The 115164-nt window shown below is 29.1% G+C and overlaps 3 protein-coding genes across 3 annotated transcripts; 2 read left to right on the forward strand and 1 right to left on the reverse strand.

Moving 5' to 3' along the window:
* Positions 1-9371: 9371 nt before the first annotated feature.
* On the forward strand, positions 9372-99375 carry LOC123303128 (centaurin-gamma-1A). The gene is made up of 12 exons (XM_044886258.1): positions 9372-10149; positions 47223-47455; positions 86240-86381; positions 89452-89586; positions 93948-94258; positions 94551-95099; positions 95925-96081; positions 96198-96380; positions 96492-96734; positions 96811-96928; positions 97483-97843; positions 97931-99375. The coding sequence occupies exons 1-12, from the start codon at positions 10059-10061 to the stop codon at positions 98213-98215; spliced, it is 2808 nt and encodes a 935-aa protein (XP_044742193.1). The 5' UTR covers positions 9372-10058; the 3' UTR covers positions 98216-99375.
* On the forward strand, positions 20049-21607 carry LOC123303191. The gene is made up of 2 exons (XM_044886262.1): positions 20049-20159; positions 20891-21607. Exon 2 carries the CDS (start codon positions 21015-21017, stop codon positions 21438-21440), a length of 426 nt encoding a protein of 141 aa, XP_044742197.1. The 5' UTR covers positions 20049-20159; positions 20891-21014; the 3' UTR covers positions 21441-21607.
* A 4393-nt stretch (positions 99376-103768) lies between the features above and the next one.
* On the reverse strand, positions 103769-108016 carry LOC123295287 (carbonic anhydrase 2-like). Its single transcript, XM_044876576.1, has 6 exons — positions 107983-108016; positions 106797-107261; positions 106226-106399; positions 104972-105225; positions 104504-104737; positions 103769-103957 (listed from the first exon to the last, which is right to left on the reverse strand). The coding sequence occupies exons 1-6, from the start codon at positions 108014-108016 to the stop codon at positions 103832-103834; spliced, it is 1287 nt and encodes a 428-aa protein (XP_044732511.1). The 3' UTR covers positions 103769-103831.
* Positions 108017-115164: the final 7148 nt, after the last annotated feature.

The following is a 115164-nucleotide window of genomic DNA, read 5'->3' on the forward strand; positions in this document are numbered from 1 at the left end:
GATTCTAAAATTTTCACCAATAAAACAATTTTCATCTCATTAGACAGAAAGGTATAGAAACATAATTTAATGAAATTTATTAAAAAGAAATCTTTTTCTTGACTTATTCATATAAGCATTGTAATCATAATATATCATCGACATTTCTAGTCAAAATATGAAAAATATAATTGTTATTCAACTGAATGATACGTTATCACATATATACTCTACAAAACTTTATCTACGCATCTAGAATGTGAAACTCATCCATTGAGGCAGAGATAATAGAAAGTGGAGATATATCGACCATATAGTTAGACAACCAGACGGTAACATATAAAAAGCCGCGATTAACAGAGACATTCTCAAAGGGTTAGGAAGAGAAGATGACTCAAAAAGCTGGGAGAGTGGAAAAAGTACTGAAAAAAGCAGGAAAATAAGCGAAACATTAAGCTTAAAATAGAATCGGGTAGAGGACATTCCTCTAGACATCGCGTAGCGGACATTAAATCCAAGAAGCGCAGGACAGAAACTGATGATGCCGATGTTTCGCTTCCTTAAATTTACTTTAAAAATACCTTTAAAAAAGTTGTCAACATTCACTAAATACATCTAAAGAATATAAATAGTTAATGTTGCGACTTTAGGCCCATATTTGACTGAATCTGTGCCTGTAAATATGTGTACACATATAAATATCATTATAAAGAAGAAAAAAAATCAACTTTAGCGTAAACTATCGTCTCTTAACTCTTAAAAACTGTACACATACATATCTACTCTGTTTTTATTTTTCTATCTTTTTATTTTTATATTGCACAAATATACATACACTTATGCACATTGATATACGTACATGAGCTGCTATTAAACATGTAAAATCTATATTGAAACATCGTAAAATTATTTAAGTTTGTTCTTATTATATAGTCTAGAGCCAGGTGTAGTATTTGACATTCATTAGAGACCGGCTGCAAATGGAAGAAGCTATTGGTAAATATCCGCTAATAAAGTCTTAAAATATGAACCATTTCATAGTTGGGAACTTCTCTTTCAAGAAACTTTTTATTTTCGCGGAAAGGTTAAAATTGATAAATAGTCATTGTAGGTGGTATTCAAATAAGAAAATAATCGAATAGAAAAGTACAATAATTCTGTCTGACAGTCGGAAGAATGAAAAGACCCATTCCGAACATAAAGCTAAAACTACAATTTTCAAATCGTCGAAAAGCATATTTTCAAACAGTATGGCAGCCGAGAAACCAATCAAAGAACATGGTCAAAAAATAATTTTGAAATCATAAATTAAAGGTTTAAGGGACATTAACCACATGTATAGATAAAAATCTGAATTTTTGATATGTTATTAATTGTTAACTCATGCTAGTCCAGTGCATTTACACAAATCGAAGAGGGTGATATAAAAGTTTGTGACTTTATATTTTTTTTATTCATTCATTCAATACGAGGTAGTTTGGAGACTTTAAATCTGATTTTGCGTATTCATTAAATTAACCCTTTCGTATTCATCTTGGACTTTTTCTGCATTTTGCCCACATCTTGCGTTTTATTCATTAAAATTTGACGATTAACTTGTCGTCGGACTTGTTGCGTTTAATCTTCAAACCGATTTATGCCAAAGTACTACAATTGATAGAAAAAGTTATTCGTGTTTGAAGTCAAAAAATTTTTCGTGAGAGTGAATCAATCTTAAGTAAATCATAAACTGGACATTTCGTAGTAAATTTTGGCTGACTGCTTTGTAAAATAATGACGCCAAAGATATTTTTGAGAAAAGAAATTCTGGCATAATTATCCTAAAACAAGATAGAAATTTGGCAATACTGCGTATTGGTAATTGTTTATTTTCATTAAAAAATTAATTATTTTTATAAAGGTGTCAATATAGATTTATTTCCATCTTACATAGAACAAACTTGTACTAATAAAGTTTGCTCATAAACTTGAAACAAGTCCTAGGTACCCTGCTATTATTAAGAAGTATAAAAAAATAAAGGCACACGGTATATTGCACAAATTATGCGCAATTTCTTTTATGCATACATGTGCTGTATGCACATACATGTCTACATAAATATACGGTACATATGCATCAGTGCAGTGCCTTTTCTATCCTTTTTAATCGTTTATACATGACTGAAAAAATTGAAGAAGAAAAACACAGACTTAGAATAAAAAACAAATTACAACTTTTTATTCCATTCATAAATAACTATGTGTGACTTGAATATTGATGTTTGAAGTTTAAGTTTTCAAACGGTAATTAAATAAAAAACCAAAATAAATAAAACTTTCAGAACTTTAGACAAAAATTTTGCTAAAAGATGTTGAAATTGTTACAGTCTGTTCAAAAGTGAAATTTATAAATAATGTAACAAGTGAAAAGTGATGAATGTCTGTGCTTGCATTATTTTTAATAAATTAGAAGAGATTAAATAACCAACACAATTATGACGGCCTTTCGTACGGTTTATTCGGTTTTCGAAATGTTTCGGAACCAATACCCATATGACCTAAGTTGCTCATTTACGAATTCAAAGAGCCCGTTACTGAAATTTGAGCCTGATATCCTTTTTTAGTTTTTAAATTAACATGTTCACGGGCAACCAGAATTGGACTAATTAGGTGATTTAATGAACAACTAAATATCTATCTATACCAAAATGTTTCTATATACCAGAATTCTAAGAATTCTCGAAAAAGACTGAAGAAATTTGTTCTTTCAATAGCGAATTATAAATCAGAAAATATATGACTGGTATTTGACTACATTTTTTCTTCCCTAGGTGAGTGCAAGGAGCTAAAGTTCTCCACGCTTTTTCACATTATTAATATTTTTATTGTGCAAATTAGTTATTCGACTTTTTCGGAGGTGTCGAATATTATTGAACTAGAAAAGTAAACTAGCAGATTTATTTTGTGTATTTTTTGAAGGTTTAAAAGCAGTTTTACCATTGGGAAAGTTTTTCAAAATTAATTTGGAGAGTAATATCTCAAAAACAGTTCAATTTGGGCCAAAACATGGAAATTTCGGTTTTGATTTTAGTAACCAAGATTAAATATACAAATTTGTAGACCAGTTATAAGAAAAGGGAACATTGCAACATTCTAAACACTGATTTTGTATGCCTTGGAGCGACTAATTTGAGCAATTTTCAATTCAGCAACATGGGATTTGGTTTCCTGAGAGTCTCAACTATAGGAATCAGTCGACAGATCTCGTTCTTCATAATTTTGAACACTCAAATGCTTCGAAAACACTCGGATGAAACTTTTTAGCTTCCAAGCAACTTTGTGGTCGCTTTTACATGAACAAGTGGCTAAACTCGAAAAAAAACGTGCATACAAAAGTAATTAAATTAGTAAATGTAACTCTATTAATTAGCAATTTAATTTTATTGTTCATTAAAATAGAGCTATGGCTACTAAATATACGCCTGGACTGTTGCAATCTTTATATATATCCTCAAATAGGATTACAGGTGAATGTTTTTTGTGATCATAATAAACGCCTACAGTTAAAATATACAAAGGCCATATGCATCTAGTCTTCTTGTCTTCTGTGTAATACAGTAAAAGTCGTATAAAATGTCCTTGAATGGGATATCCAGCTGGGTGATACAGACAACTGCTATACTTAATTCAAGGGCTCTTGTAATCTCAATTCAATCGATATTTTCATCACCTGGTCATCATTTATATTATTTTAAGGCCATTCGATTGAGATATTAATAAATCAAAATAAACGTCAACTAAGACCATCCAAATTCTTGTTAGATATTGAAAGAACTTTAATTTTAGTATATTAGTAAATTTGATTTGAATTTTATCATTTACATTTCGTAACTCTTAGTCCGCGAAAAACTTTTGCCGAAAATGTTGGATCATACATTAAAAAAGGAAACGTTGGCCAAATTCAAATATTAATTTGATTCTAATTACTTCAAATTTTAGTTTTTTCTTTTGCAAATCATGTTTCATTTATCTTTGTGAGTGAATAACCTTTCGACTTCTACTGTATTTAGCAAAAAATAATAAAATATTTTAAATGCAACAAAGGCTGAATAGTGCAAAACTAATGACTGTTTTTTTAGACCACTATTAGATGAATAATTTTCTTGAATATACCATGTTCGGAATATTCTGTCCTATTTACTACAGTTGAAAAACTAGAAGGATATAGTATTAAGAGAGTTCTTTATGCAATTTTAGGAGAAAATCATTATTCTTTCAGATGTGTCTATAAAATAACATATCTGAAAATTTCTATCTCCTCCAAAGTCAGAGACCAATGGAACAAATAATGTATCTCCCCTTGTTTCATTCTCTACAGTAATACGGTAGTTGCCTGATGTCGAATTTTCCATATTACGCATAAAAATGTAAAAATAGACTTGATACCATGACAAGATTTGAAAGTAAATTAAAATTGATTAAAAAAAGAAGATATTATAAGCATTCCAAGATTGTTGCCCATCTTCTTTTACCTAAACGAAGTTTTAAATGTATTTTATATACATCTCTATGGTTATATCGGGCAATGACGTTACTAACTTATATCTTACCTACTTCACTTTTCTGCCCGTGTAGTGAGAGTTCTTCTCCAGAAGTCATAAAAAAAGTTTTGTCAACAAACCTACTATCGTATAGGAGATTTTCCATTTTTGAAGGCTCATTCCGTTAGCGAAATTGTCATTATTCCTGTGCTTATGCAGACTACAAATGTTTTTATAATATGCCATTATTTTTTGGTTCGAACTTTCGATACAATTATCTCGATTCTATATAGTTCCCATGCTAGTGTGGATGTTCGGCTGATTTTTCAAAGGTTTTCATTTAGTTAACTATAATACAAAGCTAAATTCAATTAAAAAGTGCATTTTTATTTATTCAAAACGAGCAAAAAAAAACTTTCAAAAGAAATCAGACATACACAAGAGAGTCATATTAACATTTAGCATACATACATACATACAAAAACTGTGTAATTTGTTGTATGAGCACATAGCGTGTAAAATCTCGCAACAATATATTGAACAAAACTTTTTTTTCATTGTAATCACCACACAATGTTTTACAACAATAGAAATTTTCTTCTGTTGATTGTTGTATATGTGAGATGAAAAGAATAACATACATATTTCAAATGAAACTGGCCTAGCTCAACTCGAAATATTATTGTGTTCGTGGTAGTCTAAGATCGGGCGAGTTTAACAGAAAAATGAAACGACAGAATATATTCTACCTTTTTGAATACTACCTATAAAATAGAGACAGTAGAACTTGACTTAGGTTTTTAAGCTCAATGAAAAGCTCAATCTACTCTATAACTGGTAATCGATAGATAAACACTTAAATTATAAAGTTTTATAACCCCCGAACTAAAAAAAAAATTGTGTTATAAGTTTGACCGCTATGTGTGTGTGTCTTTCTGTCAGTCTGCCTGCCAGTCTGTGGCATCGTAGCACCTAAACAGATGAACCGATTTTGACTTTTTTGGTTTTTGTTTGAAAAGAAATTTAATGGAGAGTGATCTTAGCTATGTTTTAGATGTGAATTTAGGGTTACGTTCCCGAAAAAACTAAAAATGGGCGATGATCTTCCAAATCAGCTTAGTTTGGAAAAGGCTTTAAGGGAAGAAGCAATTTAGTGGAAAGTGTTCTTAGATATGTTTGAAAAGCAAGTTTAAGGTTCCGTACTCGAAAAATTTATCGGGGGTTTTTTAAATTTCACTTTTAATGATTAAAAATGTAACATTTTTTGTTCGAAACATTTTTTCGAAAACCGTACAGTTTAAGCAAAAACAGACTGAAAAGTTTTAACAAAAAATGTTTTTTCGTATCAACATTTTTATTTCGTATAATCGTTTCTGCGAAATCTAGGCACGCTTCGAAAAATTTTCCAATAAATTCAATAAAAGTGTTTTTTTATTTAAGACCCTTTTTTTTCAATTTGACTGAATTACGTCTCCAGCTTTTACTAATAGTCATGTATGAATGACTTAAGAAATAATTATTTTCTATTTTTTATTACAATAAAAGCTTGTACTTTATATGTAAGTCTTTTTTATTTGTGTTAAAATTGCCTGATCTATAAAAGGATGAGACGCTCAAAATATGTACATTATTATTCAAACATGATTTTCATTATACTGTTGTGTTCTGTGTCATTGTCATGTCACACAGTGGAAAATACTTTTGTTAATTGTAAATAATATGATGTGATGATGTAATAATAATAGGAAAAACATTGTTGTGTGTCTGTTCAATGTGACGCTTGTTCGTTCGTCTCCATTTTGTAGGATGTATGTTTGTTAGGTTTTTACTTTGTCAGTGTTATTCAAGTAATGATGCCGCGAGAAAAATTAAAATACTTCAACGATTGACCAAGTATTTTCTTGATCCTCTAGAGGATCCTAGCACCGATATTTCGTACAAAGGTGAATATTAGCTAAAAGATCAAAAATGGAAAACTTGACCCAAAATTAGTGGGTTTCAAAAAAAATTTCATTCAAATCGGATAAAATTTGGGTTTATTAAGAAAAGAAATGATTTTTTGAACTTTATGACGTCATCAAAATCAAAAAAATTGAATTTTGCCGTATCATATCCAAATTATATCCAATTTCAATAAACTTAGTAGGGAATCATATTAATTTTAGGTCATATTTTTCAAATTTGTGGTCCAATTTAACCTACCTCTAAAAGCTTTAACGATAGTAGGGTCCTGGTACCGATATTTCAAGCAAAGGTGAATATTAGCTAAAATATGCCATCAAAAATGAAAAACTTGAACCAAAATTAGTGGATTTCAAAAAAAATTTCATTCAAATCGGATAAAATTTGGGTGTATTATAAAAAAAATTGATTTTTTGAACTTTATGACGCCATCAAAATCCAAAAAAATTAATTTTGCTCTATCATATCCAAATTATATCCAATTTTAATAAACGAAGTATGGAATTGTGCTAAATTTGAGTCATACTTTTCAAATTTGTGGTCATATATAACCTACCTTTAAAAGTTTTGAAGATAGTAGAGCCCTAGTACCAATATTTCAAATAAAAGTTAATGTAAACTTAAAGATAACATCAAAAGTGAAAATTTTGACCCAAAATTAGTGGGTTTCAAAAAAAATTGCATTCAAATCGGATGAAATTTGGGTGTATTATGAGTTTTTTCATTTCATATAGTCTTCCGCGCTAAGGCTAATTTTCTTGATCAATAACTCAAAATACAGGAGCGAGCTTAGATCTATGTGTTAGTTATATCTTGTTCTTACAAAATTGTGTATATCCTATTCTCCCACTAGAGTTAAAATTGCTTAATATTTTATTTTATCGCAATCGCCTTTTGAGATATTTTTTACATTAATATCGAATTAAAGACTTTTGCGTATATTGTATGCAAATAATCCAAGTTGGAGTATGTAAAACAGCCATTATTTGTACTAAAACCCCATAGGAAGATGCTTCAATGCGTATACATTCTCTACACACCTACATATTTTAGAATAATATCTAGGTTACTTACACTACAAAATCTAGATCATCGTGATAAATTCAAGTAAAACAACATAAAAACATTTATTTTGGCAACATAATCATTTAAAAATCATAATCATAATAAAAAGTAAAAAAAAAAAAACATAATAATAATAATAATAAGAATTACATTACACACGATATGTAATGTGTATTCTGATAAAATTAACCCCACCACCAGCTCTTAAAACACATGCTATAATAACACATTTTCATAACAAAAACTCGATATGTGTTAGAAATGATTGTACAGAGTATCCTAAAATCGAAACTAAAACTATAGAAAAATCATTATAACATTATTTAAGAGTAGAAACAAAAGTTTTTTTAATTAAAAGTTGTAAATTTTTTATTAATTCATAAAGTTTTCAGTCTGAGCTATGTTTAGAATAGCGAATCTGGTAAAGGTCCAAGATTTTGATGGCATCTAGAAGAAGTTTTATTTGTCGAAATTTCTCTTGACCATTTTGCATAAATGTAGCTGTGGTACATATCGGTACATATCGGAATAGTGGTACATATCGGAATTTTCTCTCTCAAGCCGTGAGTGGTCGCAGACTTCAGGAACCTTACACTTCAAATAACCCCATAGAAAAAAATTAAATAATGGTAAACCCCATGATTTGGGCGATCTACCATGGTCTAATTTCGCTAAACTCTCAAAATGAAGCCGTAGTTACGAAAATCGTGAGCTGTAGCTGCTTAACCATTTTTATTTTTTAAACCTTGCCCAACAGAAAAAAGCGTTTTTTTTCATCGAGTCCTCCATTTTAAGAAACTATAAACTGCCAGTTGTAACACTGTCTTTGTTTTTTGTCACATTGCATCTCCTGGAATTGGGCAAACTCGGATTACACGCATTTAGGGCCAAACGATTTCCAACTTGCTAGAAAATAATTCGAAAAATTTTAATTAATTTTTTTATTTTGTTATATATTTTGAAATATTTGAAAGTATCTTCTAGAATTTTTTTCTCGGTTTTCGAGAATGAATCACAAGACCATTAGTTGAAGCTACTTGCAAATTTACGCAAATTTTATTTATTTAAGTCCTTATTTTTTATAGTTTTGAAGAAAATGGATCAGTCCAGAAGTTTTGTCCCAGGACAGATGTTTTATTATAATTTGGGTTTAAATTGGTAAACTGTGATAATTAAGGGAAAATGTTTCAAGCAAAAGTTGTTGATTTTTATTTAAGGAATAACTTTTATATGTAAACTTTTGTTCTATCTCTAACGGTTTACAAGATAGATCATTTTCATTCGATTTAATGAGCAAAAAAAGCACAGTTTAAAAATTGGCATATCTCGGTCAATTTTTTGTAATTTGTAAAAAAATCGCAAACCTTCTTCAAATTTTGCATTTATTTTGCTCCCAAAAGTTATGCACACCTCCTGGGAGGAAGCAAACTCGGATTACACGTATTTAAGACCAAATGAAGCAATTCTATTTGATTAGCAAGAAATCGTGCAAGCAATCAAATTTTAAGAAGAAATTTCGACACACCAATCTCTGTAGGTTCGGAAAAACGTAAAAAATACGTGCATAAAATCGAAAACTTCCTTGACTTCCCATCGCTTCCACCATTTAATGAGCCAGGGTAGTGAATAATTATAAAGAGACTACGATGCGTTCAACACTTCATTTTTTTCACAAGTTTGATTTCTAGTGAGTGCCACTCTGTAATATCGGTTGAATGACGAGCCCCCATCATTTTTATATTAAAAAAATACATACATACTTCAACTTAGTGTATGTTAAGCAAGGCAGTACATCGTCGTGTTCAGTTCCTCAATAACTCTACTAGTCTCAGTCGTTCAGTCATCATTCTGTTTGGAGACCAAAACAATGAATAAAACTTTTTAAATGTGCATGTATATCGTATCGTATACCTCTTCCTTTTTCCATCACAAAACCCCACCACTAACACCACATCATAAACTATTGTATTTGTGTGTACAATTGCAATGCAATGTCATATTAAACTGTGATTCTAGCTGACTCTCCTTCTCTTTACCACTTAGAAACACATAACACAGACATGTGCTTCTTAAACTATCAGTGAGTGTTGAAGAACGGACGTGGAACATGTTGGTGACACCAGTGACTATCATCATCATCCACAACGAAATATGAGACGATTTTTCTGTTGATATTCGCGAAATCAAATATAATAATTCGATCCAAAAACATGTGTGTGCAAAATCGTGAGAAATAAGTGCAACAGTGGTCTCCAAGACAAGTGCAAAAAGAGTGTGATTTCGTGTCAAAAAATTTATGATGATTCATCGTCAAGGCGCCTACTTGAGTTAAATTATTCAAAAAATTAATAATAATAAGAAAGTACCTTTTATGGATTTTACTAAAACTGTGTGTAGGGAAAAATAATTTTCTTGTTTTAAAAAGTTTTTTAAGTGAGTGGTTTAAAAAACGGCTTCAGGCTGTTTGCTGTACGAAGTTGGTTTTTACCGGAGCGTAAAGCTCCGGAACCACCGACACCACGTAATATACGTATGCCCGAATCGTTTTTACGTTCTATTAAACGGCGGTCGTTACGTGTGAAACGAGCTAAATCACTTGTACTTCCGGAGAAACGGAAATCCGGTAAGATGTGTTTTTTTAAAATGTCAATATTTGCTCAATTTTTATTTACTTGTGATTTCCAAGCATTTTAACAATCTCCCGAGGGAGTTGATTTTATTCCTTATACAGAAATAGGATGCGTACACAGGATATACGTTCGTTATGTGGGTTGTCAAAGCTTAACGAATGGAAAATGTCCGCATTTAATTTTAAATGAAAATTTAACACACCCATGAAAATTTCTAGGTAAAATATGAAAAATTTCTTAGAAAAAGTATATTGTAGCGTGCAAAGAGGGTATATTTTTTCTGGAAACAAAACTTTGTAGTGTAATTATAATTGTAACTTTAATTTTAAAATAATTAAAGCGATAAAATTTAAAAAAAAATTTATTGAGCATTGGTTGGTATTCTGAATATTTCTAGAAATAACAATTCTAATTCTATGCTCACGTTATGCTAAAAAAGCTTTCTTTTTAATTAAAGAAATTGAAAAATTATGAAAGAACTTTTTCGATATAAGGAAAATTTTTACGTTTGCTGTTCTAGAAATTATTTTTTAATATTCTTTCTATGCTAAGGGAATTTTTCATTTTGTTTCTTTAAACACTTTTACTAGAATTACTATATCATCTAGGAATTTGTACTATATCATTTAGAATCCAATGAAATTGGTATAATTTTTAAAAAATGTTCCGGCGGGAATTAATTGATGTAATCGGGAATCAAAGGTGTTCGTTTTAAAATATTTAAAACTTTTTATTTTTAAGACTTTAAAAGTTATTTGTTATCCATGCTAAGATTGGTTTAATCGAGAATTTGTATTAATTTAGTTGAATATCACAGTTTTTATATAGATCTTTATATTGGTGGAAGCGCAAATAAGTGTGTTGAACATATCTTTTTATAACATAATTTATTGAACTCAACGCTTCCACCAAAATTATTTGATTTTAAAATTATATTTAAAATTTTGTTAGTATTTGCTTAAGAAATTGTAGCACGTTCAGTTTTGAGTATAGATCAATTCTACGTGGGTTTTCTTTGATTAATAGTTAGAATCAGGACCAGAAATTGGCGAATATAACCTATATATAATTCATTACTCTGAAAATTATCAACAACCACAAAGTAAAGAAACTCAAATAATCTTATCAATTTTTATATTAGCTTAGTACAATACACTCAATTAAGGGAGTTAATTCGTCAACTCAATTTTGTCAAGAATTTCATCAAAATTTGCTGACCGATTTTAAATCATGATATGAGTTAAATAAGTGACATGATGATCAAGTAATTTCAGGTAAACAAATTTAAAAAATATATATATTTAATTTTGATAGTGATTTATGTTACAACTTGTCGATATAAGACGAAAAGTAAGAATAAAAATTTTCGATATCTGGCGTACTTTTCAAAATAATGAAAATTGAAAATTTTCTTTAATTATTCAGTTTTCGATATTGCGAAAAGCAAGGCAGATATCGAAAAATATTATTCATAGTCTTCGTCTACATTCATGAAATTATAATTTAATTCATCATCAAAGTTGAAAATAAGATAAAAATAATTTCAATTCTAAGTCTACCCTGCTCGGACATCCCTTATATGGATGGGAAACTTGGTGTTTTTCCTTTTCTATGTCATTTCTGATAAGTTTACTTTCTATTAAAAAGTTTATTTTATTTATTTTCATTCGTTCCAAGTGAAAATTATCAAAAACTTTCAAAATACGTCATTTTTTGAGATTTCTTCATAAGAGCAATCTATTTTAAGTCGATTTTCGAAAATTTATATCTTTAGAATACAAACGGCTACTTACCCTGAAATTTGAACCACATATTCTTGGAGTAAAAATCTACCAATAAGAAAAAATTTCAAACATTGTTGTCTTATTAAGTTGCAGAACAAATGGCTTAAAAAAGAACTATGAAAACAGGCTTAAATTAGGTCTCAACAGACATTGAATAAATAGATGGATATCAAAAAACCATAGTAATTCTACAACAATACTGTTAAAAAAAAGATCAGATGGTCGAACTATTCTAAAGACTACTAAATTTTTTTAGGACTGCTATAATGGCTAGTTTTTATCTTAAATATAAAACAATTCGTTATTTATAAAAATGTTTTGACATTACGATAAAAAAATTATACGGGTTTAAATTATTAACTCGTTTAAGTATCTAGTATTGTTGTACGTATGAGCTACCTTAAAAATTCATACACACATACACAGTTCATCATTAATATTCTCAAATAATCTTATCAATTTTATGAAAAGCTAGGTGATATAAATTCGTTTAAACAATATTTACAAAGTAATCCACTCACGTGTGCCTTAGTTTATTTAGCGTGCGTTTTTTATTATTTCTCTGTTATCGTTAATCTTAATTTTGGGTGACGTGGTGCATATATATATATATGTGACACCCAACCGTGATAATCAAAAAACAGTAACATACATAACATAACAATGTATAATGTGTATAAAATTTTTATTGTAATTTGCCCTCTGAAAGGCAAATAAACTTTGATACTCAAAAGTCAATTAAAAAGTGTGGTTTAAATATGAAATAATAAAAATTTTTTTATTATAATTTGTTGGTTGTTATGTTATTTGATGAAGATTATGGGTATTACTTTTGATAGCAGATTATATTAGGGTCCCGTAGAATGATTTTAAATACTAATCAATTGTTCTCTAAATGTTCGAAAATTAATTAAGCTAGTACGAACACCATATTAGACTTGTGGTTGAAATTATTTGTACCTTATTTTCAACTTTGATGACGAATGTTGTTATAACTTCATGAATGTAGACGAAAAAAGACGAAATAAGAATTAAAATTTTAGATATATACCTTGGTTTTCAAAAATTGAAAGTTAAATAATTAAACAAAATTTTCAATTTTCGATATTTTCAAAATTACTCTTGATATCGAAAAATGTTATTGTTACTTTTCGACTTATACTGTCAAGTTATAACGTAATTCATTATCAAAATTAAAAACATATATTTTTTTTAAATTTGTGTTCCCACTATCGTTTTTTAAATTTGTGTTCATACATCCTTAATTAATCGGGCACAACGGTTTTTTTTTTTTTTTTTTTTTTTCAATAATTTGTTAAGGTTTAAGCTTTAATTTAATAGTTTAATCTAACCACCGACTAGTTTTAGAGAAATCTATGAAAACATTCATCATCTACCGTTTTCCCATAAGACCAATGTTAAATATGCCTACTTTTGAAGTCATTTATTTATTTAAATAATTGGGAAACCTTCCCCGCCCTAACATTTTCAGAATTGATTTAGACTTGATTCATTTTTTTTTTAAATCGAGCCTTTTATCCATAATTGTCCTAGCGCTCGTTCATCCTTAACGAATCAATTAGGAATTTAAGATCAATGCGAAACTTAACATTTCGAACTATTTATGATGTATGTATTCTGAAAGTTTAAGCGCTACCGTCTGCGCCAGCGTTTTATCTTCATGAATATCATTACTTCATGAATACAGCCATCATGCCCCCAGGGTAGATAATAATTGCCTATTTGCAGAGTGTAAAATTCAAACTTCACCGACTTTGTCAATTTCGTATATTCATAAATATTTAACCAGATATATGTTTGATTATGTCCACCAGAGCTCCAAGATAAATAGTTACTGTCTATTTTCGCATTTTAAAATTCAAGCCCTACCGGCTGCGCCAGCTAGGTATTTCAATGTAATACTAGATGTATGTTTAAATCATAAAAAAAATTCTATCTTAAAAGATAAAAATTTTACCAACATAAAGTCAATATGACATTTGAAATTGGCCGGCCAAAGTTATTTCTGCATATGTGTATCCAATTTTCTCAATGAATCAATATGAAACTTAACATTTAGCACCATTTATGATGTATATTATTTTCATGTTTAATCGATTGTAATGTATTCATTTCACTCATGTTAAAATGTAATTTAACGTATAAAATGAAAAAAAATCTAAATTCTGAAGGTCGAATACACACGACAAAAATACAAAATTATAATTAGTACCGTTATCAAATGTTTACATCTACTCTTTGCACGATCACAACACCAAACCACTAATAACCTATCCAGTAAAGTGATATTAGCTTACTATAGCTAGCTAGGTATATTATATTTATTTAGTAAATATGGTTATTAAATAAATGAAGTAGCAAATATAAATATTAATGTTATTATATATCATAATTATAATACACCTTTGCTTTTATTTTATATATTTTAATATACAAATATATGTTTAATTATTAATTTGCTTAATTAAATTACTAACATTTGTGTCTTTATTAACTTAATTATATTTCATTTTGTATAGATATCATTTTAATTATTATTATGAATGTGATTCCTGCAACCTTTGCTCTATTTATTTGACTTTAGGCAAATTTTTTGGCTTAATTATTTTAAATTAATTATACTTCTGAACTTTTTTTTACGAGTATAGCTATAAAATAAGATAATCTCCAAAACGAAATAAATAAATTGTCGTAAAATTTGCCAAAATAAAAATCTTAATATTTATCTCAAAAATCAGATACGGTCTGCTTCAAGATCTATTTATAACTATGATTATTCAATTTGAAGAATAACAACATTTCTGGCATTATAACTAAATATACTTGTTAAGATTTTTTCCTATAAATTTTCAATATTGTGAAAGGTCTTTCAATAAAAATTATAATTCATTAAGTGGAATTTGACAAAATTATGTTTTGATTAATTAAGTCACAAAATATTTGTAAGAAGTCATAATATGATTAAATACGATAATTAATCAATTTAAATTAAATAGTTAAAAATACACAATTTAATTGAAGATCTCAACTTTTGTTTGAAAAATAATTCAAAATTTATGTTTGTTCCACTAATTGCGCTTTAACTATTGATACTCATATCACACCAATAAAATGTTTACAGCAAATTTTTTTCAATTTGTTAAATTTTTGGTTTAATTACTTCTCATTAAACACTTCTGACGATAATTTGGTTGTGAAAAAGGTACGGAGTTATTTCGAAAACATCTCATGAAATGACATAACAATCTCTTACCACTTTTTAAATTTAAAGAAATAAAATAGAAAAATTGAAAATTTGCAAAACCACACTAAAAATTGTATAATATTATTTTTTTTCAAGATAAAAATCTTAATAGATAAATAATTTCATGGAAATACTATTTACGTCTATTTTGGTGTGAATTGTGGTTTTTCGATAACATAAAAAGTACAAATGTTATTGTTTAAATATTTTCCTAGGAAAAATTTACGAATTAACAATTCCTATAGATTATTTTGAATGAAAAATTTCTCTACTTTATTGAATATGTTAAACTTTTTGATTATTGATATGAAAAAAAAGGTTCAAGGTTTCTTTCTTTGCTTTCATTTTATTACCTTGTATTTGATCAGATCATTAATTCTTTACCACTGAATTTAAAACGTTGGTATTCAATTTTACCCAAATTCACGAATGAATATCTTCTTTTATGATAAAAGCATTCGTGCGGTCAAATGTTATCCCACCAACATTGCTACTAACAGTAATAATATCTTCTTCATTCTGTTTAATAAAAATTATTTTATTGCAAAATTATTATACTGAAATGCTTTTAGTTAAATGATCATAAAACTCTTTGACTTTAAAAAAAAAAAACATTTTTTATTATCAAATTTTATAACAAGAATTTAAAATATGTTTAAAAACCCTGTCATCATTATGTATAATTCCGTTTCATTTATATTTAAGTATGTATTTAAATTTTTGAACATGGATGAGTTGAACAAGTGATTTATCATGTATCTCAACTCATTCATCCTTTTACATAAAAATATCATTTGAAGTAGAATGGAATGCATGTAAGTATTTCATAAAATGAGATAATTTAGAAGAATATTATAAAATAAATGCACATATTATTATTATCAATGGTAATTTTTATTTCCTGTTTGGTAATTATACAGGGCGCTTATTTTAAATGGCACCAAATTTTATCTAGGGCAATGATCATATTATAATTATACATTCTATTCAGTATTGCATACAGTCATCAAGTCTCCAGGATAAATTGTAATTGTCTATTTTCAGAGTTTATTTTCATGATTTACTAACTTTGTCAATTTCGTATATTCATGAATATCGAACCAGATATAGAGAAATAGTTACTGTCTTTTTTCGAATTTTAAAATTCCATCCCTACCGACTGCGCCAATTATATATTTGTATGTAGAACTAAATACATGTTTATATTACAAAAATATTCAATCTTGAGAAACAAAACTGTAGTTTTGGTATAAAAATTAAAAATAGGAAAATCAACATAAAGTCAATACTACATTGCCCTGGCGCTTGTACATTCTTCAAAATAGCAATGACATTTTAATTTTACATATAAATTAAATTGAAGTTTCTATGAACCATTTTAATTAAGACACTCCGTATATTTTATGATTTGTGTAGATAATATTGTACTTCCAAACATTATTATCTATTTTTATCAAATAATACCATAGTTTTTTTTATCCAGGAAATACAAATCATCTTGCTCAAAAATTATTATATTTAATATTGTTTTATTAAATAATTTATCATTTTTATGCTCAATTAAGTGTGATTTGCTTGCAGTACCGCACGATTATTGAATGATATATGTATGCACTTTTATTTAATAATTTAATAAAATTTGATTCGAAAAATGAGATAATCATAGTTTTTATTTATTAAGATTAGTTTATTACAAGATATAACCCGTTGAAAAATCATTACTATTATTTTTATCTTCTTAAATTATTTACCTCACCAGTAAAAAGCTATCCATTATAAGTAGGATTTGAAATGTTACAAGTGAAATGTACAAAATTTAAAATACCTCCCACAAATTTTTCGGGTCCAGAACACTAAACTCGCACTTGTTAAAGCATATCTAATAACAATCTCCAGTAAAATACCTTTCAAACGAAACAAAAGAAGTCAAAATCGGTTTATCCGTTTAGGTGCTACAATGCCACAGACAGACAGACGCACACACATAGCGGAAGTTAAATATGTATTAAATTTATTCCCAAGTTTGTAACGCTTAGAAATATTGATGACACGAAACAAATTTGGGTATAGGTGTTATGTCTGTCTGTCTGGAAACACGGTAGCTCAAAAACGAAAAGACATATCGAGTTTTTATAGAAATTTGTATAGCCTGATCAGAAAGTTAAAAGTCAGTTTGAGTACGTAAATGAGCAACATCGGCCAATCGGGTGTTGGGTCTGTTGGACCAATTTTAAATATAAAAAATATTCCTTATAAAAATATAAGTAACTATTGTTTCAAAATTTTTTTTGGTAAAATCAGTGTTTATCCATCAAGGCACAAGTTAAGACAAAATTTTGGTGTCCATTTTCTCGAAAACTATAAAAAATATTCAGTTGAAAACTCTTGTGAAATATTCTCAAAAAATTATAGAAATTACTTTCGAAAATTTCAAAAATTTTCGAAAGCCAAAACTTGTTGGTTTTTTACTAACGTTCAAAACTTTGTTTACAGGGTATTTCGACAATTAACTAAGTAAATTGTTTGTTTTCACATGGTTTATATTAAATACAAACCTTAACACAACAAATTTAAAAATAATACTTTTAAATAATAATTGTGATTTTCAAAGGCTTCTTTCCTGGCTTAACAATTACGTCGTCATATTACACTCATCAACTGGTCAATGTCAATTATTATATGTAACAAAATATATTCCATTACGTGGCCGCTGTTTGTGATGACATTAAGAATTATTACATAAACGAATTAAATTCTTTTTTTTTCCGTTACCAACACAGAAAAAAATCGTATCTTTTGTGTAACTCCAAATAATAAACAATATTGGTAAAAATTTGTATATACCAGATAATTTGTATGTCAGGTATAAAGAAATTGAAAAGACTTTCTGTTCTCGTTTAACTGAAATATAAAAGAAATCATCTGATAGGCGAACAATAGATAGCAAAAAAAAAAGTAATCTTCTCTGCAGCTAGAGCACACAGCCGGCGGTCCAGGTGTATGTTTTGTTAAGGTGTGTACTGTTATCCATATGATATGTTATGAGTATATAAATACACCCTCAACTTCTTCGTGTCGTGTGTTTATAAGCATGCTTCAACATGTTACGGTTAAACTCATCATCTTGGCTTGTGAGATGTTTTTCAAAAAAAAAAATTATAACGAGATGATGGGTATGGGTTCTTTATGCGAGCACGTGATGCGGTCTTTTTTTTTATTACCTTTTACGTGTTAGGAGATGTAGCCGATGGCTGAAAATAAATTACGTATTTTTTATGCAAAAGTAGTAAAAATATTAATTCAAAAGAATATTATTCGTTTCAATTGCAAAGTCAGTTGATAAGAGAGATCGCAAGCCTAAAACACTATAACACTAAGTAATTAGCACCGTTGTGTTAATTTTGTACTCGTGTCGAAGTTTATTGAATGTCGGAATTTACATATCCCAATTTGAAGCTTGTGGGCGCAATCAAAAACTTTCCTAGGGCCATGAAGAAGAATGCCCCGCTAATCGCTGCTGAGAATTCTTATATAAGAACATGACATATGCAAAGTCTACGGTGTTGTAATCAGTAAATTTTTAAGGCCTATTAGCTTAAAGTATTCAACCTCGTGGAAATCATCGAAGTTTTTTGAAATTTTCCTTCATTAACAAACGTACTTAACTTTCCTCAAAGTTCGACGTGTTCTACTAACCAAATCCTAGCCTTCACCTAATTCCTTCTCACAACTTTTTAAGGTTCCGTTTCTAAAGGGTAACTAACTCGCACTTGACCGGTTCTGTATTTTTAATATTTGTTTATTTTATGCATTTATTTAATAATAAATTGGTTTGACCGTATGATTTTTGACTATTTTATCAAATTTATCTTCTGTTTTAGAACTTTTTTTTCAAGTAAAAACTGTTGCATATTTTTATACGCTGTGTATATAAAATATATAGCAAGGTATATTAAGTTTAGTCCCAAGTTTGTAGTAGTAGTTTATTTCCGGTTGTCCGTCTGTCAACATAATAACACAAAAACAAAAAAATATATTAAGTTTAAATTTTTAGAGCATGCTCAGGAAGTACAAAATAACTTTGGCTTCGTAAATGAGCAACATAGGTAAATTGAGTCTTGAGTCTGTGTGATTCATCTTGTAAATCATTAGAGATAAAGCAAAAGGTTTAAATATATAAAATTTGACGGCGTTTGACATGAATCCAAAAAGTCCGGGTTCGAGTCCTGGTTCGAGTGTATTTTTTTCAATTCTCTTTAATTAAGATTACTAGACAAGATATTTGTCAATATTTAGTTTATGCCTGTATGTATCATATTACGTCAAATATAATCGAATAGACCATGATGTAAATATCGTATGCATAATTAAAAGTAAACAACAACAATAAGTAATGAAAATAGAGTAATTTTCATTTATCGTTTATTGGTCCAAAAGTATGCTTATCAAAGATAAATCAATGGAAACGAGCCTAGAATAAAAAAAAATGTTCTATATATTTGGAGGAAACACAAATGCATATTAAAAAGTGAATTAAAAAGGGATTATTCGATCCTGATGATATATGAATATAATAATAATATCTATACTAAATATTAAACCTGTAGTTAAGGACAAGCAAAATAACAGAAAAAAAATATATATAAATTTCAAGATAATCTTTTTAACCCTCTAGCATGTAAGACCGCCCTCGGGCGGTCATCACTAAAACTTAAATACTGGCCAAACTATCAAATTTTTATATAAAAAATATTCTCTGTTGCATCGGGCAAGTCTTCTCGCACATGTCGAGCTATCTTTGAAGTCTGTATGAAATCTTATTTGGCTTGTACAGCCATTTGAGTGCGAACATCCGACAAAACAACACATAAAATATTTTTCCTGGAAATTTTTTTTTCAAAGTGTGATAACTTTTTTATTTGTGATTCGATTTTTGTGAAATAATTTTTTTTGAGTAAGTTGAACCTTTAAGATTAAAATAAATCATTAGTATATGTACATATATTTTTTGTTATTGAGAAATTTGAGAAGAAGTGATGCCCGCCTTGGGGCGGACATGCACGTTTGAGTGTTATTAAATTTGAAATTTATAATGGAGCTGGCGACAATGTTCTATTGCCAAACACACCCGACTTAGGTGCAACAGCCAATGTTGGTGTGCGCCTGTCTCAGAATGTGCCGGACTTCAAGAATCATATAATATACTTTGATAATTTTTATACGTCCATCCCATTGCTGGTATACCTACGCTCGAGAGGCATATATTCTTTGGGCACTGTTCGCTCCAACAGAATTACGGATTGCAAATTAACAACAGAAAGTGAGGTGATGAATAAGCCAAGAGGATATTCCATCGAATATATGGCGAATGTAAAAGGTATTGGTGTCAATGCGGTCTTATGGAAAGGCAACAAGTGTGTGCGCTTGCTCTCAACTTATGTTGGCATTGAGCCGTTCGCACGAACATTCAATACTGATCAGCAACGTGCCAAAGCTTCACGTTACGATAGATCAAACAAATCTTTCATTGATATCGATTCCCCACAGGCTAGCTAACAAATTCATCACATTTATTTTCATGTAAATGAAAAGCATGGAAAATTGTTTTCATAGCCAATGAAAGCAACTGATCACAAGCACTTTTATTTTCATAAAAATAATGGACAATTTCATTCATTGCTTCAGATAATAAGAGAGTACCACGCTCACATGGGCGGTGTTGATTTAATGGATGGCTTCATGGGCCGATACCATACACGCGCTAAAACCAAAAATGTGATAACACGTATTTCACTATCACCTGATTGTAATGGCGGTCACAAATGCATATATATTATACCACCGAATTGCTGCTGAGCGCAAATGTGAAGTGAGTGGCTATACTAAGAAGGCTGAAGAAGAAAAACCCATTGAGCTGCCAATTTTCCGATCGCAAATAGCAGAAGCGTTGACGGAGAATCGGTGTAATAGTGGAAGACCAATAAGTCTACCATCAAGTCGACTTTCATGTCATTCTGAATCACCCGCACCTCAATCGCCTTCACCTGCTCCAACATCGCTTTTTTTATTTAGTGGCCAAAAAACACACCATCCAGTCGAAGATATTTGTTTCGATGGCTACGGGCATATGTCTGGATGCCGAAAATTGGAGGAAAAAAGCAGTGCAAACACTGCAAAAAATCCGAAACTCAGCACATTTGCACGAAATGCAACTTGCACCTATGTAATTCGGTAGCCAAAAATTGTTTCGCGGGCTACCATGTACGCAAATAATGTATTTCATTAATTTATTTTCATGTATTTTCTCAATAAAAACACAATAAAGCAATCGTACCTTTGCATTTTTCTTATGCTTTAACATAAATGTCCGCCTCAGGGCGGCCTTTCGAAATTCTCACATAGCGGTCGACAGGTAAATTTTTTTGGAATTTCATGGGCAAATTTGGGTTCCTCGTACCAAAATTAGTCTAGAAAAAATTCAGCGTCAAAAAATATTCAGCGGTTAAATTTTGCATGCTAGAGGGTTAATGACATGAGAATGAGTGTGTCTACTGGATATGGATATATATTTAGCGAACACAGTATGGGGTGACGTGTAGTATGGTGGGGGGAATAAAACAGATTTATGAAAAATATTATCATATTTATTGTGTCTGATATTCAGATATTGATAAACATTATATTTCTATTTATAGATGGGTATATTTATTATTATGACGATCAAGATTTAAACAGGTTGTATTCTCGTCCTTGAGTGACCATATAGTGACCGTAAATTGGCCATAAATTATAAAAGTAAAATGAACTAAATTTTCGTAACTTTTGGGTCCGCATACTTATAGAAATTTCAAAATTAAACACACAACAAATTCTTCCTGTTTTAAAAACTTGAAGCTAGTATATTCACAAAATCAATTAGAAGTTGAGTAAAAATTGTTAGTAAGGATAAAATTTCAAACACAAAGAAACTTTATAAGATGGCAACATACCTATAGTTGCCAAATAAGATACTAATACAAAAAAAACTGTATATTTTTCTAAATACATATATCTTTCACCCACAACTGTTTTTAAAACGTGTATCCAGTTAGAAAAAATACAACCCGTAAATGATATATTATTATGACGTTAAAGCTTGATATTATTCGATAAAAATAATATTTCTGTGTTTTGAAACTTTTTTTTATTTTTTTATATACATGCAAAATAAAAATATTATGTGCTGACAAGTTTAATTCTTTTTTTATTTAAAAATTATAAAGTGACTACTGAATTTTGTTTTTTAAGTGGGCGATTATCTTTTTGACCAAGTCTACCAGAGTGTTTTATCAAAAACTAAACGTTATTTGTACATATACAATAAAACAAAAAGTAAAAGAACACAGTTCATGATTTAAACACCGCATAAATTCTGAATTGTAAGAAAGTGTTCAGGAAATTTTCAGAGGATATTTGTAGAGAAAATTTTCAGAAACATTTTGAATTTATAAAAAATGTTTTACTGAAAAGTCTATTTTTTATATAGTTCTAACTTTTTTTTTTATTTTGTACGGTTTAAAGTACAAAATTTATTAACTGTATTTTTCTTTTGAAGGTATTATTTTGCGTTAACCCATTAAACTCATTTAGTTTTAGTACGCTATCTGTTTTTATGTTTCTATATGGTAGTTCCCTGATGTCGAATTTGCCATATTATCTACCCATAAAATAACAAAATTGATTAAAATTGATTTTGAAATTAAAATTGATTAAAAAACGAAGAAGTAATAAGCATTCAAAGATTGTTGCCCATCTCTTTTTAGTAGAACAAAGTTTTATGTAATCCCTATAGAGGCATAGAGCAATGGGATCACCAACCTATATCTTCCTCTTTGTTTAATTAGGAATTTTAAACGTTCATATTTTGCGTATTGCTTAAGATTTTCAAAACCCAACTTCACTTTTCTGCCCGTGTAGTGAGAATTCTTAGCCAGAAGTGAATTCTTCATCTATTACCGTTTTATGATTAATTATCTCTGACTCTTTAAAATTTTGAATTAAATTAACAATTTTTTTTTGTTTCAGGTAAGAGCCAAAATATTTTAGAAGGTGTGGTAAGAACTATAGCTTAATTTTTCCGACAGTGAAATTTGTAATAGGAATAGAAAAGAAATAAATACATTTCTATCATATAGAAACTCACGGATTATGTTCACGAAATAAGCGAAATTTTTAATTAAATATAGCTAATAATTCGATAGACGATACTAAAAATACTAACTTTAAATTCTGTCTTTGAAAATAAAATTTCATTGAGCTTATTAAAACAGTATTTGCCAACAAGTATTAACGGTCAAAGCTTCGGGTACAAAACAATCAAGTTTTGCGAAATACATTTTATTAAACCCTTTTCGTTTTAAAAACAATACAACATGTAAAAACTGGATTTCAATTAATGGCATTCAAATAGCTAAATTTAAAACCGTAGGAGTTTTTTAAAATTAAAATGAAATAATTGGTCCTTATTGTGTTAATAAAAAAAAAATTTGTAAAGATGCAAACAAAACCACTACTGGACGTATTAAAATTGAATAATATTTCACAGTAAGCAATAAACATTTTCAGTAAGCGAATAATTTTTTATTTTAATATTGTAATACACTCGCGATCAAAGAAATGAAGTTATATTGTCAAAAATTTACAGCAAGACCGCATTTGATTTCAAATTTACATACAGGATGGACCATTTAAATTTATTATGGCATTTAGCTCGTTTTGTAGTTATCCAATCAAAAAATAACTTTCTGGAACAAAAGTTCCAAAGTTTGATGGGTAACATCATATGTTCGGGCATTAGATTGGAACTACTTCTCTGGGATGCTTTAATAGTCAATTTATATCCTATAATGTTAGAGATAGAATAACACTATAAATTAGAAGGTTTATCCTCATAAGAAAACTAACTTTTTTTTATTTAAAGCATCTTTTCGAAAATCGTTAGCTTTTAGAGGAAATGCGACCTAAAAATATGTCAGCAACCTGAAGAACTTGGTCCAGTCTGATATTAGAACACGATGTCCCCTATTATACTCTGCTAAAAGAGACAGCGTTAAAAGACGATTATTTTAGTAATTAAATCCCTATATATTATAAATGTGAAAGTAAGGATGTTTGTTTGTTTGTTTGGTATGCTTTTACGGAAAAACTACCGGATGGATTTGAATGAAACTGTACAACAATATAGCTCATACATCAGAATGTTGAATGAGCTATAATTTGCAAAGATATATTTATTTTTATTTTTTAATTCAATTAAATCTAACATTTTTCTGCTCCATCTATGATCATCATTTTGAACCATAAATTAAAGATTTCTGTAAAAATTAAAAATAGTAAACATAAAACGGTTCACGTCCATCTTTTTTGATATACTCAATGAATTATGACTATTTTACACTCATTTACACAAAAACTGTTACAGAAGTAGGATAAGTGAGATCAAGAGAGGTGGAGGCTATAAATCGTGGTTTTTACTTTTAAGACCAATGAAGTGGGCGGTTATCAAGCTAGTATGCTATAAATCAGGAATATATTGAAAATGGTGTAAAGTTTAACGCCCCTACAATTGGTAGGCGTTTAACGCCTACAAAATTTTGGTATAGGTGTTTATAAAATCACCTAATTAGTCCATTTTCGGTTGTCTGTCAACACCATAACTCAAAAATGAAAAAAGATATCAAGCTTAAATTTTTACACCGTACTCAGGACGTAAAAAGTGAATTCAAGTTCGTAAATGAGCAACATAGGTCAATTGAGTCTTGGGTCCGTAAGACCCATCTTGTAAACCGTTAGAGATAGAAAAAAAGTTTAAATGTAAAAAATATTCCTTATAAAAAAATAACCAACTTTTGTTTGAAACTTTTTTTCGTAAATACCAGTGTTTACCCGTGAGAGCACGAATATGTATCAGAGCAACTTTTATAGTATCTATTTTATGGGTATATCAGTAATTATGTATGTGTGACATGAATGTATGTGTAATGTGATAGAGTAATGAACACTGTATTTGCATGGTATTTCAACAATTAACTTAGTCAATTGTTTGTTTTCACTTGTTAATTTAAAATTTGGAAGAGTAATTTGTGAAGATTATCAATGTCCATTCAAGTGTTTTTCAATTTTGTGATACGATTTTTATGTCCATAAGTGTATTTTTGTAAGTCTGATCAAATTACATTTAATAATAAAAAAAGTGAATAAAAATTCTCTCATTGAAAGAAAGAGGTTTGGTTTTAGTTGAAATAAAATTCAATGGAACATGTTAACGTTTTTATTTTTATAAAATGGTTGGATTAATTTTTTTATTTTGCAAAGAGTGGTAGTTTTTTTTGCAAAAAGTTTTTATGTTGTATGTATTTGTACAATAAACAACGACATATATACAAACAAATTTGTTGGAAAAAAATTGTATATAAAGCAAAATTTTATGCAAATTAAAAACATATTATCAATTTGTTTATAACGACATTTTTTTTTTATATTTGTGTGCATAATTTGCATTCTTCAAGAAGATACTTTTTTGATTTGGTTATTTTTATGTACAGTGTTGGTTGGTTAATAAAAAAAAAGGGCTGGTAAGAAAAAAAACCATCAAATAATTGACAAAAATTATTTACTTCATATTCCTCGAAATTGAAAGTTGAGATAGAATATTCATGAGAAATGAAAGCTAGTTTGGAAATATCAGAGAAAATCAATAACCTAACCTAAATACTTGATAAGAATAACTCATGATAACACTAGTTTGGAATGGATTTGTTGTCGGGAAAATTTTTACTCTTGTTGTCTAGAAATGGAATGGTCTATATAATATAATAAAAGTCTATATAATTAGAATCTTTCGATCAGCTCCAGTTTTCGAGTTTCAGATATCTACGTTATCATCGTTAGTTGATTTTTGGCTGCGGATTCATAATCAGCGTCTCCGAAAACTTCTTTAAGACAATTTCCGAGGTGCTTTGGAAGCAGAAACCCTAATTTTCTCATTTTTCATAGTAATGCAGAGGCTAGTGAGTTTGAATATTCAAAATTTGATTAAACCCAGTTTTTAAGATAATTTTGAACCCAAAAATACAAAAATCGGATTAATTTTACGGTTAGCGTGTAGTTTTCGAGATATAGCCCAAAATTCCAGGTCTTTAAGCCATATCTCAGAAGGGGTACCCTTAAAAAAATCATAAAAAATTTTTTTTGTTTAAAAATTTTGTAACTAAATTCAAATTGATAACACGAAGGGTTCCATATCCATCGTACAAGATATTACACTATTTACTTTTTATTAAATTATTTTGTAAAAGACGCAAAAATACGGAACCCTACACACTGGATCGAAATTTTTGTTATAGCGGCAATTGGTGTTATAGCGGCAACAGTAATATACACTCTGGCAAAATTTCGGCTGCCATACTATTGCCGTTTTTGAGATTCAGTCGGTTGACAGACAGACGGAGCTTTAGTTATTGGAAAAAACGGTTAAATGATTGTAGTAAATTTTATTTTCTATATATTTTTCCTGCATAAAAATTTCTATTTGACTAATCGAAAACTTGTCAAAAGTACAAACGATAATCATTCTACTTCTTTTACTGCGATATTTTGGAGACATCTTGTATATTATGCATCTGGTGTCCTCAACATATTTGTCTGTGAACAAAGCTGTGCTTCAAAACTCTTTGAAAATCAAACAATTGTATCATTTTAAATTTTATTCTAATACAATTGCAAAAGAAAGTAATTTAAATTGCTAAATATTTCAATTTATTTCGTATTTTATACTTTAATTAAATCAAGTTTAACATTACACTTTTATTAAAACATTCTTTAAAATATTCAAGTTTAAGGTTTCCTATTCATTTGTATCGTCCGTTCATCCGTTTATGATCACTTTCAAGTATGTTTTTGTGATGTATGTTGAAAATAAATTGAAGTTCTATAAATGATGTATGATAGTATCATGTAACTTAATTTTAACGTTGGGTAATGATCATTAATTATGATATAAATTTGTTGAATGCGTGGGGACTGTGGATATCAAATATTATACAAGTTCCTTCTTAGTTATTTTTATAATTTATATTTGTTCTTTATGAGTGTTATCAGTATTAAGTTATGTGCGTAAAACATGCAAAAGGTTTGTTTTTACTTAAAAGTTTCATTTTTTGTTTAAAACAAATCCAGAATACTCAATCGTTTGCAAGAATAACCAAACTATCCTTTACAACAGCATTGGTGAGTTTTAAACCACTTGGGAAGTAGTTTAAACATTATTTATTTTGAACCAAAGTTTCCTAGAACATTTTGTCATGTTTTCAAAATGACTTTTTATAAACACTTTCACTACTTGTGAATCTATTCTTAAATATTTCGAAACATTTGAGGAGTTTCTTCCTTTCAAGCCCGAAATATATTGGAAAAATCACTAATGACGTCAAACAGTCAATATGGCAGTCATAAGCAGGCTTAAATCTTAAAAAAAAAACAGCAGTGTTCATTGGAATGGCTAGACCATTACAAGAGACGTTTATTTTTTATTAGACAGTTATTTAAACATTTGAACAGTATTGCTTTAAATTACTATGGTTTCTTAAGGTGGTATTCTGGTCTAGAAGCCTAAATTTCAGGCATCACATGACGTTTATTGTCTTTTCAAGAATATAGAAAAAAAATTATAAACAAAATAAATCAAAATTTCTTTGAATTACAGATCGGTGAAGCGTGGGCTACAAAAAAAATAAGGTGCACCCTGGTTGACATGAAGTAATTTGAAACAAAAAAATTTAAAAAATTCTTAATCAGTAAAGATATCGCTATTGACTTAACCTCTCAGCAAAAAAAAAAAAACACCACAAACAGGCGTCGACATGAAAAAAAAATATTTTTACCCCTTTTTCGACTTTTTCGAATTTTTCGAATTTTTCGAAAAATGCTCAAAATTGCAATTTTTTTTAAATAAAAAGCAGTTTCCCACCATATTTTAAAGGAATCAGTCAGGTAGAACTTTGAGATATCATGTCAATCACTTCGAACAATTACGGCAGAGTAACTCGGATAAGAATATATTAACACTGATTTTGGATTAATCGGCGATCCCAGATTCGTACATTGCTCCTTCTTCTACTGGATTTCCTGGAAAGAACGAGGCCGTTTATGGTGTGATGTGCTTGGCCGGCTTACATGTCGCGTCACAAAATCCATTGTTAATGCCAAAATAATTCGAATTTTGAAAAATTCGTCGAGGACATATTAAGCGTCTAAACATATGAAAATATGAAAGTCGATTTTTTCAAATTTCTAGATCAAAGTATCGCCGTTATATCTATCTAAAACCAGCTGAAACCGAGTTTAAGTATATTTTCGTTCGTTTCATTATATTGTAAGCTACCGGTTGTAGCATGGTAAAATGATTTTCTCAATACTAGATCACAGATTTAGCTGAAGAAAAAACATGGTCACAGATTATACTTCAGTATAGTAGTGAAAACAGACTTTCAACGCAATCAAAAAGTATAAAAAGCTACCTGTTTTAGTTAAATTTCACATAAATAATATAATGTATAAATGATGTTAAAAGATGTTCATATCATGTTTTCTAATGTAGGCGGTGGGGTGTTTTTTAGTACTTCCGTACTACTTGTTCACTACACCCACTGTACTGTACTGTAACCTGTAACATGTGTGTCGTATTTTTAGTCACATTCATGAATTATCAATATTATTGCGATAACGAGTCAATATTTTAAAAACATCCCTGACATGTATACATTTTTTAGCGATTAATTTTTAATGCCAATCAAGAAGTGTGAACTGTGACATTTTAGAAATAAGGTTTAAATTCCAAGAAGCCAGAAAAATTTTTCATTACATATTTAAAGCCTAATATTGGTAAATATTAACATTGAAAACGGTTTTTCAATTTTCACAATTTTTAGCTCGTCAATTAAAATCGATATTCGCATCAAAGTTGGAACCTTTTGCATGAGTAAGATGTTCCAGTTTTTGATGGTGAAATATATCATAACTTGACAATCTAAGACGAAGGGTAAGAATAAAATTTTTCGATATCTGGAGTAATTTTCAAAATATTGAAAATTTTGTTTAATTATTTAGCTTTCGATATTACGAATCCCAAGTTAGATATCCAAAATTATATTTTTATTTTTCGCCTACAATTATGAAGTTAAAACTAAATTCATCATCAACAAGTGAAAACAAACAATTGACTGAGTTAATTGTTTAAATACCATGTATAGTCAGTGTTGATTTCTTTATCACATAACACATACAAACATGTGACACATACATAACTGATAATCAAGTATAGTACATATTATAAAATTTTCGCCTAATTGGCGCCCTCGCGGGTAAACAGTGATGTTTACGAAAAAATGTTTCAAACAAAAGTTGTTTAATTTTTGATAAGGAATATTTTTTACATTTAATTTTTTGTTCTATCTCTAACGGTTTACAAGATGGGTCCTACGGACCCAAGACCCAATCGACCTATGATGCTCATTTACGAACTTGACCTCACTTTTTACGTCGCTGTAAGAAAGAGTACGCTGTAAGAATTTCAGCTCGATATCTTTTTTCGTTTTTGAGTTATCGTGTCTACAGACGGACGGACGGACGGACGGACAACCGGAAATGGACTAATTAGGTGATTTTATGAACAAGTATGACAAAATTTTTTTCCTAGCATCATTATTTTTAAGCGTTACAAACTTTGGACTAAACTTAATATACTATGTATATTTCATATATACATGGTATAAAAATGAAAATAAGATATAAATAATTTCCACACTAAATCTAAAATTGTCTTGGTGCACGTACTACCTTAAATAAGGTAGTATTGACTGTACACCTTGAATAAAGAAAATTTTACCATAAAATAATTTTAAAATAAATGTATACCTAACTCACATGCCGGATCTATTTAACGCCATTTAACAAATTAATATAATTTAGTAATAAATAAATTAAACCCCTTTTTACATAAAACTTTCAAATTCTTTGGTGTTAATATATTTATATATAGAAAATAAACCATATCGTTGTAAATTTATTAAACTAGAAATTCTTAAACACGTAAACATTAAAACATTTGATATTTACGATGGTAATTTCCCAAACATAAAATCGATAACTAATAAATTTCAAAACTAATAATAATAATATACAACGCAATGTTCCAAAAATAAATTAAGGATGAAATTGTAAGGTTTATTTATTGTATCGAACAGAGAATATAACACAGTAAGCACCACGTAGGTAGAAGTAGGTACCTTACCTATTATTTGAACCGAAAATACATAAATTTTCATTAAACAAGAAAATAATAATTTTAGAATTTATTTCCTTATATATTTATGTTTTAAATTAAGAGGGGATTTTATGTATTAATGTTTTTGAAAGAAAGATTTTTTTTTTGTAACTTAAAAAAAAATGGTGCGGACGTTATTACGCAACCTCTATATAAACAGTCGAATTTATCAAAATCTAATGCTTGATTTCTATTAATTGCCCTCCAAGATGCTGCGATCCAACCCTGTTAGATTATTTTCTTTGCGTGTATGTAAAGTCCCTTTCTACGACGATAAACCTGTTAAACACTTGGAATACAACATTCGGCGAGTTATTGGCGAAATACGATCGCATTTGCTCCGAAAAATCTATTGCTTTATCAATACATAGTAAAAAACAAAGGTGCTTCCCGATGTCTGTTCCTGTGTCCCTATTTATGCTTAAATCTTTAAAACTACGCAACGGATTTTAATGAAAAATTTTTTAATAGAAAAAGCGATTTAAGAGGAAGGTTTTTATAGTAGTAGAGAAACGTAAAGTAGACAATTTAAGACGTTAAACTGAAATTGTTAACAAAAGGAGTAGTAGAGTGAAATTACGCCTTGTGTATGGATTAAAAGTTCGAGCAACGAAACTTTGGGGTTTTTCTTTTCACATCAAAATAAGTATTTTTTGAAATTTTTTACTTTCCCGGAGTGGTGCAACATGTTTAAAAAACAAAATGGCGTCAAAAATGAAATTTTTTTCTAAAATTTTATCATTTTTATTTTATATTCGCAAAAGGAGACATCGGTGCATATCCAAATTTGATAGGTTTGTAGTCCATGTTAAGAACTACTCCTCATAATTTTTTGGTGGGGTTTCGTCCCTTCCCCTCTCAGTTATATATATATGTATACATACATATGGTAAAACAGTTCATTTGACTATAACTTGAAAAATATTCGATTGATTTTAATGAAACTAATATCAATAGTAGGTTTAATTACTTACAACTTTCGGTTAAAATTTTAGCGAAATCCGTTAACTAGTTCGGCCAAAATTTCCAATTTAGGAAATTATTTAAAATGGCTGCCATTTTATGCCATTTTGTCCTACGAGGTTAAATTTTTTTTTAAATTGTAGCATTTTTTATTATCTTTCGATTTTATAATAAGTAGCTTACCCGTAAAATGACTCCTTGATCCATATTTTTGCGAAAAACGGAAAATTTAACACTTTCTGGAAATAATTGTTTGGGGGGTGTATGGACTGGCTTTGGGGGGTGTTTTTTGCTTTGGCATGAGAAAACTATTTTTAAAAGAGGTCTATATGGTTTAAAGCAAAATTTTTAAGTTTTAACCCCCGCGCTGTAAGGGGGAAGGGGTGTATGAAATAAATGTATCTTAAAAGATTTTAAAAAGAGGTCAAAATAGTTTAAAATGCTAAAGTAACCCAAAATTTTAGATGCTTTTATTATTATAGCACTTTTTACAACATCCACCCCTTCCCCTCCCGCTTTCATATTTTTTGCAAATTCAAAATTTTTATGACGTATAAAGGGGTTTTGGGGGTCGCTGATCTCGAACTTTTGGCCCAAATAAGTACACCCCCTAAAAATATTACAATTGTTTTTGATAATCTATTGCAAAAGTTCGAGATCAGCGACCCCCAAAACCCCTTTATACGTCATAAAAATTTTGAATTTGCAAAAAATATGAAAGCGGGAGGGGAAGGGGTGGATGTTGTAAAAAGTGCTATAATAATAAAAGCATCTAAAATTTTGGGTTACTTTAGCATTTTAAACTATTTTGACCTCTTTTTAAAATCTTTTAAGATACATTTATTTCATACACCCCTTCCCCCTTACAGCGCGGGGGTTAAAACTTAAAAATTTTGCTTTAAACCATATAGACCTCTTTTAAAAATAGTTTTCTCATGCCAAAGCAAAAAACACCCCCCAAAGCCAGTCCATACACCCCCCAAACAATTATTTCCAGAAAGTGTTAAATTTTCCGTTTTTCGCAAAAATATGGATCAAGGAGTCATTTTACGGGTAAGCTACTTATTATAAAATCGAAAGATAATAAAAAATGCTACAATTTAAAAAAAAATTTAACCTCGTAGGACAAAATGGCATAAAATGGCAGCCATTTTAAATAATTTCCTAAATTGGAAATTTTGGCCGAACTAGTTAACGGATTTCGCTAAAATTTTAACCGAAAGTTGTAAGTAATAAAACCTACTATTGATATTAGTTTCATTAAAATCAATCGAATATTTTTCAAGTTATAGTCAAATGAACTGTTTTACCATATGTATGTATACATATATATATAACTGAGAGGGGAAGGGACGAAACCCCACCAAAAAATTATGAGGAGTAGTTCTTAACATGGACTACAAACCTACCAAATTTGGATATGCACCGATGTCTCCTTTTGCGAATATAAAATAAAAATGATAAAATTTCTGAAAAAAATTTCATTTTTGACGCCATTTTGTTTTTTAAACATGTTGCACCACTCCGGGAAAGTAAAAAATTTCAAAAAATACTTATTTTGATGTGAAAAGAAAAACCCCAAAGTTTCGTTGCTCGAACTTTTAATCCATATAACAGCCTTTTTTTGCTTAGATTTACTCCAGTAGAGCGTAAGTGATGGTATTTAAAATTGAAGTTGCCCAACGAAGCGAGTAGTTCGCAGCTAGTGTTTTATAAATTAGAAAAGTTTAAAAAATCAAGGCAATTACGGCGGACTTCTTTCGTCATTCGTTTATTTGGTTTTCGAAAATTTTCGACACTATTTTCAAGAATCATTTTTGGTTTCACAATAATGTTTCACAAGATCACTACTTGAAGCTACCTGCAAATTTTCAACCACCTTTATTTTATAGTTTTCGAGAAAATGGACACCAAAAATTTGTCCTAATTTACGCCTTCGCGGGTAAACAGTGATTTTTATGAAAAAATATTTCAAACAAAAGTTGTTTATATTTTTATAAGCGAAATTGAAACTTTGAACTATATTGCTCATTTACGAACTCAATTTTAATTTACGTCCTGAGTCGGCTATAAAAATTTCAGCTTGATATCTTTTTCGATTTTCAACTATCGTGTCGACGGACAAACGAACAACCGAAAATAGACTAATTAGGTCCAGATTTATGAACACCTATACCAAAATTTTGTTCGTATTATCAATATTTTTAAGCGTTACAAACTTGAGACTAAAATTAGTATACCTTGATTATATACTTCATATACACAGGGTATAATTACTGATGTGAACGTATTTGAGGAACCGCAGGTCAAGTCCTCTTTAAGATTGAAATTTATTATTTATTAATGGAACTAATTATGTGCTGTCAAAATATTGTTAAATTTATGAAATTTTTAGACCAAAAATTGCTCCTTGGGCTAAAGAATGAGTAGGTACGGCCATGATTGTACATATTTCATGATTGTCTGTACATAGAGGTCAAAGTAGGGATTTTTAAAGGAAGATTTTTGAATGAACTATGTTCCATAAGCTACTTACTCCTCGGTGTCTTTAATATTAAAAAAAAAAATTTTTTTTACACACATTATTATCGTATGTGCATTCGAGCGTATTGAAGCCGAAATGATTCCTTCTTATATATAATATGATAGATTAGAAGGTCGGTCAAAATAATATTTTGTTACCCCATAGACATCTCTGTTGTTATATAAGGTAAATATCTTCCTAGCCCCGTCATAAACCATTCTTCATGTGATACACATACATAAAAAGATATATTGTTGGGTATTGTGTTATATTAAATACAAGCCACCTTTTTTTTCCTGTAATATTGTTTTGACCCTTGACATTACGAGCGAAATGCTTGAAGTCGTTATATTTTTAACCAATAGATTTTTTTCCTTATACAATTCTCGTCGTTCCTTCTTTTATGTGTGTTATTTAAATCAGATTTTTATTTATGTGTTTTGGAAAAATGCTTTTATCTTCGTTGCATCTTGTATATGAGGATATTGATTTCATATTTTTATGGATGCTGCGGCCGGTATTAGATACATTTTAGGATACTGTATCAAATGAGATTGGATATGCTATGTTATAATGTATAATTTATATCTCAATATATCTCAAAATTAAATTAGTGAATATTATTGCGGATAAATAAGAAGCTAACGGTAGAAAAATTTAAAAAAAAAGTACTAGTTGTTGAAATCAAGCTTTTTATTTAAAATTGCCTTGGCGCTCGTACATCCTTAAATTAATTTTATGAAAAAAAAAGTGAAAAAAAAATTGACTGAGTTAATTGTTGAAATACCATGCATAGGCAGTGTTGATTACTCTATCACATTACACATACATACATACTGATACTCCCATATAATACATACTATACAATTTACGTATAATTTGCGCCCTCACGGGTAAACAGTGATATTTACTAAAAAATGTTTCAAACAAAAGTTGGTTATTTTTTTATAAGGGATATTTTTATAAGGATACTTTTGTTCTATCGCTAATGGTTTACAAGATGGGTCCTACGGACTCAAGACCCAATTGACCTATGTTGCTCATTTACGAACTCGGTCTCACTTTTTACGCCCTGAGTACGCTGTAAAAATTTCAGCTTGATATCTTTTTTCGTTTTTGAGTTATCGAGTTGGCAGACGGACTTATTAGATTATGAACACCTATAACTAAAATTTGTGCGTAGCATCAATATTTTTAAGCGTTACAAACTTGGGACTAAACTTATTATACCTTATTATGCATATTACATTATGCATGGTATAATGAGTTCTGCTTGTTATAATTTTCTTTATAGGTAAATATTTGTCATGCTTTTAACTTATGAATATTATTTTTCCAAATTTGTCTTAAGAAAATTAGCCTTGTTACATAAAAGTATAGCTTTAAAAACCCTTCAATATTGGATTTTTATATGTTAAAAACTTTACCAGCTGTTTAACACCGTAAGGGTAATTAGAAAATTTACCAACTTATAAAGGGTATTAATGAAAATGGCATTCACAAGATGACCCTAAGAAAACGTGATTTTTTGGTAACGTCCTTAAAAAACTAATTTTCATCATGAAAGATTTATTTTAATTTAGTTACTGAAATCTCGTTGCCATCTTCCCACATAACAAAATTGCATAACGAAATCAATGAGGAAAACATAAAATTTTCAATTAACAATACCACATTTTATTACAAAAACATATAATTTTTAGTAAAAACATATCCGATTTCTTCTACCCGCGCTCATTTTCAAATAATTAATGATCAATTGTTAACAACAAACACTTGTTTATTACCTATTCTTAACACACAACAATAGAAATTATATGGTTATGTAAAACATATTAATTATATTGTTACGTAACAATCAATAAAATACAACAATAAGTTATCTTGATTACATAAAAATAGATTATTTATTATTTTCGTTTGGCGTTGAGTATTGAGTTTGATAGTGAGTGTAAAATTCTATGAAATTTGTTGAACCGTTAATAAATATAACAATAATTATAAAAAAAATTACATTATTTATAACGTAATCAACAATGTTGATAATCTATTGAAGTGTAAAATCAAATGAAAAAAAAAAAGAAATCATTAATTGGTTTATAGATTAACAAGAGATTTATTGTTAATATTTGATTTGTATTAAACTCATTAATTTATTTACTTTTTTCAAGATTGTGTAATTTATTTGTTACCATTCTTTAGCTCAAGAAACAACGTTACAAAACTTTGTCTACGTTAGTTAGCGGATTCAGCTTTTTGTCATTCTAAACAGAAGAAATGGTTTTTTTTTTACCTATTCCGTCAGCATTCGAGTCAGCTGTTCACTAATCTTTAGTCGCATGATGAGAGATTGCTATGCACATGCGTGAAATATTTCACATGTTAAAATTCTTTAATTTTGTAAATCATAAATATGTTCATTTGAAGACTAAAAGAGTAAGAGTTCTTGTAAAACAAGCGAAATTATCTCTGAAACATTGAGAATCATTTGGGTTTTTGAAAGATATCTTCAAAATTATTCCGAAAATCGTCAATTGAATTCCATTTTTATACTTTTTGAGGTTAAAGTACTCTATAAACCAAGTTTTATCAAATTCCGAAACCAAAAATAATTTGTGATTTTGTCGATTTTTCAAAGAGGTACAACCTTTTTGAAAGTTTTGAAAAACCGGGAAAAATTTTATGTCTCCAACTTCAATAAAGTTTATAAAATAATTTTGCCTCAGAAAGTACAAAAATTGTGTTCATTTACTGATTGGATGAGATATGAAACGCCAAAACTACTGAACGGATTTGATTGAAACTCTACAATAATGTAGCTCATACATCAGACCAACACATAATTTATAAAGATATATTTGAACCATAAATGAAAGATTTATGTAAAATAGAAAGAAAATATAATTCATGGTCATCTTTTCTTATATTCCCAATGAATTATGACTATTTTACATTTAAAAAAAATTGAAAACTGTACATATATTTTACCTGTGTAAAACAATCCTTATCCCCTATTTCGAGTATTATGGAAGAGAAATAAGTGAGAGCAAGGGAGGTGAAGGCTATAAAGCGGTGATCTTCACCAGTCTTTAATAACATAATATAATCTAAAGGACAGCTTTTAGTACCAGTCACGAAATTTTTGTTTATATTAACTTACACAAAAATTTTCTCAGTGTAATTATTATTGTATAAGTATTTTAAAAGTCAGTTAATGAACTTTCGGTTATAATAAATGTCATGTACCTATAATATACACCTAATTAATACCTATGTATAAAGTAATTAATATTTAATTTACTTATTCCTTTGGCTACAAACTGGGTAATATTTCTTACAAGTATCGTGTCGTTAATACTTACCTGTATCGTTATTATTATGAAAATTATACTTGCAATATTTTTTTCGCATTATTTTTTCTTATTTAGAATAATTTTATCGCTTAGTTAATCATGAAACATGCAATGTCCACTTATTTGTGTGATAAGTTTTTTTATTTATGCAATTTCAATCATTATTTTTAAATAAAACTGATGCATATTATTTATGATATTATCATATTTTTATAATATATTTTATAATTGACATTTACTAGCAATTATGAATTCAATATGTAGACATTTTTTTTGCTCAAAGGGCTTATTCATTATTATATTTTAAGTTGTTACTTTAACCCAACAGAAAAGGACGTCGCCAGCCGCTGGCAAAGAAGAGGGAAAATTGCTTTATGGAGAATGGGAAAAGTATGAATTGAAGGTACAAGTAAAAGAATTGGCGTTAAAATGCGAAAATTTATTTTAATTTTAAAATTAGACCTTGTTTACCATTAATTTACCTGAAAACAAACGTGGGTCTAGAGTTAAATTTGGGAGGGGGGGGGGGGCATAACAGACACTGAAATCCGGATTTATACTGGTGTTACCGTGGACTTTTTTTAGTGTTTTCGTGTTCTTACCTAAAAATTCCTTTTTCTACTATTCCTTTTCCCCCTTTAATCAAATGAGCGACCTTTTCCTAAAAACTTGTTGCCTAAAATGTTTTATTTAGTTTTTATATCCTGTATATGAAATATATCAGAGTATAGTAAGTTTAATCCCAAGTTTGTAACGCTTAGAAATATGTATAATTTAAAACGCTTAGAAATGCAACAATCAAAATGTTATATTATCAATGTATTCATAAAATTACCCTAATTAGTCTATTTCCGTTTGTCTACCCGTTAACACAATAACTCAAAAACGAAAAGAGATATCGAGCTGAATTTTTTTTTATCGTGCTCCGGACCCAAAAAGTGAGTTTGAGTTTGTAAATTGGCAACATGGACCCACTGGGTCTTGTAAACCGCAAGATGAATCCTCAAAATCGGTTCAGTTTAGAGAAGGCTCTAAGGAAGTAGGTTATTTAATGAAGAGTGTTCTTAGATACGTTTCACGTGCGAGTTTAGGGTTCTGTACCCAAAAAATTTTTTCGTGGGTTTTTAAATTTTGTAAATTTCATTTTAATGCCACAAAATATATCTGATATAAATCTTTGCTGCACTTTGATTGTCTGCAAGAAGTATACATTCAAACAGAATTTAGCTCTAATTGCATTTAGCGAACAAGTCCATTATATAATCATGTTTATATTGAAAAGTAAAAACGAACAAGTATTTAAAACAAGTTTAATAATAATTTAAAATACAAAATAAAAAAATTGAATCATATACATACAATCTATAATTAGAAACACTCTTAAACTATGAATGGTAATTATTTTTAAAGTCATAAGTAAAACAAGTGTCTATGACAATATTTATATATCTTTAAAAAACTTATTTAGCAAATTATAAAACAGTTTTAGTGTCCTTGTTACTTTCATTAAAAGTTTTATTTACTTTACATGCTTCAATGCAAAAATATGTCACATGATTTAATTAAGTTGATACAAGGACGTATTTTGACCATAAAGTTTAAAATTTTGAAATAGTATATGTAAATAATTACGGAATATATATTAATACGGAATAATAATACGGAATCTCTAAGAGCTGATGATAAGCACATTTTCTCAACACAATGAGTTGCTTATTTTGGTTCTAAAAAGGGCACAGTATGAAGTACATATACAGCGTGTTCTAAATTAGTTCCTAGAAGACTATACTACGAGATAAAGCATATCAAGACGAACGAAAAACCCTCTTACCAAATTTATATCGGATGCGTACTTTCCGAGACGTTGTTAATTGAAAAATCTATCAATCCACCCATTTACAGATGCCCCACCCACTTATTTTTCAGGATGCCTCACATTTGGTAGCACGTTAGGCATCTACTAAGCTGTCCTTTTTGTCTAGTATGGTAATTCGTCAAGTCTCTGCTCAGAATTCCCCATATATATAATACACGAAGAGGTAACATTTACTTTTTTTTCGTTTTTATCAGTTTCAAATTTTCCATGTATTTCAAAAGTACTAAAGGAAATTTATTTCGCAACGCGCCATAGAATTTCTATATAGATACGCCACTAAACGAAATCGATATTGTTTAATTTATTTTAATAATTAAATGTTGTAATATAATTATTGATGATATAAATATTATTATTCAGATAAGTTAATAATTTACAAACATTTAGTGTTTAGTGTATCATGTTCATGTGTAAATTTGATAAATATTTATCATCGATAATGAAATTATTAATAACTTTGTATCATTATTGATTGCTAAATACTTAAAATATAAATTATTTATATGTATACACAGAAAAAGGATTTATAAATAGATATTGATAACACAAATGTAAGTGTTAAATATTATTAAGTATTATTATCTGTTAATGTTAATAACAATAATAATTCAATGTATTTTTAAGTCTAAAGCCAGACAACCTATTTTATTATGAGACATTTGTTTAAATTGCAACAAACAGTCTGTTCCCCATGAACTTTCCATTTTCAGGGCCCCAGAAAATTTTTAATGTTTAAAAAATGGGAAATTTTTCTTACACTCGAAGAAACGAAATGTAAAATATCGTAAATCGAAATCAAAATGTTGAACAACGGACAAAAAAATTATTTTCACTTTGGTAAAAAAACCTAAAAACGTTTTCGTGAATGAATTGTAAGGTATGGAAGAAAATGCGTCTTGTATCGGAGAGCGATTGAATTAATATAATGCCAGATGGTAAAGCAACCGAATTTCTGTCTGGCAAATTAAAATTAAATTTATTTATTATAAAATTAAATCAGACTAAAATTGCGATCACATTAAAATGATTTAAATGCAATATTTTATTTAATTATTAGAATAATATCGGGTGGGTTGTTAGCAACAGCATAACTGTCTGGTAACTATTGACAACTGACATAGAAACATGGCTCAAAAATATGGCTGACTTTAGGTTGCAAATGCATGTATTTTAACAGAACTGATTTTCATAAATTAGGATTAGGATTATTTTTCAGGAAATTAGGAGGAAGAAAAGATCCTTGAGAATTTTCATGGAAACAACCTACAACCTACATGTGACCTTGACAATAACCTCTTCAATTTCTGTTCTAAATAAAATGAACGGGAATGTCCTCTCGTCATAGACCTATTAATATCGATAATGATTTAATATTGTTTTTTGTTAAATAAAATCAAAATATTAAAATTCATTGAATGTAATTTAGTTACTTGTAATTCAAGTAAGCATTTAATTAATCAATATATATATATAATATATTTTATTTATAAAATAAATTGAAAGAATTCTCATTAAAGCCAAACAAACGGTGATTATAATTGAAATATACCGTATAGACTGTTTTTATTATGAAATATAAAGGTATGTTCACGTAATACAATAAATTATTTTATTAAAAATGAATACATGCGGAGCGGTGACTTCAAAAAAAGAATAAGGCAGACTTCAAAGACTGCTTTAATAGACATTGTAATCTGATAAAAATGGGCCATATACCAATAAGGCCAGTTTCATTGCACCAAATCAATCCAAAAATGGTTTACAGGAAGTCCCAAAGAAATTATTAACGATATTTGAACTCTCCTACTTTCAATAACGAAGCATTTAATTTACACTTATGGAGAAATATATATTCCAATAATTTTCATTTGTAATATTAAACGATTTATCACAAAGAAACCTAAGATTGATAAAAACCATTTGATTAGTACTTCAGCTTTCCTGTGTCGCAGCATGATCTACATATACACTCTAACGTTTCTTTTAATAATTCCTGTTTTATATCCGGCTCGAAGGACCAAAATTTACAGAGTTAAGTTTTATAAATACAACTTTTTTTACTCTATGAAGAATAAAATATGATTGCTTGCAAGGCAAGTTTAGACTTGTGATTGAAATTATTTATACCTTATTTTCAACTTTGATACCCAGTGCTTGTACATTCTTAGTAATTATTGTTTTGAATCCGGCTCGAAGGACCAAAATATACATAGACTAGTTTTATAAACATGTCAGTATTCAATTAAAATTCATTGGAAATTTATCAATATTTCGTGCAACTCTTCTTACTTTATGAAGGATAAAGTATGATTGATTCTACTAAATAGATTTTGTTATTTTTATTTAAAGTAGAAAGCTACTGAGAATGTTTCCATAAAACATAAATTGTATGTGAGCTTTTAAAGTGTAAATATGGCATTCAGTAGAAACAAACTCACACAGAATCGAACTCAATAACACATCACTTGAAAAATAAAAACGTTTATTGATTAAATGATTAACTTCTTCATTCTTCATTGATGAACGAACGTACATGGAGCATCATATTATTTATTATTTGTATTATTTAACATCATGAAATATGTAGAGGTAAGACATAGACAAGAAATCCCGGTCAAGTGTGAGTATAACTCATACTCGAAGGATTTCGTATCTTTATATTATAATTAATATCTGGATGACCGAGCTTTGCTCGGTATTCTTAAAAAGACACAAATTTTATCACTAATAGAAGACCGTTTTAAATGTCTCCACACAAATACCAATTTGAATGTCCCGGTAATGTATTTTATTTCATTAACTACGACATACACCAATAGATGCCAGGAAGAGTTATAATTTGCATTGCCGGTTTCAGTTTTTCATGAAAAGACGGATAAAACGACGTTTTTTAAAAATGAAACCTTTCTAGATCGACTTTTTGCCCCAAAAAAACCGTGCATACTCATTTTCATGAAAATCGTTGGAGCCATTTCCAAGATCGTTGATATATATACTTGTATATATATACAAGAATTGCTCGTTTAAATATATAAGATAAGATAACATTTTTAAAACTTGTAAATATTTAAAGTTATAATTATGTAACAGCACGTCTCAAATTTCCCAATAGTCCATCCCGCCATTAAAAATCATTGAGATTTTTCTAAAATTTGCCTAGGAATAAAAAATGCTTTATGGTAATCGTAAACAAAGTCTTGGACTTGCAAGTCCTTGGAATTCCAGTATGTGTGTTTTTCAATTTGATTATTGGAAAAATCACGAAAATTACTTCAGGTAGTCAAAATGACAGTTTCAAGAATATCAAATGTATCAATGCCATGTTGACACACAAACAGTATGGTTATAAATTTCTATGACTTTTAATATCCATCTATTTATTCAACCGCCTACGGATATCCTGTTTAAACCTATTATTGATAACTGGCAGTTGCAACCTCATCAACTAGCGATAATAATTTGTAATAATTAACACAGAAAGTGGGCCCGTTTTCAGTAGTTTCAATTTAGACTACCAGATGGCAACATTTCAAAATATTCAAATTAAAATCAGATTAACTCACGCTAGCTGGCGATAATAATTCATGCTAATTAAAACAGGAAATGGACTCGTTCTTAGTACAGCCAATTAAGACTATCAGGTTACTTACCATTTATGAATTTTTAAGCGATTTATGATTTCATTTTAAGGTACTGAACCTTAAAAACGAATGAAAAAAAAGAATACCACTAATTTTTATGATGATTGTGTAGTGTGTGAACCAAGACGTGACCGGAAAATAATTCCAAACATTCTCCAAGTGTTATAACAACTTCTTTCGTCAATCAATAAATATATAATATCTTCACTCCTTTCTTTTATACCTTTGCGTTATTATTGTTTTTTATCAATATTTATAATCTGTATCGTATGATTTATTTATTGGTCATGAAAAAGCTTTAATTTTTCCATATTTTATGTCATATATTTTTCCAATTAATATGTGTCATACATATATTTTTTTGTGTCTCTGAACTTATTAATTAGGTTAAGTACCTTCCTTCGAAAATAATAATGATGAAATATTTCTTTTGCTGAATTGCCATATTTTTTTGTATTTTATGTGTGTTTAAGATATTTTTCTTGGATCATTAAAACAAAATATGTTTAAAGACATAAGGCCGGAGTATTTTGTGGCTACGTTTGTGTGACATAAGTTTATCGAATAAAGTGACAAAACGCGTTCTGTGTCTTGGGGCGCATCATACAAACCACAGGAAGGTATAACCAAAATAAGTTTCTGATTCCCAGTAACTTAAACAATAATATCTATTACTAGCTCGACCCTCGCGGAATTCTGCCCCGTAGTTACCGTAACCTGTAGCTACCCTGTTCCAGCTAAAAACAACAAACAACAAATCCGTAGAAAAATAGTGAAAAACGAAATGTTCTTAAATTAATAATATATATAACAGAGAAATATCGTACAGAATTATGATTCGGTGATATAATTGGATTACTTTCACTATCTCACACGACTTCCTTGGCCTTTGGAGGGACAACCCTTTCTAAACTTTTAGTATTCGAAATAAAAATTGACTTGATGCGGGCAAAACGGTTTTTTTTTTTGTTTTCAATAATTTATTAAGGGTTTTAATTTTAATTTCAATAGTTTTTCTTTTTTTTAATTTCCACTGATTAGTTTTGGAGGAATCTATGAAAACATATCATCCATCTACCATTTTCCCATAAGACCAATGTTAAATATGACTCCTTTGGAGTCACTTATTTATTTTAATAATCGAGCAACCTCGCCTAAAATTTTCAGAATTGATTTAGGCTTAGTCCAACTTTATATAAAAAAAAAAACAAGCCTTTTATAAAAATTGCTCTCGTGTTTTGTACATTCTTGATGAATTTAATCGTAGGTAATCAAATTCTCAATTCATATCACGAATTCACAAATATTTACCCAATAAAATGTAAATATTTTTACATGAAATAAAAATAAATCTTTTTAAAAGTTATAACACCAAAAATTATACCAAACTTACAGAATACACCCAGAAAAAAAAAGGATTTCGAACATTATTTATGTATATGTTATTCGAATATACAAACAAGATTCGAAGATATAGATACGAGGTCAATTCGATTATTTACGATACATAAATTGTATATTTATTGGCTAAAATTGTGAGATTAATTACTTTACAAAAACTTTTCCGTAGTCAAAATAAACATTTTTTAAAGCACACACGCTTTAAATGAATTTTTTCATTAATCATCATGTATATCCCTAAAAGCTTACTACCTATTTTACTGCATAGAACAGCAGAATACAAACATCATATATCGTTTCCGTATGGTGTGAGGGGTTTCGAAGTCAAGTTTCGATGCATTTAGAAAATTGCAAAATTTGTGTATGTAGATGTACACTGTGTTGAAAAAGTGCACATATTAGTTGAACCATAAGCTGGCCAAAGAAACCAGACTGGTGCTCTTTATGGAGAGGACTGAAAAGTAAATCAGTTTTGACTAGAAAAAGAAAGTTTCCGAGTGATTTTCACTCGAAACACTCGATTGCGTTGTGATTAGGTTTGTTTGCTGAATGAAAACTACATCCAAAGAGTTAATCAAGGAAGATTAAACCCAACACAGTACAGTTTTAGATTTGGCCATGTAAAATTGCTCGATCCTAAGTATATGATTTGCTGTAGCTTTAATATTATCATAGATAACAAGCCTATGGCTGAAAATGGCGGATTGAATAACTCTATCCCAATGTATTTCTCTCGAAGATTTCAGCGATGACCACCATACGGCGCCACCATATCAACTTTTATCGCGAACTGTAGAGCCTAGTTGCAAAACAATTTAAATAACAACCTAATCGTTTAAATAACATGTTAGTTGCCTGGGAAGAATTACCATGAGTTCTATAAAAAATGTTGACATAAGGTCTTGGAAGGGCTAAGTAAGGTTAAATGATAAAACCTTAATGAATTTCCAGAACTGCAGAATTTTTGGCCGTTTTAGATCGCAAGATAATCAGCTGTAAAGTTCGCGATTCTCCATTCTAAGGATATAAGATTGATAATACAGGGTAAGATTTTGTCTGGGGCGGGAACAGAGTCATTTAAATTCATAAAAATTCTTCCTAATGCATTTACGCCGCAGTCACTGACTCTTCAATTATGATAACTGAAAAAGAAATACTTTGGATTAAGGAATGTATTGGAACAAACTGCACTTCTATTTCTTTCCCAAATACTTCCCCAATGCAATGACTAAATATTTTCCGAGCAAAAGCAATCGGTACTATGCTCATTATGTACAAATAAACTATCTAAGTTCAATTTTGACTAAGAAACGTATAATTTTTGAAAGCTTTGTAGAAAAATAGCCCATCCATCAATATACACTTCTACACAAGGCAAAAACTTACAAAAGTTTTTATTCAGTGAAGACATGTATGCAATGCTTGTTCCTTTAGAATTTGTTTTATTTCCGTCTTCTTCATGAATTCAAGTTTTATTCTTATTTGTTTTTTTCCTGCAACTTTGTTGGTTTCTTTTTTTTCTTTTTTTTTTTTTTAACTATCAAAATTTTATAAGAGAACTCCAGGAAGGATGTCTGGACTTTTATTGAAATTAGGTTGTGTTTTAATCAAGTTAAAATTATTTATGGCTTTCTTTTCATTTATTCATTTTTATTATAATTTAAAAGTTTTATTTTTAAGAAAACTTTTAGTATTTTTTTTGTTCTAAAAACAGGTCCGCTATAAGGCGATATTTGTTAATTAGGTAACTCGAAAATAAAAAGAAATAAAACCAGTAGCGTATTGAAAATGGTTTTTGGAAGCTCTCTCGATTTATTAGATGGTATTTGTAGAGCCAATAAAAAGTGTTTAATTTTTAGTTATTTAATGTATTTCTTCAAAAAATAATAAATAAAAAAATTCGATTTAGATAACACATTAAAATGGTACTTGGATAATAAAAGGGCTTGAAAAAAAATATTTTTAACCCCCAAAGCAAGAAATGGGGTATTATAAGTTTAATCGTTATGTGCGTCTGTCTTTCTGTGGCATCGTAGGGCCTAAGCGGATGAACCGACTTGAATTTTTGTTGTTTCGTTTGAAAGGAAATTTAATGGGAAGTGTTTTTATCTATTTTCAAGTACGAATTTAGGGTTCCGTACCCGGAACAACTAAAAAAGAAGTGATGTTCCTCAAAACTGGTTCAGTTTGGAGAAGGCTCGAAGGCAAAACGTAATTTCATGGAAAGTGTTCTAAGATACCGTTTCTAGTGCGAGTTTAGGGTTCCGTACCCGTAAATTTTCTCGGAAGTTTTTCTAAATGTAAATTTTACTTGGTAATAATTGTTGACAGGTTAAAAAATTCTAAAAATTCAAAATTCGATAAAACAAATTTAATGATAGAAAAAGTTTCAACCACATATACCATTTGAAAAATAAAAGTTATTTATATTTTAAATCGATCGTGAGCAAAATGCTTATTACGCGAGTGCTGAAGGGTTAAAAATTCGATATTATTATTGAATTCATTTTTTTATTGGTAATGTCAATTTGTTCGTTTTTTAGACTTCACGTAAATTACCCGACACTTTTCATATCCGGTTATACTTCATTCAGAATGCTTCAATTTGATTTGAACCATAAAAATTCGACACTCGATTCAAATTCAAAATACGTAAATTTCCAGAAAAACGATGATGACATTTTAACCCATATCAAAATGACTTTATAATAGGTTTACAACCTATATGTCACGGTTGAAATGTCTCATTCCCAGCTTATTGGAGCATGCAATAAACATATAAAAAAACACACAAAAATTCGGTTAAAACAACCCTCCTTATAGTTTCACAACCCTCCGCTTAAAGACGATTTTTGTATACAATAAATCTAATAAAAACATCTTTATGCTTTGTTACAGATTCATTCGTAAATAGTCAAGAATGGACATTATCACGGAGTGTTCCGGATCTTCGGTTGGGTATTGTCGGTTCATTATCATCCGGCAAATCGGCGCTGGTACACCGTTATTTGACCGGATCATATATGCAAGAAGAATCACCTGAGGGTGGTCGATTTAAAAAGGAAATTGTTGTTGATAATCAAAGTTATTTGTTGTTGATACGAGATGAAGGGGGTCCACCTGAATTACAAGTAAGTATTATTTTATTCTTTTTAAATCTAGGCAACATCAAAGCTGTAGTTTAGTTTGTTAATGGACAAATCTTAAATAAGATATTTCCTGGAGGCTTTCATTTAAAAGGGAAAGATTATTTTTGATATCATCCCAGCTAAATGTTTCTTGAACGAAGCTTTTTTGGGAAAAATTTTTCCGGTAAACATTCAGATGAGAAGCAAATTTCGAAAGCCTTGAATTTGAGGGATTTAAAAATCAAGTCATGTTCACAACTTTTTTGACAAATCGTATTTAAAAATTTTTTTCTGCTAATAGTAAGGGGTCTAAGAAAACTGTTTACAATGTCTAGTCGTGGAAACGAAACACTAAAAAAAGTGAAGGTTCGAAAAATTTGAACCGTAAGACGGATTTGAATACGGTTTTCTTTCGTTAGAACGTCAGGAAATTTTATGCATATTTCGTCAGAATTAGCCTCCGAGATACTTTGTGTCCAGGGTAAACGGTATTCCCGTCGTTTTCTGGAGTTTTGGAAGAAATTCGTTAACTAAACGGTCTAAACTCGTTACTCGGGAGTTTTTGGGGTCGCTGAGCACGAATATCGCGCACCAATCTCGCAGACCAAGAAGGTTAATTTAAAAAGCAATTATAAAATGTATATTATTTTTTCCAATTGCATATTTTTAATTTCTTATAAATCAATTTAGGCCACAAAATTTCCTGACGTTCTAACGAATTGAATGCAGAAAATCGCATTCAAATCTGTCTTACTGTTGTTTGAAAGGTAATGTGTTTTTTGGAATCTTGATCGAGAGTGTTCTTAGCTTTGTTTCAAGTGCGTGCTTAGGGCTCCGTACCCGATAGTAACCAGCAAAGAGGTGGTAATGTTCAACCGCCTGAGTAAATTTTCTCGGAACATAGATAAGAATAGTCTCATTCGAATTACATTTTTAAAAAAAATCTAAATCGATTCATCCGTTCAGTTGCTACGATCCCATAAACGAATCGAACAGACCTGATTTGAGTCGGGAGTTTCTTTAAAATGTTTAATTTATGTGTTATTTGAAAGAAAAGTCAATCGCCTGTCATCACTTTCTCTCAATTAACATATTTGTTGGTTTTCTAACATTTGCCATCACAATCATAGTACGAATTTACAAATGGAAATAATTAAATAAATAGATTAAGATTCATTACAATATAATAATTACATGGTTTTTCAAATTGTTTTATTACATACAAATTACATTTAAATCTTATTCATTTATTTTAATGATTCTTTTGCTGTAAGAAAAATTATTTCAAAAATTTCACTTTTTAAATCAATGTGTGTTATTTAAAACAAAAACAAAAAATACTTCCTATGGAAAAAATTATGAAATTTACTTAAATAATAATGATTTACAGAGAATTCGTAAAACTTGAAAGAAGAAAATCACATTTAATATGCAACATGATTCTAGGACAAATTGCGATTAGATTTCTTGCAAAAACTATAACTAATTCTTTTTCGAGATATTGTGCGAAATATGTGTTCTTTATGTTCTGTTGAATAACGACACTTATATTCGAAAATTCTTGGTAACGGTGTCTTATATTTCAATGAACTCGAAACATTTTTTATTTCGTTGCGAAGCTTCAAATACAGTAGTTGCCTGACTTGAAACCATGACAAAATATGAAAGTGAAATTAAAAAACGAAGAAGTTAAAAGAATTAAAAGATTTTTGTCCCATCTCCTTAAAAAAGTTTCATATCTATCTCTATGGTGAGATCGGACGTCACTAACCTCTTTTTTTTATTAGGTATTTGAAACGTTCATACTTTGCGTACTAAAGATTTTCAAAAACCAAATTCACTTTTTTGTCCGTGCAGTGAGAATTCTTCACCGGAAGTGTTAAAAAAAATGTTGTCAACATGCCTATTAGTGAATATTGTTTTTTTTCCTTTGTTATTCTTACAAATATAACCTCGAATAATAATTGGATAAAAACATTTTTATCCGACATTCAAGTAAATGTGATATCATTTAACGACATCGAAAAATTGAAATTTAATTGTGGTATTCCTGGGTTTTAGACAAAACAACATTCTTAAGGAAACTGTGTTTTAAAAGAATGATTTCAGCCTTCAATATTCAACAAACAATCTGTATTTGAATGGCATTTGAATATTTATAATGAAAAACTTACAAATAATATTCAAATGAATCTTGTGGTTGGTTTGTTATTTGGTTCCATACAATTGTTTTTATAATTATTTCTTTCAATTGAAATTAAAAGTAAATTCACACATTTAAAATTACATAACACCTTACAAAAACAAACAAAAATTAATTGAAATTGAAATATAATATTTTTAATCAAATGATGAAAACACAATTTATTTAAATTTAAAACTTTTTTTAAATTGTTTAATGTTTGACGTAAATGGGAAACTAATCAGTTTTGAGTCTCATGACAATTTGTGAGTGTATTTTTGTCATTCGAGTAGCTGACGGTAAACTAATTGAAAGCATTCATTGTAAGTTCATATATGGAATCATTTTCAAAGATGAATAAATCATAAATAAACTAACAAGTTTCGAAATTCCGTCAAACTAAATTTTCCTATGTCCAAATAGTGTGCAGCTGAACTTCACCAACGTATCCTGTGGCAACCAATTCCATGTAAAATTCATTCCATTCTTGGTTAGATACCACAAAGAAAAATATGCATAGTAGCATAGAACAATCGTATGTTTGATAATTTAGAAAATAGTTCTTTAAAAGTAGAATAATAGTCTCATTGGCCAAAAGGACAAAGTTACGAGATACTTTACCTTGAAGGTGCGAAAAACATGTTTGTATATTCAATTGGAAAAATAACCAGATTTAAACATGAATTATTTAAGACCAAACCTACCAATTTTTGTATACCTCTCTACCGATTATAGTATATTTATAGTAAAAATATAAGTTAATTTGTAGTCTAAGTTTCAACACTCGATCAAAATTTGGCTTTTGATTTAATACCCGAACCAAAAAAAGGGGTGTTAAAAGTTTAACCGCTATGTGTGTCTGTCTGTCTGTGGCATCCTAGCGAATAAACGGGTGAACCGTTTTGGATATTTTGTTCCGTTTGAAAATTAATTTAATGAGGATTGTTCTTTGCTATGCCTCAAGTGCGAGTAGGTTCTAAAACAAAAATTAATTTATTAGAAAGTGTTCTTAGATACATTTCAAGTGCGAGCTTAGGGTTCCGTATCCCAAAAATTTCTCGGGAGTTTTTTAAATTTTGTAAATTTCACTTGTTAGGGTTCTGTACCCGAAATGTTACCAATGGAACTATATTACAAAGATTTCAAAGACTCAAAGACTTCTTTGTCCATTTATCTGTCTCTCAGCGGGATGTATCTCATAAACTGTAATAATTAAATAAAAATAAAAAAATAAAAATTCGGAATATATGATTAGTTTTTATTTATGATAATAGATGGCTTTACAATGATAATATTTGTTTATAATCATAGAGGGCTTTGTAGTGATATTTGCAATGCTCAAGTGCAAGTTTTTGGTTCACGAACACAGAAAGTTTTCGTTCTTCCTTGTACAAAAGCAGGTAATAAAAAGTACATGTACATCTAATCCACGTCATTGACGTTTTGCCTACACTTTTTTGCCTACACAGTAGCTAATTTTAATTCATAAAATGATTTATCAAAAATATCTACTACATTCTACACATATTTACATGTTTCTCTAAAAGGTATAAAATATGTAAAATTTGTTGTGTATACAGGTGTACACAGGTGAACTACTGAACATCTTAAAATTAATATTTGAGTAGGTTGAATGTATATTATATTTCTCTTGTATGCCTTATAATAAGCTTATTTAAATAATAGCTTAACATATATAATATAATATACCGATGTATGATATGTTTATGTTAGTCAGTTAGTTTGTGTATGCGGGTGGAAGGAACTTGAATATTTCCTGGTTTTTTATAAAATTCATTCAAGATTATATAGCTATACTATTATTTATATAAATAATATTTTATTCAATTATTATAACATGAAAAGTGAATTTCATAATTTTTTTGTGTGTGTAAATTGTTATTTGTGATCTCAACCTTGTAATTTAACAGTCCATGACAGTAAAATATAGCTTTCAACTATAGTAGAACTTGATGTTTGTTGTTTATTTGTGAGGGAAAAATCTGTAATTGATTTTTACAGCAACGCGCCTTGAAGCATTATCGAATTTTTATACCATTTATAATATGAATTATATCGAGGTATACTAAGTTTAGTTCCAAGTTTATAACACTTAAACTATTGCTGCTACGAACAAAATTTTGGTAATGGCATTCATAAAATCATCTAATTAGTAATTAGTCTATTTTCGATTGTCTGTCTGTCTGTCCGTCTGTCAATACGATAGCTTAAAAACGAAAACAGATATCAAGCTCACATTTTTACTGTGTGTTTAGGTCGTAAAAAGTTCGTAAACGAGCAACATGGGTTAATTGGGTCTTGATGTCCCAAGAATCTTAATTTTCACAGGGTCCTCCGTAGGGCCCTTTATGTAGAACGTTAAAGATAGAACAAAAGCTTAAGTTTGAAAAATGTTCCTTTTAAAAAAATTAACAACTTTTGGTTGAAAAATTGTGTCGTAAACATCACTGTTTAGCGGTAAGGGTGCAAATTAGGCTCCAATAATATAGTACGTGTTATATGGGAATATCAGTTATATGCGTGTCACATGTATGTATGTGTGGCAATCTAAGAGTGGCTATCTATTTTTTCCTTGACGTAAAAAAACAAACGATTGCGTATTCAACACTGTCTTGACATGGTATTTCAACAATTAACTGAGTCAATTATTTGCTTTCACTTGTTTAGAGATTTTATCTTTTTAAAAAATACTGATGCCAGTTTTCACGCCATCCTTGTTTTTTCATTATCAACACTTTACCACACAAATGGGCAATCATTCAAATCTTTACAAGTTTACCGACCGCTAATTTTACAAGCTATACATAGATAATTATGGAGTTCCACAAAGTAAAGCTGTTGAAGTTAATTATTTTTGAAGTGTAAGTCTGTTAATTTATGAACTTTAAGTCTGTAATTATTCCTTTGTTTTTAATGTAGCCATATAAACTAATATGTTTCAATTGTTTTTTTTTTGAAGTCAGTATTTATATGATTGTAACATTATTATGTCAGACAAATTACCACGTGCATTGCTTAATAAATAATTAACAATTACCAATTTTATTTTCTTCAAACATCCAAGAATTCATCAAGTTACAAAAAAAGCTCTCTACAATTAAGCTATAAATAATTTAAAAAAAGTTTTAAAAACATATAATGCATATATGGTCCTTTTTTTCATCTGATCCGATACACTTTTTAAGTGTGCCAATTAAACACATATGTGGCTTATTGAAATGCATTATTAAATATTAATTTTTAAGTACTTAAATTTGACATTTCACCACTTGTCCACAATGTTATCAGTATGATCATTAATTCAACATTTTATGTTAATTATTTTGGGATCAGAATTTTTAATTTGGGTTTACTGGATATATGCAATATATTCATAAATTATTGTTAACTTAGGTTAAAACATCTGGATAATTTTAATTAGTCCATTTACCTCTTCTAACACTAGAAAACTATAAGTTGAAGGAGCAAAAAAATTGTTATTTTTTAAGTGAAAATATCTTTAGACGCGTTAGGAAATTTTGAGATGAGGAAAAAGTACTGAACTCGCGTAATCATCGCAGAGTCTCACCCAGTATGGTTGCAGCGCTGACATTCTACTTTGAGAAAAATGCTCATAGCACAAGTGCTGACGGGCTAAGAGAAATCGTTTGTAATATAAAATTACTTTCTGGAACAGTAATGCTAAAAAAAGTCCATATTCAAATACTGTTAGAGATACAGGTAAATTTTATTTCACAAAAATGATTTTCATAAAAATACCAACAAGCTTTGCTCGAAGCATTTATTCAAAAACGCAATAAATTCGGAAAAAATCCCAAATATTGGGTGAAATTTGTGATTCCAGTTTCGAAGATTATCGTTTTCGGATTTATGTTTGAATATACTTTTCATAATGTTTTGATATAAAAAATACTTTGACAATTATTTTAATTCAAGCTGTATAGTTTTAAACGGCTTAAAATACAACATTTAAACAAATTATGACATGTAATTATACCAAATTTATAATCGAATTGTCATTGCACCCAGAACCCAGTAAGCTACTAAATATAGTAAAGTCCTGACGTAGTGTCTGTTCGATGTAATTTAACATTGAATTAAGAGTGTATGGAGAGTTAGTTGATATGCAAATTAAATTGTGCATCTGTAACTGACATCTATATCTAACATAAATAATATCATTGACCAAACCTTATTGTACGATAAGTATTTCTGGAAACTGTATATACACTTTTTTTCTTTATCACATTGTAAAGTTTTAGCTTGTCCTTTTTCAAAAATCTTTTCAAAAAAAGTGATTGTGATCCTACAGTATTGTAAAAAAGTTTTGGTTTATTGCACGGTACATACATATAAACCAAATACATGCTTTGCAGTCAAATAATGTGTTATTTTTAGTTTTATAATAAATACCACGCTACTAAAAAAGTATATAATATATTGTGTGAAATTGCTGCTTATAAATTTGATAATATAGATATCTCTCTTTAATCATCAATACTCTAACTATAGTCGTCTCTATTCATCAAGTGGTGGATTTTCAATGAATTCATCATTAAATTGTAATTTTGTATGTATATCATCGACAACCTTCTATTTTTATGGTATTATTATAAACTACAAGATTTTCTAAATATTTTAGATAGTTTTTTATCACACTCTCTAGTTTTTTTGATATGAAAATATCCAATTGAAAAATAACCTATATTATTTATCATTTTTTCGGCGAACTTTGAACGATAAAATAATTATAAAAAGCCCGATGACCTAGGAATTTTTTGTTATTTTTGGAAAATTTGTTAATGAAAATGTATTCAAAAAGTTTTATTAAAATATCTCCTTAAATAACTTTGATTTTGACTGTTTTTACACCCAATATATCTGTTTTGAAAACCTAACATCAGATTTGTGAATCCAGCTTCTAAAAATACAACCTGTAAAAGTGGAAAAATGTTCTCTATGTACTTACTATCTATCACATCACACTAATTGTGTGAATAATATTTCACAGGGAGTATTAAATTTCTGCATACTGGACTGCAGATTTTTTTTTTTTGCAATATTTTTTTATATGATTTAAACGTTGATAAAGTTTCAATTTATGGATGTAAAACAAATTTTAAATGGATTTTTGATAGAAATCGAAAAAAATATCTGACAGTATCAAATTCCTTCATGTATATTACAAGGGGTCGGACAAAATGAAATCTTGGCTAGCGATAAAACTAATTGGTCAACTATTAACGATTAAAAGTGCTTTCACCTTTTTTTCATCTTTTGAAAAAGAAATCTCGCCGTAAAAAATAATTTGTAATTTTTTAGGTACGATTTAAAAGTTTGGACTCGTATTTTTAATTTAATAACGACTAAAATCCCTCAGGAAGATTTTTAGCAGAATTTTAAATCGAAGGAAAATCCTTAGAATAAATTATAACTAATATCGTTAACTCTACAAAACTGCTTTTTTTGTTTTAACTAGTTAAGGCTGTTTTATTACAAAAGTTTTTATACACGGTAAGAAATGCATGGCGTTTACTACAATGCTGATATGGTATAGAGATAGATACTATAATATACCTTATGCTAACATTAGCATAAGGTATATTACAGTATTGAATAGGGCTAGGTCCCAGAAGTATTAGGAGTATCGGCAACCAGTGTACAGCTTCATTGACTCGTCCGCCATAACTATTACTAATGTTATTCTAATAACTATTAATATATTCCCTCAATACAGAACACAGTATGGCGTTCAAAGCGATACTGACATAGTGATATCCACAAAAATGGCCGTGTACTTTATGACGTCATCAAAATCTAAAAAGGTTACATATATTGCTCTACCACACGCAAATTCTGTTCAATTTTTGGTACTTAATGCTGCTTAGCTTCTGCAATGAGAAGGATCACCATTATTGTTAAGTAAAAATAGAATACCCAAATACCATAGAATTTAGCCAGATTACTTTAAAAAGAATAAATAAAAGTTTTCATAAAGCTACCTGCTAAAAGAAAAGCATTTATGGGTGATTACTTTTTTTGTTTTAATTTTGAAAAGAAAAAATCTTTCTTTTTATCTTTTTCGAAATTATCCACTGGCAAATTATGAACCTATTTTGCATTACATTTGAATTTTTATTTTCCTTTATTAGTATTACTTAACATTTACGAACAAATTAACTTGTTAAATGATCCTAATAAACTTAAAGGATAAAGAGATAGAAAAAGAGGCAAAAAGATATTTATCTAATTTCCTACAGAAAATGAAAAAATAAACATCAGATTTTATTAGTTTCAACATCACTAGTCAACCCCATAATAGAATGACATATTATTTAATGAGCCATTTTACATACAACTAACTTAATAAAAAACATTTTCCACCTAAAAAGATCATAAATTTTTTGCTCCTTTTAAATAAAAGTTTTAACATCATTATTTGAATAAAATGCTTTGTGTCAAATTGTCTTAAAACATTTAGAAATTCTAGTAAATGATATGGCGATATGACAAAAAATATACATGCAGCACTAGAAATCGGGGAAATATTTCTTATCCAATTTTCACCCATGTAGAAGAGTGCCGTGTTGTGCCTTCCTTTTCCATTTCAACCCTGTTTCGATTTCTATTCTTAACGAAACAGAAGTTACATTTCTCTTACAGAGAAAAACGATAATTTTGATATACGGTGAGGTAAAAAGCAAGACGTTGTCGTGGGACACCTGGTAGGAACTATGCTTCTTTTGTACCTTCTTACATTGTACATGTAGCGCTTACTTTTTGATTTACAAATATTTTTGTGAAAATTGAAGGTATTAGTTTTAGAAGTCAAATAACTTTTTCATTCTTTTAAGAAGTCACTTTTTTACTATATGAATTAATTGTTATATTAGTTTGAAAAAGACATACTTCTGATTTAGTAGTCAACACATTATATGTAATGCGTACATTACATTTGGTTTGATCAGGATATTTATTATGACATTCCTCGTACTTACTTTAAATTATCTCTGTTATCTTCTTCGACTTGACAAACGATAAAAAATTTTTGTATATTCCTAATTATTTTAATATTTTGTATAATTTTTTTCTAATTAATGGCAAGCTGAATCGATTGAAATAGTTTTAATTTCCCTAGATGAAAATGATCGGTTTTTGGTGTCGTTTTTTATGTTATACTTTTCTTAGGTTTACTTTCCAACCAAATCAGAACGATAACGTGCGACAAGGGGCATAGTTCCAATGAAATATCCGAGAATCAAGTCTGTAACTACAATATTCTCGGCTTTTCGCATTTTTGTTCAACGCAAGGCTTTCATAAAATAAATTTCCCAACAAATATTATAAACATGAAATTAAAGTTAAGTACTATAACATATTTAATTTCTATAATTATTTATATTTTTTAATAAAAAAAGTGTTTCAATAAAATTACTAAACATAAATTATGTAGGTAAGTTTTCATTCAAGTTTTTCCATTTATACAATTTTCTTTCAAATAAAAAACCTGATAATAACAGCTTTCATATTATACCTTTACATGTAAGTTCAATGACAGACACGGGTAGATTGTGAAAAAAGGGTGCTGCGTGTATGTTAGTTAAATAATATTTACTAGCCATTGTTGGCGCCAAACATCATTTTCAGTGGCGTCCATAATGACATCTAGTGTCTACACGCAACGTTTTTAAATGCGTACTTACGTATAATATGTAAAGCAAAAAAAGACCAACAAAACAGTCGGTGATTTGATGAAAATGTTACACATAAATTATGCAAAAATGACAAAGACCCTAGTCAAAAAACTTTTGTGAAAATTATTACATTATAAGTATTGTTTATGAAATTGGTTTTTTAGTGACCTTCGATGGTGAATAGAAGGAAATAATTTGACGAGGGTGTTCGTTTTTAAGACAGGAGAAGAAAATACTAAACAAAGTTTGTTAAAAGATTTAAAAATCTACTAATATTGTAAATATGAAAGTGTGTTTGTTTGATAGTCTTTTTAAACAAATTCTTTACCCGAAAAATGAGTAAGGATGTCATCACTTCCATCAATTGTTAGAATCCTTCCGAAAAACATTTATAACCCACTCCGATTATTTTCGTTCGTGTTTACTTTTGAATGAAACTATTTACAATTTTTGTTCCTTTAATCTGAACGATCTTTATGTCAATATAAAATTAAAGGAACCAGATAAATCGCATATAGATTAGTTATTTAACCGATTTGAAAAAGAGTCAAGAATTTTTTATACGTAAACTTTTGCTAGCCTTTCTCTCCCTAAAAGACATAAAAATTGTGAGGCCATTTATCAGTTTTTGTTCAATTTTGCATGGTTTATCAATAGTAGAAATTGAATCACGATTCAATTTGCGTAATGAAAAAAAAATTGTGCCAGCTCCACCGCACAACTGGGGTTTATTCCTTAAGTGCTCTTTAGTGTGCTGTGTCCGTCAGATTATTGTCAGTTTCAAACAATAGATGCTTTGTCTGTTACGTACTACGTAGTATAATTTATATATGATAACCAGAAAAAAACCTGAAGACGTACGATGTAGGTTGGCTGAGTATCTATGTAGTCATTCTGTATCGGTGGGTAACAACTAAACTGCGTACTGTGTCCATATGGTTATTATCAGTTTCAAACAATACATGCTTTTTCGCCAATACACAAGTATACACGCAGTACTAAAAAGTGAAAGAAACGAAAGAACGGTTATTTGTCCCACCAAAAACGTAACGCGATCATTCGATCTCTAGATTTTACTCATATTTTTTTCCGATATATGAAAATCGATTCATTAAGTAAGCTTTCGTTATTTTTCGCAGTTAAAGCGATTGCGAATTATTGGAGTAGGCTACACATTTATTTTGGAGAGAATGTTAAAATTAATTTTAACGAAGAGCTTTCTACAGAACAAAAAACAACTGAAACAATATTGATTTTAGCCTGAGTGTAGATTTTTGAGCATTGAGCTATGCTTGGAAATCAAAACAGGTGCAGTTTTCTATTTTAATAATATCGTTTCAAGCTTGGCTGTCAGACATTCGCTGATTCCTAGTTTCCGCCTTTCGCCTAACACTGAGTGCAAACAGAAGAAAAAACCAAATTATTGTTTATATGTTATCATAATCTAATCTCAATTCAATTTGACATTTTAATTAAAAATTAAAAAGTTGACTAGGTAACAAAATTCGTTAAGTTTTAAAATTTGCACATTATGCCTATATATCATATGTGGCCCAATTGTTATAAGGCTCTTGGTATAAATCCAAGAGACCTGGGTTCGCGTTCTGGTATAAACGCATTTGTTACAATTCTCTTTTATTAAAATATAATTGTTTAAATACTCTGTATTTACTGTGTTGTATATCAAGGCTTGATTTTTTATTCGAAAAAGAATCAATCGTTTAGAAATTTAGTATTAATTGATTAATTTTTAATTAAATGACTGATATATAAAGCTCTCAACCTAATAGTTACCTAACCGGACTTGGTTAATTTAAAATTAATTTTCTAATTCACTTGCATATAGTTCTTATGTTACACAAGGGTCATCACAATACTATCTAGTTTAGTAATTCAAGACAATTGCACACAAAATATACTAAACGAGTCAGCCAACATGCTATCTGTCTATCTGCAATGGCTTGATGGTTTGTTTGCTGTACGTTATTGTACGACATTTGTGTTGACAATAAAAGAGGGACATATTTTGTTATTTTATCGTGAAAAGTTTACTTGAAATATTTATGTGTGTGTAGAAAAGAAAGCCATATCACTTTGGTGCTTGTCAGTCGTTTACTTGTACATGAAACTGTATAAAAGTACTTGAAGCTATCACATTATGTACAGGAAGTTTCAGAAAAATTAAAGTAAATATTGGTTCAAAGTCGAAATTTTATTACGAGTAAAATTAATATGAACATTCAGTTTTGCAAGCTTTTTTTTATATTTGTATATGTACGCACTCTCTGTGTCACAAAAAATGCACGTGTTTTACAATTCTAAGTGTTATAACTATAACATTGTATGTACTGTTATAGTAGTATTACTTAGAATGGTTCAATTTTTGCTTTTATTTTGACTTTAAATAACGCCATAGTGAATGAATTTCTTACCATATGTGTTTATTCGGGCCAAATCTTGCAACCGAATTTTAAAACAGTTATTCCCAACTGATTGACCTGAATTTTTTTTTAAATTCTATATCCAATATGGCGGAATATTTATTTTTTATGCAATCCTATGATATGGATATCAAATGAAAGGGTTTTCAGAGAATAATACGAATGCCTTTTTAACAAATACGATAGTAATTTCTCGAACACATTGTACAAATTGTATGTTCTAGAAAAATAACGTAAGTATGTTTTCAACTGTATAAGATATGACCTAATAAATGTTGAAGAAATTGTTGGTTTTTCCTAATTTCTTATTCACGATAAACATTTAATAATGTAGATACTACCCCTATTTCCCATTTAGTTTAAATCGTTTTGTTATAGCAGACAAATATTTTTCAAATAGAGAATTTTGTATTATAAATAATGTTCTTGTGTTTTTTTAAGGATGTTCTATACACATTTTTGATTGGCGTGAAACTTTAAAAGTTTTTTTAGAATCCTCTTAAATATTCATTTGTGGAAATTTATGAAGAACAGCGGTTTTCCAGATAAGAATGGTTAAAGTTACAATTGAATTTCAAGCACTGCGATTATATCCTTTACTTGATCGATTTGAGTTTTGGAGATGTTAACGGAATTCATATTTTATCTGCCCTGGGTACTTTTATTTTTGGAAAATCCTGATAATTTTCCCAATTTTCATTGTTCACACCCAGATACTTTTTCTTATGCCACTGTATCTGGGTGTGAACAATGAAAATTAACAGATTTTTCGAAAAATATAGTACTAGGACAGGTACAATATGAATATCTATAGCATTCCAGAAACTTTTAAGTTTAAAATTTTACTACCGTATCATTTAAATTATGGGCATTACGGAGCATCCGATACACATGCTGTAATCAATGAATATAAATGGTGTTTAATAAGAGAGTAATTAAAGAATTTATTACTTTTCAACGTGTCATGTAGTCTCCATATATAATTTATATTAAGTGAACTTTATTTTATAATAATTTAATATAAATATTTTAACATCATATTTAATTGAATGTTATGTAACAATAAATAATTAGGTCATTATAGTCAAGATTATAATTGTTGTCATCATTAAAACTCATATACTTAAAATCAAATTGAAATTATTATAACATGTAATGAATGTTATGATGTCATTTGATATAATTTATTTCATATAAATAGTAAAATATTGTCTATTTAAGATAAAATAATTAAGAAATGTTTTTAATTATTAAAATATTTTTTTAACAATATATGATTAAGTCTAACATTATAATTCAATTAATTTCTTGCCAGTACCTTCAGTTATATTTTATTTTTGGATAATTTGAAATCTAACGAAGGCAGCCAGTCCGAAATTCGGAATTTACCAAAGATAATGCGTGATAGTTGGTGAGTTTAAGGTAGTACGAGCGCCAAGGCAAGCTTTGACTTGTGGTTGAAATTATTTGTATCTTATTTTCAACTTTGATCTTGAATTTTGTTACAACTTCATGAATGTAGACGAAATATTGGAATACAATTTTTCGATATCTGCCTTGGTTTTCGAAATATCGAACGCTAAATTATTAAACAAAATTTTTAATTTTCAATATTTTGAAAATTACTCCAGATATCGAAAAATTTTATTCTTACTTTTCGTCTTATATTATCAGGTTGTAACATAATTCACCATCGAAATTGAAAATATAAATTTTTTTGAAATTGGTTTTCCCACTACAGTGCTCATAACTAATTAATTTGCCGGTTTTTTTTTTTCAATAATTTGTTAAAATTTTTTCAAATAATTCCTTAAAATATTTAGAATTGATTTAGACTTAGTTCAACTTCATATTAAAAAAAATCAAGCCTTTGAGCCCAAAAATCATTGCCCTGGTGCTTTAATTATTTAAAATTATACTAATAACAAGCTGTAAGAAAGGTTTGATTGAAGTAAAACCAAAAATTTCAATTTTTTATACGTTGAGCGAGCTTGCTTTTACACAATCAGCATTGGAAAATGCAATAAAAAATAAATAGTTTATCAGTTTATAAAGCCTTGGACAATTTCACTTAAAATATTTAGAAAAAAATATTCAATTGGACTGAAAGCTATTAATTTTCATTGAATTTTCATTACAATGTTCTAACAAATATATATTACATTACCACATTAAAAATTGAATTTTCAAAATAAAATAATACTTCTGAAGAAACGTACATCACGTAGGTTGTGCAAATTATGTAACTATTATTTTCATTTGAAATTGATATTGGTTTTGATAAATGACCCTGATAACAGTTGCAGCAAGCCGTTACTACTGGCAAAGATGAATTATTATCGCATATAACATTTCATTTACACTGAGTGACTGAATGGAATTACATATTGACACAGCAGCAGTCATTTGTTGCATTTATAATAAATTGAACTCGTCGAAATAATCGAATGTCAATTAACTAGAAACAAAATTTAAATGTCACTTCAATATGTTGGATAGAAAATCGATTTACAAAATGATTTGTAAAACAACTTAATTGTATAATAATATACCATTTCATATTGGAACTATTGGAGCTTATGTTCCTTAGCGACGTTTTGATTTGTTTGCTGGTTGGGAGGTAAAATCAAAAGTAGTGCAACAAATTAAAGCGACACCAAAATCCGACATGTAGGTTGTTACCTAGGAAAGAAATCTTTTTTTATTGATTTAGCTTGCCATGAATTTTGAGAATATGCAAAAATATTTTACAATCTGCCAATTTGTATTTTTTGTCCAAAATCTATTTTCATTCAAAAAAATTAGTTATGAGTTACCAGAAGTTAAATAAAATAGAGATAATTTAATGTTAGTACAAGGAAATTTTATGTTATGTCATATTAAATATCCTGATCAAACAAATTGTGGGTAATGTACGCACATATTGGGTTGGCTACTAAATCAGAAGTATGTCTTTTTTAAACTAATATTACAATTAATTCATAAAGTATAGAGAAAGTAGCTAAAATATTTAATTATTTAAACAATAAAACAAGCATTTGACTTCTGAAATTAATACTTTAAATTTTCAAAATTACCAACGCACAGAAATGCAAAAAGAGAGAGAAAAAAGATTTAAAAAAACAGTTAAAAGAAACTAATTACACTAAACCTGCAAGGTAACGTACCACAAAACTAATATTTTTAATTAATAATTAATAGTTATTTGTACGAACGGAGCATAGTTCCTACCGGGTGTCCCACAGCTCCTCTTGCTTTTTACAAAAATTATGTGCATTAAATTCTGAATAATCCGGGATTCAATAAAGGTTATACGGCTACTAGATTTGTTCCAATTAGTGGAATTGTACGAAAAATATATTCTAAATAAAATTAAGCTTTGCAACTACAACATTATTGGACTGTATGTATTTAAGCGAGACTACACACAACATTAAACACAGTGTTTTTAGAATCATAAAAGTGAATATCTGTGGAAAGTACGGACGAAAAGTGTTCCGATTATTGAGACTACTATATTTGATTTGTTGCTAATCCTCAATAGTAAATTTCGAGCATTGTCGCAATCATTTCGATTTTATTCTAACCAAGACCTTTCGAAAACTACTCCACACAACGGGTTGAGAATAACATAAATTGAACTCTCATTTTCTTGTAAATTCAACTCTCTTAGCTGTAAAAATATATACGACTTTGAAGATTTCTTGATGTACGCATTAGAGAACTGCTATTTGAATCCATAATTCCACGAAGATCGCGCGGAGTACAAATAATCTTCGAATAAAAACAAAGATAATTTTTTAAAACCTTCAAAATTGCATACTTTATTATTAAAAGGTGATAAAAATAATAATAAAAGGTTCTTAACTATAATTACAAACAAACCTTGGCTCCAACTACAAATAGGTCAAAACTATTTATTTGTAGAAGATAATTATGTATTTCAAATTTAAGAACACAGATTCAAGGTTTTCTCTTACCTTAAAGTATAATTTTTAAGTGATTTAAATGAAATATTAAAACATCCATTTAATCTAAAAAAATTGTAATTAAAACTATGATGAATGTAAATCAAATCAAAATTTTAAATGAGATTTCATCTTTATGTATGTAGTAGTTAAGTTGTGAAATTATTATTTTAATGAAATATGAGAGTAATAAAGTGAATTTTTAATTTTATTAAAAATTGAATAATCTGTATATTTTGTTTACATTGTAAATTCTTTGAATTTATAATTAAAAAAATTTTTATCTTACATGAAAAAAAAAATTTAGAATGAATAAATGTAAAGGTTAAATTTATTAATGAAAACAAAAAAATATAATGAAGATATTTATTTTTCTATTGAAATTGCATACAAAACTAACTGTACATCAAACATCCTTGCAAATTTTAATTGAAAAAAAGTTCCTTTACTATAAATTTACTAAACGCCTGGCCCTGACAGTACAGTGTATCACGACTACTGCAGGAGCTGTCACATAGGAGAGCTCTTACCATGAAGAGATGGATTATTTGTCCATCGACGTCAAAGCACTCTTGCTGTTCTTAAACAGCTCCAAATGGGTTGAGCCATCCTGGGCCATGGAGTAGTGGCTGGGTATGGCCCAACCCTTTTTCGGTATCACAACGAACCCTATGATCTAAGTGGGTTCCACCCCAGGACAGCCACTCAAACATAACCTAACCTATAGTTTTGGTATTTTCCAAGTCGTGCCATTGGAATGAATGCCATTTATTAACAATAAAACAAACGCAATTTGAAGTCGCACGACTCAAGTTGCTTGGCAATATTATTTCATTCAAGGCATAGGGATTCCATTTTTAGATTTATCAATTCGGACTCCCCATTTACTTGACAATTAGAAAGTTTCTAATAGACCATTTCATTTACAAAAATGATTCTTTTTTGTTTCGGACAGATGTCAAAAAACTGTTCAAGTAAAAAGATATCATGTATCTTCTACCTTTGTCAAAAAGCGCTGTTTGATAAAGATAACAGATATTTATTTTCTTTACTTGAATAGTTTTTTGACAACTATCCGAAACAATAGCAAATCGATGAAAAGGCCTATTGAAGAAATTGAAGAAAAAAGAAAAATTGACTATCTTAACTGTTTAATTCCTTGTATAGGTAGACTTGAGTATCAGTATCTGCATTATTTTTATAAATTAAAAAAAGTTTAAGAAACCAACCCATTTATGGTGGTTTGATCGCCATTTGCTTTAGTTTTCAAAAATTTATGAAAATATTTTTTTCTTTTTCCAAAATCTTTTACAAACAATATTCGCTAATTGAAGCTACCTCATATATATTTTATATACAGGGTATAAAAAAGACAATATTAATATTTTTCATATAATATAATTCACGCTATATTTAAGAACAAAACAATGTTTATATCAAATTTTTTTCATGCATTTTTCAAAGAATTCGATTTTCGAAAAAATGAAACATATGTTATGAAATAAATGGTAAAATATTCATAACTTAATATGAAAAAAAAATACATATAGTAATAAGGAAATAAATAAATAAATGAAAATTTACGATGTAAAATAAAGAAGAAGAAGAAAATCAAAAGAAAAACTTTTATAATAATAATGGTATCGTTATATGGTTTAATATACCTACGTGTATTCTATACTAAATATAAATGTAGAACTAACTGCATGTATGTACAATATTATATAATAAAACAATACGAAAAAGTATACCAATCCTTAAGGTATTGTATAACATACTACAGGGTGATTGGAATATTTTCAATTTAAATTTAAATGTAACTTCACCTGCAATTCATTTATTTAATTATTACTTTTGTACCGCGATTATTCATCTAACTTAACATCTACCGCTTGAATTATTCATTTATTCAAAATATTTATTTAAGTTTCCGATTAATAAAGAAACATACCCGACATACTGCTTGTGAGAAGAATAATTAGAATTATCTTTTTTAAATATTATAAATCACAAGTTAAGAAAACCTTGGTTACTTTTTTTTTTTACTTGGTTGCTTTCATATACAAACTCTCATTCCCTTTTTCACCACCTTAGATTGGGATTAGAAGTGTGAAAACTACTTTGCGACCTATTCTCATTTCTATCTTCTGAGGAGTTTAAACACAAACTCCGTGACATGAGATTGTTATATATTAGATTTCTGTTTTATTAATTCAAAATCAAGAATATATATTCTACTTTTCACCAATTTTATGTTTTGGTTTTTATATGAAAATCTTCAAGAACTGGAAACAATAATTATAAAAATACTGGCTTGATACCCACCCGCTTCGCTGGGTTTTAAAATAAAGACTGGCAAAGATCATCGCTTTATAGTCTTTATCTCCCTTGCCCTCACTTATCCTCCCTCCCAGTTTTAAGTTTTTTTATAATTAATTTTATTTTTAAATGTCAGTTTTTTATAATTAAAAAAAAAAAATTAAAATAATATTTCTTTATAAATTATAGCTCATGTGTTATTCTGATGTATGAGCTATATTATTGTTAAGTTTCATTCAAATCCATTCATTAGTTTTTGCGTGAAAGCGTAACAAATAAACATCCTTACTTTCACATTTATAATATATAAGGACTAAACTCATTCAATTCTTTAAACTTTTCGATTCGGGATATGCTGCTTTGATAACTATTTCACTATCTCTCTTTGAATGTTTCTGTACAATAAAAAAGTGAATCATCTAATATGACCATTACTCAAAATATATATAGGGTAGATATGAAAAATATTACATTTTAAGACGAAAGTAATTTAGTTATACTTAACTACGAAAAGTATGAATATTATACACATGTAGTAACAATTTTATTATAAGAAAATTACTTCATATAGCAAATTTATTTACTACACACACAAAAAATTAGTATAGAAAAGTTTGTTGCTTTATTATATGTTGGACTTGGAAGTTGGAATAAATCTTTGTATTTTAAAATTGGATTATATGTCTTATCTTAGTAGAACTGGGCGTATAGAATTATGTAAAATTTTAATACTTACGATTGTATTTATTTATTGTAAGCATATAATATTTTATAAAAATATGGTGTGAACGCCACATAACCTCTATGTGTGGGTAATCCAGTTAATCCTACATTCGTGATTTTTTTAAATTTCTCTCTTATGAATCAAGTCGAAATAAAGGTATAGCAGATTCACCCATGATGTAGAAAATAGAAGTCCAACGAAGAGTTTCTAATGATTAATCATGAAAACAAAATTTTCCGCACTTGCTGTTAAGAGGCGACTCTGCTTGGCTTCGTATACCAGATTAGTTTCCGAAATTCTATCGGGCTTTTTCAGTTTAAAGAATTTCTAAATAGTCTGGCTTGATCCACGGCGACATGTGAAATAAAGTGGAACTATCGGGTCGAATAATCGGCGTTCCGGCCGCGTATCTTGCCGAATATCCGATATCCGCTATCCATTTCATCTCGAATTCACATGCTCCGTGAAATATTCATAAGTTATAATATTTTTACTTAAAACTCATAATTTGTTCTTTTTTTCAGTTTATATAATAGTAATACAGTTCAGTTCAGTTCGTGTTCACTGAACAAACACCCAAACATTGTTATAACATTACTCTGTAGTCTGAACTATTATTATTATGTATGTTTTAATATAAAACTTCTACAAGTATTCATATATATCTGTCTACCTTTACAAGGTGTTCAACAATTATTGAATTATTGCGGGAAAATCGTGGGATTAAATTTTTATTAAACGTTTAATTTTGTACATTTGGTCCTTCAAGCCAGATTTTTAGAAACAATATACAATTTGTAAACCATATCATTAGACATTTATGTTATATGAAGAAAGAAGAGTTCTTACAGACGATCTTATAGTATAAAACAAAGATTGTGGATTGTATTTTTGTGTACGTGCAGCCGATCAGACTCTTCGCTTGAAGTTGTATACATACAATACCAATCACACACAGTAACACATAGCCATAACACACCATAACACACAGTACACATTTCCTCTTCGTTTTATACATAAGAACGTCCATAAAAAAAGTTCTTACTTCATATATTTTATATGGCTAAAGAGTTGGCTTACAATCGGCATACTGCTTCCTTATCCACATATCGTGGAAATAGATTCTGGCCAGCTGTAAAGGGATAGTATGTGGTTTTTAAACACGTATCTTCGTTAGTAATAATCTCTATTAATCTCTTTTATTTACAATATATTATGCAACATTAACGTTAAATGAGTAATTTCGTGATTTTCACTTCAAGTTGAACATTTGTCTGTAAACGTTTGAACTGTTATACTCTGTATATAAGAAATAATATCAAGAAGGTATATTAAGTTTAGTCCCAAGTTTTAAACGCTCAAAAATATTGATGCTATGAACAAAATTTTGGTATAGGTGCTCATAAAATAACCTAATTAGTCCATTTTCGGTTATCTGTCCCTCCGTCCGTCTGTGAACACGATAACTCGAAACGAAAGTAAAAAGTGATATCAATTTAGTAAATGAGCAACATAGGTCAACGTCTTGAATTCCTTATAAAAAAATTAACAACTTTTGTTTGAAACATTTTTTCATTAACTACTTTTTTTTTAAACAAAAACTTTCAAAATTTGTACAAATCATTGACAATCTTAAGCTGAAATTTTTACCACATATTCGTTGAGTAAAAGTCTACCTATAACAAAATTTTGAGCCCTTAAATCAAACAATGTTGTAGCCATGCTCTAACATCCTTAAAATACAATCTACATCTATAAATATATAGGAGACTTTCTATAGATATAGATAGTCACTCATCACGATATCTCTGGAACTATAAGACCTAGAGACTTGAAATTTGGCAGGAATATTCCTTTTGCCAAGTAAAGGTCAGCTAAGAACGGATTTTACGAAATTCCACCCACAAGGGGGGTTGCGGGGGTGTTCATGAATAAAAAATTCATATTTTTCAATTATGGCTTTTAATAGTTCAAAACTTGGTCAGAATGTTTTAAATTACATTTAGAAATTTTTTTAACCTTCGGAGGGTAGAAAGGTGTAGCGAGAAAGTGGGAAGGAAATATCGAATATTTACAAATATACCTAAGTGGGGTATCAAATAAAAGAGCATGACGTGTACATTACAAAACTGTTATCCAACGCAAGGAAATGTGGAGGGAGGGGTGCAAGTGGGGATGTTGCCCAGCAAAGCGGGTAGTTCCCAGCTAGTAATAATATATATTTCATAATAATTTATTCAAATCCAATTATAAGTTTATAAATAAGTATTTAATAATAATAAATAGAACAGAATGACCTTTCAATACTCTATGTGATTGATTTTGTTATAGTTAATTAACATCATCAATGTTCGTCAATATTTATATGAAATAATAATATTATGTAGGTATTTACTACTTATACTTATAACTGTCATATTTTACATATTAATTATTAATTAAAAGTTTATATAACAATATTATTTTGTTTTGTGTTATGTGATATAATAACACAAACATTAGGTTGGTATCTTCTAACTTCTAAGAGAGTAATAAATTTATTGATTACATAGATATTTACTTAAACTTGTTAATTATATTATTTACATAATTAGTTTAATTTTGTTAAATAATGTTTATTAATTTGATGCATTGGTCTTCACAGATTACATTCAAAATGTTTGTGTAATAAATTAAGTCGATTCAAGGACGATGCGACGCCATTGTATTATCACATACATACAGCTTGTCACATCATGACACTATTCAAACTATATAGGGATGTAAAAATTTGTTGTGTCATTTATTTAATGAATCTAACCTAATATATAACCTGGCAATAAACGTATAATCTCCGAGTGAAGATTGTGACCACTAACCGAGCCCAACTAAGCGGTTTTGTTGTACCAAATGATAAATATTACACGGTAAAAAATGCACGTCGTTTATTACAATGCTGGTATGGTATGGAAACAGATACGCGAAAAATATCAGATAATACTTGTAAATATTGCGCTAAGATTAATAGCTATGACGTTATTTACAATAGTGTATGGTATTAAAACTTTGGCCTCACTAACATTAGAAAATAGTAAGTTCAACTCGACATTATGTTCTTTAGTCCCATACTACATTGTAGATATCGCTATAGTACTTGTTTTTTCCGCTATGATTTTCGGCGCGATTGTCAATACGCATTATTGAACATCGATCCTATTCAGTATAAGTGTAAACCCTATGTTTGTTGTCACATTGCTCGCCACTCTATTATTCTTAACCTATTTTTTCATTTCAATAAATATAGCTCGTATGCCATTAGTAGCATAAGTGAAATTACAATGTTAAATAGTATTATTCGCCAGAAGTGTTGTAGATATCACCAGTCAGACATTGGCTCATGTGGCCTAGCTGTTGCTCATGTTCTAATACATTCAATAGTAGAGTCATCTTTGTTTGAAATTTTATAGCAAATCAAAATCATCGAAACCATTCAGTATTGCGTTCACGCCTATACTTACATAGTGATATCTGCAAAAAGTTTCTTACCGTATAAAAATAAAATAGTAATAATAATTCACTTTTCTCTGTCACAAATATTTATTTTTAACTGCCGCCATCAAATGAAAAGGGGTTTGAAGGATCTTAGATCTTAGGATAGTTATCAATGTATCTGTTTATGGCGTCGTACATCTCAAACGAATGAACAAATTTCGATGCGGTTTTCATGGACCTGGTTGGAAAATTTGGAAAGTTAAATGAATGTCTGTCAAACGTAGGAAAAGTAATTTTTACTGCTAATTATCACTTGATACTTATACTTATTAAACAAAAATGCAATATTATACTAATTTCAATGTCGTTTACACCACATTTAAATTTATTTTCTTTAAATTGATGACAAAAGTGCCCTTCACTTTTAAAGCCCCATTATAATGTTCACACATTCCAATGATAAAAGTTATAAACTAAACTAAGTATTTTCGCGTTTAAGATCGAAGATATATGACTAATGTTGCAGTAAATTCCTAAAATAAATTTCATTTTTCAATAAAATTTAATTTCAAAATAGAAAATGGCTATAGAAGATTGGTTTTTTGACATCCATAAAACCTATTACTATGTTTTTTTTTTCTCTGCATGAACTTTGGTATTACAGTAATATACATATAAAGTGATTTTATATATTGTGAATAAACAAGTCCGATTCCAAGACAAACTCATCTATTTTAGTCAAATTTAGTTCATACTTAAACAAATTGCAAAGAATTGAAAATGCTCGAATTTCAACAATGAGTTATTTGGAAGACATGCCTAGAAATAGGGATTCTAAAAATTCTAGAGAGATAAGTTTTAAACAAAAGCGTTGGAAGATTAAGGCAGTTAGTTGTTTATAAAGTATATTTACAAATTACTTTAAATACTTTCTAATAAATTCTATCAAAATATCTAAAAGTGCTCCTTAAAAAAATAAATAACTTTTGTTTGAAACATTGCATTTTATGACAAAATTTGGTGTCCATTTTCAGCAATCTTGGAAATGGCTCCAACGATTTTACTGAAAATTAGTATGCAGAGAGTTTTTAGGGCGAAAAATCGATTTAGCTAGGTTTCATTTTGAAGAAAATGTCATTTTATCCGAATTTGCAGAAAAAACTGAAACCTTAACTGCAAGATATGACTCTTCCTGACATCTATTGACGACGAAATAAAGTACATTACTGGGAAATTCAAATTGGTATTTGTGTAGAGTCATTTTAAATGGTTCTTATATTATTGACCAAATTTGTGCCTTTTTAACTCAAAAAATACCGAGTAAAGCTCGGTCATTCGGGTACTAAAAATTTAATACAAGCACGTATTTAAACATTTTCTATACAAGATATTTCAACAGTCAACTCAGTCAATTGTTTGTTTTCATTTATTAGAAAATCTGTTCACTGCGAATCGGTGTTTCGATATAGCCAGTTTCCGATGATATAGCCAAAGTGTAATAACACCAAAAAATATTCCATAAAAACTAAGCCATTATTATAAATCAGCATAAAATACTTTTGCAACACTTTCATGCTTCTATAGTAGGTACTTTTATGCTATGGTATGGTATGCTTGTATATCTGTTTACGTCTATTTTTTTTTTATTTGTATAGTTGGCAAATAGTACCGTAATAAAAATAGATAATGTTTTAGGATTCTGATGACAATGCAGGGAAATCACTGGCTAAAGTCGTGCTTGCAGCTCTGCCTTTTTTCAGCAAACTACTACTACTATTTGAAAAAAATATTAAAACAGTTTGTAATTTTTCAAACTGTAAATACTCTTTAAAAATAATCGTGCGACGATACGTTTCTCTAACAAATCCATGTTAGAGTCTTTTGGTCCCAACACATCTTGACTAGAACAGAAGAGAGTGATGTCCTCTTCGAGAATTCTCGTCGCAAATAAGAGACTTAATAGAACCCCCCGCCCTCGAAAGAACGGAGTACCCCTCGTCCGACATTCTGAGCACTGAAATTATTAAATGTGTCGTACCACGCACTGAAAGCTCTGATTCAAACTACTCCTGAAAGAAAAGGCCCTGACTAAATTAATTTGACTAAAATGAAAAGTTGTTAGTTGTTTCTCTGCTGTTATTAAATTCAGTGGCTAAAACGTAACCCGGACCACACAGCTGCATCAACGAATGGCACATTACCTTATCAGAGTAGCAGAAGAATACGGTAGTTGCCTGATGTCGAATTTGCCATATTACGCATAAAAATGTAAAACTAGACTTGATACCATGACAAAATTTGAAAGTGATATTAAAATTATTTAAAAAACGAAGAAGTTATAAACATTCAAAGATTGTTGCCCATCTCTTTTTAGCAAAACAAAGTTTTATATTTATTTTATATGTATCTCTATGGTGATATCGGACAATGACGTCACTATATCTTCCTCTTTGTTTAATTAGGAATTTAAACGTTAATATTTTGCGTACTTCTAAAGATTTTCAAAAACCAACTTCACCTTTCCACCCGTGCTGTGAAAACTCTTCACCTGAAGTGATAAAATCTAAATAGTCAACATGCCTATTACCCCATTAATTTCTATGCACAGAAATAATGAATACAACCTGTGTACCATAAAGCAAGCTAGATAGTTATAGAAACTTTATTCATATAAATTATAAAATGTTGCATATTATACGGACGACCGACGCTTACATTATTGTGGCGCCGGGCCGAATAAACCTTGACATTCGGATACAACAACGGTTTATTATAACAAATTGTTAATTGAATTTTATTGCAAAATACAATATTTGTTTTTCGATAATTTTCTAGGAATACTTACTTCACTTGTTATATACATTTTCATAGAATTTTATTTAGATTTATTTCCGTGTAATTGGAGAAAAAAGTGAATTGTTGTATTTCAGGGAATACTAGTTTTCTTCTGCCTGTTAAGTTTTATTATAATAGTTGAGGAGCCAATAATAAATTATGTGCTTTATTTAACAAATTAGTTTTTTCCTAAAATTTTCTGTTTATAATTTTGAACATCAAATATTTATATTATTATAAAATCGAAAATATATCAACAACTTTTAGAAAGGTGATAAAACGTATTAAAATTTATTTTCTATAACTTATGCTTATGAGAAATTAAACGACGAAATTTTCTTTTAGACGAAATCTTTTATGTCAATTCTCAAAAATCAAAGAAGATATTGATTAGAAACAAATTGAAGTGATTTATAAGAATCATAGGATAATTATTATAATAATTTATAAATTTTTTCAATACGAAGCTTGATGTACTAAAGATGGCCCTTGATTTTTAATTTTTTAGACCTTTTAAACCTTTCTTAAAACGCGTTGCCATGTTTATTGTATATATATTTTTTTTTTTGAAATAACCTTGCAACAAAGTTAAAATTTTTTGTTAGAAATGCATTTATTATTATTTCAAAAATATTATAAATTTATTTGACTCAATCACCACATTCTAAAAAGTATGCAAAAAAATTTAATTAAACCTACGCACGTATAATGCAAATGTTCGAATCCAAGGTTGATGACAAAGTGTCTTATCATAAATTTTCTTATTTTGAAATTTTATTATATCTTTACTAATATTATAAAGCTGAAGAATTTGTTTGGATGAACGCGCTAATCTCAGAAACTACTGGTTTGAATTGAAAAAATATTTTAATGCTGAATAACCAATTTATCGAGGAAGGCTATAAGCTATATAATACCACGCGATAGAAATTACCAACCCGCTACGCTGGACAATTTTAGAAATTACTGAATGGATTTTAATGAAACTTTACAATAATGTCGCTCATATGTCAAAATAAACGACGATTTCGATTTCAAAAGCAAAATAATTGGGGGAAGCAAAATAATAATAAGTGAGATTGACTAACGAAGCTGCCGGATTACTGCTAGTCTATGATATAACTTGGAGTTTTGAAATTAAATACCACAAGTCATGAAACATCAGAATCAATTGTTAAAGTTTTAAAGTTTCATACTTGAAATTTGAACTTACAAAATTTATTGAGTTTGTGACCTTTTTTTTTAAATTTCATGGGTTTTAAGGAGAAAGATCAGCTATGCAAAATAACGGAGTGGCGTATATTTTGAAACAGGCTGTTTCTATCATTTTGCAGATTATTTTATGAGCATGTGTGCCTATTTTATTTTATATTCGCTATTTCTAACGTTTTCAAACTTTCAAATAACAAATCGATGATTGAAATGAGACGATTAAGTTTCGAAAGTTTCAAAAATATTCACAAAAATGTCTACCCTGTATAAATAAAGCTGGGTATAATATGTGACTGCAAACCATTTCTTATTTATTACATAAGATATTTTAACCCTATTTATCATTGTCTAGGATCTTCTTGGGAAGTATAAAGATATCTCCGTCATGTTATTATCCTTTTTCTTTTTTTGAAGGATCATGAAGCACAACTTTATTAGTTCAAATTAATAACAAAAGATTGAAGTTACGTCTTTACCTATATTGATGAAATTTATGAGGATACACCTAATAAAGTATAATATATCATATAACCGATATATTATTGTACAGTATGCCTAAAAATGTTATTATACCTTATATTAAAAAAGCTACAGCACATGTAAATATCCAATAAACATATGATTTCGGAAAGAAATATTAATTAATTTTAATAATAATATGTTTATTAAATGCAGATGACGCTTTTGTAAGTAACTTTTTATGCTTTTGTAGTATGATGACGCTTTTGTAGTATAATTTTTATTGAAAGCATTCTTACTGGTATTTACATAACCTATATGTATATTTATTTTCTATATCAAATCGTTAGAGTGTCAAGAAATTTTGTGGTAATAGATACCTGGTGCCCAGAGTAACAGGAGTACCCTAGGGATCAAGTACTTCGGAGATTTATTTTGTCGCGATATTTGTGCTCAAAAACCTCTAGTAACGAATTTGGACCGATTTTATAACGAATTTCCGAAGACTCCAAGAGACGACGATGATACCGTTTACCCTGAGACCAGGTACCAAGGAGTACCCGGGTAAATCATTGCAATCTTCATTGCTTCGTTTCTGCGACTATATTTCAACTGTATAATAATATACCTACGCATTCTGTATCTATATACTACTGAGTTTACATACCGTTCTTCGAGTAGTAATATGCATTATACAGCAGTAGCATATCGAAAAAGAGAAAAATGCAGCATGAACAAACCTTCAAACCTTTATAAACCAACTCATACAGCACATTCACTGAATGTGCTACGATAAGGAGAGATCGCTTTTAGTTTAGTTTAGGTATATATAGAGAGTTTTGTAGTTAAACCTTATACATGCACATACTACATACTACATACACTATATACGATGTAATATCGATCGCTTTAAATACGATTTTACGGCACAACGTGAGGCGCCGACGTCAGTCAGTAGACCGGGGCGTCGTGACGCCTCCATTAGAAACAACACAACACACATACATACAAACACACACACGAGAGAGCTTTTATATTATTATCATATTACATTCAGAAAAGTTTCTGTTATTTTAGACCTTCACGATCCGTTCATCTGACAGGTCATATCTCGAAAGAAATTTTTTGATTTTTCGGTTTTGTTTTTTGTGTCTTTTATATTGTTAAAAACGGATGTTTTTTTTAAATTGAATTGAATTGAAATCGTTTTGTAAATAAAAATATTAGTTTCATAAAAATTTGGATTTTAATGTGTGTTGAAGTCGAGGGTTTTTTTGGGTATTAATTGTGTGTTAACTTTTAGACGGTTTGAAAAATTGAAAACAACGTTATTGTTATCCCATCTTTGTTTATTGGTAAGTGACCGAATTGTTTTTAATTGGTTTATTTAGTTTATACGGGAAATTGCCAAACAAGGCTGTTTTTCCTAGATCTAGCATTATTTTGTTCTAAATCAAAGCCATATATAATAATTATTCCTAAAATTTGACTTGCAAATAGGTTATTTCTGTAGAAGTAAATAAGATAACTTAATGAATTGTTAAAATTTCCTGTATATACTGAGTTGAATATAATTTCTTGACTCTGGAAATGAAATAACTGCAAATATTGCAAACAAAAGCTGTTTGGTTTTGTATTTTTCTGTTTCTTGCAATCAAAGCCTTGTTCGCGAACTTTCCTTTCACTTTTTCTGCACTGTCTTTTTTTTCCTTTATCGAGAGTACTTACAGGCGGAAATGGTCTAGTTCGACCATTTTAGGAAAGTCTATACCTTGTATATTTCTATCTGGTACAAACTTGAAGGTAAACTTATTATAAACTTATTATATAAGAGTAAACTTATTATGTAAGAGCAGATTTTTAAGGAGTTTTCATTTCAAAATTATCAAATTCAAAAACCAAATCCTTATTCTATATCTTGGTCAAAGCTTTTTTGAAAAGATAATCAAATTTTCTTGACTGTGAAAACTTTAGCTCTCTATATTTGCTCTGGTTTACTAAGTGCTTTTTTGAAAGAATAATGGAAAATTTTTCTACGATGTTATTGACTATACAGTAACAGAGGTAAAAATGGGACAATAAGTCGAATGAAAACCATTCGGTACCTTTTTTTTTTGATTGAATGAAAAAGTTATTTCTAAAATATGTGAAATATTTATAGTGCCATTTTTTTTATTGAATATAACAGAAAAAAGAATCTGATAAAAAATATTTTCAACTTGTATTTTTATAACAATAAAAATAGTTTTTTTTTATGCAGTACATGCTATTTATCTGTATATACGCAATGTTAGTTGCATATATAATAAGAATATTACCATATATATCACATCCCTATGTATATTTTTTTAAATATACCAAGTGTTCTTTTTAAAATGGTCCCTTTGAAACATTTTAACCTCTGTTTATAGACATTATTATACATCTCGGTGTTTAACATCTAAACAGATTGTTGTTAATATCGAATTTACAGCGGGTTGGAAACCGTTGGCTCAAGTATAGGTTTTTTTCTTCATGTTTGAATTCACAGCATGTCATTCATGTTAAAAGTTTTAAAATTGTTCAGACATGTTACTTAATTTCAAAGTAAATACCAGTCACCTTCGTTACTAAAGGTATAACGTCGCAAGAACGATAAACGTATGTTTACAAAATAATAATTAGAAAATCGAAATATTTACATGAAAACTCAGAATAAAACTTCAAAGGGTTTGAAATTAAATTTATTATTATTACAAAAACATGTTATTGTTAAAATGTAAAATCCACCCTCTTCTTAGAAACCAAACACATTTACACATTCCTTCTATATTTTTTACACCCTTAGTAATCTCGAAAACATTTCGATGACGTCACATCTCACTTTGTTTACATAAAAAATAAAAAAACTGCATAGAACAATGATACTTATAGATGCTGTTGTTATTTTTTACTACTGCAGAACACATATTATGAGGGTGTATGGGGGTGAAATGAAACATGCAAGGGGTGCTAGATATGTATATTTATTTATAACTTACTTTTTAGAATGTTAATAAGTAATTTTCATCTCACGTAATTCGCTCCGAGCGTGAATTTCGTTTCCATGACAACGATACACTACTTTAATTATAGAATTAATGGATGCATATATAATTGTGTGGATTGCATTGAAAACTTACATTTAAAATTTAATATTCTTGTTTCACAAATTTAAATAAATAATTACGATAATTAACATTTGAAAAATAATATTTGTACAATTTGATTTCTTATTTTCACAATTTTTAATGCATTAAGTTTAATTAATTAGTGTTTTTCAATCATTTTAATTTGACAGTTTCTATATCATTAACATGTAAATAATTGCAAATTAGTCATAACAGCCCACTTTATATCCAAAATTTTTCACTTAAAGCGCTGGCATCGATTTTATTATCCCTACCATGACTACGCACACAACGAATAGAGAAATGTATTTGTAATTGTATGAAAAATAACAAATAACATAAAAAATACACGCTTAATTTATTCACAAATTGTAGTAGGGATGATATGCAAAGATTTTATTATATAGCATGCATTGTTATTTTGTAATTCTGTTTTATATTTTAATTAAAAGAAAATAATTTTTCTTTATAAAATAAAACATTGTATTCAGCTTATTGTTTAAAGAACATAGAATGTGGTATTTACGTGCTGTTACGTCTTCAAACATTAAGCAGTAAAGAAGAAAAGGCTAGTTCAGACAGAAAATTAAGATAGGTTTTTTGGCTTCAATCTATGCTTCAAATCGATATCCGTTGAGCGGAACGGACTTTCCACCGACCGAAACACTAAAAATTGGAAAATTTAAGAATGTTGAACGATGCAACATCCTGTTTTTTGAGTTTCGGATTAAATTAACTGACGAACCAAAACAAGGGATGTTATAAGTTTGACCGCCATGTATGTTTGTCTGTTTGTGGCATTGTAGGGTCTAAACGAATGAACCGATTTGGATTTTTTTTTGTTTCGTTTGAAGGGTAATTTAATGAGGAGTGTTCTTAGCTATGTTTCAAATGCGAGTTTAGGGAATAACTAGAAAATAGGCGATTATAAGCGAATTGGTATCGTTCAAGATGGTCATTCATTCAAACGGATATCAATTTTTCGATCGTATGTAAAAAATTTTCTGGCTTCCTGAAAAAGAAATTCCGTTGTAAAAGTTTTTCTAAACGAAAAGAGCTATTACGCTTACAAAAATGTAGGTAATTCAAAATAATGCCAGTAGTGGGTTTATGCGGGTTCTGGGTCATTCAAAATCACAATTCTGCATGACTACAGTTTATTATTCATGTTGAAACGGATATCTTATCTTCTCTTATCTTATATATTTAAACGAGCAATTCTTTTATATATACATATCAACGATCTCGGAAATGGCTCCAACGATTTTCATGAAAATGAGTATGCATCGGTTTTTGGGGCGAAAATTCGATCTAGCTAGGTTTCATTTTTAAAAAAACGTCATTTTATCCGTGTTTTCAGAAGAAACTGAAACATACACTGCAAAATATGAAGTACATTACCGGGACATTCAAATTCACATTTGCATGGAGACATGCAATCGGTTCTTATAATCATGATAAATTTGTGCCTTTTTAACTTAAAAAATATCGTACAAAGTCATCCAGGTACTTAAATTATTCATGTTGAAACGGATATCGTATTACTTTTTTTTACGATTGAATTAAAATACTAAAATCACCCTGTACCTTTTATAACATACATCGATATAAATTGTGTTTATAGACATGTTACTTTTGTTTCTCTATGTATATTCATTCTTCAAATATACATTATTAGTATCTACCTTAAGGTAGTTCCTCCGCGACCGTCCAGTCAAAAAGTTTTGGACTAATACTATCATTCAGTGCATTAACTGTGCTATGACTATTATACATATACCATATATTATTTTCACAAGACTGTAGTTCCTCACTACTGTTTCTAGTATACATATAAACACACACACTATGACATATGCCTTTAACATTAGTCTTCATATCTTTTCCACAAAAATCATCGCTAAAACGAGTTATTTATTTAAGTTTTTTATCGAAACTATATGGTAAATAATTTTTATTTTTATTTATATATTTTCTAAATATAGTATTCTACATTATATTAGTTTTTCATAGAGATGGTGGACGTCATTCATTGGTAAATAAATATAATATTTGTAAATTTGTGTATTTTTATACACTTCTCCCATGTACACGTACAAATTGCGTCACTTTTAATTGCTAATATCTCATGAATGGCATGGTAAATCATCTTCTAATTTTAACAGCAAGTGTATTATGAATTAAATATTTTATATTCTGAGTTTTGAGAAATTCTTGGAATATCACTTTCGTGTAGGTACTACCTTAAATATAAATTTGAATTATTAATAAAGCAATAAGTACATACTTTTACTCATACCTATAAACAAGCCCTTAATTTACTTATAATAATATATACAAACCAATTTATTTTGTACTATCTAGGTACTTAGAGGTACCGTACGTATGTATACTGTGTGACTTGTCTATACATTTAAATAAGAAATCAATAATTTATGTTTATAATATGTTCATAAGTGATCGATACATACATTATTAATATACATAATTTATTATTTATTTAAGTGTTTGAAACACGCTTTATTATGAATGATTCGTTGTGGTTTACAATCATTTGTTAATAAGGATTTGAATTTAGTTCAAGGTAATTATATTGGTCGAATTCAAGTATAAACCTTTACAAAATGAACTAATTATTATGGCAGGTGGTGATTCAGACCTTAAAAAAGCAACCATGGAATCGTCAAAGTGATAGCCGGGCTACGGACTTGCTTAGGATGATATTTAGGAAATTTTTGCATGTGGCAAATACTAATAAATCTGAAAATCGTGACTTGTTTCATCACGAGAATTAACCAAAAACAAATGAAAACAAACAATTTACTGAGTTAATTGTTGAAATACCAGGTATAAACAGTGTTGATTACATTGTCACATTACACATCCATGAAAGTCACACATACATAACTGATATCCCCATATAATATATACCACACAATTTGCGCCCTCACGAGTAAAAAGTGATGTTTGCGAAAAAATATTTCAAACAAAAATTATTTTTTTATAAGAACATTTTTTACACTTAAACTTTTGTTCTGTCTTTAACGGTTTAGAAGATGAGTCCTACGGACCAAAGATCCAATTGATCTATGTTGCTCATTTATGAACTCGATCTCACTTTTTACGTCCTTAGCACGCTATAAAAATTTCAACTTGATATTTCTTTTCGTTTTTGAGTTATGGTGATGACAGACTTTAGGTGATTTTATAAACACCCACACCAAAATTTTGTTTGTAGCATCAATATTTTTAAGCGTTACAAACTTGGGACTAAACTTAATATATCTTGATATATATTAAATATATACATGGTATAAAAATGTGTTTTAGTATACACATTTAGACTCAAAACTACCGGGTCGATTTTGATGAAACTATCAAAATCAAGTTTATGTTTCTTTTTCACAAAAACTTTAATAACTTCATCGACATTTTAATTTTAAAATTTTTAATTATTTCAAACTAAAGTTAAATTGAGAATTTTCTAATTTAAAATAAATCGAAAATTTGATATATTATTCTGTTTATAACTATTCTAAAACTTTTATTTATAATTATTTGTGGCTTTCAAATAAAAAATATCATAATCAATTATAAAATAATTACTTTTTAAAACTCTTTCGAAATGAGAATGAGTAAAACCGCAGACTAAATGAAACTTTACTAAACTATTTTATTATAAATATGACGAAAAAATTTATTTTATGTGAAAATCAATTATAATAAACATGAAATTTTGTATTCATCTTGAAAGGTGGAACATAAATAGGTATACACATTAATTTTCTTTACATGTTTTAGAAAAGTTTGAATACCTCTTACGGTAATAAATTTTTTAATTCAACCTAAGATGGTATTGTGCCTCGGGCGCGAATTAAGCTCGCTACGCCACTGGATTCTAGCTTTATCTTTTATATTGGAAAATAACATATGCTTATAATGCATACACGTTTCAGTTTTTGTTTTCATTACTAGATGGAGGACAATTTATGCAATTTAAATTATTTAGCATAATAAGTGATTTTTGTCCGCCATCTATTTGAGAAAATAAAAACGAAAACTTGTAAACATTGTCATTTTCCAAGTGAAAGGAACGTTTTACTATGTAGTAATGGTAATTCTTTTACGATTAATTTATAAAACTTAAGCTCACAAACAAGAAATATAAAGTGATATATTTATAATTTATGAGTTTTTCAAATCGAAATATAAATATATGTGAAATCCTTTAAGCAAGTGCATATTTTTATAAATTTCTTGTAATACAGTTTTAATAATTAACCTTTCATTTTTTATTATATAAGTAGTTTATAAAAGTAATTAAATTTATAATAAAAAATAATAATAAAATTGTAGGTAAACATTTGTGTAGTCTTGTTTTTTAACATAAAAACAGTAAATTAATTGCATTTTTGTTGAACATATAATGGAATGTCAAGGCTACGGTTAATCTATAAAAATATCAAAGTTTTTATAAATTTTTTTGCATCGTTAAAATTATGATGTTTTATGAAGATATAAAAATGTCAAGTGCTTTTTGTTTTTAATGCACTTTTATTCTGTCGACTTTGTTTGTTGAAAATTTTTCAGGACTTTTGAAAGATACGTACCTACTCGAGGAAAAAGTTGTTATGCACAACTTTGACAACAGCCCCTCAAATTTTTCTGATTTATGAAACACTCAGAATTAATAAAACTAATTTTTAATCATAATATTTCGAAGTAAACGTGAATGAAAATATTCAGAATAAGCTATAAATGCTTTTTGGAGGGATTTTAAAAGGTAATGCGATTGATGTCCCGACGTATTTTTAAGGATAACGACTGGTCTATTTAGTTTATACATTTTTAATGAACATAATGATAGAACTTAGTGTAGGTACTGGGGGATTATCTTAAGAATATTTTAGATTAGTTTTATTCCTTGATTACATGAATAATAAATTAAAAGCTTTAATATTTACTTTGAGCTTTTTCACATAAATAAAAATTAAACATTTTAATAACACTTCGTTAACTATTAATAAACAAAAAAATTAGCGTATATTTTTAAATGACATTTAAATAAATGTAAATTTGATTGATTAAAAAAAAAAATAATTATTCTACAAACTACAGAGTGTCTCAGATCATCCGTACACCTTAGTAAAATCCAAATTATCCCGTTGAATATGGAACTTAATATCTCTTAAAAGTAAGTTGAAAATCGTTCTTGTAACTGGTTAGAGATAGAGGTTGATCAAACAGTACCTATACTAGTAAATTTTTTTAAACAGAAATTAAAATTTTTATTCTTTAAATTAATTATTTAAATTTCGATAGCATCTAACATCAACGAAACGAAAATTTTTTTTAATATTTTTTCTTTTTAATTAAAATATTTAGAAAATTCTCATCACACTTTGTACAAGATTTAATTTATAAAAGTAAAAGTTTTTTATTTATTTTTTTCGAAGGTGGAACAGCTTTATCAAAAGTGTAAGCGTTCATTCAACATTTACTATTCACTACACGTTAAAATTCCAATTTTTTTATGTTTAATTTCATGAAAACACTTCGTCAGATTTTTTTCAAAAAATTTTTTTACACGTATTAGCTAGCAATTAACTTCCGACCAATCTTGGAAGTGAAAAATCGTTCCTTATAAAATAACGACAAAATTTTTTAGGAAAAACGACTATATTTGATATGAACTGACTACTATCAAACGAATTCAAAACTGGCGACAGGCGTTTGAAATATGTTTCCACAAATTCGACATGCTCGATTTACTTAATTCCAGAATAAATGTCATATTTAGAATTTTAGTGAGAGTGTTACGAGGGGTCGAAGCACCCGGTACAATAAACGGTTGTTGATTTATTTGAGGTCACTGACATTTATATTAATTTGCATATAATACAGATAGAATTATTTGTTAAACATTATATCACATTCAATCAATCAATAATTTATTAATAAAAGCGAATCATTTATGTGATAGTATTGTTTAGTTAAATTATACCCCCATTTAGTGTCAAACACCTATGAAAGAACACACCACTAAGTGTTTTCTCACTCTATACCAAACGTACGAATCGAAAAAATACAATTTTCTATCCGGATTTTAGCAACCAACAAAAATTTGTTAATTTTTCACACAAAAGTTTTATGGAATGGATAAGTAAAGTGTGTACCAGAATTAACGTAAGATATGAATGTTTACCCATGTACGTTTCAAAGTCTTGACATTGAAAAAGACAGCGTGACAACTGGTAGTTTAGGGTTTTCTAAAATGGAGGATTCGACGAGAAAGAACGTGTTTTCACTGTTAGGAATGGTTTTAAAAATGATAATGATTAAGCAGCTACAGCTTTTTTTCCCATGCAGCTTTTGAAGTCTGAGGTTTCTGACAAGTCTACTACCACTCACGCCTAGAGGGCCAAAACCAAACTTATGTTTACGAAAAACTGTTTCAAACAAAAGTTGTTTATTTTTTAAACATTTTTTACATTTAAACTGTTTTATCTCTAACAAGATGGGTCCTTCGGAGTTGACCAATTGACCTACGTTGTCCTTTAAGGAACTCCACCTCACTTTTTACGTCCTTAACACGCTATAAAAATTTTACATTTGATATCTCTTTTCGTTTTTGAGTTATCGTGTCCACGAACAGACAGGTAGGCACACGGTAGCGTCAATATTTTCAAGCGTTACAAAGTTGGGACTAAATTTAGTATACTTTGATATATTTCATATATACATACATATGGTATAAAAACTGTGTTTTCAGTCAAAATTACATCTTGCGTTTATTTTGAGACACTCTTTAGTACAAGAAATTTTTTTATCTTCGGAAATGTTTTCTTTTCCAATTTTTTCTTGTAATCAATTTTATTACCTATAAAAACTAATTCGATTATATTCGATACCTTCAATTTTATGTCTCACAGTATTTTCTTATAATGATACAATTATTTCGTAATAATCATATCAAATTAATGTTATATAATAGGCTTCTACCTAGTTAAAGCATATGTGATAGTATTTATTTGAACTCCCCAGGGTACTTAACTCGAAGATTGTCGAAGCAATTCTAATTAAATCTAATTTTATTATTTATATATAGACGTTGATAAATTATATCCCATTGTGTTAAATCCCTTTAGATTTTATTTTATATTATACCAAATATCGGGTATCCCGAAATAAATGGGAAAGTTATTTAGGGATGTTTTGATTCACAAATTTGTCATTGAGGTTTTTCAATCTTTTTGCTTATAGCTGGAGCAACTGGTTTTTCGTATCTGAAATTTTGCAATATTTACGCATATAATTTACCATTTTCCTGAATCAATGTTTATGAATTTCCTTTGTGCCGAGTAACCGCCCTACTTATAAGTTAACATTTTTTTTTTAATTGGACGTACTTTTCTCAGGGGAAACGGTCCATTGAAACATCATTTCTATTCGTTTTGTAAATTTAATTAAATTACAAATATCATAACTTGCTTTTAAAAACCAATTTTTATACAAAATTTATTTAAAAGTTTTAAAACTCCTTCCAGGCAAATTCTGAAAAAACTTTAAAATCATTAAAAATTATTTTACCGCAGTTCTTTTCTTTTTTCATAGAGTTAGAAATAAAAACTTTTATTATAATGTATACTGACTTGATTATTAATTTCCTGAAAGAAAATTACTTGATTCACCTTGAAAATCATAATACATTCTACCATGTTTGAAAGATTACTTCAAAATGTTGATTTTTCTAAAAAAAATATATTTCGGCATAATAAACACGCTTTCTTGCCATAAAACTTTCTGTCATCCATTTTGGTGACGTAAAATTGGTAAAAATAACAGTGGTGTATGTAATTATTATATGTGCAAATAAAGTTGATGGTAACATAACCTACAATTACTATGAAAGCTATCAACAAATTAGTAATTAATGCATATTATTTTTACCTCTATGATGTCAGATCATGGCAGCTAGTGTTTTAGGTCACATGATACACAGATTTAAAATTATGACTTTTAATTTTAATATAATAAAACAATTATGTACTTTTATGACTCAAAATCAGAATATTTAAGTATATATCTACATAAATTTTAATTTTAATCAAATTTCATAATTTATTTTGCACTATCGAACGTACCCTATTTAGTTCAACAGAAAATCATTAGTCTAGCCTTTAAAAGCCATTCCCACCATAGTAGTAGATATGATTTTTCACATTTTCATTATTTTTTCTTATATAATTTCTGTGTGTACTTTTTTTTAAATTTTTTCTTTGTATTTATATAAGTATTTCTCTTTGTTACAGTTTACCGCATGGGTGGATGCTGTTATATTTGTATTCAGTCTTGAAAACGAATCTAGCTTTAACGCCATTTACAATTATTATACAAAAATGTCACATTTTCGTAACTCTGCTGAAATACCATTGATATTAGTTGGAACACAAGGTAAGTTTTATCAAAATTTATTTTATTTTAATCTGAAGATATATTATCCCAGCTTGAAAAAATTTTGCTTTTTAATCTCGACTTGTCGACTGCTCTGTCTGTATTGTCTGTAATTTGAAAATCCCGAATAAAGATATGACTGAGTGAATTAGAAGAAAATTTATCAGCTTCCAATCGAAATCCATCCAAGTTAATAGATTTCTCAAGTGAAAACTTCTTTTGGCACATTGAGCACTTTTTGTGTTGACAAAAATCATAGAACTCGCATCATCACCACCGTCATCGCTTGTGTTTGTAATGGAACTCCTCCTAAACAAATAGACCGATTTTGATGGCATTTTGTGTGTTGGTAAGTGAATGCGAGGATGGTTTTGTTTCACAATTCGGTCCACTACAAAACGTTTTGAGGACTCCACACCAAAAAATTAAAACTCATAACATAAATGGTGGAAACGCATATAAATAATATATTACATTACATACAATTCACAACCAATTGTTACTATTCTAGAAAGTTGGATTACCTATAAAATATTTATTGATAAATACTGAGGTTTTACTGTAATAAATACATCGATTACAATAAAACTAATCATGAATATGAGAGAAAAAATTTTTTTATTTTATAAAAAGCACATATTATTCATGTACTATTTTACATAATACATTTAAGGGAATTGACCTAAATACACAATATGTAATGGTTTTTATATACCATATTATAAAAGCATCGTTCATTTCCCTGAAAAACTTCGTTTGTTTTCCCAGCTGAAACCAGACAGACCTACATTATATTATATTGTATATAAGACCGTGAGTCCATAACGAAGTTAATTTTATTTACTGTAAGAAATTTTCAAAAAACTAACTTTGTACATTGCTATATTTATTGACCATTTCTTTGTTGAGATATAATAACGCAAAATTAAACAGTTTTATTATTGAACAAAATCAACTAAATTAGAGTAGTGTGGTTGTGACAGAAATAACTATAATAGAAGTTTTTAAACAACTAATCACTCACTGAGTGTTGTAATTGTACACATTTGTGTGGTACAGTATAGACAAAAATTATACCCCATTTCCCTACAAGTTCATATACTCTTACCGCGGATATAATTTAAAACTTTTCGACAATATTGTAGCAAGACAACATCGTTATTATTAACGGTAGGCAAAAAAAATTATAGAATGTTCATAGTTTCATTGTGGGCTCACGATCTATTTAGATTGTATGCTGGGTATATAGATTTTATGGACAAATATGGATAGTTTTATAATCGTATTTTACAGATAGGAGCTACTCTAGTTATGAACTGAGCTACAGTAACTACACAGCTCTTTATATGTACTGTAATGTTATGTTGTAACGATCCTATCACAAGTTATAAAGTTATTAAATGGAATGTTATGTAGTGGACATTAAAATTCATTCAATATCGTACCGACGCGCTTGCTGCCATAAAATTAACCCGGTAATAATTTTCATACAACTGCTGTTGAGCTATAGTCGTAAATTTCTCAATTTGTGATTTGAGTGAACACTGAATTATTTCTCAGCCCCTTTGAAGGTATCAAATAGATTCGTAAGAAAGATGAATTTTCCTCAAAACGAGCTTATTTCCTGTTTAAGGCTATTTTTAGTTTAGGACGAGGTACCATTTTGTAATATTTGAAAAATTATACTTTTTTTTTCTTCATTGTTGTATGTTTGAAAAGAAATTTCAATTATTATTTTGAAAGAAAGTTTAATTTACTTAAACTGAATATTTTCTATAGAAAAGTATTTTAAATTAAGAAAGTTGTGGAAATTAAGAAATTATAACGGTTCACTCAATATATTTATTTCTTTTAATTTAAATGTTTACAATTTCTATTCATCTAAAATTCTATTTTCTTTTATTTTAAATATTTTATTCAAACAGTTTTCAATATTCAATATTTCTATTATATCAAAATGTATAAAGAAATGAAAGTTTCGAAAAGTTATATGAAAATTTATATTAATCATAATAATTAATTTAATTATAATTTATAATGAATTATATAATTATGTATGGTATTATTGATTTATTATTGTTCATTCTAAATTATTTGCATACAAAATAAATGTAAATCATTTTCTGTATTCTGAAAAGAAATTTGTTATAATTGATTTCTTTATGAATTTGTAATAAGTTGATTGATTTTACGACCGATAATAAATTTTTACCATTAAATCAAAACATAGTATAAAACAAAGTCGCTTCCGTCTCTCTGTCTCTAATCCCTATGTCCCTAAGTATGTTTAGATATTTAAAACTACACAGCGGATTTTGATGCGATTTTTTCTAATAGATAGAGTCAAGAGGAAGATTTTTATGTATAATACATGCATAATATAGCAGAGTAAGGAGTTGAATTAACAAGATATACAACCAGCTTCAAGGATTATTTTTATCTATTTGTAACGGTCGGGGGTGTAAATTTGGAGCGATAAAATGGGGATGAATAATCTAATATTTTCAAATATACCCAAGTGGGGTATCAAATAGAAGAGCATGACGTGTATATTTCAAAACTGTAACCCCTTTGCAAGGAGATATGGGGAGGAGTGAAAGTGGAGCTGTCGCACAGCAAAGCGGGTAGCTCATAGCCAGTTCCCTATAATTTAATAAAATTTGTCAATAACGTGACTTACATTTTTGTGTGAAATCGGCTGCTATTTTAACGGTCAATTACATCCTATTTAGGCTCAAAGGCTCCTTAATTTGTTTATTTACATATATCTGGTTTTGTTTGCAAAGTTACTTTCTGTAGCATAAAAGCAAATTGAAAATGTCCATAAATGTCTTCAAAATATGTAGTATGTTTTCCTATCCTTTACGTGTTAAATATCGACAACATCGAAAATTTATAGCACCTAACTGAGACGGTAAATGCTTTCTACAATTTGTTTTACAACTTAACGTCGTTGAAAATTACCTCTGTGCAATTTTCGTGCAAAACTTTTAATCTTATATCGTTAGAAATAAATACCTTAATTAAATATATATCAGATTTTACTTTTGAATTTTTTTTTTCTTTCCAGATGCTATTAGTGAAAATAATCCACGTGTTATTGATGATGCTCGAGCTAGAAAATTGGCAACAGATTTAAAACGGTGCTCATATTACGAAACTTGTGCTACATATGGTCTCAATGTTGAACGAGTCTTTCAAGATGGTAAATATTTTCTTTCGTATGATATAACTTAAAACTTATCTTATTTATAATTTTCCTTTATTTGTGTGTTATCCTTCTTATCATATAAACTTCTTCTCAATTTATCCTTCGATATATATTAAATAAGGTGTTGAAAGTAGGTCAAACAGTCTTAGAATATTTTATAAAGCATGTTTGTGTTTCTGGCTTGTTAATACGTTGTGCCAACAACAGAACAATTTTTAACTTTTTTTTATTATTTATGTTATAAAAAAATACGTGATTTATTAAAATTTCAAATATTTTTATTTTATTTATATGGAAATGTAATTTTCTTAATAATTTTTCAAATATTTTCACAATAAATTATTTTTATTTACTCTTTTTATGTTTGGGGATGTCCGTGTAATGACCGCATTCAGAAAATACAGGGCTATAAAGAATAAAATTCTTAATAGATTTTCATTCCTCAGAATTTTTCCGTTCTACCTTTAGAGCGATAAGTTTTCGTTAATTATTGCGGAAACTAGGTCCGTGCGTAGGAATCATTCAATGCATGATTTTTTACCCAAAAAAGTGACGAATATCCATGGTCAAAAATCAATATATGTCAACAAATGTCGAAATAGCTTGAACAGCTGACTAGTCAGTAGAAATACGTTTCATAAATGGTTGCATTTATAGCACTATATTGTTAATTCAAAGGACCCCGCACGATTGGGTAGGAAAATGGATTTCTAACTTTTTTAAACCATCCCCAAGAAAAGTTCTCACGGCCAGAAAATTTTTTAACGAGTATTTTTCATGCTACGGGCGTCAGAGCCCCCATTCTCTTCTCCCCTCACCGAGTGCACAAGCTTGGTAAAAACCTTTTTTCCGTGCAACAACCGGTGTCCTAAAATAGAACCCCGATAACAAGCTTAAACTGAGTTTCAGAAAACGTTGAGTAAGTAGATGGACATTAAGAAACTATAGTAATTTACAACAATACTGTTAAAATGTATGAATGAACTATCTTGTAAAAATAGCTCCCTCTTTAAATGGTCTATTCATTCCATAGACCGATGCTGATGCTGATCCATATTGACTGCTTGACGTCATTAGTTGTTTTCATATTGGTGGATTCATGGGCAGGTTTTCTGATTCAATCCCCTCCCCTCGCATTGGTTTAAAATAAATGGTTTAAAATCTCAAAAATATTAAATGAAGATAAAGATGATAAAACAATCCCCCCTAGACGAAATCCTGGACCCGGCACTGGTTTTTCCCGATAGTATTTTAGCACACAGAGCAAATCTGTTCTTAACAGCGAAATTGGGACATTAGGATAGGAAGAATCTTAAGATATCTCAATTATGTCCATTCTTAGATGGTGAGTTATTATGTAACCCCCCCCCCTTGATTTTTTCAAATTCAAGTAAATTTTTTCTTTCAAAATCGCACCTCGATTTTGTTTAATTACTGTTTTTATCTGATATCTGGTAATTTTACTATATTAGTCATTTCCAAAAACAATAACATCATCCATTATTATAATTAAAATTTATAAAATTTATGGATTAAAATAAATTGTTAATAAAATATTCCAATTGATAATAATCACAATTTACAAAACAATGTTACTTTTAATAATTATTATTAATTTTTATTATTGTTGTTTACGGTTTATTAAGGGAGCTCATCATCAACAAAATTTTGTGTTACCTGTTTGCGGAAAAATTTATCTTTTAATCAAATCCCAATTGTTTCAATATTATTTTTTTGCTATTTCATTTTAACTGAATACCTATTATTTTAACACTGATTATCACTCCCGTTTACCACTGAGAGGGGAAGGAGAGACAACGAAAATCGCAGATTATCGGCTCGACCTGTTGAGTAGGGCGAATACAATATTTTTTCATATATTCCGGATGGATAGCCCTGAGAACAATTAATGATTTAGATACCATTTTTCGATTTCTAGAGCCTTTTTTTGGATTCGTCTCATTTTAACAAAAAACATTTGTTCATGTTTAATTCGCCAGCCCGACACTACATTTCTGCAAGAGGTTCCATAACTTACCGAGTTTTTATTAAGGAAATTTCGTAGTGGGTATGTGACTGACTAATCTGTAATATAATCGCAACTAGTCCATTGACTGTCGCCGGTTTAAAATGACTAGAAACACTTGAAGAGAAAGAGGCAAGGGGGTCAAAATGTTGTGGCTTGAAACTTCTTCTCATCCATCCTGGAAGCAATTCTGGTAGACAAACTGTGATGATTCTACATGGCCATTATCCTCGCTAGAAGGTTGTGGTTTCTTTTATTTCAACAGGACCTTTCATCAGGATTCAATCAAAGGTCGCTTATAACTTCTTCGATTTTTAATCGATTTTAATTTCACATTCAAATTTTTTCATGGTATCAAAACTAGTTTTACATTTTTATGGGTAACATGGCCAACTCGACATCAGGATTATCCCCTTTTGAGAAGTTGATAATCCGCAGATTAGAAGACAAGCAATTTGCAGAAAGGACGACCGTGCTTTTTTTTCTGCTGAGTAGAGCATGTTATTATTAATACTCGCTTCAGCAAACAAATCAAATCTATGATATATTTTGTTAACTATGATACGCAACCGACTTTATCATACCGACTTTAACGACTTTCTTTGCCAATTAGCATGAAACATTTCACCGTTTGAAATAAATTTATTTCTATGATATTTAAACAAATAGTTAACCTTGTAGATCTAATTTTTTTTTTTGCATATGAAGGTTTCACTTACTCATAATTGATGGAAAGAAATAACAACATTACTGGTTATAAAAAATTTTTTTATAACTAATTATATTACAATGACGCATTTCACGTAAAAATACCAAATTAATAATCCAAGCCTTATTTGAAAATTTAATCAACAGTTTTATTAAACACGTCTGAATATATAATTGTCCATGTTTAGTCCAAAAAATGTGTTTGTTTAAATAATTTATTTATCAAAAATAATTTCTTACACAACAAATAAAAAATATTTATAGTTATTAATTTTTAAATAAATAAATTTGGATATTTTGTCAACCATAAATAACTGAAAAATATGTGGCAAAAAAAGTAACATTTAAGTTTGAATAGTGTTCATTGGTGTTCAAAGTGCTCTCAGGTGATCAAGTGTAATTGTGGAGAAAAACAGTTGGATTCATGTAAAGATCGGGTTAAAGAATTTTGCAAAAATGTTAAAATATAAACGATTTCGTAAACGATTTTTTACAAATCATTACATAAAATGTATTTTACCGTACCATCATAAATATAAGTTAAAGAAATTCGAGTTGTATTGTAAATTTGACGAAAAACTAGGTGAGAAACATGGTTTAAGAGCCGATTTTTCGAGTTGTTTGAAGACGGCTTAAATTTGATAAATTAAACCAAGTAATTTTAGTTAGCCGAAACCTACAATTATCGATAGTCAACACGCTTTGGCGCAGAAATTTTCTACAGAAATTATTTGCATTTCAAGTACCAACATTTTTCTATAATGAATATTGAAGTTTGATGACTCATATTGTAATTCGCATTTTGCATAATATGACGAAATTTTTTACTGGAATGCATATTTCTGCACTAAGCCATTACAGGATTTTCCTAACGGTTTCATATGGGTGTCTTGCGTTTTAGGATTCCTGTATTCTTCAAAATATACATTTGAAATTAAATATTTCGAAAAATAATAAAAAAATCGAACAATTTTTTATTTATAGATTTATTCAAAATAGGCGTTTGTCCTAAATTTGAAAAATTGGTTTATATGTTACATTAGTATCGTACTATTTACATAATGTATTTTGCATTTTCAAAAACCAATTCAAATTTACTTCGAAAACAGTGTAGAGTGTCATGGCGTCTTGAATGACATCACCGCTTGCATGCAATCATTTTTTGGGTATTCAAGTTATAAACAGTTTAGATCAAGCAACCTGCTTCATTCTGTTAAAATGTCATGTTGTTTACATAGCGTTTCACATGGCGTGACGTAATACTTTTACAATACATCTGATTGGTGCTTGGTGTGACGTGACCGGATGCATAATTTTACTAAAATTATTTTCTAAAAATAATAATAATCCTTATTCTTTATAAAAATATTTAATTTTGTGTTTTGTTATCTACATATCATGATTAATCATTAAAAACTTTTATCCAACCGGTTTATTCTTAGTGGTCAAAAGAATATTCTATGGCTCAGAGGAGGATTAAGTCAAGGGGAGGCAAAATTGCTACTATATAACGTTGTCAGCTATCAAAATTGTATTTTGGCACACATTTATTGCGATTATACCAAAGAAATTCAAAAATTCCACTTTAATTTTTACTAATGTATTCTTCTTTTCTTTTCAGCATGTCAAAAAATTGTACAACAACGACTATCATCATCAGCAGTATGTTTAACCCCAACAAATTCTCGACCATCAACACCAAATAATCATTTTGGTATCGGACAACCACAAATTGGTGCATCTGCCACAATTGGTGCACCACAACGACATCCGCACTTACCAAATGTTGGTAATGGTGGTGGTGTAACACAAGTGGGTGTAGTTGCACCATCGCCAACAAATGGCTTCGGATCATCGTCTACAGGGTCACCCGCATCAAATACGCATAGTAGTGCATCGCCTAGTCATAATGCTCACACACTTTCACATAAGGTTTGTTAATTTTATTTATTTTCAGCCTTAGGACACGATCAAAGATTCATTATCTGCTATTTAGGGTAAACCCGCCAAAAAAGACCGTTCCGGAGAAAATGTTCGTGCAACTTTTTTGGATTTTTGTTTTTGATAACATTACGAATCCATCCCCCATGGCCACGAACTGTGTACCTCAAAATTGTTGGCCTCCAAATTGATAGTCTGAGCAAACACCCGCTAAGGATTGGAGGAGAATCTTTTAAGATACTTTCAGTGAATTTTATCAAAAAATTGTATTTAATTGTTACAGGAAGTCTTAAACATGTCGTTATCAGGACGACAAGTCCACACATTATCAGCATCCAGTCATCATTTACATCGACATCCTGATAAACACGATCCACAACCACGACTGGACGACAAATGGAGTTCAAGTTCATCAACTTTAGGTGGTAGTACTGGTCATATGACAAACACGTCATCGTCACAAGCATTTGTAATACAAACAATACCCACAGAAAATAACAATGTCACCAAATATGCAGCACCACAAGGCAGTTACGATAACAGTCTTCAACCGCCACAATCACAGTCACAACAGAAAGATGGGAAAGATTTACCAACACCAAGTAGTACACCAACAACATCGCGAAAGAGTCGACGAAGATCGAATTTATTTACACCATCGAAGAAAGGAGATGATAAATTAAAGAATGGTGAATTAGGTAGTGGCCGTGCAATACCTTTAAAACAAGGATACTTATATAAACGTAGCAGCAAAACTTTGAATAAGGAATGGAAGAAAAAGTATGTGACTTTATGTGACGATGGCCGATTAACTTATCATCCAAGTTTACATGTAAGTTTTCCCAATCCAAACCCTTCTTTGAGAGACTGGTTACTTTAATAGTTTTTATGCAGTGAATTTGACCTCTAGCTATTTGAAAAGTGTAAAGAAAATGTAGTAGTATTTTTATTTTTACTAAAGCAGCTAGAAAAAAAGGCTACTTACCGGCTTAGATTCATAGTTGGGTAAATCTTCTAAGTTAAAATTCGGGTTAAAATTTACCACACTTTTTTCTGATCATAAGTTTCATCTTTTTCCAGAAATTTAACTCAATTCCTTCATTTATCGAAAAGTTATCCGAGAAAGTTGAAAATATGAAGTGTTAGCGGTTTTCTTGAGATTTTGAGGTTATTTTGGTTAGTTATGTTCAGAAATTCATGACAACAATTCTTTTTTTTTTTCGCCTCAATCCGATCAATAGAAGCAGAGATATTCAAGAAAACGTCACCAAAAAAAACAATGTAGAGATAAATTATCCCAAAACCGCGTGTAGAAAGTCGTGCGGATCTTTCCGGAACCGGAAAACTCCTTTTCTGCATTTTTTAAACAGCTGAAACCTATTTTTAAAAAAATTTGCCTTCTCCCAAATTTTTCCGAATTGATCATCAAAGTCCGGTAGATTTATCAACATATTTACAAAAACATTATCCTTACATTCTGGTCTTTCGAGCCAGATATTAAAATTTGTGTAATACTAGTTATCACAGTAAAATCAAGTCCTTGAAAGATATAACTTTAAACTTTAGAGATATTAAGGAATCGAAAAATCTTCTTCTCGAATATCGAATTTTTATTGTCGACTTGCTTATTAATTTGTGTTTCTTTTTGTTTTATTAGGATTACATGGACGATATACATGGAAAAGAGATCTCATTACAGTATGTAACAGTGAAAGTACCAGGACAGAAACCACGTGGTTCCAAGTCAATTATAACTGTAGCTAACTCAAATGGTTCTTGTATAAATGAAAGCTTGGGAGGTTTATCACTATCATGTAAGTATTTTGATTTAATATTCGTTGCCTTCAATGGCAGATTCTTAATTGTCGAAACAAATTGATTTTGTTGTTAATTTTGAATTAAAGTTTAATCCATAAATTTTTATTTCCAGCTTTCGATTCATTAAAAGATTCAAATTCGAAATTTTTACAACCAAGTGTAAGCGGGGATGAAGGTATGGTTGTTTCAAATAGTAATTCTTTCTTAAATGGTGAAACCAAAATGGAAACACCGAATGTTAAGAAACGACATCGTCGCATGAAAAGTAGTGGTGTTAAAAATTCTGAATATGATGGTTAGTATTATTCCCTTACATTCCCCTTTCAACAATAAACCATAAATCCAACCGAAAGAAAATTCGTTCCTTTAGCATAAATAATAAATCTAAATTGCTTTTCTTTTCTAGATTCTGACGTTTTTGAATTTTATATTGTGTCATTGGATAGTAAACAATGGCATTTTGAAGCGGCCAGCTGTGATGAACGTGACGATTGGGTATCTGCAATTGAACAACAAATATTAAATTCATTGCAGGGTAATGAATCGTCAAAAAATAAACGAACAAATAATCCATTAGAGGCAACATCGATACAAGCAATACGTGCTCGTGTACCAGGCAATGGATTTTGTGTGGATTGTGACGCGTCTAGTAAGTATTACAAAGTTTTTTTGCATCAAATGTTTTTTTTGGAATATTTTCTAAGTAAATGTTATTTTTCCAACAGATCCTGATTGGGCTAGTCTAAATTTGGGTGTGTTAATGTGTATTGAATGTTCTGGTGTACATCGAAATTTAGGATCACATATTTCAAAAGTACGATCGTTAGGACTTGATGAATGGCCGTAAGTTTTTTTACTTTATTTTTATTATACTCTTATGAGGTAATTCTGCACCCCCTGCCAACTGACTTCTTTGGAGAGAAAAGTGCAGCAGATTCGGCTCTCAGGCTACGAACGTACTCACTTCTAAAATCATTCGACTACGTTCTACCCTCTCCTTATTTCGGGAAATATATCTCAGTAAAGATGCCGACCAGAAAGTAATGGGATGAGAAATTGGTTAAGCCATAGGTCGGTATTCTATACGGACGGATTGTGGGGTTTTCTCTAAAAATCTAGATTTATGGCAATCGTGCCGACTGCCGGGCCACTCCCTCATGTGCAACGATATTACTATCCTTACAAATAGCCTTCAGCTCGGTCTATCTAACCTCACAGGATTGTCGAGCATTTTTAACAGGGACATTCCAAAGAATTGTGAAGCCGGTGAGTTTGCTAGAAATGGCACAAAACTGTCGGACACAAGCATAAGTAGGCATATCCGGCACAACCCTATAATTTACTCACTCTATTTCACTCTAGGCTAACATAACCTACAAAATTGATCCTTTTTTCAGACCTGGACATTTAAGTGTAATGCTTGCAATTGGAAATAAATTAGGGAATTCAATATGGGAATCAAATACAAATGGACGAATAAAACCAACACCAAATTCAAGTAGAGAAGAGAAAGAACAATGGATTCGACATAAATACGAATCAAAAGAGTTCCTAGCTGCACCAGCATCTTCAAGCGTACCATTAGGACAACAACTTGTGGATGCTGTCTGTAGATCTGACATGAAAGCGATTGTTACGATATTAGCGCATGCAACGCCCGACCAAGTGAATACCGTTGTTAGTACAAGAGATTTAAGGACACCGTTACATTTAGCATGCGCTATGGGTAATTTAGCTGTAGCACAATTATTAATATGGGTAAGCTAATTTCTTTTTGTTTTTAACATAAACCGAGGAAATCGAAAGTTATCAGGGATTTTATTTCTGATTTTTTTTTATTTCCAGCATAATGGAAATGCGAAAGCAGTGGATCATGAAGGTCGAACATGTTTAATGTATGCATTAGCTGCTGCCAAAGCGCACACAGCCGCTGCAGGAGGTAATGGTGTTAGTTCTGAATTAGCAACAGCAACTGCACGTGGCTTAATTGAATTATTATTAGCAAATGGTTGTCCTGATATTGCAGCAATATCAGCCAGCGGTGGTACATTACCCAGACGGCGGGGTAGTGTTGGTCGACGTGAACCAGGATTAACATCTTATGAAAAACTCCCATCTAGCGTAATATAAGAGTAAACCAAAACCAACTCAAGTGTGTAAAAATTAATCTCCGTTGTAATTTTTTATCCAATTTAGAAAAATAATTTAATTTAAAAAAAAATCGATATTTTTGTGATATTAGCAAATGATTTTTTTTTCTCACGTTTTTTTCTTGTTTGTTAACTTAAAAATTAGACATACCCAGGTGCGCATTTAGATTACAAGATCCGGTACTTAGCTAATCTACGGTCAGAGTGCTAGGTTTCTCAAAGTATGTCATCATCCTTTTTCAGACGGCTTTCAACGTAAATTAGTGTTGAGGCACATAGCTTAAGGCTCTCTCAACAGCCACCACGCTTGCTGGAAAAGAAACAAGCGTTAGTAAAAAGAACATCATTTTATTATTCGCGTAGATGTTTTCTTTCTTTCTACACGTTAGGCCAAAAGTCTCTACACTTTATTGTTTTCAATTACGTAATGGGTTATGGATTTAATATAATCGGCCCCGATTCTCAACGTTTTTCCATAATCTTCTTCTTATCGGATGTTCTCCCTTAAAACTGTGTAACGACCTGGTGATCGTGAGATCCATGGTTACCATCTCGCATATATTACTTTGGTTACGCTAACATCCAATTACCCTCAGAAAGTGGAGTTGAAGAAGTCAACAGTTGTTGCTCGTGCAACATTTACAGGTTATCGATGTAGCACTCACTTTTTTATAATGTCATAAAGTCCAAACGTTCGTTAATTCCAAATTTTTTGTCGATACTTTTGGCATGCTTGCATCTTTCTTCTAGATAAATATCTGAAAATAAAAGAAAATTGAAGGGACTTAATCAAGCGATTTTGCTTTATTTGGGTGTGAATACTCTGGAATATGGGTAGCCATAGCAATTCTCTGGACGGATACTACGAGGTATTCGACGAATCTGCTTGCGCCAAGATTAAATAAAATGATACTAATGACCTTCTCCGTGAATCCGCTTCTGGGTACATCTATTTATTTTCTCGAAATATATTCTTTAAAAAAACATATTTTATTAAAATAATAAATTAAAATACTATTTTTCGCTAATTCTAGAATACAGGATAAAATTATGTAATTAAGTGATAGAATCAGAATGAATTTTAATTGTGAGTGCCAATTAGAGCAAAAATAAAATGGATCTCTTTAAACATCCTGTATTGAAAAATTTCTTGAATGGATCTGATTTTTGAAAATTAAAAATTATCTCTTTTTGTTTTGTTTTTTATTTTTCTTAATAAAACGGATGTGTATTTTGAAAATGTAATGTGCAATTTTCTAATACAGTAAACCCTTCTTCCAAGGATTTTAAAAATGGTAATTTTCCCTGGTATTGGTATGCTCTTAGATTTGATACAAAGTAATTTTTGAATTTGGATGTTAAATTAATTAGTGATGCTTACTTAAATCTTGGTTCAGAATCAAAGAATCATTGTTCAGAAACAAAAGACTAACTTAATTGTGACGAAATTTTTTTTTATTCGAAAGTTCTGACGTGTAATTTTTCTTTAATTATTAATCAAAATATTTTGACAAGTAGCTTTAAATATATTTTTTAATTTAATTTCAAGAATTAAACAAATTTTTTTTCGACTTATATAGAGTAGTGTCCGAATAACCAAGTCAATCCAGAACGAACGTATAACCTTAAAAATTTTGAATAATTCACTTTTATCATAGATTTTAGTTAACCCTACCGGCTGCGCCAATTATACTAAACAAATAATAAAGTCTCGAATTAAATGTTTTAAAGGCGTTGTTCCAACAAACCTTTTAATAGAATATTCCATTTTTAAAATCCTAATCATAGATGGACAAAAAAAAATATGAAAGAATGCCTGGATTAAATGAAAACTGGGTAATTAAAAATATTAATATGAATTTTTTTTTCTGTTTATTTTATGTTATAAATGATTATTTATGTAAATATCAATTGATAATAATTAAATTAATTAATTTAAAAAGAATAATTAAATGATTATTATTAATATTGTGTAAAAAAATATTTGTTGACTAATTGTTTTTTAATTTATATTAATTATTATATTATTATGTATTAATTATTATTGTTGTGTTTAGTACAAAATTGTATTATATAATTCAAAGATAAAATGAAAAAAAATGATAAATTTTTAAAAAAAATGGCAATTATTAAAATAAATAAATAAATAAAATTAAAAAAAAAAAAAAGTATTAAAAATTATATAAATATATTATATAAATTTAAAAAAAAAATATTATATTCCAAAGACTGTGTATTAAGATAATCAACAATCACTGTTTTGTTTTCGTTTTTCTGTTTTCCATAATGATTTATACGATAATTTTGAATTTGGCAAAAAAATGAGATCAAAATATACGAAAATAGGGTCTTTTACCATTTTTCAAAAAATTAAGTTTAAGGAATATTGCATTAGAACTAAATTTTATAAGTTTTTCATTAAATTTTAAAGAATGGTAGATTCTTACTTCATACACATATTTAAAAGGAAAAAAATTTCCTGCTTGCAGGTTTCCGGAAACTGAATGTGGAAAGTTGTATCCTTCCTTATTCTTAATGGAATAATTCTGACAGTCGAAACTGGTTTGCTTTTTTCATAAAGAATTTTTTTATCTTACTTAGAAAAAATTCTCTTGTTTTACCTACAATATCGGTTAAGATTTCTTGTTTAATTCACTCACAGATGGCGAGACTATACTTTGCGATATACTTTAAAACTATAAACAAATAACTTTCATACACATTGTTCGATGGACGATTTTTGATGTGTTTTCATAAAAACTTGTTTCCAAGATTACCTACTTTACCTGCATACAGTTTCTTTTTTATAGAGCAGAATGAAAAATCAATTTTCATCTTATTTGTGGTTCTTCAACAATAGTCCACACGTTTTGGAAGAAAATATTCCAATTTTCAATCGACTGCCTCTAAGTTTCTTTAACAATCCAAAGAACTGCACAGTTGCGTGAACAATTTTCATGCGAAAAGTAGTAAATTAATAAAGGAGTAAATATTTTCTCCTAAAAATTTTCTGTTATAGTGAAAGATTCGTCTGAAAGATTGAAAGCCACTCCAACGGGTTATAAAATTTCAAACTTCAACGTCGTTTAAGAAGTTTTCTTTAAAATTTCCTCGTAATATTTAATAATTGATATTTTGCCAAATAAGAAATTATATTATAAATCAAAATACCAATGCCTTAAAACCATAAGTGAAAAATTATAAACATAGTAAAAAAATAAAAAACATCTCCTCACTAAGAAGCAACCTCGTCATGGTGTCGCCCGCCACTCGCACTTTAGTACTTATGTAATGTATTATATAATAATATATATGTACATTTTTATAACACGCATTTTTCCCTTAAATAAAAGAAAAATTTAGACATTCTCTAAATACGAAAGTGTTTTTCTTATTTATTCCATTCTCGCATATGTTCGGAACTTTTTATGGAAGTTATATTACGGGTAAGTAATTTTACAGTCAATATATAACGGCTTTCTATTTTCTAAAAGGGAAATGTTGAGAAAATACAAAATATATATTTTTTTCCTCGGCCGAAAGTAAAGCAAATACTATACATCAAACGGGTAGAAAGTTTGAGAGACCTGAACCGTGCGCCATTTTGCCCTCGTTATCATCGATCATATCGCGCAGTGCAGGAAATTCAAACTTTCTGCCCTTGTAGTGAATATACTATTATTTGGTTGATTACATTGTCAATAAAATCAACTGACGGATCACGCTGTAATCGACCAACTGGCTCTTGCACGAGTGTTCCTTCCAAATCGATCCCATTCTTTTTCTTTAGTTCAGGGGGAGGGAGGCTACGCAGATAGCAAACGTCAAAATTAGCTACCTAACTCTATCCACTACAGGCTGTTAATCCTCAGCACGGATTTAGAATTAAATCTACCGGGCCTTCGTAAATCTACCTGGGATCCTTTTTTCGCTCTTCTAAGGGGTCATCATTCACAAAAGCAAACGTTCATTGTTATTTTGAACAAGCCCAATACTTATGTAAACTATTTAATGCTGCCATCTACGCCAAAACTGTCATATTATATTTGGTTCCTACTATAGGTTTCTATTTTTGTCACCGTGGCATTGCAATCGTAACATTGAAACCCAAGAATCACATATAAATAAACCCTCATAAGGGCACATTTCTCATAAACCATTCAGAGCATCGATATGAATTTTCCACAAAAGATAAATAAAATTATGAACAATAAAATTAAAGCCAATTGTGAACAAAAGAGGATAGGGAAGGGAGGTAGGCAAGTGAAGAGTAGGCTATAACACGATAGTCGAAACTGCCCGGCAATGAGCTTGTTCAAAGTAACAATGCACGTTCACTTTTGGGCACATATTTTATCTATTTATTTATTACAGGAAAAATATGCGCTTTCTTATTTGGATGTCCGTACAAAAGTGAATTGTTATTTTGAACAATCCCAATATTTATGTTAACAATTTATTGCTGCCATCGACGCCATGCTTGTCATATTATATGGTTCCCCATAAAGCTTTTTATTTTTGACGCAGTGGCACTGCAATCGTAACATTTGTTACTGCTTAGTACCAGTAAAATTAATACATAAAAATTAATTTTTCTTTATTTCTTAAAAATAGATATTAGGTTTAACTTATTAATTATTATTATTATAAATTATATACTCATATTATAAAAAATTTTTACAATAGATTGAAAAAAAAAATTATTGCTGATTTGACTAGAGTGGTATGACTTCGATAGTGCAATACCACCTTAAATTTCTTTTAACAAAAAAAAAAAACAACTTTAAATAATATTCTTTAGTACTGTAAAAGAGAGTGAATCGGGAAACTAGGATGAATAGGGACAATATTCGTTGTAAACCGTTTTTCGAAGCTTTTCTGCTAAATAATCCATAGGTTTTATTTACCCCACAGTTTCGAATCACCCAGTTTTACCAGTTACTCGTTTTATTTCGTGTTTCTTTATTAATTTTTTTTTAAATCCCGTTTTTTTAGCACTTTCTGACGTATAAATATCATAAAAGTTAATAAAGGGCTTTTCAGGAGGAATGGTAAATATTTTAGGTAAGTATTCAGGTACGCGGAATAAATATAAAGGTTCCTATTCGTTGCTTAAATACATAAATGATGAAATTATTGTAGGAAAACTCATATCAGTAGTATAAAGAAAAGATAGAGTACCTTAAGTTCGGTTCTTCACGCAACGAATTAATATGGCCGACGTAGGTCCTATCTCCAACTTTACAGAAATAAAGACAAGTCGGTTTTTTTCTGTACTGTTTAAGAATAGGACCCATGTTTATAGAAACTTTTATATTTATTCTACACCCCTGAATAAGTTTTTTTTTAGTTTTCCTTCTGAAACACCCTGTGTAATATCTTAACACATTGAACTACAACTATTTTCTTTGGACACGCTCGTGGTAAATACATTACTATCTTAACGACGATATAGAAAAGGCAACACCAATTGCCTTTGCATACGTATTTTCAGAAGCGTTTCTTAATCAAAAATATCTGTAATAAGATATAACCTTATTTCGATATTTAGGTAAATTTTATAGAAACGCTAAAAGGTCTTCAAAATGATCGCGCTTTAACTGTAATTCTGCGTATCAAATGAAGATATTACAAAAATTTTTCTTCTATTCATTGGTTGTATTGGACGATTATTTTGCGACATTATTCCATGGCCTGTTTCTAGCTGACGAAATTTGTTTAACTAGAAAAGAAATTAAATATTAATTTTTATATCATTTGATTTTAACTAAAAGATATGTCACTGTTCTGAAATATTTATCGAGCTGACTAATGATCATTTTGTTAATAATACCTTAGAAACTATATTATTTTTTAAGTATAATTGGCGCAGTCGGTAGGTATAATTAAAATCTTTAATCGTAGATCTTCATAAAAAGTTCAGTCACACCTAGTATGGCTGGAGCAGTAGGTTCGATTTCCGCCGTCACATAAAAATATTAAATTTTTAAAAAGTTGTAATGAAGCTGACATTATCAGCCGAAAAGGTGATAAAACATATAAAAAGTGTCACAAGAGGCACTATGGCCTAAATATATCCCTCGTAGACAGCCATTATAATCTAATTTAATCTAAAACCCTCTTTTAAGTCTCTGAACTCAACATCGAAAAAAATCTAAAAACCGATTATTTAAATTTTTTAGCTTAAATTTAAGCTTAACTTACGTCAAAAATTGTGAGTCTTTAGAATATATGATCTTTGAGGCTAAAAATTTTTCTTTTCACTTACCTGTGTACTTGAGATTATTAACGTTTCAGGTGCAATTAACCAAGTTACAGCTTCCGCACATGGTGGCGTTGTTAACGAGCCAGCATAAGAAACAATATTATGATTATTAAAATTCGTTGTAACCAGAAAAGATGGAGGGAACGGTTCAATTTCTGTACTAGATTTCGGTGGAACAATTTTGGTCAAGGAATTTGTAATTAATTCTAATGTTCTATCAAAAATTAGATCGTCCAACTGCAACAAAATTTAGTTACAAAATTAAACATTGAACTTTTAAAACTATGGAATGTAAGAACTGGACAAATTGATAATTTAATATCGTTACATTTCAAATCGATATTCCAATAAATAACGAAAATATGTGGGTGTCTTCATCTTAAATGCAACACACTGTATACGAATTTAAAGTTTAGGTAATCGGTTTTACCCTTTTGGCAGTGATGTGATACAAAACGTAACAAAAATTACCTTCAACATATACGCAATCACAAGTACACCTTGTGGATCTTCTATGACGTCTTTTAACTTTTCGTAATCGGATCGAACATGTACTGCATGTATTTCAGCTGCATAATATCTAGAATTTATCGCATGCTCACTACCTCGAAGATTTGTATTACCCCAATGGAAGTGTAATTGATCCAGTACATATCGATATTTTAGACCACCATGTTCGATAAATGGTCGAGTACTTGGATCTGAATAATTAAATTTCAGTTCAACTAGAAAATTTACAAAATTAACATTAATATAATTGGGTACTTAAAATTACAATTCATCATTTTTAATCTGTATATCACGTGACCTAAAAAAGCACGAATTGCCATGATGTGACATCATATAGGCAAAAGGAATATGCATTCATTACTAATTTGTTAATGGCTTTACACAGCAATTGTAGGGTTATGTTACCAACAACTTTATTTGTACATATAATAATTACATACACCACTGTCGTTTTTACCAATATTACGTCACCAAAATGGCTGACAGCATTTTTGCGATAATAAAAAAAGCAAGAAAGCGTGTTTATTGTACCGAAATATATTTTTTGTGGCTTTTTATTAGCCCCTAAAATTTTCAGAATTGATTTAGACTTTTTATAAAAAAAAATCAAGCCATTTTATCCAAAATTGCCCTAGCGCTCGTACATCCATAACAGTGTCATAAAAAAACTTCTTTTACTTTGTACAAGGAATTGTAAAAAGGAAACGGTTTATTTTACAACCGGTAATTTCATAATAATAATAATTAATTGCTTCAAAAATAAATCAATAAATAGCTAGTTATTTTTTTATACAACTTCAAGAATATATTTTTTGAACCAATTAAATAAATATTGAATAATTGTCGTATTCAAATGTCATATGTTTATGTAATTAATCCTTTTCAAATAATCGATTATTATCACGATTAGAAAGTAAATTAAACTAATATGATTAATATGTATATTCGTTAAAAATAGATCTATAAGGCCTCTAAATTTGAATTTATGATACAATAAATAGTAATATGGACTAAGAGTTAGACCCAAAACCGGCTTTATGATAACCTGGTGGAAAGCCTTTCTGCCTGTTGACAAATTCGATTTTACATGTTTGTGTGGATTTGCGACTGATTAGGAGCCTCAAATTTTCACTTTTTGGTTTATAAATACAAGCGATTTTGTATTACCTGTTAGATACCTGAATACGTTTTAATTATAATAAATACGAAACTAACCTGAATGTCCCGTATTTTTCAATGTCACCGAATTCGGCATTAAGAAATAATTCTCAAAATTAAATGGTTTTTCTGAATGGTAAGGAAACTGTCTTATCCTGTTATCAATAATATTTATGGGAGATTGTCGTTTTGCACCACATCCTGGATACATTAAATGCCATTGTGATGGTTCTAGAAAATTTAACATACATAAATTTAACATGTCTAAAACTAAATCCCCATTTAGATTAAAGTTTTGCGATTTTGAAACCCATTGTTTATTGGAAAAGAACATAGTTTCTGTCGGGTGTCCATGATATCTCTCGCTCTTTCTAAAGTTATGATTTTAACGTGTCTGTTTATCTGTGTATCTGTCTGTAGCATCCATCGTAGCTCCTAAACAGACGAACTGCTTTTCTGCGTGTTTGAAAGACAATTTGATCGAAAGTGTTCTGAGGGATGTTTTAAGTGCGAGTTTAGGGTTCCGTACTCGATAGCAAATTGTGTTTCCCAATTAGTAAATTTTAATTGTATTCCCCAGCTAAAACTGAAATAGAAAATTAAAATTTTAGAATTCCATGGTACTCACCAAGGACTTTATGATTTCGCTCATATCCAAAACTCATGGCACCATAAAGTTTTCTAAAATTATTTCGCTCCTGTCTAAACTGATTGAAGTAATTAACATCTTTAAGCCCTCCTGAATTATTTGGAAGTATTAGATCTTCAATATAAATTTTACTTGTATTTTTTGGAACTATTGTATCCAAATCATTTGTTGGATTTTGATGTGATGATGGAATTTGACGAATTATTGAACCTTGTTCCAATATATTCCGATTATTATAATTAAAAAATTGATCATGATTATCGATGATTGGTTGTTGCATGTAATTATTACCATAATAGACTTTTTCCAAATATTCGTTATTCTCAGTTTCCGGATATTTCTGATAATTTGTATCGATAGGTGTATAATATATTTCGTAATGAATATTATTTGGTCGTAGAAAATTTTGCCAAAATTTTTGTAAATATTGAAACGAACTCACTGCTGTAAATATTCAATTAAAACAAGTGAAAACAAACAATTGACTGAGTTAACTGTTGAAATAACATGCATAGACAGTGTTGATTACTCTATCACATTACACACACATACATGTCACACATACATAACTGATATTCCCATATAATACATACTATAAAATTTACGCCTAATTTACGCCCTCACGCGTAAACAGTGATGTTTACGAAAAAATGTATCAAACAAAAGTTGTTTTATTTTTTATAACGAACAATTTTTACTCTTAAACTTTTGTTCTATCTCTAACGGTTAACAAAATGGGTCCTACGGACGCAAGACCCAATTAACCTATGTTGCTCATTTACGAACTCGACCTCACTTTTTATGTCCTGAGCACGCTACAAACTTGATATCCTTTTTCGTTCTTGAGTTATCGTGATGACAGACGGACAGACGACAGACAGACAACCGGAAATGGACTAATTAGGTGATTTTATGATCACCTATACCAAAATTTTGTTGGTAGCATCAATATTTGTAAGTAAAATTTTGTATACCTTGTATATTACATGTATATACATGGTATAAAAATTAATAGTTTTTGTAATAATAATGTAATTGGATTTATTTACGAGATGATAGCCTAAAAATTTCTGTGGACATTAATGCAAAAGCGCTTAATTTTATCCTTGAGTAAATTAAAAATATGTGGGTATTAATTTTTGGTGGAATAATTTATATTTTTTACCTGATAAACTTGTACAATTATTCCCATTAAACATTTCTATTATCATAATTAATAAAAATGTAAAGATTTTCATATTTCTGAAAAAAAGAAAACTTTTTAGTTTAAGTTAAAACACAGCCTGAAATTAAATTAACTTAAGTTAATTAATTAATCAATTGATTAGACTATCATTACATAGAAAATTTCAAAGAAATAGCCAGTTTCTACGATATTTTCTGAATGTTATCTTTGTCAATCGCGAAACCTGCCTATATTTAGTCTGAGCTTATATTGCCGCGAGAATCATTGGTGGTTTGAAGAACATGAGATCAAACGAGAAAACAATTATGCTATTGACAGAACGAGACAAGATAATTATGAAAAAGAGTAATAGTCGATTAGATTTGAAGTCAAATTTTGTATTGTCTCGCAACATCATTAACAATTTCTTCAACTTCTCTATGACAATATCTTCAATTTTTGGCTTCACAATTAGGACTGTTTAGTTGCTATGATATATTATTTTGCTGTGGGAAAATGCCTTCGAAATAACGATTGAAATATTTATCAATTTTATCCAAAAATACTCTGCTAAAATGTCTCTGTCTCAGTGCTCGTCAATCTGCTCTTGTGGTTTTAAATAATGATCATTCAGAGCTCATAACAGCTTGACAGTTGCGGTGGAACAATAAGATGTAAGGCGAAAAAATACGATCGCTTGAAATCTCACTGATCTAAGTCATCAAAAATTCGCCTTTTTGGCTCGCTTCGTTCGAAAACAACTTTTCGAATATAAAGAAATGGAATGAAATTTTACAAGACAATGGCCATTGTGGACTGTCCTTTGAAGTGGGATGTTTTTTGATACTCTACTCTGTATAATATGGATACTCCAAAATATGGAAGATTCAACACAGACCAAAAATTAAGACTAAGATGTATTTACAAAGTATTACATATATAGATTATATTGGAAGTATGATAATTGATCATGTAATAGTTTTTTGCATCAATTTTCTCACGTTTAGTAAACTATTAATTAACAAGCCTTTAATTTATCGTTTCTCAACAAATGTATCCAAGCTATAAGTCATATAGTATATTAATTAAACTTTCTTTTAATTAATGGTTTTTGAATCTGCAGATAATAATTACTTATTACACATCAATAAATTTATCCTTAGGTCATTATTTTATTAAAAATATTTGAGTGTTACCTATAATTTATTGATTTAATTATACAAATCACACTTTTTAGTACAATGTATTCAAAAAGTAATAATTATTTAGGATGCTGAATTTATAATTTTAATTTCCCGAAGTGAACTTTTTTCCAACAAAGTGTTTCCAAACTTTTGTGGGGAAATTTTCCCCCCGAAAACCTATAAATTATATGAAAATCTAATGCAAATATATCCCTCTCAATTTATTTTTACATTCGATTTAAAAATTTATCATTTTTTTATAAAGAACAACTTTTTAATTTAAACAATCCGTCTATCTCTTACCATTTACAAACTAGAGCTTGAATCTTTAACGATCCTGAAACTCTACGTCACATTTATATTCCAGGTAAGTTTTTCACAAGATGTCCCCTTTCAAGTAGAAAAAAGTAATAATTTAGCATTATATTTAAAATATAAAAAAATACTTAGAAAACCAATGTTATTCTTAAATTGGTTAGAGCAATATCCAATTTGTAATAGAAGATTATAATTGCCGTTGGGCCGGTGTAATGTTTCAAAATTGATGAACAACACTTTTTGAATACATTGTAATTTTACTCTATCAAATAAATATATGCAGAAATTCAAATAAATATAATAATTAATATATTGCAAATGGAATATATAAAAAAAATTAATTATTAATATTTTTAATCCATGTATTTAGTTTCAAAAAATATTTTAAGTACACATTATTAGAAACAATAAATTCTTAAATTTCAATTTTAAATCATCAAAAATTGGTTTTAATTATTAATATTATTTTGTATTATTTGCATAAATATTTAAAAAAATTGAGATTAGCCTAATTTGTTTTTTAAAATTATAGATAATTTAAAAATTAAAAAGAAAATTACTGATAAAAATAATGGGGTAAAATACATGAATCTACTTAGACTTAAAGAAAATCTTTGTAGCAATGTTTTCTAAGGTAATTATGTCAGCACTTGCAGGCATGAATTAATGGCAACAATATATTTAATAACGTGAATCGTGAACAGAAGTAGAATAGTGAAACTGTACTTATAAAAATAATTCGCCGAAAGGATAAGAATGACACCAACCAGAAGGCCAGGATGGTGTCCCTTCTGATAACATTTCTAGTTGCAAAATGCGTAACAAATTTTTAAAATAAAAAGCCAAATGGGAGGAATTTACGATGGTGAAATATGATATGGAATCGAACATTCTAAATCTGGTATTTTGTTAAATTTTGTCAAGTGTTTAGGGGTGGTTCCTCCCTACTTCATTTAAAGACTTATTTGCTGCATAGGAAGCTGATGAAGATTAAAATTTACCCTCATTAGGACGTCGCGTATCATTACATAGTAAAAAAATGTCACTTCCCGCTGTCCGAATGGCCCTATGTATGCTTAGATCTTTAAAACTACGCAACGGATTTTGATGCGATTTTTTAAAAGATAGAATGATTCTAGACGAAGGTTTATATGTATAATATATGCACAATATAGTTGATTATCAGCATTTCACCCTTGCGAAGCCGGAGCGGGTCGCTAGTATTCAATATTTAAAGCACAAAGTTCGCACACGATCAATCACTTTTTATTTATAAACACAGTTAAATCGCCGGTTATTCAATACACTCAAACTCACTTTAAATTAAAAAATATCCGATGATTTGAAAATTTTGATGACCCCAGGTGAGTAATTAAGGGTTAATAAAACTTTTACTTACAATTTGTTTATATTAATTTTTTAATCACTTTTAATATAAAAAAAATATATAAACTGTCTTCAAAGCTAAGCATTTAAACCGCCAAACTTGAAGATAAAATACATATTGAGTTTTTTGAACTAAAAAATTAGATTTAAATAGTTTATACCACCTCTCTCTAAATAATACCTAATAATAATATTGGACTCATTTAATCAGATCCGTATCCGTTTTAGATTTCAATGTGGGGGCAGACATTAACACAAAAAAGTTCGGAAAATTTTTTTTATAATAAAATTAATTCAATTTTTTGTTAAATATTCATGGATTCAAATTAATGATCGTGTAATTTAATTTAGAATTATCATTTATGGTTATAATTTGATTTACATATCCAATGCTCTCTGCTCAAAAATATCTAAAAAAATCCGCGTGATATTTTACAAAATTGGATTCATATAAATGAATGATATTTCTATGATATTTTTTGACTACACTAACACTGACTGCGAACTAGTAAAGCAACCGAATTTCTGCCTGGTAAATTAAGATTAGAATTCATTTTGTTATTATTGACACCCAATAAACCTATTCTTCCCTGCCAAAAATTACTTGTTATACAATCATTTAAAAATAAAAATTCCCACGTAAAACGGGTATAGATTCCAACATTTCTTGACTTCCAAACGATAAAATTTGGAAATATAGTCCTGCGATTTTTGTTACGATTTAAAATAAAAGTTTAATTTTAAAAATTGTATTATTTGGTATAATATTTTGTTAAATTTCTGTGATTGCAACGTTGATTTTTTAACACGTTTTTTCTTTAAATAATTTTTTTGTGTTAAATTGTAAAATATTTTATTATCCTCCCACCCAAAATTTGATGACATGTTTGGGTGAAATAATAATAAATTAATTGGTAATTAACGATTACAAGCTATTCATTTATCCACCTCCTTAGTTATCGTTTTTTTTTACCGTAGACAGACAAGGCTTTGATAGCAGAACTGAATAATAATGACACTTTAATGCTTGACTGTGAGCTTATCGTGAATTGAAAATTCATTGGTTGCTTTTACCTAACATTTGGAGAATCGTAATTCAGAAAAATTTAGTTAACCGAGGCCGAATTTACGTGTTAATGGAAATCAAGGTTTTCGATTTGCGTGTTTTTCGTCGGGCTTTTCATCTGCCGTACATGTATGCACTATGCATGCATGTTAAAAGAAAACACAATATGTAAAAATTGCATGTATTTTTTAGGTGAAGAAAAGGTGGAAAAGGGGATTACATTTGTAAACAAAAACAAAAAAACATTTTCCAATTTTTCAACAGTTACAAACTAATTTTTCGAACAGCTGGTTGGGAACTACAATTAAATCATTCTTGAAATAAATGAAACCATTTTTTGATCTTGATGTAGATGCTTCAAAATTTTATTAACATTCCTCTGTTTTGAGGGAGGTTAAGAATGATATATCAGGCGAGGAACTTCATTTTCTGATGGTTTGTATATGGACGTAAAACTGATTATGTATGTAAAAATGATTAATAGGATCCAATTGATTTAGAAAATTTACATAATGTGTATTTACAAAATTAATTATAGCTCCGGTGACAATATACACAATATATAATTTATTGAAAACGTTAACATTTGATTGAGTCACATAAAATTGGGAAAATATTAAGACTGATCATTTTAGATAGTTCATTGTTCACAGCTAGGCTTAAAAATGTTGTCTAATATGGCACAAAACTTTTTATTTACAGAACATCTTTAAAGCTGCAGGGATTCAGCTTAAACTATTTTATTTGAGCAGCCATAACCGAAAAGGCAAAGTGACTTTGCGTCCCAGTATATTGTCCTCTTTACAACTTTTCTCCTATTTATCTATGATTCTTGGAGCAGCCTGTATAATTGGAGTAAGTTTTATATAAAAAATCGTTACGAAAATTTAAGATTGTTTCACTTAATCTATTTCAAATTCATATTTTTACAAATTTTATATTTTATTTATTAGGAATTAAATCAGAAATCAATGGTTTTTTTTATTGTCATGGCTGTCAAAGTTAGAATTTTTCTTTCAAAACGATATGATATGAAATTTGGCCATTATTTCTTAATCTAATATAATTATCCAAAATATATTTAAAACAATGCGAATATCTTTAGTTTATGTGAAATTTGGGTGAGGTCGTTCAGCATAATATAAATTAGTTTTTTGATTGATTAATTATTATAATTGTTTTACGGAAGTATTGTAGATATTTGTATATGATACTATGGTACAGTAAATCTGGCATTTTGACTGGAAAAAATTACAATAGTGGATCTGAGGTTATAGATCGTTAGGGGGGCATGTAAATAACTTAAAAAAAAATTAAGAGAATTTTTCGTTCCGCTGTTTTTGAGAAAATCCAAAAAAATGGGGAAAAAAAATTTGGAATGCGTTTTTCTCGGAATCTATTGATTTAAGGGAAAAGTTTTTCAAATAAAAAATGTAGAAGACACTGTCAGCTACATTTTATGTCATTGGAGCAACGTCATACGAGTTAAATTACAAAAAGTAGGTGGCGTTAAAGTATCAAAAAAGGGTTTTCCACGGTTTTCATTAAGAAAAAATGATTTTTTTGTAAAAGTGTAAATAAAAAAGTTGTTTGACTCAAAAATAGCTTCAACTTTTATTTAAACAATTTTTTTGTAAAACTTACCGTTTTTGAAATACAGCTTGCTAAAAAATCTGAAAGTTAAGTTTTTTAAAATTTTGAAAAGGAGTACTTGATTTCCTTTTTATTTTCTTGGTTTATTTTAAACATACATTGTTTTACTATAGCTCGGAAACGGTAAGTTTTTCATAAAAATTGTTTAAATAAAAGTTGAAGCTAATTTTGAGTCAAACAACTTTCTCATTTACACTTTTACAAAAACATCATTTTTTCTTAATGAAAATCGTGAAAAACCCTTTTTTTGATACTTTAACGCCACCTACTTTTTGTAATTTAACTCGTATGACGTTGCTCCAATGACATAAAATGTAGCAATTTTTTTTAAAGTTATTTACATGCCCCCCTAACGATCTATAACCTCAGAGTCACTATTGTAATTTTTTCCAGGTCCGGCCTTTTTTTCGTCTATATTCATAATAAAATGCCAAACCGATATTAATTTTATGTTAAACTAAAAAAACAAGCTTTATTTCACTAAAAAGTGGATAATTTTAAATGTAGAATTAAAAGCGAAAATAAAAAGAATAAAAATAGGGTCCGAGAAAAATGATTATTATATTCAGTTTTAAGGTTCGGTCATTCGATGAAGATTGGGACCCTTAAAGGATTATTATCGATTCTATCTGACTGAAACCCCTTTGCCATAGTATAAATATTTGGAATACATTCGAGTAACCAATCTCAAATTTGGTGAATAAAAAGAAATAACGATAGTACCGTAAAACGAAAAAGATTCCTGAAAATTTTCGATCATTCGTTCTTAGTCAATTTACTTATTACCTAACATATACTTTTAGGTAAATTGGCTTAGAACGAATGATCGAAAATTTTCAGGAATCTTTTTCGTTTACCGGTACTCTCTTTTTATGCACCAAATTTGAGCAAGGCAGAATTCAACAAGAAACAACTTATTTTTCATACTACATATGTACATTTGTTAGTTACCAAACCAACGAAATGCCAAGAAAAGCTGGAAAATTTGTGGTTTCGGTGTTTCGCTATATTAATATAGGTAGTTTGTGTGTGGCACTTCGCATATTAATTATGATATTTGTATTATAGAAGTAACATTTTAAAAATATTAAAAGCAAAAAAAAGAACCTTTTAAAAATTATTATTAAAAAATTAGTCCAATTTATGTAAGAGCCTGAATATTACTAATAAATTAGATGAAAAAAAGAGCAAACATTAATAATATTAAACAAAATGGTATATTTTTATTTTCTGAAGGTTAATTGCTTGTGGGTTGGATTTAATTAATCTAGGGACATAATAATAATGTATTGGCTATTTCATAAATCTATATTATTTAGGTATATATATGAACCTAATTGCTTCACTGAAATTGTGTGAAATATGCAAGTCTGGGGTCACATGTAATATTTTATAGTCATTTGAGAACGACTGGAAAATTATGGCCTTAATCTAGGTCGTGACTTTTGTGATACTAGAAGACAGTCGGAGTACAATTTTAGGTGTTATGAAGAACTTATTTCACTTCCAAGGGGCTTTATTAGCAAAATAATTGCGTCTATTACAGGACACTGGCTAGGTGGCAGGTACGCTAAA

The sequence above is a fragment of the Chrysoperla carnea genome, chromosome 1, assembly GCF_905475395.1.
Source record: "Chrysoperla carnea chromosome 1, inChrCarn1.1, whole genome shotgun sequence".
Taxonomy (NCBI): domain Eukaryota; kingdom Metazoa; phylum Arthropoda; class Insecta; order Neuroptera; family Chrysopidae; genus Chrysoperla; species Chrysoperla carnea.

Coding starts and splice junctions, on each gene's coding strand:
- LOC123303128 (XM_044886258.1), top strand. CDS start 10,059: ATGCCCGAATCGTTTTTACGTTCTATTAAACGGCGGTCGTTACGTGTG. Junction 89,587..93,947: donor TGAACGAGTCTTTCAAGATG/GTAAATATTTTC, acceptor TTTTCTTTTCAG/CATGTCAAAAAATTGTACAA. Junction 96,381..96,491: donor TAAAAATTCTGAATATGATG/GTTAGTATTATT, acceptor TTTCTTTTCTAG/ATTCTGACGTTTTTGAATTT.
- LOC123303191 (XM_044886262.1), top strand. CDS start 21,015: ATGGCGGTCACAAATGCATATATATTATACCACCGAATTGCTGCTGAG.
- LOC123295287 (XM_044876576.1), bottom strand. CDS start 108,016: ATGTTTAATGGGAATAATTGTACAAGTTTATCAG. Junction 107,262..107,982: donor TAATTGTACAAGTTTATCAG/GTAAAAAATATA, acceptor GAATATTTACAG/CAGTGAGTTCGTTTCAATAT. Junction 104,738..104,971: donor TGATTGCGTATATGTTGAAG/GTAATTTTTGTT, acceptor ATTTTGTTGCAG/TTGGACGATCTAATTTTTGA.